Source organism: Xiphias gladius, chromosome 3 (assembly GCF_016859285.1).
Source record: "Xiphias gladius isolate SHS-SW01 ecotype Sanya breed wild chromosome 3, ASM1685928v1, whole genome shotgun sequence".
NCBI lineage: Eukaryota > Metazoa > Chordata > Actinopteri > Istiophoriformes > Xiphiidae > Xiphias > Xiphias gladius.
The window spans coordinates 23765710-23873704 of record NC_053402.1 but is presented as its reverse complement, the minus strand read 5'-3'; the positions used below and the strand labels follow the sequence as shown (position 1 = coordinate 23873704).

The following is a 107995-nucleotide window of genomic DNA, read 5'->3' as shown; positions in this document are numbered from 1 at the left end:
CTTTTGTCCCTTTACAGAAAAATCTCTAGAGCCGGTTGGATGGTCAGAGAACCAATCCTGAGTTTGTCCTTTGGAGGAGACAGTAACACACACACTGTACCATCTGCGGTCAAATCCATTCTGGCCCACAGCTTTATTAATAGATTTATTTACTCTAGCTGGTTGCAGGTGCTACCGTGAGACCTGCTTTTGCCCCCAGAGGTGTGCCCCGGCGGTGGAGGTGATTATGACTCCGTCAACGGGCCTTATTAAGTGTCAACGGCAGCCGACGGGACACTGCGGGCGCCGCTGACCTGAGTCACAGTCGGAGCAGAAGGAAAACGGGACACAGCGTCCTGTGCCGCTCGTTACCGGGTCGCCTGTTTACTCTGTCCACCGTCACGGCCCAAAGGTTGCGTTCACTTTGGCACCGCCGCGCTAATGGGAGGCACTTCAGGCAGTGGCAGTAAACACAGTGGCTACAAGATAAAACATGAATGCATTAAAGCAGTGCTAGGGGCTTGTTCAGTGAATGTCGGCATCATTACGAAGTGCTTAAAAGAAAGAGCAGGATTGAAAAGAGGCATTAAAAGTAGCAATCTTCCTCTTCTGCCAGCTCCCAGCGTTACTTCCCAACATCATTCACATTTAATTTTTCCCTGCCTGAGGTTTTTAGCACATTTGGAGCTCATTACCAGCCAGGTGTAGACATCTCATCTTGTAATGACAGATGGCTTTCTTTAATTCCAGACAGATGCTGCCCTTTTTTTTTTTTAATGACCCCCCTTTTTTTTTTTTTTTCCCCTCCCTCATACCTCGTCGCTGCGAGGTCCATTAGCACAGTCAGGGCTTAGTAGAAGTCTTGGGGAGAGATTAGGGTCCCAATATTTTAGGGATGGCAGCCAAGCCCCGACCGAGCTGCTCCGACAGCCCGATCATCGCGCAGAGGTAAGAGTGCGTCCCTGCTGACTAGAGAAAAAACTCCGAGAACGTTTCCCAAAACTGTCTGCACGGGTGCTTCCTAAAACCATCCAAGTCCACATCCAAGTCCACGTGTCCCCTGGAACTGCTAATGATGAAGCTAACAAAGTTTGGAACATACACGATGTTGTTAACACAGCACTCAGAAGATCTCAGGCTACGTCAGTCGCCGAAAAATTAGAAAAACTTTTCCAACAGGGCCGGATCTGCCATCCGGCTGGGGGCCCCACATGCAAGAGGATTGTTGCGTGTGTGAACAGAAATTTTAAAAACGACGGAGATCCTGTTATTAACTGATGCTGGTTCAAACGGCAAACTGCAGTAGCAGCACAAAGTTTGTGAGGAGAAAAGAAACAGGTGTGACGAAATAAAACCCCTTCAAAGGTTCAAGCACCCTGGGGCCCATGGATCTCTTAACCAAGCAACAGTTCTACATTAGGGGCATGAAGGAAGGGGGAGTTTCCATCAGCGTTCAAGGAAACTCAATTTCAGGGGCATTAGTGAGCTCACCTGTTAAATCATGACGACAAAGACACCAAATTATTCCGTGAGTCGCAGGTCATCAGCCCGGGTGCGGTAGGAAGTAAATGAGGAAAACGAAAAAGGAGCCGGTTTTGCCTCGCTAGTAGCAGGATCTGAGAACGTCAGTTTGTCTGTCACACTTTGGCACAGGAACATGTCAGTAACTGCACAAAACACACGCTGGGTGCATTTGTGCCGCCACGAGCGTAAACTTTTAAAAACCAGTCATGCTGTGGCGTTTCCTCTTGCAACACCCTCAGGATAAACTTTGGAAAGATATTTCTGGTACAGCAACACTGACAGCATGGCGTTTGTCCGATCTGGCACTGGACATATTGTGTGGTGGATCCTAGTTTTTGCTGAACCATAGACTCTAGAAAAGACCACGCAACTGAAATTTTCAGATTTGCTCATATTCCCGCATGATTTAGCTCAATCACCATCTCAGAACCCGGTGTATTTTTTTACATTTGGACCTTGGAAATAGTTCCTCTCTGACGTCGTGGCAGAAAGGGCAGAAGCCGTGGTTGAATATTCTGCCAGTGTCGTGACTGGGAAGAGTGTCAGTGCATGATTTATAACCGTTACACTTAATTTGCAGATGAGCGCTAACGCGTTGTTTACATTCAGGAGGCGTACGCGTCCGCCTTTGACCTGATCAACCCAGCAGTCGTTCATCACTCAACATTTTCCATTTTCCACCTCGGACCAATCTCAGTCTGCAGACACTGGCTTTTCATCATTTATTTTACTTTTTCTACTCTTTAATGCCCATTTATTTTCATCCCCAAAGGAGGTGCCAGCCGGCCTAAAAAACAAGACCCTGTTTTGTATCCGAGAGTTTCGGTGTCACATGGTGGTCTGAGTGCAGCTTTAGAGGCTTCTCCACTCTGAGGGGAATCGCTAATCTCCGCATGCTTGTGCTTTTCGGCAGGATGGAGAGGCGCGTTAATGGTCAATACTTTCACTCTAGCATCAGTATCAGCTAATCCACTCAGCATTATGTCTCTGCACCTTCAGGAGTCGTTGGAGCTAAATGAGACAAATGCCCAAAAATGTGTAATAAGACGCGGGGAAGCGTCCCAACAGCTTCGGGGGAATGTGTGCAGTTTATTTCTTTTCCTCATGTTCGAATCTGTGTCAGAATAAACATTTCTGACTTTTTCTAGCAGATAATCTCATTTGCCTTGTTTTTTTGTTTTTGTTTTTTTGTCATCCAGAGATTCTGAATCCCTGTGGGGACTGACAGGCCGCAGGGTGGGGCTCAGCTCTCTATTGCAGCTGTTGGGCCAACAAGCTGCTGCCTGCTGTCAGCTCACCGCTTCACCGAGAAACCTCCTACTGGAACCGGAGTCCCTGACGCCGGTCTGGTTCACAGACTCAGTCCGCGACACACAACGCGCAGCGGTGCCTCACAGCTGTCTGTCATTCACAACCGCCCACTGCTCGCACGCGACTCCAACCTGTACCTGTGCAGGAGGCCGCTGAAACTCGACCTGGGGCCCCAGTTCAGCGGCTGATCTCCTGCCTAAAGATTTGTACAGTAATATATTGTGGCCGTGTTTCGGTTTCATACTTCAAACTCACTCTAATCAGGTTTTGAGTCTGCAGTGTGTTGAAAGCTCTGGAAACATGACAAAACTTAGTTGAGTGTGTTCAGCTGCAAAACATTACAATAAATTGTGAATGATGGTGAAACAGCTGCAGATAGAAACTATTAATTTAGAAGAACATTTTGCTTTTTCTATGTAAAGTTAGTCTGGCAACGGCTCTTTAGTCGTAGTTTTTGTATCACTTTATGTCGCATTATTTTTGAATACTAACTGCAAAAAAACCCCTGCACTATAAAGATATATAATACGTTCATACTACAAACAATATTCATGTAGTTTGAAGTTCAGGCCTCTACATGAAGGAGGTAAGGATGAGCAACGACATCCAGTGAACTCCAGTACACATGTAGGAATTGGTCGGGGAACCCACTGGCAGTGTTTTCTCTCTGCGGGTCCCAGCAGCCTTCACGTCCTCGCTGCGGACTGTTTGCGCAGCTCCGCGTCGACTCGGGCGATGTCCGCCTCTATGTACCCAGAAATCTCAGGAGCCCTGGCGGTTCGAGGCTCAGGCAGAGCAAACACTGAGAGACCGCGCTGCCGCCGTCAGACCTGCCGCTGCCATTTTTCTCTGTCCGTCGCGTTGTCGGGGGGGACCGTCCTTCAGACAAACGCAAACAGTCAGCGGCACGTCCCACTGTGTGACAGCAAAACTGTTTTCTCAAGGATCTCCTCACCTTTTCAGTGTTGTTTTCATGTAAAGTCGTAATGATCAACCTTCGAAAGAGTCCAAAGAACTTCATCTTAGAGGTCAGGTAAATAAGTAGCCTGAGCAGCCATTTGGGTTCACTGTAATAGCACAGTAACACATTTGGATGACCAGAACGGCACTCCGCGGAGCCCATACCTCCGGCAAGGCCGAAACACTGACGAAAACCAGAACACTGCCCCATCTGGCAATGTTAAGGAAAGTGATAAAACCTTCCTGGATCCGCCCCTGGTACCGGATCCCCACCGTAATCCAGCCCCTCCAACGCGTCTGGCGCAAATCGGTTCAGTGCAACAGCACAAACAGACTCCGGTGGAAACACAACCTCCCTGGTGGAGGAAATCACACCATTTTCCCACCCGTGCCCAACCCATTAATTAAGTGTATATTCCCGCGGCCGAAGCATTCACCCACCGATGGTTTGCCTTTGGCCGTTACAGCTTTTACTGCTATGGTTATCAATGTGATATGAATCCCCAGTTTTGCTGTAGACTTTCAATGTGCAGTTGTCTGAATAACGTTTGGAGTTTTTCCCCACTGTGACAAAAAAAACGAACCCAAAACATCTCCAGGGGGAAAACAGTAAACACCAATAATTTAATGGAAATCTTTGGCTTGAAAAAGGTCAGATTAAAAGGCACCAAGTATCGGCTTATCGGCTGCTTCGGGGCAACATCGTAATCACTCTCAACCTTCAGAAAACTATTAACGTGTCAGAAAGATTTTAGCTAATTTTTTCACGTTTCCCAACCTCTGTGAGGGCGAGCGGGGATAATGCGCAGTATCTTGAAACCGCAGTGGTCGGGGAGTTTTGTTCCAAAGGACCCGTGAGGACTTGTGATTTGTGGATTTGCCAAAGGGAGTTGAACCCTGACTCGAGACCTGCTTCGACTAAACATAAACTTGACTCGGATTTGCCCCGAAAGAGTTTGTGACAAATTCTGTCACGGTCAAACACGTCACGTCCCTGCTGCTGCATACGGCGGCTGTGGTCTCATGACACCTCCGTGTCAGCGAGAGGAGGGAGGTGTGGCGTCGGTGCCAGGCAGGGTATGAATCTGACCTGAGGGGTAAGACTCCCTCTCATCCCTCAGATCTGCCAGAAGCCTCCTCATCCATCACCAGCCAAACGCTGTGATGTGTGTCACACGCCAGACGCACTAATCACATCCTCCTACACACACACACACACACACACACACACATGCATTTCCATGATGTCAAAATCTCCAGCAGAAACAAATGTCATGATTTCGACTTGATCATTGTACATTTTGAATTTGACCTAATTCTGTGAAATCTGAGGTCACTTTACATAAATAAGGGAACAAAACCTCTTCATTTTATCCCTTATTTTAGTCACGTTAAGCTGAAATGCGTCCTGAATGTCTGCTCTTACATTAATTATCAGGACTTTTAACATACACCAGGCTTCAGAGAAAAAAAAAAAAATTCCAATTCGTAGCAAATGATCCGGATCTTCCCCAGAATTTAACGGGTTCTACCCTGGGCCCCACCCCTCCACCAAGGCCGGTGCAAATCGGTCCCGCGGTTCTTCTGTAGTCCTGCTGACAAACAAACCGGCAACCAGACACAGGTGAGCACGTAACCTCCTTGGCGGAGGTAATTATGGCTGCATTTCCACTACCTGGCGGTGTGCATGCTGGCTCTCTGGGGCCATCATTAATTTAATTAATTCAAGGTGCACCAGACTGTGTGAGAAAGTCGGTTTAAGGTTTATTTAAGGTGCCTGTCGTCTAATCAAACCAAGGGAAATTTCAGAGATTTAAAGGGATGAGGATTTTATTTTAAGGGCGATTACAGGATGATCGAGGGATGTTGATGCCTTATTTTTTGTTAAACTAAAATAACCAGTTGTCTGTATGCTTTGCTCTCGTCTCACACAGTCTCCGTCTTTGTAGTCCACGCATGCCGTGCGCCCACCGTACCCTTCGGTGTGATCCTGAGGCAGGGATACACAGATGTTTGGCATCGGGGCTAATTACTGGGGCGTCTCTAAGAACACCTCAGTGCTCTTTCGTTCTGAGAAGGTCTGTCTCTGAGAGCATAAACGGCCTCGGGAAGTTTTTTTTTGTTTTTTCAGAGCAACGTGTCTGTAACACCTTGTCTCCTTTTGTCAAATCACATGCAAAAAAAAAAAAAAAAAGCCTTTGCGTCACAATTGATTCAACATTGAAGTTTGACAGATGAGGTGGTCATTGTTTATTGCCGAGCATTGCCCCCATTGGCTGTCGTCTGTCTCTGACCTGGAGAACCTCATCCGTTCCTTACCATCTTCTCGCCTTGAGCTCTCTACATTTTGAGATCACTCCGACCTCCCTGTCCCGTCTCCGAGCCCAGACTGAGTTTGAAACCCTGCTGTTTACGAAGCACTTAACGGTCTTGGCCCCCTACATTAAAGAGAGACCCCCGTCCGTCCCTAGATCCAGGACTAAGTGTTATGGGGACAGGGCTGTTTTTATAGTTGCCCTCGAACTGTGGAATTCCCTTCCTCCGGGTTTACATGTGTCCTGTTCTCTTGATGTATTAAAGGTTCAACGTAAAAGACGGTTTTACTCCTTGGCCCTCGCCGGTGCTCCACCGTATCTCCTCCCGTACTTCCTCCGAAGCCCCTGTTTGTCGTCTCTATGTAGATCATGTAACCGTGAGTTTTATTTTCTTCATTTTATTTTATTTCTTCAGTTCTGTCGTTTCTGTTGTTGTCGTCTCTCTGCGTTGAGCACTTTGGATCGACTGGGTTTCCGTTTGAAGCCCTTTAGAAATGAAGTTGTGTTGAGGCAAATAATCAGATCACACGATGGGTTTTTTGCTAAACACGAATCAAAAGCGATGACTCTGTCTCTATTTGCAATACACAACCTTTTAAATTTTAGTCTCAACTTGTGCAGTGCTGTAATTGATAAGCCATTGATAAAGATGCATGAGAATATGTTCTTGGAAGCTGCGATCTCAGGAGGTTTAAAAGCCCCAGAATGGAAGAATAACGATGGTGAGAGTGATATTTAATGGTGGACAAGAAAACTTAGTTTGTCCCTGTGTTTCCATAAATCCTGAATTAATCAGGATGAGGATGCGTTGTTAATAACTACTGTTAACACGGGGGATGTCGTTTCTGTTAATCACCCGTGAAATCACCCCCCCGTGGCTCGGCTGATGAAATCTGTGAGTCCAGGCCCGTTTCTGTGGGTCAGTACTCGTCGTGACCCGTCTTCTTAAAATTCTCATCCGCGTCTCGGTCTGCTCTCGGGGATGAAAGCTGCGCCACACCTGCCGGAAACCCCTGGGAAGGTCAACGAGGTTAATCATGCAGTATTGAACTGCCCCGGGCCGACCGCTGACCGTCACTCTCGGTGTCTTTTTTTGGCTGGTCCTGCGTGAGCCGGGAGTCATGTGCTGTGCTGGGTGGCAGGGCAGGGGCCCACGCAGACCGCTGACGGCTTCAAGTCACAGGAATCAGCTACTCGGAGCGTAAAGCTGTGGGGACGATTCGAAGTAATTTGGCTTGAAAAACGATCGTGCCAGAAAGGCCTGAATAATGCCAGCGTTTCCTCTGTTAGCGTGTTTTATTTTTGAGCATTTATTTTCGTTTGAGAAAACAAAACAGATTTCGAAACTTTGCTGAATTATATCTGAGGGCAGATCTCATTTCCCACACTGGTGAGTTTGTGCTCACAGAGTCGAGCCACAGTTACGTTCATACTCATTCGGCGACAGACTCACACACACACACACACACACACACACACTGCAGGACTCGACATGCCATCGATGCGATAACTAGGGCCTGCGTCATTCATGGTCAGGGGAAAGAAAAGGCATCGTCGCCATTTGAGTTTGATCTCCACCGGTTTGTGCTCGAGATGCAAATCGTTCATTATAATCAGATGTAAGAGACTTAAATGAGCCTCGTATTATTCTTTTGCTATATACAGTAGATTTATGAAAAAAATATGCAACAGCTTTTTTCATGGGGCCAAATCTTCTTTTACAGTCAGTACACAAGAAACGATGTATTTTTACTATAGGTGGCACTGTCAGCTCATAAAGCCAGAACAAAATGTTTTCCCAGAGATCTAAAACTTGTGTCTTGTTTTTTCATTTAGATTTAGATTTTTTGTTGTGCCTACCTCTTCGTATTCTTGTTTGCAATGCAGCTGAGCACATTTGCCTAATCATTGTACTTTGGTACAGTTCTGAGGTGCTTTAATCTTTGCTTGAAAATTTCCATTTTTTCGCTCGCATGGATCCGGTCTGCATCCTGACGTCTCTGATTATATCTAATTTACGTCTGAACGTACGGCACACTTCGTATGTAGTATTAACACTGCCACAGCAAACAAGCACATTTTGGGATCTTCACATTTCCACCAGCTGCTTTACCAGGCTGTGTTGGGCATAGTAGGAAAATAAATGTCATTTTGGAAAATCACTCCTATAATCCATTCTGAATGGCCATTTCTGGGCGCCCTGAATTTCCGGTAGCCAGCTGCGGTCTGTGGCTGGCGTCCCTTCCTTGCTTCACTGCATTTATTCCCCCCTGGTAGGGAAACAGCAATTTCAGCATTGTCTGCGAAATTACGGTCAAAGGTCCCGCTGCATTTTCGAGCGACCGCCCTCTTTCCCGGAGCTTCCACGAGGACGCGAGCCTGGCGCGAGCCCGTCCACGGAGGATTTAAGTCCCGAGGTTCGGACCGATGTGTCCGGACGGCGGGGCGAGAGGGCTGTAGGGTCGCCTCCGCGCTCCTCGTTAGGACGCAAAATGGTGGGACGGACGGTGGCCTAGACCCTGCGGAGCGATGATGCTGAAAGAGCCGCAGGGGGACAGCAGGCAGGTGGGACGTGAGGCCACCGCGCCGAATTCGGCCGCAGTGCCGTTTACACCGACCGTCCGTGTTGTACAACATGATGAAGCAACCGCAGGATATAATGACACAGAGACGTGACGGGGGACGAGAACATCTCCCTCTGCTAAAGCAGTTTTTTTTGGGGGGGGGAACCTCCACATGCCAAAACTTTACACGTTCGTGTTTTCCTCTTACATGATTTTATTGCTGAAAGGCCTAACCACGTTGACGTTTGTACATTGGTCGGTCTGTCCGATAATCCGGTCCAGAGTTAGATCTCTCTCACCAGATTGACATTATCTGACCTTATTTCACCCCTAGGGGTCGCCAGAGCCGCTTTAGACTTTTACGCTTCCTTAGTGTGGAGACTCAGTTTAGTTTCATACTGTGCATATTTGCAGATATATCTCTCCATGCCTCAGTAGGTTTGGTGTTTTTCTGCAGACACCCTCACAACACTATCTCATTTTCATTCACACCCTGATTCATTCATACTCTGTTTTTCCTCACTGCACGTTTTTCACTGCTGCACTGACCCAGTTTACCCAGCAGCCCCATTGAAGTCTCACCCTCCCTCGCGCTGCCCCACTCAGACGCTTTGTGTGTGTGTGTGTGTGTGTGTGTGTGTGTGTGTGTGTGTGTGTGTATTAAGTCTTGGATTTATGCATGATTTTGGCTTGACTGAGCTGAGAAGATTCCTGAGACCATACAGCTTATCCCAGTGTCTTGCTGTTCTCGGAGCAGATTAAGATGTTCTGTACAGTATCAGTCACACGCGTTTTGACTTTCCAGCATTCCCCCCGTGACCGATCTCCTCCTCTGCAAATCCTGCCTCAGCAGACAGGGCATCTATTGATTCACGGCCTCAGTCGCTGCGCTGACAAAGTCAGCAGAATGTAGTCAAGACTTATTCTGCATGACTGTCAGTTACTTCAACATTTAGTCCTCACAAAGATCAATCAGGTTGAATTAGAAAACGTCTTTTTTAAAGCTTTTTGGCAACAGTGATCAGATTGAACTTTTACCACAAAGTTAAGAGCAACTCTTGCACTAAGACACAACAAAGTTGTCCGAATGGGTAAATTTGTTGTATTTGAAGTGGCCTTTGATGCCACGGTGGATTCGCAGGTCTGCGCCGCCAATTAATCTCTCGTTGCCTCTCACAGGACCGAGGTTCAATCTGTTGCTGCGTTTTTGAAATTTTACAGGAGCATCATTTGGGATTCGGGCTGCAGTTCAAATGAATCGATGACACACTGTACGCCTCCCCTCCTCTTTCGTCTGAAGCCATCTGTCCCTCCCGTCTCCGTCCTCCAGTGCCGCTTCCCGCAGTCTGCACATGTGCAGCAACACTGTTGTTTTCTTGCCGCAGATAACCGGGCTTCAGTCACGAGAGAAATCCCATTCTGCAGCGCTTTCATTGTGTATGACGTGAGACTATAAGATGGTGGGTATCGTGGGAAAGGTGGGGTTGGGGTTGGTATTTGCTATTTCTGTTGTCAAATGATGAAATATCTGTACCAAGTTCTTAAAACCCTAACATTTGCTCTTCGAAACACCAGGCGTCTGGTATGTCCTTGCGCGTGTTGCCTGGCACTTCCTGCGGACGCCAACTACTTCAGAATAAAGAGATGAAGACCCAGATGAAATTGATGACGCCAACACGAGTTGCTGCTGAAGAAAGGACAGAGAAACCAAAAAGAGAGACATCACAGTGGTGTCCGTCTAGTCAAGTCAGCAGCATCGGTTTGATGAAGCCAGTGAAATCTGAAGGGTTCATCTTTTGGGAAGAATGAGCCTGCAGTCAGACGCCAGACCCATTGGATGATCAGATATCCTGTGGCCAGCAGAAAGTGGAACCAGAGAACGTCTGCCGTTTTAGCTTGCTAAAAGACTTCAGTGATCAAGGCGGCTGATTTTCTGTTGACTGATCACTTTAACTCCGCGTTGAATGCGCATTCCTGTAGCTTTGGGAGTTAACTTAACATACAGTAGTGATCAGAGCAGAGGAGTCTTCATCTCACAGGGCTGTAATACACCTTTCCCCTCTTCCACACTTCAAGAAGCTTTTCTTTCTTTTTTTCTCACCTTGCTGACTTGCCTTTGGTCTAGGTCAGTCCTGCCAAACCTCGTGTGTGTAGGGTACAAATTGATAGCAGGCTTTGGATGTCATATCTAATTAGTCTCCAGGTGCCTCATTTCTCCCCTCACCCAGCTCATCCCACCACCCTCTCTCCATGACTTTGGTCCATTAATGCCAACCTCGGCCTCCAATTTGTTCTCACCCCAATGACTGGTCAATAAGGCTGCTTAATCATGCCCTACATGTGCCGACAAGTGACAAGAATTCATCCAACGGTCCCTTCTTCGATCTGTATCGCCTTCATCTTGTCTTAACCGACTGTGCACCGAAGCTACAGTGGCCTGTCAAACAAATATGCAGCTTACAGCGATTTCAGTGGCAGATTTACCTCTCGATTTTTTTTTTTTTTTTGGTAAATTTCAAACAGTGGGTCAACACAAAAAGCAGGAGAAAAAGCAGGCTTTGCATTTCTGGCAGCCGACCATGGATGGTGCCGGCTTGAATGACAAATGTCGCTGGCAGATTTCATATGATGTGGCCTGCTAACTAACGCAGCCAACGTCAGCTCCATGAGTCGGTTGAAGTCCGACTGACTTTTTAATGTTTCAGGCTAACTCGTTTAAAAAGAGATTCTTGTAAAAGGGGTCTCATATATGCATTTGATGGCTACATACATTATACTGGCTAAACGTCTGCGTCCTCTCCAGGTGATGATCCGTGCAGACACTGTCAACGCTGTCTTGTATCGTAGAGCTGGATAGTCCCAGTAAGGAAGGAATTAAAGGAGCAAAGCGTTTTATTTTGAGGACTAACCCATGTGTCTGGCTAACATGATGCTATCTCGAGTAACATTGGCCTGGGTTACTGGAGCGCATAGAGCAGGAGAGAGCTGCTAATGTTAGTGGGCATCCTTGGATATGCTAATCGTGAGCAGGGCTTTTTTTAACCTGCCCTGTAACCCCGCAAACTAATGCAGGTCAGCTGGCATTAATTGCGTGCTCTTTGGCCTTGAAAGTAAAGCTCACTTACTACTGTAGGTAGTAATCAAGTTAGCCAGACATGCGAGTGATTGCAGCTTACATTAGCGCAGATAAGCGTGGTGTTTGGTCAAGTCCCTGATGCTCTAGTGATTTTGGTTTTGGAAAGGCTACAAAAAGACACTGAACAACCTAATCGATTTAAATGCATCTGCAGTATCTACTCTTACTACAGCTCCATTCACACTGCTTCAACATGTAAATCCAAAGCTTGACAGGCCTGAAGCGCCAACTTGCAGTTGCTAAGCTATGATCGGACATTTGCTGTTTTGGTTTCGAGGGGTTTTGGGGAGCGACCAGATGTATTTTATTCATCTGTTTATTGAGTGTTCACACAATGCAGTGACTCAGCTCTCCACTGCAGTCGCTCACTGTCTCTCCTGCCCGGTCCCCACCTGTCATCCACTTCATAGCACCAGATGAAAGACTGCATGGGACCATAAGTCACAATTACGAGCTGATTCTCGGCTTTGTATCACTGCAAAATATAAAGCTCTAAAAAAGGAGAATGGAGCTGGAACCGTGGAAATTGAAATGACTGGTTGTGGTATAATGGATTAAGCCTTTTGTTCCTGTATCGCAGCTTCCAAAAAACCAGGTTGGTTTCCTCCTTCGTATTGATCATCAGTGAGTGAAATAGTAGTCTGAGGGGATGACATGAACTCCATCACCTGGAGGAATATGCTACTGGATAAGGTGCTAAAAAGTAAAAGCGGTGGCGGAAAGTGAAATATTACTTTATTATGCCGTCCAAACAGCCTGCTACACTGCCGTGATCCACAAGTTTTTTCCCATTTGATAAATAGTACTGCCCTCGCTGTCTCAGTAATCTGAGCCAGATTGTCTGAAAGATCTCCAAGGACCAAAGGATATGTCCAGTTTTATGGGCGGTATTTATGGAGGTGCGACAAAATATTTGTCCCTCTGAAACATTGCCCATGCCTCTGTAACTGTTCTGGAATTTATAGTTGCGTGTATGTTCTGCTTTGTTTCTATTGTGGGCGACCAGCACTCCTGTTTCCCTCATGAGGAAGGCCGGGAACGGCAAGTGCGTCTTGGCATGTGTGAGACCCTGGTCATTTCATGGCCGTGGGAACTTTGCAGATAAGCTGTAGGTAGGGTTTCCTCTGGATTCAACCTGAGCTTTCTTAACTTCTTTTGTCAACGCTGACTCCTAATTGGTGCTGGCTTCCGTTTTTGGTCACCGATCTCCTCCTCTGCAAATCCTGCCTCAGCAGACAGGGCATCTATTGATTCACGGCAGCAGTCAGCAGAATGTAGTCAAGACTTATTCTGCATGACTGTCAGTTACTTCAACATTTAGTCCTCACAAAGATCAATCAGGTTGAATTAGAAAACGTCTTTTTTTAAGCTTTTTGGCAACAGTGATCAGATTGAACTTTTACCACAAAGTTAAGAGCAACTCTTGCACTAAGACACAACAAACTTGTCCGAATGGGTAAGTTTGTTGTATTTGAAGTGGCCTTTGATGCCACGGTGGATTCGCAGGTCTGCGCCGCCAGTTGAACTCTCGTTGCCTCTCACAGGATCGAGGTTCAATCTGTTGCTGCGTTTTTGAAATTTGCAACGTGGCACAGAAAGGTGGGCTGGTTGGCAGGGAAACGTGGGAACGTTTTCCAACCGGTGTCAGTTTTCATTTGGAGTATAAAAGAAAAATCCTGTAACAGAAAATCCATTGCTAACAGACATTTTTAATTGCACCCTCCGTAGTAGATTGATATGTTTACTGTGTTTGGTATGAGTGCAGTGGAAAGAGAAGAATGCTTGTGCCCAGAGCCGCTGATTTGTTACACGTCTAAAACATAAGATTTTAAAGCCTCTGAAAAATAGCCATCAAATTATAATCCTCATAAACGCAGCTAATCTGCTGCATCAGGAACATATAAACTGTCATCATAATTTTATTCAAATATTAATAACCAAAACTTTCATAACCGCAGACAAGGTTGTGTTCGTGTAACAAGTTCTACCAGAGTCAGTGGAAAACCAAGGGTGGATGCAAAGCCCTCCTAGGCGGCGAGGGGGGGTTGAGGTACAGACGTGCGCAGGCCAGTTAAACAAACGTATGCTTGAGTTAGAGAAACCCACTTCATGAACGTACAGAGACAGGAAATGGGAATTAAAGAACCGGAGTCTGGAGTTCCAGGTAAGTTTTGATCAGACAGACTGGGATTTGCCACAGTAACGTGCACACAAGGTTGGCGTCACCTGTCATCTGTGCAGCCGATGCCGTAACTGTCTGGTGAATTAACACAGACTGCTAAAACCCTCCATTCTGAACACACCCTAAGACATGACAGATGGCATATTATTCAGATTTTGCAGCAGATGGTGAACACTGTACTTTTCAAAGTTTAACCGATACTGTATTGTTGTGCGGTTGTATGACTGACTAATAATAACGGCCAATTAGTGTCTCTCATGTGTGAAATAATGCAAGTGAGCCACTTTTTTTTTTTTTGATGCCGTACAGTATTTACTGTAGGACTGATCATTACCTCAATATACAGCACACGGCAACCTAGAGAGTTTTTGTTTCTCTACACTGAAACCCTCCACAAATATCTAAACCCTTTTGTTTCTGACGCTGCCTCTGAGGAGAACGATAATCCGGATCATTTTACTGACACTGAGACACAAGTTGTAAATCCACCGAATTGTTCCGCTAATAGCCGGAGGAGGGAAGTCGTTAAGGCTGCGCGTAACGGCTCACTGACAACAGTCATTTGAAAAAATGCAAACTATCTTTCCACTTTATTTTAGGTGAAGGGCACTGTGAAGAACCAGCAGAGGGGAGAAAAGCCCGGGACAGTTTGTGTTTTACCATGAAAGAGAATTGCCTGCGAAGAACAACCGAGGTCCCTTTTAGCGGGCCTCCAGTCGGTCACAACAGGAACTCCACAGTTCCCCTGCTGGTTGTAATGCTGATCTACAGGAACACAAAGCATTTGTAGCACCTTGTGACAGGTGTGCACGTCTAATTTACTGGGAAAGTACTCACTCTGGGATAAGTAGCCACTGTGGCTGAGTGGGATTCATTAAGGCTATGATTGGTGTCATCAGTTGGCTCACCCAGGTAGCTTTGTGCCGCAATGATCGATGCTAATGTATGTGTGGACCCCAGTGCGCTCAGTAATTATGGTATATTTGCCCGGCACGTTATGGATGAGCGCATTACCGTTCGCCTTGTTGGTGTTCCTCACCCGTTCCCTCCCTCGCCTTGGCGCATTCACACACGGAAGAATCCCTGACCACGCCGCCTTGGCTCAGCCTCGGAGAACCAGCCTGGCCTGTCAAGCGGCATCTGCTCCCAGACAAGCCACTTGGCTCAGCCCAGTTGTGAAGATTGAACACGACAATGTATCAGCGGCCCTTCAGCTGTCATACACCATCTCTGTTTAGTACACACTGTAAAAAGGACCCTGCTGCTTTAAGCATTAGCTAGCATTGGCATAAATGAGGAGACGGGTGGGTACAGAGAGATCAACCGGGGCGTTTCTCTGATCGGACGTTTTGTTAAGTGATTCTGGTCTCTGCTTTTTCTTTTTTTTTTTTTTTTCTTTTTCTAATTTAAATACCAACACATCTTACCTAGCATAATGACAAATACTATATGGAATTATTCATGGCCTCCGCCCATTTAGACCATAATTCAGCTCCTATAATAGCTCATAGTACATGTCAAGACTCTCGTTACAGTATCTTTGATCATCCGGGCAGGTGATCGCTCAGTGGCTCACGTTTAAGAAACATTACCGTTACCTAAATACTATTTAATGTGTGTTGACGCTTCAGGTGAGTGTCACTGTGACAAAGGACAAAATGGCAGACTTTTTGTAGCCGACGTTCAAGTCTACAGAGGGTGCGTGTTTGATACCCCGAAGACTGGTTTTCAGTCTTCAGCTTCAAAATGAAGTTTGCAAAATAACTGACCGATAGAGAGAAGATAGAGTTTGTCTTTTCTTTTTATAGAGAACACAGGCAAAAAAGTAAACCAGTACAAAAACCATGGCAATATTACTTAGTCAATACTTAGATTAAGTATTTCTTTCACTGAATTTCTTATTTAGTGTATGAAGAGAGCAAAGCAAACTGATAATGCTCCAAGAATCAAACACAAAGTTGATGATATATTGCAAAGGGAATAAAAGGGTTTAAGAAGAAATGCTTTTTCACAGAAATGCTGTGAAAAACAAAACCCTGTTGTTTTCTTTTTTAACTGTTATGCGTTTGGGGACCCTCTTGTGGCCCCGGGGCCCTCATCAGTAGCTTCGCTTGCTCACTGCTGGCTCTGGAAACACACTTTGCGCAGCAGCAGAAAGCAGAGGGAAGAAAAAAAAACCCCTGTGAAAGGACGTTTCTCATCCTGGACGGAGTGGGGAGCGGGCAGAAGGCAGCTCCGTGCTGTTGGGCTGCCCAGGGAGCTTTGGCACTAATTGTGTGGGAGAAGAAGATTGTTTTGGCTATAATGAGGGATCTGTTTGTTAACCCCCTGACCTTGCTGTAGACTGGGAGTTCGTCCACTCACTGTTTGCCAGCTGACTGTGGTTTAGCGCTGTGCTGGAAGTGATTTGAGGCTTACAGCTTTGATTATGTGGAATAAACAAATATAAATGTAAATGTTCACCTGTTCACATGTGATCCATGTGAACAGGTTGATGCATTTCTGAATGTTGTAGCTGAAGCAATTATTATTGTTGGTTGGGTTTTTTTTTTTTATCACCACCTCTTAGATTGGATTGGAGATTGATGGCAGTCTATGATGCTAAAATCTCATCAGTCACAATGTCAAGCTTTGACTTCCACAAATCCTTCCTCCATGTACGTTAGACCCGCAGACGCTGAGGATAATTCTCTCCCTGGGGCTGTAGCCTTGAAGAGTCCGTGATAGAGATGTCTGTCAGAGTAGTTGCCAAGGTTCAGTGTCAAGGTTGGACAAGGAGGACACAAATATACTGTATGGGACTGTGCAGTGATGTGTGCCGTGTTTTCTGAGATGTGTTTTCGGTCATGCTAGGGGCACGGCTGTAGGGATGGCAGAGTCTCTTGGTTGGTCGGTTGGTCCACCACTTTGGTCCAAACTGAGGTAGTGCTCAGTTTGGACCATTGGCTCGATTGCCATGACATGTGGTACAGATATTCAAGGCCCCTGTGAATTAATCCTAACACAAAATTTAGTACAGACATTCACAATCCCCAGATGTTGAACCCTAATAACTTTCTTGATCCGGACTATGTAGCTATTTGCCACCATCAACTTAACATTTACCATATTAAGTGAGATTTCCCCAAAATTTTGCACAGGCGCTTGTGGTTTTCAGATGAAGTATCCTACCTACTATGGTGATTCTGTGAGTTTTCCTCTTGTGCTGCCATCAGGTGGAATTTTTTTCTGGTTCAGAGTGAACTGTCCTGAAAACTACTGGATTACCATGATATTTTATACAGACATTCTGATGACGGAAATGAATGAAAGGTTAAGGGATTATCAAAGTTCCACTTTCTCCAGTACTGTGGTTTAAGACCAGGTGCTTGCAAAACTTATGACATATCAATCTTACATGACAATAAGTGTGTATATACAAACCTTCACGGCAGTCCAGTCCAGAAATATGTTTCAGTCTGGACCTAAGTGGTGGATAAACTGACCAACTGACATTGCTAGTGCCAGAACCTCGCCGTCAACAGGGCTGAAAACTCCTGGGTTCCAGCATTTTGACATGAATTTTCTGTCAACACTGGGTTCCCATTTCATAAAAGTGATTTGTGAGCACTCCTCAGACACAGATCAGAAATTGTGGAAGCATACTCCTTTACAAATGATTGATGCTTGCAGATTGGAGATCGCAACTATGGCATTTGTTTTAATTGGTTAAAAATAAGTCAAAACGGGCAGGAGGAAAGGCCCCAGGATCACAAATTCGGATCCTCAACCCTGGTCTGGCATCAGTTTTAAGCCCCATTGTCTGCTTCTGGTAACCTTTCAGTTACTTGCAAAGACAGTTTCATAGTGCACAGTGTTGTTGTCTACTTTTGCAGTTGATAAGAGCGGTGAGGAAGCAGACAGAGTGTATAAATCTGAGCAGAAAGGCAAAACGAGCAAGCTGGCAAATGTGGCGAGGGGCTTGTGGCAAGTGCGCAAGAGATGTGACGAGAATAAAACTAATACGAGTCTTTGGGGCTGAGAGAGACAGACTCATTTCCAGCTGATTAAATGGCCATTCCTACCCTCTCCCTTTCAGTTGTCCTGTTTATGGCGACACATAAAGCGGCAAAAAAAAAAGGAAAGAAGTGAGAGTCACATTTCTATTGGTCATGAGTTTATTATTCTTTTTACACTCATCCAAAGATGACATTTCTCCACCAGCTCTGCTTGCTTGCTACCCCCCTCCCCCTCCTCCTCCTCCTCCTCTGGCATCAGCACCTTTGGTTCAGTCCAGGAATTACACCGGATCGATATTACTTTATTTTTCCGTCCGCGGTTTTACTCTGAGGAGTAAAACCGCCCAGACGGCCATCAAAACCAACCCGCCTCATTTCTCCGGACGTAGTAATTTATGTCGTGCCGTCATCGTATTTAGTTACGGGGCAGGCAGGCTATTTCTGAGAGAGTATACTTCATGTCAAAAATAAAAATGACACGTGACATGGTTCATGACATGCTGCCCAAATAACACGTGTGCTTCTTTTATGCAACATGAAGCCACAGACTTATATGAAATCATTTTAATTTTTACTACTTCATTTGAGTGACGGCAACAATTCAGTCTTTCTCACTGAAGCCCAATTAAACTGCTTCCTCAACTTAAAGGAATACCCCGCACAATACCCCGGTGTTTGGAAGAACGTAGAAAGCCCTGTCCTGCAGGCTTGAAGGTGACTCTGAAACATCTGGAGTTTGGTCTTTTGCTGAGGGCGGTGGCAGAGGTCACCGTCGATGACAGTGGATTCCAACAGCGGCCCAGTGTCACCGGAGAAAGTCAAAACATTCAGGGCGCTCTGGTGGCCCAGGGTTAAGGCGCCGACCGTGAACAACAACCTCCCCGGGGTCACGTCAGGCGAGGTACCTTTGGTTGCATGTCAATTCCCATTTCTCTCTCCTCACATTTCCTGTCATTTCTCTTTTTCCTACCGAATAATAACATGCCCCAAAAGTCCTTAATAAAAAAAAAAAAGTCAAAACATCCATAGAAACTTCTCCGATCACTCCTGTAGCACCATCTACTTCTCTGCAACCCATCCGTGGGCATGCGACAGTCATATTTTCACCAAAATACGAGGAATTGTAGCTAAATATTTGTCTCTTGTTTGGTGTTTGTGCAGTGAACTGTCTGTATCTGAGCATTCTTGAACATTGCATCCTTGAAACACATCTTATTAATGCATATTCAGTTTTGTCACAAGCTTCCTGTTGTTATGAATCACAATAAGTGTCCTCTTAAATCTGCTCAACCTCTGACTGCACCACCCTGACTTTGAGTCGAAGCTTTTCGCATCAGTGCACACATACAAAATATAGTATAATTCAACTTTATCTACAAAACAAATAACTATTAAAGTTCTCTTCTAGTGCCCGCGTAGGACAATGATGAATCTCCACCGCAAAACATTGATAATTCAATTCTGGGACATATCAATATTTATTCATCATCGTAACGACATTTGGAGCATGTAGTGCTTGAAAACGCTGTAACTGATTAATGCAGTGCACCTATTCAGGGTTTTCTTTTAGTTCATCTACAGAAATGTACAATCAGACTGAATTTATGTTCTCATTTGAATCGACACGAGGCCAAATAGAAGCGATAAAAGTGTTGACTCGTTCTGATGTTAATGGCTGTAGTAAGTCAAATTAGTTTAGGAAGATTTGTCAATAGCTGTTTCATCAGTGTTCCCTCCATCCCTGCCTCCTAAAAGTTATGTCTACATACTACTAATCTGCTTTACCAAATATATTTTGGAGGAAATTTAATTGCTGCCTTCACTGTGTTCAACGGTTTTTCAAATCCATCCTCGCAGTGCTGTATACTACACAGGAGTAGGTCGGGGCGGATGGCTGGACATAAAACCCCAGGTTTCAGGTCCTGTGTGTTGTTACCTCCAGGCTACTAAGACACTTCATTCAAGTTGGGGAAAAACGGTGGTTCTTGGTTGAGTGTAGAAAAGAAAATGGAAATGTTTAGGAGCAACGGGGGCACCCCATCTGTTATAGATCACACCAAACCAAACTTAGACAAGTGAAAGCATGGAAATGCTCATGAGGGCAAAGATGGGGGGCGTCGTTGTTATAACTGAGATTGATGTTGGGTTCCAGAGATGCCAGAAAAGACTCAAGGGTCAATTCCGGTTTCCGTTAAAAGTGGCCGAGGTAATTAGCTATTGGAAGAAGCAACACATGTTGAGGGTCTTCTCATTGGTCCGTGAAGATGTAATCTTGTGAAGGCAGGATAAACTAGAGACCAATTTCCTGTGTAACGTTCCTTCTCTCTAGGCTGAGCGCAGGAAATTCCTGTTCCTCAGGTGGTCACCGAAGAAAAGTTTGCCTTGTGTACTAATCAGTATTAAGTCATATTTGGCAAGGGTCACCGACCATTCAGTCTCAGTCAGGTTAGGAAGAAACCTAATGACCGTTCAGACGGTTTAGTTTGCTCATTAATGCTGCAACTTCTGCAGAGATATATTACATGGAGCCCGGGAGATGTCAGCGGGAAAAAAAAGAAAAATCTTTTTGAATTAATGATTTGTGCTATTGATTAACAGAAACTACAAATTACTATCTTCTGCACATGAATTAAGCTGGAAATAATCCTGACAAATGCCGGGTCCTGGATAAAGCAGGGTGAAGAAGCTGATGAACTGTGGCTCTCACTGACTGCACATCTAGTAATCGTTCCGTTCTTTGTCCAGTGTTTTCAATTACTATTACTCCCACTCACACCTATGATGTCAACACTCCTGATTCCAGTCATAAAAAGCCGAACCTTACTTTATAAGAATCATCACAATCATAATAATACTAGTAATGATTATTAAACACCATACACTGTAAGACTTTACCTGTCAGTTGCCAACACCACGTGACCCAGACTGGAATAATCAGCTCAGCGACAACCTGCCGCTTCACCACCACCAGTGACCCCCCCCCCCCCGGTCCCAATGCTCTATAGATATTTTTGGTCCCAGTTCAGAGTTGGACCTTTTCGATTGGAAAACAGCAGCAATGCACTCAGCTTTTAATCAAAGCAGCAGCTGTGGTTAGTGTGTGATGGGGGGGGGGGCTAAGTCTGGTCTCCCCCTGGGTAATCAATTTGCAAAGGCAGATGCTCGGCAGGGCACAAACTTGTGGGGCTTACAGCAGCTGTTCGCGAGCACATATTCTTTCTTTCTCTTGTATCATTTGTTTGTTTATTCACCCACATGTCAGCCATCACTCAGACACAGACGAACAGATCTGATTGGAAGTTCGGCTGACTTGAATAACGCCGAATGACTCGAGACGACACCGGCGAAGATCGCGATGGCACATTTTTTTGACTGATTAGCTCAGCGGACGACTGCCTAATTCACGGCGGTAGACATGTTTGTACCATTGCCCTGTGATAATTTGCCGTTATTAGTGTGCACCCCCCCCTCTCCTTTTCTAGCAGGTGGAGCTTGAGCACTGTATCAATTTCTCATGCAGCACCTCCAGTGTTGGACAGGTGGAGACAGATGGTGCGATGTTGGCGGACATTCAAAAAAAGTTTCCTGAATCTTGGACACTGACGAATGGCGAATAAAGCATTTGCTAGTGAACGGAAGAATCCACGGCTTCATCAAAGAGTCGAAAGCGGGAAAGCAGAGGAACAAGAAGTCGATTCATTAGAGCACACAGACAGATTTAATGTGCCGAAACATTTATCAACACACAGAGGGCCAGCTGTCTCTACCTGTTTGCCACTCCGGTATTTCAAATCCTTCCAGGTCCCCATTTATGGACTCCGGTGTGTGTCATCAGAATAAATGCCACGACCTCCCAATAAGTGCAGTTGGGGAAACCGCTGTGAGTAGTGCTACAAGAGCAAAACGTGATCAAAAACTCCACAGGGTTTCTTCAGTCTCTTCAGCTGCTTCTTAAAACCCTTTTTACTAGATTTTTTTTACTATGGCAGATACTTACATGTCATATTTTGTGTTATACAAGCTAAGGCAGTGGGCATGGGGGTCTAATAGGAGAGATAGTTGACGTCTAAAGAGTCAGGAGGGTGGTGTCTCTCTCTCTCTCTTTTTTTTATTTTTATTTTTTTTAGCCTTTTCAAAAGGGAGATGGAAAGGAAATGGTGAAACAGTGTGTTTATTTGCTTTTACGTAAACTTCAAATGTTTCGTACATTTACCTACATTTTGTGTGGTTAAAGGTAACGTTAGGAAAAAAAAGGTAAAAGGACAATGTAATGTTGGCAGCTTTGTCCTGATTCGTTTTACCTGGTCAAATCTGTTATCGGAGATAGTACCATGTTCAGCAAACACCCTGCTAAGTCCTCATCTTACAAGTCTTTTCTGTTGTAATTTTAAAAGTGAAAGTACTGTATAAGCTACTGTCTGAAAATAAAAAAAACAAGCATAAATCTAGTCTCTGTTCTGCTTGTTCTAATATGTAAGCTAAGCAGCCCAACAGAGTTATGTTAGAACTAAATAACAGTCTGCTGTCACGTTTAGGGATCATGCGTATAATACTCGGACTAACCAGCTTTTTTCTGCATTACAGACTTTATGACCATGTCTTCTGCATGGATCATCAACTGGTGAGAATGATGGCTTTTTGCGTCATGTACAGAATGTATCCATCAAGTGCGTATTTAAGGTTCCGGTTTTAAAATGTGTAAGCTGGAAACACGAACCAGTCAGCTGGAGACAGCATCTTCAACTCATGGTGCTAGCACTAGCTCAGAAAGCTAGCCAGCTAAAGGCTGATACGGTCGCAATTTCACCGGCAGAAACGAAGGTTGCGGGCCAGAAACGAGGGGCCTGCCTTTGTCTACGTGTGCCTGACATCAAGGACCAACTTAAGACAAAAAGGCCAAAGATTTTAAGTTGTAGCGCTGACATGGTATCATTATCAACTGCATATATTCAGCACAAAAACCAAATGCTTAAATATACTGTATATTTCAAGGTCTTGTTGGGCCAATTGGTGGCATATTGACAATCTTAAATCATCATGCATTTCACAAACAAACAGGTAAATTGGAATTTCAGAAAATCACGTAGCTCACACAATCTCCTCCCCTCCTGAATATCTCTGAATCTGCCATACGTGAAATGTGTTTCATTACATTAGTCTTTGGTTGAGGTCATTTTTGTTCATTGTGGAAAGCTCCAGAAAACATCTTTTGGTTGCAGATAGTGTTTTATTAAAGTAGAACTGTCAGAGTCTTCAGTGTCTAATGTGCACTGATCAGCCACAACATTAAAATCAGTTACTGGTTGTAATGGTGTATATATATATATATATATATATATATATATATATATATATATATATATATATATACGTACATTTCTGTGTCCTCAGGGGCTGTGATGTGAAGAAACTTTTGACCTTGCTGCCATTGACTCTGAAATGTTTCCACGGGCTCTGCAAAAAACGAAATGGTAAATGATAAATAAAAACGGAGCTAGTGGGAAAGTGTCGAGAGGGCGAGGGAAGTGGGAACGAATTTGTGTTGGATGAGAGACCTGTGGGGCAGCGGGTGCAGCGGAGGGCACAGTGTCAGAACACACTCAGCTGCTGTTGTCACAGAGCACACGCGCACACGCTACGGCGAGGGATCTATTAAAGTGGGGTTTAAACGCCATTTCTCCTTGTTCCCGATAACAAGAAACTCTCTTCTCTCGCTCCGACACTCTGTGTTGTTCGGTCTTTCGGCCTCACCGCTTCTTGTTCTGCTGAGGGACATTTGTTCTTTGAACTCTTATTGTTTTGCGCATTGAGCTGTCTGTTTGCTTTATCTGTCTGTTGACCAATCGAAGCGGTACACAGGAACACAGACTGCAGTGTCTCTCTGTATCAGGTCATCACTTTGACTCAGGTCTACGCCAATCCATTACTGAAGTTTCAGTTGTCAGTGTGGCGAGACTTGTATAGATGGGTGAAGCGATATGGAGTTTTATCACTGATTGTGTGAAATTTAAATTTCTAAAAACCCAAATTAGTTGGTTATACAAGGTACACAATCAACAGTTTTACGATCTATATATATATATATATATATATATATATATATATATATATATATATATATACATATATAAACTGTATGCATACCATTCAGCCACAACCAATAACTGGTTTTAATGTTGTGGCTGATCAGTGTGAATAGTCCTTCAGATATACAGTGTGGTATAACTTGTAAAAACAGAACAAAACAAAACAAGGGTATGGTCAGGATTTATTGCAAAAATGTCCACAGACTCCTGGGTTAAAAAAGCACTCCACCAAGTTAGCATCGCACTGTAATATGACTATAAAGTTGTCGGCGCCACGATGGAAAAAAAGATCAAAATTGATGCAACAGAACCAAAGATATCGTCTTTTTTTTATGCATTCTTCCCCTTTATCAGCTCCCTGCACCTGCAGGGTGGAACTCTATCGGTGACAGCTCGGTCGGAGATTCGGGTGCGTTATGCTAGTAGCTGCCAATGTAGCCTGAGGCTGCCAGAGATGAGGAAAGCAGGCTACAGAGGTCTGGTGAGCTCACTTCTTTCTAACTCCCCAAATTTTTATCATTTTCGAACTTGTAGTCTTCACACCCAACGGACGCTGACTCTGTTGGCATCACTTATCAGACTTCACACAGCTCCGTCTGGAGACACTAAAGGCTTTAAACACCTTTCTCACATATGCTGTAGTTCTCCCCAACACCTGTAGGTGGATAAAATTGAGAGTTCCCCTTTAACATTGAAGCCCACTTTAAAACTACATTATCTTATATAACAAAGTCTGTATATTAAGTTCACATGTAGGCATACAACTGATTAAGAGGTAGGCCTGAGGGAGCCTCTCACCAGACAACAGAAAACCAAAAAAACGACTTAATTTCCACGTTTGGCCTTAATAGAATGTTTTCCCATAGCCTACTCCAAATTGCATATGCCAATTACGGTTGTATATTCAGATGCTCTCAGTCTGAAATGTCTTTTGGTTTTCAACATGGACAGATCAGCAGCTTAGTTACAATTGTAGAGCTGTAGAATGAATAAACCGTCTAAGGAAAAAGTTTCTTCCAGTGAGACATCCTGCACATTGACTGCATTGGTCACCTTTGTGTGAAAGCCATGCAAGCTGGCGAGTCGGACCAGTTTTTTGTTTTAATTATTTTACCCGAAAAACGTCCTGTTTCTTCTGAAGTTCACCAGTGAAGTAAACTGTATGGTGCTCTTTTGCCTGTGCCTGCTTGTTTTTTGTTGGAATTCATGGACATGTCAGTGCATGTTACTCTCTGATGGTCGAACTCGCGCCACTATTATATCCAGCACAAAATGGGCTGCAAATTGAAAGTCTTTACAACAGGTAGAGCGTGTTGAAGGTCAAGGTGTCTCGGCTCACAGAGATGTTGGGGGGTTTGTACGGGAAAATTTCTTTGCAACAGGGAGGACCAAGCGCATAAATGGTTTCTACTCTCTCACTGATTTCCTCAGGGGAAATTTCCACTTCAGAGAAGAGTGGCTGTGAACCCAAAACTCCTTACCTCCCTGTCACACCAACTATTGCTGTCTTCAGCAATAGTGTTTGTGCGTAGGTGTCTTTTTCTATGTTGTGTGTGTTATCTTCTTGCTGTAGTTTTTTTGCTGCCCATGGACCCCCTGAACTGTATATTAATTGGCTCTCCATCCATGAATATAAAGTTATGTAATTGAGTTTAAGTTTTTTGAGTTCTTAGAGCCCCTTATTTGCTCTGACTATTTGCTCAAAAATGCCTCAAAAAGTACTACACACAAGAAATGGTTTCAACAAAAGCTGAACATTTGGAGTAAGGTGGAACTTATTGCAGAGCTGCTGTATTTCATTGAATGTTGGAGTTTCTATTTTTCTGTTGATTTGAAGGCAAAATCTTGAAATTGATGGTGCTTTGCATGGGCAGTGTGCCAGATCAGAAGCACTGGAGGGCAATTTAGACGTTATAGCGGTCAAGGAATGACTTAAATGACCAAAAACTTCACTCAAACTCCAAACTTGAATTATAACTTTAAGTAAAGTCCTCTTTTGTTTTCATCAGTGCCCAGAACTGTCAGGCTGACCCTCACTCTCCTAATCGCTATTTTTTTATCCTTGCTGCAGACTTAGGGCATTTCACAGAGTGGAACCACCTGCGTGCTGCATGTATCACAGCAGATTTATGTGGTCATTTCTCCTGCGTCGTTGCTGTGCCACATTTGGCCTTGTGAAGAAAATCAATAACAAAAATGATCAGGAGTCAACCATCTGTAATGTCTGTGATGGTGAAATCCATGGGAGAGTATGAGGATGAGTCGATTCCTTGTTGCCAGACTGCAGGCTCATTAACTACGGAGCAGAAAACAATTCATGGATCAAGTTGAACTGATGGATGGCATTGTCTGGAGAGAGAGGGGGCTGAAGACATGCTTTATGTCACTTGTACTGTAACATTTCCTGGCCTTGAAGACAGTTTGTAAATCTTGCAATTAGTTTATGATGTTCATAAACAGTGCAACAGCTGATTGATGTCCACTGAAACGGATATTGTTGATTTTCTTAATGCTTTACTTACCTGTTAAGCTTTACTATATTTGCTGAGCATGAACACTCTTTTTCAACAAACACTGTGCCTCAAACTCACACAGTTACACACAGTCACACCTGGGATCCGCCCACTATCAGCTTAACATAGGTGTGCACAGAGTCTATAGGAGTAAGGGGGGTAAAAAGCTCCTCAAGGGCCGAACAGTGGGGCGTTTAAACCGACGAGGACGGTACTTGACGGTGCCAACCACCAGGCCATCTGAGACAGTTTCAAAGATATTTGGGCCAACTAGAGGGCCAGTAGGGCTGAACAGTGGGGCATTTGGATGACTTGAGATGATTTGAGGTTGGGCACTTGGACTTGACCAGAAGGGGGCATTTGGACTGAGTACTTGGGTTGACCATAAGGTCTTTTATACTTACTTGAAGATCTCTTGGACATTTGGACCGACAGGCACTTGGAAATACCAGAGTCGTATTTGATTGGACTGGATAGATGTTTGGATCCAATGCCAGTTTAAAAACAACTACAAAGATGCTTGGACTAAAGGTTTGGCACTTGGACTGGCCAGAAGGGGTTTGACCAATATCAGGGGTTATTTGGATCAAGTAGAGGGGGGCTTGGGTTGATCAGATGGTAATTATACTTTCTTGAAGAGCACATGGGCACTTGGACCAACAAGGAGGGCACTTGGGGTGACCAGATAGGCTTTTGAACTAACTAGAGTGGCAGTAGGGATAACCAGAGGGACATTTGGACTTACTGTGGGGGCCAACTTTTAAGCCAACCAATGGGGCATTTGGACTAACAAGATGGGCACTATGTGAACTGAAGTAGATTTGAATCAAGTAGAAGGGCACTTGAGCTTACTACAAGGGTCCCTGGACCGACTAGTTAATTTAGACTGTCCTGAAAGGCACTCAGACCAAGAAGAGGAGCACTGGGGTGAAACAAAAGGCAATTTAAATCAACTCAAAGGGCAATAGGGCAGTGACAAGAAGGGCACTTGGAAGTGCAAGAGATACAGTGCTGGGTGCCTTTGGGCAAACATGACAGTAGAATTTTCCTTTAGAGTGTAGACATATCTTGGTTAAAATTCAAGTCTTGAAAAGTGCAAAAATGAAACACCACTTGCCATTGGCACAACATCCTTGCAGTAGCTAGGGCCAGCTCAGTGGTTATTACAGAAAAGGTAATAGTTTTCATTTGCCTCCCAGCTAAGATTTATCATCCGAGACAAACCAGCAATGTTTAGATAACGTATCTGTTTATGTAAAAGTCGCCCTCATCATCATTTTGCAGATAGAGGAATTGTCTCATATCATTCGGTTCCTTCAGTTCACTGATTGATAGATTCAGTAAAGTCATTCTGTAAACCAATTCCTTTAAAAAAAGGGGGGAGATTTATATACACAAACATGTTTACACTGGAGTTTCTGTGGGGAACATTAAGCTCATATTGATTTTGCCATGCTTAGTCACAGGCTTCCCAGTGTGCATACAAACAAAGTCTTGACAACATTCTTACAAATGAGCTCTGAACAAAATGTGAATGAGCGAATGGGAAACAGAATTTTCTTGTTTTTTAACTTAACCTTGGCTCCCGTGCTGTCTCATTACCAGAAAGGGAATAGCTCCCCATAATGATCCAGCTTGCCCTCCTTTCATGTCTCTCTCACAGACATGCAAAATTAAATGGAGGAGGTAGGGAGGATCCCATTAAAGCACCCCCATTGCCCTTGCACCAGCCATAACCAAAGACATGCAATTGTAGAGGATTAAGCAAATGATGAGAGGAGGCATATGACTGATATTGGATTTTGAAGGTCGATACCTGATAACAGCAGAAGTGGGTGACAATGATCAGCTGATGTCCAGTTTTTAACAAAAAGGACAATATTGGCTTTATTGATCGCCAACCCCATACACTGATCGAACCTGACAGTTGCTGGCACACAGTGTCTATGGTACCGTATATGTGGCACTCGTCAGTCTGGCCCTCCTTGAAGGGTGGCTTCAGTTGGTTGGTCCTGACGCCGTGTTCACATAAAAACATTATCTGCTGCTCCATGAGGCTGTAGCATGTCGTGGCGTAACGCTCTGATGATGCTATGCTGTAATGTGGAATGTGGAGTTGCATCAGTAAATGTAGTCGCTCTCTTCCGTCGTGAGTTTGTGACGTACTTATTTCTATGAGCTGGTGTCCAATCAGTGGATCTTCTGAGACCTCCTGGATACCTGTGTTTATAACGCTCTAGACCTGCTCTATATGAAAAGTGCCCTGAGATAACCTCTGTTTTGATTTGTTATGTTACGTTATGATTACGATAAAAGTGAATTGAATAGTACTGTAGAGAAATCCTACAGAGATGTGAATGTGGTATCTTGTGCAAATGCTAATGGAGACGCCACAGACACACAGATATAAGTATCAGTGTATCAGCTTAAACTAATTCATCAGCCCTTTTTAACTAATTGATTATTCATTTTTTAAATTTCTTCAGGGGTAATGAATGAGGTTCACTAGCACATGCGGGTTTATTCTCTAGAGATCATGTCAACAGTGTGTTCACATACAGAAACTCATTCCAGTTCTGTGACATGAGATTTCCTTTTTTTTAATTTTTTTTTGGTAGACAGGATTACCACGTTCTTAAGTTGGAACACTTATAGAGAGAAGTGTGACACAAAAAGTCCTTTTCACCGCCTTTTGAATTATTATCCAATTGGCTGTGATGATTTAGAGGGGGGTATAATCCCATGGTTTCTGGGTTTAGTTTAGCCTGTAATGGATTAATATATTATTCAATGTTAGCTTCTTAAATTTAAACACTGACGAACATCCATCCACAGCCAAGAAATCAATCTACACTAGGATTCTACTGTGAGCAAATTGTCTGTTATGAGTGAATTTGCTTTTTGACTCGTGCTGTTTGTGGCAGATTGCATCCAACTACATTTCACATGCATGGACATTGAATCGAGGGTGAAAGGGAGAAATTCAATGCAGTATGAGCAGGCATTGGTCAAACCATCCATTACTGGGTCAGTTAAAACACCTGAGCAGAGAACTCACTTCCTGTTTAGTCTTTTTTCCCCAAACCTGATGCAGTCACACAATGTTATTTGCTAGAACGCTTAAAAGAGTCTAAAATTTCAACAGCCAGATTTTATTTTTCATTTCAACTTAGTGCATAATTGATAACTCTTAAAAAAAGCCGTCATATTTATGTTTTCTGAGGTCCATTTGTGATAATGTGTGCTTGTCCCGAATTGAAAACAAGTTGGAAAGGGGACATGGAATAGCCCCCAGAAGGTATCATATCACAACATACACTACATGACCAAAAAGTATGTGGACACCATAACAAGCACAGAATCTTGACATTTGTCTATTGCTGGTAAACCGTCACCAGTAAGAAATACCAGTAACAAAATATGGAATATCAGAAATAATACTGTACCACTAAATGCCAACTGTAATTGCTCCATATACTTTATACTCAACCATCAGGGTTATTCTGACATACTGATATGATATTTAAGCCACTGAGCCCAGCTCTGATATGATAGTTATGATGCAATTAGATTGATATGAATTATAGTTTTTCCCTGTTTGCACCTGTTGTGCTGTTAACCTGAAGTGATTCTAATGAAACATTTCAATTTGTCAAAATAAATCAAACACATTTTTTTCCTGCTTTGAGGAAATTCCTAAAGTTCCTTGTTTTCTATGAAGCAATTTAAGATAAAGTTTATGATTCTTTAGTGGATATTATATCTTTTTCTTCTTGCTTCCTCTCTCCGTTGAACTCTATCTCCTTTTCGTTCTCTGTTTACGCATGCACCCTTACACCACCACACCACAGCCCCCCACCCTATTTTCAGAGTGACTCTTAGCGTCCTGGAAAATGTATGGACTGTGAGGCAATTTATTCAAAATGTGGAAGTCACAAGAATTCAGTTATGGAGCTGCATGGTGGATGATTGGAAGCCTCAGGAGGACAGTAGGATGATACCAGCTGGTGTGTGTGTGTGTGTGTGTGTGTGTGTCTGTGCTGGCATATCTATCCAACAGTGGACCTTCCAGTTGTTACTCCAGCATAGGCTGTCGCACAGAGCATGGCCAAAGCAGGCCCCAGCCTACAGCAGGCGGCAGTGGTGAGCATCAGTGGCACAGCCCAGGGCCTGCTCTGAACAAACCACCCCACCGGGTCCCCTTCACACTGGCGGCCTCTCTCTGAGCACTTTTTCAGTTTTCACTTAGGTTGTTGGACTTCGAAATCCTCATAAGGATCAAACTCACAACCTCCAACCAGTCCTCTAACACCATGAGAAATTTGGTCAGACCCTTGATCCTTATTTCCTAGAACCTTTGATTGTTTACTTCGGGTGCTGGACTTCCAAATTCACTGCAGATCCGTGGGATCTCAACACCTAAAAAAACTCCAGCGTGGTCCTCTTACTCCCTGCATTTTTTAACAGAGACACTTGAGCTTTATTTTTTAGAGATATTGACTCTTTCCCTTTGGACATGAGAAATACAGCTCATAAGTGTCTGAACAAATGGCTCAGGGTGTGAGAGGACTGTTTTGAAATTTTGAGATTTTGGGTGCAAGCTTCAGTTAACTTAGTGAATTTGGAAGTCTGACTTCTAAAGTCTGGACAAAAAAGTCCAAGAGACAATGCTCAAATGGTCCTGACCCAATTTTGAAGTCAAGGGTTTGATTATGGTGATGCTCACTAAACTCTGAGGGAGAGACTCAAAAGCTCCAAGAAATGAAGTTCAAGCGTGTCTTGTCAAATCGCTCAAGGTGTTAAATGACCAGTCTTAAGCTTTCAAGTCTTGGGTTCAATCCTCAGGCACTGCACTGAATTTTGAAGTCCAACACCTAAAGAAGACACTCACAGGCTCCAGCAAATATTGGTTCAGAGTGTTAGAGGAGTGCTTGGAAGCTTTGAGCATGTGGGTTCCACCCTTATTAGACTCACTGAATTTGGAAGTTCAGCGCTCTAAGAAACACAGCTCAGAAGTGTCTGACCAAATTGCTCGCAGTGTTACAAGATTTCGCTGAAGGTTTGAGGTTGTGGGATCAATCACTGGAGAATTTTGAAGTCCAACAAACAGGTTTAACAACAGATTAAAGACTTAAGGACTCTAATAAATGGCTTTCACGTGTCTCTGACCAACCCAGTGTGTTATGCTAAGTTCACACTGCACAATTTTAGCCCTGACATTCCACTCACAGACAGTTTTTGCAGATTGCAGAGAAAAGCCCCAGAGGCTTTCGCTCAGCGCTGGAAAATCAGCGGTGAATCACTATTTGTGAGCTGTTCAAAGACGCAATCCGAGAGATTTGCTGATGCATAAGATATCTAGCAGTCTAAATATCTGGACCTGTCAGAGAGCCCAAATTCAGTAATGTGAAAAGTGACCTGGTTGTGACCCCCGATGAATGCAGCGATGAGCTACGGCCTATGAGAGTGCAACACAGAGGGTGAGGGGAAACTCAGGGACAACCATTTTGGAAGAAAAAAAATCCTGTCTTGCATATGGTATTGCGTAATTTCCCGTGTCACTTCTTGCATGTGTTTTCGTGACAGGACATAGTTTTGAGACCAGACAGACTTGTTGGGAATTCCTCCTGGTCAAAGATCTTGTGATTTGTGACCCCCTGTCGCTGATCGATCATTGGTGTGCAAACTGCGACGATTTCAAGATAGCTGATGACAAGATAACAAGTTATGTAGTGTGAACAGTGCAGCAACCTTCCGACTCATAAAACAAGCAATGCGCCCATGGCTTTAGAGGACTGTGTGGAAGCTCTGAGAATTTGGGCGTCCTCCTTATGAAGTCCGACACCCAAAGCGAAGACTGTAATACTCTGAGACAGAAACTCCCAGTGCAATCAGTAGTGTGGTGGGTTAGCTTACCACGGTAGGGCACCAGTGGTGCAGTATCTATTTCAAATCCTGCCTGTTTTCGGTCCCGGGAACCTCAAATGCCAATCCTGTCCAATAGAGTTCAACACCACATTAGCAGTATTAATCTTATACACAACATAGGGCTAATACAGTGCAGCAATACATGATTATTTTCATATCTGTCAAAGCAAGATGTTTAAATGTCAAAAAACAATATAGTTAAATGATCCAAAATACATTAAGAAAACCTTTGTATGTACTCATGTCTCAGTCTTTGTTCACAGCAAGTTCCACTGCAGGCTATGGAGGTCCCCCTTTGATAGGTAGACTCTGGCCCAGGTTGCAAGTCCCGTCTTGACAATTTTTAAAAGAAAATTTCAAAAGCAATTTTGCCATTATAGTATGACAGAAGACCTTAAAAAAAAAATCAAATTTCTTTTTTTATTTTTTCAGAAATATTGGTCCACACTTGATCGGCGTAGTCCGACAGTCTACTGGTAAGGTAGGAATGTGCGTGCGTTTGTGTGTGTGTGTGTGTGTGTGTGTGTGTGTGTTTTTGCACTAAAATGCCTGTTATCAGAATGAATTTACAGGATTTCCATAAAGAAAAGAAGGAACCCTTTTAGAGATTTAGTAAAGTTGATTGCCTTTTCCATAAACACTGGTGCCCCTTTGACTTTCTTACATGTTCTGAGTATGTGTTTTTTTCTTTGTTTCAGGTGTAATGAAGAGGAAAATACCAGGAATTTGTAGGACACCACTGACATGAACACATATTAATATGAATGCGAGCGTGTTTGCTGCAGAGCAGATAAGTGGCACAACATTAGTGACATGAATATGGTTTAAAGGAGAAGGGAGGAGAACAAGCGGAGGTCATAAAATCAATTGTGTCTCGAGTCACTGCTCTTTGTGTTAACTGATCAAACCGTGGCTTAATTAATGGCATGCCAGTTTAATGGAGAATACTCATCATTGTCACAAGGTCACTAAGTCGACTCCCCAACAGAAACAGGAGGATTAAATGGTTTCATTAGGAATAAGATTCATTTTTAACCATCCCACAGGATTTTAGGGTTTACTTAGTACAATAAAAAAGGGTACACTTGACAAGACAAAAGACATCATACAGCAGTGTTCCAGACATAGTAAAACATTTAAAAGAATGCACTTTAAATCACATCTTTCCTCCACTGTCCTTTCTGCTGTCCCATCAAAAAATCTGAAAAAGTTACGGTCATTCAGTTTGCATGATCGAGCTGATGGCATCACCACTGACACCATGTAGAGAAGTGCGTGTGTGAACAGCAGGCCACTGGTTTGAATGCCTGGGCCAGATGGCGCACTGTGGTTTGAGAAATTGAATGATTAAAGGGTAAATGGTAACCTGCCTGGGATCTTAGAGGTAAGGCCATATGGTCTAGACTTTCATCAAAATTCCAAGGGTACACATGTGACATGTCAGGCCAAAGCCAGTCAACTAAGACAATTCTGTCCTCCGACCTGAATGACCCACTGATACGACCCATAGGAGTGTCTCCTGAAAAAACCACACCACCGTAGTCGCGGTTGCGGTAATAAACACGTGGTTAAGGTTGTGGAACGGTCATGGTTAAAGGAAAACGACAATGGCTATCATTTTCAAACGAGGAATGAACGGCAGTCTCCTATGTGAAAGTCCTGTCGAGCCATCCGTTCACCCCAACCTCCTCCTAAGACTTTGTCCCCGTGTGCCTTATACTGCATCACCTGACTTCCTACTATGCTCCCGTCATAATTACCACGGCTGCTAGAGGTCGCCAAACACTGAAATGTCACTATGGGTCGCATTACGCTGCTTGCACAGACGACCAATTGGCTCATCTTGTAGAGGAAGGCAGTCTCATTTTGTAACCAAAAAAAAGGTTTTTATATATATTTCAGATATTTTATAGTTGGACTTCATGTACAGGATAATGTATATATTTGTCCCATAATTTTGGCAAACACTGTACAAAAAAAATATTTGAAAAATATATTGTGTCCTGGCGCCACAGACTGTAGTCCACGACCTTTTCCTGAGAGTGCAGTTCAGAGGAAGGCCCCTGTGGGACCCTGACTTATCTGCAGGCCTTGGATAATGGATGATAGAAATCAGGCTCCATCCTGGCCACCAGTCTGCTCAACTGAGGGCTCCTGGCCCTGTGTACTGCAAGGCCCAGCATAGCCTGGAGTTCCAAAGTGCCAGAACACACTGATGGTTACTTCTAATCCTGGGCCCAGATGCCACGGTGTCTGCTCACAAACACAATGTCACGCTGATGCCCTGTGGGCCTGGTGGACTCTCTGGATGCCCGCAGACTGGAACCACCAGGGGCCGGTACCCAGCCTGTCTCCCCTTATGGATCCATCCTCTAAAGACGAAAACTGCTTCATTTCATTCACTCGGTCAGGTCGTGTGCACATGTGTGAATGACGCGAAAGGAGATTTTTGTTGATTGTTTTGATGGAAGAGACAAAATTTGAATTAATTCAAGCATCGAGATTTTATTTCTATTTAATGCAGTAGCACTTATTACTGTGCAATGTTATCAGATTGTAAAATACAATATGTAATTTTTAACTGTTTTCTTCGAACTGTTAAAAAGTCCAGCAACACCTGTAGTATAAAGAACGACTGTATTGTCAGACTTCTCTATGCACCTTGGAAGTTGGACGGTGAAGTTATGCCAGAATTCCCTACTATGATTTATTTTTTTTTTTTTAAATGATGAATGAAAGCCTCTGCGAAGGTTTAATCAGTGATGATACACAGGTGTAGTATCATACGTGCTCTGCGTTGCCTTTTCCTCAGTCGGAGGGGCCAGAGCTGAGCTTATTCCAACAGGCATTTTTTGACCAGACTTCTGACAGGAAGAGAAGCTCAGTTGGCTCTAAAGCGTCCTTTGGACGTGGCCAATTCCTGCCACTCAAATAGATAAAGTTTGTTAATCCCCAATTTCCATGTCATGTCAAACATTTGGCCTGTCCCACATGGGATTACGTAATACTGCGTGAGTCCATTCTTTCTGCACTGTCCATGTTTGGCCCTGTTTTTAATCTTACTAAACAAAACATGTTTGTGGTTCCCAGAAAAAAATGGACAATAGAAAACAGAAATGAACTCATTTTGTTATGACAAATGAAATGTTAAAGGCTTCAATGTTTATCTAATATAATTCTCCATACGTTTATACAAATAAATGTATTCGAATTATAAACTAAATACACATATAAATATATAATGCACTTCACTTCATACTGTACGATGATTATAAAGATAAAAGATGTTCATTTTGCTTTGCTGTAGATTATGTGATGAAATGCTGCAGGTGAAAAGGCACATTGGAGCTGATCAGAAATGTTCAGCAAAGCAGTGGACGGTTTTGAAAAATGGTCATATATAGATTGGAATATTGATCTTCCCCCTCTGCGTAACGGTTCTGCATTTCATAATTGGCAACAGCGAGGGGTCAACACTGCTGCTTTAATCCATACCAGTCTGTTTTATTATTTTATACTTCCATTAGACTAATCTAGTGCACCCTTTGACCCCATGCCAACACCCCACCCTTCCCTCCTCCCCCGGGCCTCATACAATTAATAACGGTTATAAACCCCGATGAAATGGATCCAGTTCATTCGACACAACTGCATCGACATGACTGCCCTAATACCACTTGCAAATTTAACTCTTTGTTCCCTCACTTACCAGATGCCCGTCGAAGTCTGACAGCCATTTTCCTTTCTAAACGGAAAAACCCATGTCGGTTGCGTGTTCACCTTTCTATACGTTAAATTTGACATTTTGCTTTCTGTCTTTTGACTTGTTCTCTTTGAAATGAGAACCAATTTCAATTCAGTCAGGCTGTAGATTTCTTTTCACTCCTTGCCCTGAATAATATTCTTCTCTGGAAGGCCAGAAACGCTTAAAAATTTAAGATTAAAACTACTCGTCTGAGTGAGGTTGCGTTGTTATTACCTGTATGTGGGGTGCCAAGTTTTGTTTTTCATGGATGAGGATACTCCATGTTTGACTGCTGTTAGACACCTGCAGTGCACCACCGGCCGCTTGCTCGTTGGATCTCGGTTGCATCATTTTGCTTTGAAGACTCACATAGTTAAGGTGCTGATTATGAGACATCTCTTAAAGGTGACACAATCGACCTGCCCGCATTGTCGACTTTGTAACTGTGATTTAGTTAGATACAAGATTAATCTTTTTCATGTGCTGTTTTTGTTATTTTGTCCAATAACCAGCCCCCCCCCATCCGCAGACCCGTCATCCCTGCAGTGGAAGGGGAGTTCAAGGATTCATCAAACAAACAGCAGGCCTTGGTCTCTGTAGAAACCTGCTCAGCTGGTCAGCACCAGTCCACACATCATGACTGAGTTAATGAGAAGGGCCTTGATGGGTCAGTGTGTGTGTGTGTGTGTGTGTGTGTGTGTGTGTGTGTGTGTGTGTGAGGAAGTCTGGCTCTCTGCCAGCTCTCATCTATCCAGGTGGTTGGATTGAACACATCAGTAGCACCTCGTCTATGAGTTAAGCAAGGGGGTCCAGGGGAAAAAGTGAAGGGTAGAGTAGAGGAAGTGATTGTTATTTCAATCAATCATGTTTATCGAAGATCTATGCTGATTTAAGAGGTGTCATTTTTTACAACAGCTGCATGGATCCCATGCACACTTGTTGCCACTTACTATAGCACTTATTTATCTGGCATCTTTTCTCTGCACAGGAAGATGGCCTGTAACCAGGCCGTGGCCATGGAGACGTGAACCGGCAACTTGGTGTGACAAGTAACAAAATGCCACTTGCTCCAGCTGCATTGTGAACAACACAGGCTAGAAACAGACATTTGACATTGCTTGGAAGGGCTGAATCAAAATAGAAGAGGCTCTATGGCGTCTCCGCCAACACTTACAAACCTTGAAAAGCTGAAGTTGGGGCTTCAAACCCAACTGTTCGATTACCAGCTGATAGAGATTCAGCATCATCGCTGCTCCATTTCACCGCTGGCAAAGTCAGATACAGCCCAGTCTCTGCTTTCTTTCCACCTCTGAGCTGTAGAAGAAATGCAGCCCTAAGTGGACACTTTGAGAAACAGTGGTCCATTCCTCAGCAGGCCTTTTCTAACAGGACCTGACATTGACCTGTGTGACCTGTGAGGTTCAGGTAGGTGGTGGGGCCAGCTGAGGGAATGACCCTGACAAGTTTGTTGTATTTTGCAGTCCGTCTGGGCCGATGAGAAGAATGACAATAGTTGGACCAGTTTCAGGGTGGTAGCGGTGAATAGGAATCGTTCATTGAATGGGACATTAGCATCCATCTTTTTAAAAACCTTCAAAAGTGAGTGCTTAAGGCTTGGAGTTGATGTTTTCTCTGGCTACAGATGCACATCAGCAGCTCAGATGTACCTCTGGCTTTATCGAATTTTAGCATTTCCAGTATGCTGGGGGAATCAAGAGTGAAACCGTATTCGTAAAAAACTATTCCCAGATTCTAGATGTGATCTTGTCCAGTATTTATGTGGTAAATTGGGAAATTAAATGCCTTTCAGGGCTGGTCCTTGTAAGCTAACCTTCTATGAATTTATACATTTCAAAGAGGAGTGAGAGGGAATGAATTTGTCACGTTACAAAGCACACAGATCACAGAATTAGTCATTAATTACTGTTTGAAATTAATGAAGGTTGGTCTGGTCGGTGAGCACAGTGAAAGAGTTCATATATTCATCTACAGACGTTTACTATCGGGTCCCAGAAATTAGCTTATTCCGCTGAGAGTCAGTTCTCACACTTATTAACTGCACGTGGCATTAATCTCTCTTTGTCCAATTAGGAGCCATGTTTCTATACGATACTGAGCTTCTGTGAAAAGTGCTCATCAGTCAGTGTTGTCAGTGAGAAAGCTCCAGTCGGTCAGCGCTGAGATCCCTGGTATCAGTTGCGTATTAATTTGCTGTTGTGAGTGAGCTAATTTTCTTCTGGCTGTGGTTTGACATGTGTGTTATGATGCTTTAATGCTGTTGATTTTTGCCGTGATCAAATATGATAAGGGCGTATTCCCCTCCAGTTTGTTGTGGGTTTTTTTTTTTTGTAATCAGCCCTGAGGCTAGGGCTAATACTGTGTGTTGGCTCTAGCGTTTCTTGCACAGAGCCAGTTTGAATAATTATTTTCAGTAATACTTGGACAATAATTACAGTTCTTCATGAAAATGAGCTTTGAAGTCTGAAGCAAATGTTTGTGTCCATGCAGCTTGGAAGTGTGTGGTTCTTCTTGACTGTCAGCCGTCCCTCCTCAATCACTGACTGACTTTCACAACAAGGTTGTTTTTTTTTTTGCTGTCATGAAGATCGTGAGGTTACGTGTTCTCTCTGTTCGGCCCCTGTTTGCATGCTCAGAAATATGTCTGCTGAAGCTGCTGGTGGGCTTTGTTGCTTTCTGCAGATCATATTTGGCGCCTGCTGGCTGTCGGTCTCAGCTCTTGTGCTGCTGGTATGAATGTGCAATCTTTGTGGCATTTGCTATTAATTCTGAATTATTTTTCTTGTGGTGGCTGAACTACATTAATTTTCTTTTGCTTGTTGTTTGGCACATGCACTGTTATGCTTTCACGCTATTAATTTGTGGAACATGAATGATGATGTTTGAGCACTAAGTATCACCTTGTGTGTGTGTGTCTGTGTGTGTGTGTGTCTGTCTGTCATCATAGCAACATGCGGTCCAAAGACAACCCTACTGTAGCGGAACTACCACAGAGGACGCGGTCTGAGTACTTAGGCCAGGGTTTACATGTCTGTCTGTGGACAGATTTTGACACCGCGATCGCGTCGCAACTGTGCAAAACGCAGTCATGAAACTTTACAGGTGTGTGGTTGAGATCAAAACGAAGGCCAAGTTCGAAGATGGCTGTGGTCCGATCCCTGAGTAGTTCAGTACTCATGTAATAAGGTAGTGATGACTACTGAGCACTCATGGGTCGGAACGTCAACATGTTGACGGGTGCCGCGGCTGGTCTCTAGTTTTCTGTGGCTATTTGCATCACTGGAAATGCATTCGGCTTATTTAGTCTCATGCACATTTCCTCGCCCTAACCCCAAGCGGCTGAAAAGTGTTGAAACTCAAATCAGTGTGTTTTCGTGACCTCTTGATTTGACTGTTCATCCTACCATGACTGCCTCTGATCTGCCATGCGTCTGTTTAATGGGTCACACGGCTGCTACACTCAGCTGCACTCACTTGCCGACCTGAAGGTCATATCCACGCACCGATGGTCAACTGCTGCTTGGCAATGCTAACATTTCATAAGAACCGCTTGTCTGATTCAAACCATGAATTTTTGTGATTTCAGTAGGCAGAAGTTATTCATGTCCCGCTGCATAGCTGACTAGTGTTAGTTGTGTCTGTCTCAGTTCACTGAAGACTGATCCCAGTAAGGGCTGGAGGCACTTTGTTGGAGCCTAAGGTCAAAGCCTAGACATCCAATATCAACTTTGTAACTTTGTACTGCATTCACATAATCATCTGTTCTGTTTGAGCAGGCAGATTGAAATAATAGACTGTGTGTACAATAGAGCAGAAGTGAAAAGCAAAGAGTCACATTCATTATATCACCGTACACCGCGAGAGCATATTTTACATACAGATTTGGATGACAGATGATTCCAAAAACCCTTGAGATGACCTTGTTCTTTATTAAAGGGTAGTGTAACAATGGAAATACACATGATACTCTTTTTCCTATGGTTTTCCCTTTTTTAAAATCCCAGTCAAATTACATCAATGACCAATGGAGCAGAAAGCATCAGAGCAACTTTGCACCTCTGGCCGTGGACTTAGAAAATTCACAGAAGATATGTCAGTGGTTTGATCACAAAGTTATCTTAATAATTTATTTCTCAATTGAAATAGTGGGTACTTAAAGATTTTGAAAAAAATGAGAAAAAGAAATGTCTCTGGTTGTAATCAGATTGAGAGGCTAAAGTATATTGTCTCCCAGAATTCTTTCACATAGCAACACAGCATTTAAAAATCCTTTAAATAACAATCAACAGGTTAAATTCTTATGTATTAAATACTTTTCAACATTGCCTTTTCTTTTTTTGAGTATTTTTTTAAGTTTGGCTTACAAAGTCCCAGCAGTAATTTGCTTGTCAGTGTTTTCTCCTTTACATTTCACTGCCTAAGATATTATTGCACTGATAATTGAGAGTCAGCACTCTCAAATACACTATTGGTGTAGAGTTTGATTTTTGCTTTAACCAGAGGCTGAGGCGAGAACCCAACTCTTAGAGGGGCTCGGTCTGAGAGCATGGGCGGGTAAGCATGGTGGCTCAGACCTCAGACTCCAGGCTGGATACCCTGCCCCAGGGCTTTGGCACATAGGGACTGTTGACTCTCCGTGCAACCAACACCTGCCTCCGCTCTCTGTTCCCAGGGCCTGGGTCTTCCCTCTTTCCTGTGCCATCATAGGCTCCAAACATATTGCTGTGGTAAACCACCTCCCTGTCACTCATACGAGGCAGCATTGCTGCATTATCCGGGCAGTGGCTTGTACAGGGAAACAAGTGGCACATGTCCTTGGAACCATCATACAAGTGGGACGGTCCCTGGGCCAGTGGCCCCACATACACTGGTAAGTCTGTGTACGAGTTCAGGTAGGTGGAGTAGTGTCTGTGCACCACTGTGGAGGAGGAGCGGCGCAGGGCAGCGGCATTCTGTAGGATGGCTTCCCTGTACGAGGGCAGCCGAGTGGACTCAGAGTACTTGAGCTTTTGCTTGTAGGGGTAGGAGCCCATGTGGGCTGGGTCCAAGTAGGCAGGCTCAGCGGCCAAGGGGTAGCAGGACAGGTTGTGCCCCAGACTACCGTATAACTTGTGGGGCTTTGGGTTGGCCACTACCACCCGTGGAAACAGGTCAGGCATGTCTACGCGGGTGGAGGGAGACGTGGATGTGGAGGGCTTTGTTTCATCTACCTGATGGATCCTGTCGTTGCCCCACGTGGCTCTGAGAAACGAGGCGCGGCGGTTGAGTTTGTCCTTGCCCAGGAGTGGTACATTATCCATTTCGGGCTCCAGATAAGACTTCATACAGGAGCTGCAGCTGGTGCTGCCGCCTGGGTAGTGTCTTGCAGTGCAGGCCATGGCAGCAGCATCAGGAGCATGGTTGTTCAAGAGGTGAGTGGCCCTCAACTCAGCAAGGCAGGATCGTGGTTCATCATATTCACCTCTCACTCTGGGGTCTGCAGCATCAAACACATAGCTATGGGACCTCCTCCTCCGGCTCACACAGTCAGGGGGGTAGCTAAACTTCCTCCTCAGCGGTCCTTTGTGCTCCAGGTAGATATCGGGCACCTGAAACTCCCTGTAAGGAACAAAAGGGGACGTGGGGTGCCGGGCCTGGTTCTCCACATACAGCCTGCTGCTGTGGTGGGGATTAGGTGTACCGGAGGGAGCAGGGTCCCTCATAGCGATGTGAGGGCTGCTGAGGCTGGAGATGGGCAGAGTCCTCTCTAAGACATGCTGACTGCTGCGAACGGGTAGCGTGTAGCGGAGTGGGGTGGGCCGGGTCACCACGCGGGGCTTGTCGAGGAGGGGCTGGGTCGAGGTGTCCCCGTAATGAACTGGGAATGTGGGTGTGAGGGCCCTCTGAGGGTATGGTGAGTGGTTGTCAGTGATGCTGGAGATGTAGGGTAGACGACCATGGGTCATGTCTGCGGCTGTCACTCTGGGTGGCAGGCCAGCCCGCACATTGTCGCCACCCCGCCTGCTCCAGTTCTCTATTGTTTTGGTGGCGTTATCCAGAGAGTTCTCCACTCTGGCAGAGGACACCATGTCCTTGGCTGTCTTCAGCATCTTTAGCATATTGGCTTGTGTATAGTTGGTAGTGACGTCCGGACTCTGCATGCTCCCGTTGCGGTCAGTTTGCTCTACTCCATTGAAGCAGCTGTATATGCCCTGCAGAGAGAGAGAAGGGTGAAATTACATCAGATACCAGAACGAACCCCCAACAATCTACCGAACTCCCAAAGGCTTTCAATCATGTCCCTGCGATTAAATTTGGTCAATTTCTACAGAATTTCTTTTAACTTACTGAACAAATAGGGTGAAAACAATTATACGGAAAACTGTCATGGCAAAAAGAGATTCATTGGTGTTTCTGGTAGTTTTATTTTTGCGTTGCTGTGTTTGAAATGTTGTTTGCACGCAGCTTGATCTTAAACACAGCTCACGCATATGGATGAGTTGCTGATCATGCACTTACCATTTTAGTTTCTCCATTTTTATCTAACCAACTTTATTTTACTTTCAAATTGTGTATCAGTTTGGAATACTTAATCTCACCCCTGACTACTGTCGACACAGAGATGAGGGTGTTTTAATGGGGCAATTTAAATTCAATTTCTCAGGGATCACGACCATCACAGTATTTCAGCAAGTATCCATGAAGTCCTTTTATTGCTTTAAACTCATTTTATTTTACTATCTTTTATTCTTGTTGTTGGACTTGAGCTGATCTGGTTGTATACTGATTTGATTTGCATTGCCAATATTTCTAAAGCTATGTTTTTAAGGATACCTCAGAAGGAGCTAGCAGGCTTTATAACTGCATATATTCATGCAGTAAAGCTGTCACATACATAACTATTACATTGTCTGCAACTTCTGTCTGCAAGAAGTGTTTTGTGCTTGTGCTGCATTTACATTACTCTAACTTTGAAGATAGATAGATAGGCTTTATTGATCCCCTGAGGGAAGCCGCCATGTTACAGCAGACTGGGGATAACAATAGAATTAAAAAAAAAAACACAACTGCAAAATTTTTCAGAGCCCGGTATTGGAAAAAAAATTAAAGATAAGAATACACAATATAAACATCTGACACAGCATTAATCAGAAATAGGGTGTGCAATTTAACAAAGGTTGAGTGTGCAATAACAACTGTACAAAATGGCAGAAAATATTTATAGAGCACACACAGCTCGGTGGATGCTATAAAAGGAGCTCTAATCCTTACACTGTGCTGCAAATTACACGGCAGCTGGTATTTATGGAAAGTATGCCAAGCGTTTATGGAATGACACGAGTTGTACTGCCCGCGTTGCTGCACTTACCTCTTGAATTTCATAGACCCAACATATTTAAATATTGCATAGTACTAAAATATATATTGCAGTAATGTAAACCACTGTGCAGTCTGCAGTTTTTCCACACGTGAGGATTACTTACTCTACTGATAGCTAGGAGGAAGTCCAGGCGCTCTGATTTGCGGACTGAATGTCGTAGTTTCCAGTAGAGCAGATGTTCCCAAGCAAAAACCAGCAGGCTCAGGCCCATGGCAACAAGGAGCATGTAGAAGACCCCCGCCATATTGTCGATGTCCAGCTTACTGCTCATCACCTCTTTCTTCTCATTACGGCAGATGCCTGTGAGCCATACGGTCTGGAGCTTCTGAGTGTCACCTGTGGGTGAGGAGCACAGAATTACAGACTTAAGCCCTATTTGCATAACAGTAGTATTATTTGGGGACTTTGTAAGTGAGTGATTAAGCACCATCCAACCTCTCATGAAATGCTTTTTGCATGGGATAATGAAATTCTCTCAAATGAGCAGCACCCCTGTAATGCTGTACGGTTCACCTGTATGTGATTTAGCAAATCCAAAATCCATCCTGATCACTTGTTATTTTATGTGGACAGCATTTGTTCCACTAATTTGCACATAAAACTTGCAGGAGGCAATAGTTCACAGCGTTTTAGCTTGTGATGCCTTAAAATAACGCTCTGGTCTGTCTACTTTCGACTCCTTGCCAGCAGTTAAACATGTACCAGTGGTGACCAGTACAAAGATTTTGGTTTTTTTTTGTTACTGTTTTTGATTTTGTTGTTGTCTGTTGTTTTAGTTTAATCACATTAATAAGACTGAAGAGGTAAAATGGTCTAATACTTCACAAGCAAAAAAGCAAAAACAAGAGGCAAGTTCTGAAAAAATAACAACTTTATGAACCAGAATTTTTTCTTTTTTTGTTTTTTTAATGCTCTTGTGAACCCTCAGATATCTCTTGCAACCTTTTGTGGGGGTCCCGACCCCCCAGTTTGGTACAGGATAAACCTAACTGATGATCTGCCAATGATGATCACTGGTTATCCCAGGTAATATGTAAATATTTTCCTACTTTTAGTTTAGGTTGATTTTTTTTTGTTTTTTTTTTTTTTTGTTTTTCGTGTGTGTTCCAGCCGTTGTCTCACCCTTGGTCACTGAAAATAAAATGAGTTTTTGTCTAAATCACACAACGATAGTTTATAGTAAGAAGTGATGTCCCAGCACTTTGTGTATGGCCTCTCAGTTTGACATATTATGCAATGTGTGCGGTATTATTCCTCGTTCCATCTGTTGCATATTCCTGACAATGGGGACCAGGCTTTTGCCCGAGGCTTCAGAATAACTTACCTGAGAAGCTTAGGTTAGCAGAATAAGTGTCACATTTTGAATCATCTCTTGAAACTAGATTTTATTGACATGCATTTATGATGTGGCTCCCATTCGGATAAAAATCTTACTATAACAGCTTTTTGTAACCTATATTCATAGCAATTCCCCCCTTGACACTTTCATATATGGCAGCTTTTATTGTATCATAGCAGTACATTATGGACTGTTGTTTTTTTTTTTTTTCATTTTCTCCTCTTATCCATTTATTTCCTTTCTGGTCATTTGTGGTTTATGGAAAAAGTGCGAATGCCGTTATTATAGCATTATTGGTAATATACTATGAAATTCAGCATCTGCTGTGTATATATATTGAAGAAAATACCATCGGCCAGGAACTGGAGCAGGGCCAGGTCGATGGGTCGTTTCCATCGTGAATCCTTCTGCAGGGCGATGCCATAACCAGTGGTAGCAAACACCTTCCCACTGCCAATGGTCACCAGCTTGCAGCCCTCATCTTTGCCAGCCATGTAATTCAGCACAGCAGCATCGTAGATAAAGGCATCCAGTTTCCTAGTAGGGTAAAGAAAAGGATTTTTACTCAAATGGCCATTATATAACTGTTGGTTCCTGTTTGTCTCTCAGTTTTGCTGCATATATATTTTTTTTACACTCCTTGGCAGACACCTACCCTGTTTTGAGACTGTTAAGGGCATCCTCTACTCCCTTCTGGTTGTATTTGACCATGTGGGAGTGCATCTCAGGGTAGTTGCTCCTTATGTTGCGCTCTGTGCTGCCATTTGGGACCGTACCAAAGCGGAACGGAGGGTACTGCTCCTGTGGCTTTTGAAACTGTCGACAGAGGTAGAAAAAGGATTGATGAAGACAGAAATGAGCTGCGATATTAATAGGTTGCACATCTTTGAATCGAAATTGTATCATTTCTCTCTACAAAAACACATGAACTAAATGGTTGTCACTGTTGAGACCTTGGCATATGAGCATATAATCAAATTCAGTTTCTCCCATCACCTTGATAGCTGTTTTTTGATTTCATTACAGTACTCAATTCTGCCATTTACAAGTGTCATTCTATCCGTAAGGCCCAGATAAAAAGCTCTGAACTACTAATACAATGACATTCACCACCTTGGTATTTTTGTGATTCCTGCATCGACTCGCAGGTGCTTTTGTGCTAGTTGTGTGTATATGTACAAACAAAATCAAAAGTTTGTCCCTGAGAGCTTTTATAATCTTTGCAGCATAGGCCACCCTCCATCCTCAGTTCAGAAAAAAAAAAAAAAAAAACTTATAAAGAAAAAAATGCTTAGAATTTAGTCCAATGACAAATAACTAGATTTAAGCAAATTAAAAATATGTGTTTATGTTTAGGGATAGGGTGCGGTAATGGTCAAAAGAAACAGGGTGCAAACAGGATGGTGTCAAGCCACTTTGAATGGCCAAACATCTGCTACAACCTTGGCTCTAAAGGTTTTGACAGTGCTACAAAGACATCCTACTCTGACCCTGGTGTGTGAGAGGGAACAGCGATTATTTGTAAGACCACAAAAAGTGTCTTGTGAGGAAAATGTAAACATCAGTTGTTTAAAGTGCTGCTCTCCGGTGAGGGCAGTCTTCACATCTCCATACATCCGGCTTAGATTAGGCTGCCTGGCTTTACTTTGACAGCATGTCACTAAAACTTTTTCTGCATGCGCCTTACGCTTTCTGCATGGGACAGAGGGGTAGTGTGTTGGACACAAACGGCGGACTGAATGAGGTTGGGGGACGGCAGAGTTAACAAGGACTTTGTTGATAAGTGAAGTGTCTACTCTGTGGGGATGAGGTAATCGTCTGCCTTAACACAGCGCGGCGTCCCTACAGCGGCTGTGCTCGTCTCCGTCACTCTCTCCCCGGATACAAGGTCACTTTCTTTCATCTTGTACCTCATTTACATTTACTTAACCCGAGGGCTTCAGCACAGCTGGACAAACAGCAATCCAACCCTCCATTCCCACCACGCTGTCATGCAGAATGCTGCTCAATAATCTATAGACTCTTTCTCTGCATAGTGGAGTTAATGTATAATGAGATGGGAATCGTAAATGACTTTGCCAGAATCCTAATGAGCGGTGGCCTTAGCTCGTTCTTTTCCTCAAACGCCACTTTAATCCCTTCGGTTTCCTGCGAGCGAAGAGTCCGCAAATCATTTCTTGTACTGACGGTTTAACGTGGATTTCCTTGTCAATACTCGTATAAAACACATTCTCAGGCTAGACGAATATGCATAAGATAAAACCAGAAATTATAATCAGTGTGCCCAGAAAATCCACTCCTGTATAACATTTCATAGGCTTTTCACAGACATCCCCGTCTAAAGGGTCTGGGGATGTAATTCAATTTCACCACTTACTCTTTGTACCCTTGTATATTTTGCAGCGAAAGTGAAAAGTCACAGCCATGACATTGCCACTTCTGGATATTTGCCTTTCATAGCTCTACCACACACTGTTTACACGCCTAAAATAGACCACTTTGTGTTTTTCCTGAGCTGTACATCAAACACAACAACGCGCCTGATGAAACACACAGGACTGTCAATGACAGTGGCAGAGCTCTGTACCTTTTTGTCACTCAGTCCGGAGACGGTGTCGATGTATTGCTCCTGGATCATGAAGGCCGCCAGATTGGCTGTGTAGGAAGCTAGGAAGATGACAGCGAAGAAGGCCCAGACCAGGACCATGATCTTACTGGTGGTGCCCTTTGGATTCTCAATGGGGACAGAGTTATTGAAGACGATTCCCCACAGCAGCCACACTGACTTCCCAATGGTGAAGGTGGGACCTCCGGGCTCTAGGGAGGATGAAGTTAAAAGTAGACAGGCCTTAGTCTGCACATGGTGGACGATGTTCTACGAAATACACTCACCCCTGTAAAATGGCAATGCAACCTAAATGACAAGATGAATAGTTTGGTCATTGCCTCCCAAAATGACAGGTTGACTTTTCCAAAAACAATTCAACATTTTTTTTATCTGCCATCTCCATGAATAGCTATGAAATAGCTATATATATAAATAATATGAATAATATGATTAATTAGAACTGAAGGATTTACAACAAACTTATATTATACTTCTATGAATGTTACATTATCCAGGAGATTTACCCAGGTAAGCAGGTCTGGGCTGTCTCGCCTTCCTAGCCAATCAAATCACAAGTAGAGCAACACAACTGCTGAAGCCCAGAGGAAAATGGGAAATCAAACTTACTGCTCTACAGCCACACGGACAAAATGTTACACTTTGGTTGGGGGAACTTTTTCATCAAAAGCCAATGTTGATATGGTCAAAAATGATTGAAATCAGAATTTCAGTCGTGCTTGGGGTGAACGTGTTCAGTGTGTGTGTGTGTGTAGGGTCGGTGAAGTTGGTAGTTTTCCCTGGCCGGGGCAGAGCAGGAAAGGTGAGGTGGAGCAGCCGGAAACAATGCGGTCGTTCAGCGATACTGAGGAATCCGTCGGCCGCGTTCTCCCAACTCCATCATGTGACCTCTGGCACGTGACAAGCGGAGCAAAACACTGAACCGCTAAACCCTCGCTAGTTTGAAATCAGCCTTGCTCTGTCACACGATTGATGTTATTTAATGGTTACAAGTGCAGTTTAACTCTTCACAGTCTCAGAGGAGGTTTAGGGTCAGGGACATCCTCAGTCTCTGGATTTCCCGGCAGCGCATGAGGGCAGAGGGAGTCCTGCCCCTCCTTATACATCACCTCCAGACGGTCCTGGAGATCCTCCCAGCTCCCTCCCACCAGTGTGTCCTTACACAGAAACTGTCCAGGGGTTTTGTCGATGAACGGGGAGAAACTGTCCCCCCTGGCAGCCGAATCGACGAGGACGCTCGGGATGTGGAGGCAGCTGTAGCCTTCGTGGAAGGGAACATCTTTGGAGCGTATAGACTCTTTGGCATCTGTGACTGAGGTGGGGCTCGCAGGGAGCTCCATAGTACACTTACCATGCTTTCTATATGCCTTGGAAGCACTGCACCAACAAACCTGCCACGGTCAAAGTCACTAAGATCGCATTTTGCCCTCATTCCGATGTTTAACGGTAATGATGATGTGTACAGGTGATCTAATGAGAGGGCTCAGTGAGTGTGTATTGTAACGAATCGTTCTCCATTCAGTCGGCGGCAGCTGCAGGATTCCCTACAGGAATCATGGCCTTGTATGAGAGAAGGCCCTCAAGCGATGGTGCCATTTAGTATTTTCTCAATCATCGGTTTTGTGTGTAAAATTTCAGAAAATAGTAAAAGAATGCCCAATATAATTTTTCATAACCCAAGGACAGAGTCAAAACCCAAAGTGACACTAAACAGAGAGCAGCAACAAATCCTCACAATTCAGAAGCTGAAAACAGAAGTTTTGGTGTTTCTGCATGGAAAACTTATCAAAAGAATCAACCCATTATCAGAAAAGCTGGAGATTAAATTTCTGTCAGTCGATGAATTCATTCATCAACTATTTATTTCAGCAGTTTGCGGTTCCCATGCATCGACTTGAAGAACAGGGAAACCGTTTCTTCCACACTTGTTTGAGGTTCCTGTCTTGTCACATTCCAGGTGATGGTGCCTCTACAGCTCTAGCTTTCTAGAGCCTGATCTGAAATATAGTGAGATTCGTGAATTTTTTCTATTTTTTTACTTATTTATTTTTTACTATTAAGCCAGAGCAGGGATTTCTTGCACAACTTCATCTGCTTCCAAGGTTCAGGAAGAAGGGAAAAAATCTGACAAGGTCAAAACTCCAGAAACACTTGTGTGTAGTATAAAGAGCAAATTTACTGTACTACTTCTTGACTGAAAAAACTGTCTGATCCACATTTATAAAAAAGACATTCATTGTCTCTTAATGATTTCATTACAGTGACGTAATTACCAGTAAATAATGATAATGTTAAAAATAAGTCCGCCAGTGAAGTCACATGGTTTTCCTGCAGAATATGATTGTCTACTACAGAAGCAGCTGCTGTAATTTACCACAGGGTGAAATGCCATTTGGAAGCACAGCTTTTACTATGTAACACTCATCCTGTCAAAATATGGCTTTAGTTTTGTTAAAGGCCAAACTCAAAACGCGACATTTGATAACAGATAACGTACCAGTGCATCTACTTTAGAACAGACCATGACATACAGTTATAGTTATACTATTGTATTCAGAGAGGCTGATACATGCAGAAATATGACTGAATTATTTATTAGATTTTTTTATTAAGTTTTAATGAAGTTTCTAATTAGCCTAATGTCCAGGGGGGGTTGGGGATTAAGGGATAGGATGGTTGGGGGTAAAGGGAAGGGGGTGAGGGTGAATGAGCTAGAGGAAAGGTAGAGGAGGGAAGGGAAAGGGGTGAGTGAGGGGAGAGAAGGAGAGGGCTGGGGTGAGGGAGATAGAGGAAACCCCTCCAGAAAGACCCCTCTACCCTTCCTCCGTCTCCTTCACCCTTGTTGAAGAAGGAGAGGGTTGGGGGAGAGGTTGGAGAGGTGATGGGGGGGGCAACTCTTGTCCAGCCTGAGCCGAAAAACCAGCAACCTCAACCAGCTCCAACCTCCCTCCCTTTTCTCCGTCTTCTCCTTTGCTTTGCTTTCCTTCTTTTTTTGTGCCTCACCCTCCTGCTTTTTTTTTCTTTTTTTCCATCTTCTCCTTTTTTGGTCTTTGGTTTGTGAGTGAATTTCAGCAGGAAAGATTCAGTCACCGAACAGAAAAAAATACCCATTATTCCAGCTTGGGAGTGTTGACACTAGAGCCCAAGAGATACTGGATTTTTGGGGCTGATGCTGCTGTAATTTTGACAAAACATGGATGTAGTGTTTGTCAGTGTTGGTCAGCACCACTCGGTATTTGGTACGAAATTTGATCCAGACGCAGGTGACCTGTGTCTTTTGTCGCAGTATTTCAATGCACATCGGAATACGTTTAACGTTTACGTACGATAAATAGCTCTTACATCCTTGACTTGAAATCAGATGTCGGCAGATTTTCTTATGGAAGACAGTATCACATAATTACAGTGAAGCAGCTGTCTTGCCAGTCTGAAAGATAACTCGGTTCAGGCAAAACCTGAAATATATAACATATATAACAAAGGCATCTAACAAAGATCAGAAGCCAAGCCATGGGTGTAGCCCCCCTGTGCTTTCTCAATCCATTAGAAGATATTAGATGGAAGGCATGGCTCCAATACGAATGTGCACTATCTCAATTTTCCAGGCGTTGATTCCGATATGCGGCCACTGTAACTAGGCTTAGATTTCACATGTTCTCTGAAGCCCCCTCAAGACCTTTAAGACCCAAGCGTTTATCACAGCTCTATGTGGGAGTTCAGGGATGCCCATATTCAAATGAATTAGTTTCATCAAATAAAAAAAACACCTTTTTATTGTAATCAAATCAATTCAAACTGCATACCAATTGTATCAAAGTGCATATTTAGTGCTAATTTGAAATGAAAAAAAACCCGAGGTGATACTTGGGAGTACGATGTGCTTTTCATTTTATGCTTTGTTGTACATCATGTGCACACAAATAGCGAATGTAATTTGAATTTGAACACTTTTATTTCAATATTGTTATCCCCTAACTTCCAGGCACAGGTTATGAATGAGAATGACAGAAGACAGTGCGTTACCTTTTGTGTTTTCCCACTCTGATTTCTCTCAGTTAGAGAGCTGTTCTCCAAAATGTACATACCGATGATGCGGTTTCTGACAATATGGTGGAGCAGGACTGTTGAGGGAGGGTAGACCTAAATTTAGATGCCACTGTACTTTCTCATGGACCCCTAACTACCCCAAATAATCCACTCTGATCTCATGTACCTCCTATAGCCTCTGTTTGCCTCAGAATAGTCAACACATTGACTTGGCTTTCAGCAGACAGTCGTCTGAAACAGGACAAAAAACTTTTGCTTATCTACTGTTCACAGATAAGACATGAAATACCAATTCTGGTCAAATAAGAAAGAATTTCAATATACGTACGGTACAGGCTTTAAGTTGCACTTCAAAAACAAAGAATAACAGCTATTGCTTTTCCACCAAACAGCCTCTTTATCTCTGGTGTTGTGGTTGTGAAGGGAGGATGGGCAGATGGTCCGGGGAGGGAGGCGGGACTCACCTTTGGCACTGACCAGGCTGCGGTTGTACCCGACTGGACTGCAGTATTCGAAGACAAAGACTGTGATAGCCACAACAGTCAGACACATGACGAACATCATCACCCAAACCGCTGGACTGTACGGTTCTGCAGAGACGGAGGGGATTGAGACGCTCAAGATTTATACTTCATCTGTTGGTAATGATGAAAAAGCCGGGCAGACTAAAACAAGGGCGACTGACACTGCCGCCTTAACGAAATTGTGTCGAATCAGCACGAAATGAAGCTAAACCATAAACCACAAATCAAAAATCTATAACAGGGATTTGATTCTATGTCCTGAATATTCAACATCATTTCCCTTGAGGCTTTTTCTTTTAATTTTAATCTTATTAAATTACTGGTCAGGGTCAGTGCCTACTGATCAGTGAAAAAAACATGTAAATGAGACATTATGGCAAGAAAAGCAAGTTTTCAACTGCTGACCCAGGCCAGAAGTACGTACATTTAACCTAAAAAGGAAGTAAAATAAATATTTAGAAATACTGAAAATGAAAATATTTGATTGGCTAAGATAAAAAGAATTAAAGACTATTAAGAATATATAAGAATAAAAATTGACATTTGACTAATAATGTCATGAATACCGTGCAAAAGACAATACAGGACACCGGAAATTAATATAGTAAAAATAATAAATAATAAACTCTAAAACTTATTAAAAAGTAAAACTCTGTTGATTAAAATAACCAGCGGCATACAAAAGACAATAGACAAAGAATAAATGAAATTATATGCAAAAACATCCATGTTTTCATTATTTTCAAGTAAAGAGGAGACTCTCACCTAAAAAGGCAGATGGTGAGACAGTCCCGTTACTTCTGGCCACCATGACGCTGATCCCCGTTTCCACGAACGGCACTGAGAAGTCAATAATCTCCGAGCGCTCCTCGTTTATGGTCAGCGAGCCGATGGCCATGTCCGCCCGCTTGTAGAACACCTGTGGCGGGAGGAAAGTCAATAGAGATGTTATTTTGGGGGTGAGATCAAAGCGTGACCGAGAAGTGCCAATGTGCGTCCGGTGCTATCACTAATTGGAGTCGGATGTCACGCTGGCCTTTGACATAAATCTCATCTGTCGGCGAAGTCTACATACTTGGCCTCTGGTCCCGAGGGCCGGTGTGCGGTCTGGTTTTTCCAGCGCCCACCCGGCAGCCTGATGGACACGTCTCAAATACCCAACCCAATGTTATCTTTCTTCACCGCTGCATTGTAAAGCACGATGCACCATCTAATCCACCTCTATCTATTACATGGTATCATAGCATATAGCTTAATACCCATTACATAAGGCGCCCGCTGACAAATGATTACAAGCAGGAAGTGGAATTAATCGCTGCGGGCTAGAGGTCGCTTATGGTCTGGCTGGATAGGAAGTGATGCTATTTTCGCTGACGTTTGAACCTCCCACTGTCGAACCAGTACAGTCCGACCCCCCCCCCCGCCGACCCCAGCGGCTGCCTTTCCTAGCTTCTCTGTCGTACCACACCACTGTTTGTCATGCTAATGGGGAGCTGCTAGATTTACAGTCCAGACACTCCGCCTCATGCAAGCTATTAGCGCTCCTATGGAGGTCGACGCCTCATTGAGCACAATGAACAGCCTTCCTGTTTTAGTAAAAAAAAAAAGAAAAAGAAAAAGAGGGGGGAAAAAAAACGGCTAAATGTGTATTCTCCAGCTCCTTAAGACGAGGACTGGCCAGAGCAATCTGACAGTGGAGATTATTCACAAGGACACCTACTCCTCCTCTGTGTACATCAGTTCCTCCCTCTCCCACCACAGTGACCTTGGTGTCTATACATTTACTCATTAATCTTGGCTTCAAATTGCTTTTTCCTTATGTTTTTTTTTTTTTTTGACTGAAGCAAAAATGACGGGTCTGCGGTTTTCGCTCTTACTTATTGTTGGCAGGCACATTATTTGACTCATATTCAAAGAAAAGGATCCAATTTTTACCGTCACGGGTTTTTTTTTTTTTTTAAATGGATACTACAGTGGGTCAATCGGTGAGTTATACACAGATTACATACAACACTAATGAACAAAAAAAACAAATCAATAAAAGTTCAAATTCCTCTGAAGATTGGCGTGTAGATTGCGTGTCTTTCTGATGTTTTTGTACACGCAACATGCGCCAATTCCAACATGATGGAAGAACCAAGTCGTTCAGCTCTGTGAAGTTTCATGTTCCTGGTTGCAAGCACCAGTGCCAACATCAACTGAGCAGATGTCTGCATATAGTCTTCTCTTAAGAAGGTATTGTGACCTTACTGTATTTGTCCTGATTTTAGGTTTTGCGAGTGATGCGTTGCAACTTTAAACTGCTGTGTTTGTTCTCCATGGCCCAATGATGTCTGTTACAAACATGTTCTCTCCTTGCTCCTCATTCAAGTCACATTTTGACATGACCAGGGATTAACACACATGCACAACAGAGTTGTCTTTTCTGATTTTTCCTTTTTCCCTAACTAGCCTCTATTATATAACATGGCTAAACAATATTAGGAGTTCGAAAGCCGTGGATCTTTATCGGGCAGGGAGGCTCTGAGGAATTATGCTGTGGAGCTGCATCGTAGGAAACATAGGATCCAGCGTGTTTTTGAGTTTTACCCAGAAGTCAGGATCTCTCATCTAAATTTTGACCATTCTTTTTTAAAAGTTATCTCTTACAAACACCCAACTTTAGAAAGTGCAATACTAAATTCCTGAAGTTCCTCTATAACCTATTTTTATGAGATGCAGTGAAACTCAGATTTAAAAAAAAAAAACTCAAAAAACTAGTATTCCACTCTAATGCACTGGCATTAGTGCATTTTAAGGAATATTTTCTTTGATTTGCTAATCATGTTCAGCGTGTTCAGCTTTGCACACGCGAGGATACTGGCACAGCTGTAACAGAGCTAAACCTAAAATTTCGAGTAACCTTAGACTTGTATCAGTGATTACAGGGAAGTCTCAACACACCTACCAGGGTGTCTACTGAGTTTCTCTCTCCCGGGATTGGTGGATGTATTTTTTCTGGCATCTTGGCATTGAGTATTTCGCTCTGGGCTGTTGACCGCACTGATGGGAGTCAGCTAACAGAGAACTGACCTCGTTCGTAACGTAATGTCACTGTGGTCCTCCTGAGTGGAGAGGCACCGCTGCCGTGCAGCACTAGCCGTTCTTACCTCTCCGATCATCCCGTTCCAAATGCCCCGGACCAGTTTGCCGTGCTTTCCGTTGGTGACCAGGTAGAGGTCGTAGGAGAACTTAATGGTGCGGGACAACTTCTTCAGGATGTCTATGCAGAAGCCCTTACAGCACAGTTTTGTGTATGGCTCAGTGTGACCCACAATACTAAAAGGTAAAGAGAGAAACAGAGGATGTGATGGTTCTTTCACCTGGAGGTCAGTGCAGTGTCATTCCTGCTTCGTCGCTTTATGACCTGCTTTCTTTAAATGATTGGTTTCTGTTGATCTAGACTGCTCGGTTCTCATTGTTATAGATGATGCTATTAAACCCTCATTATATGTTATCAGTTGAAGGGGAAAATGACCAACTAGTATATCAGATAAATTATTCAGAGTGTACGGAAAGGCTTCTATTTGAAATAAAGAAAACAGCACAATATTAAACACTGACAAATATTTAGATGTGTTGGGTTCATAACTGCAGGACGGAGAAAGAATAACCTTCAAGAATCCACTGCAAGTTTATAGCAGAACAGTAATAAACATATATGATATATTCTAATGCAATACAGCAGCCCAGCAGTAAGGACTGGCTTACTTAAAGGGTAATTCTGGTTTGCCGTGTGTCTACCGTGTGTTTTTAGCTTTGGCCACGTTTCTATTCTATATTCACACCTACTCATTGTAATAGTTACGATAACATTGTACTCACTAAAATAATCTGTAACAATTAAACATCTAAACCATATTATTTTGATTTATTTTTGATACTAATGCTGATACAAAACCTCAGTTTTTATAAATACTGAAACATTAATTTTTCCAATGCTTTTCAATACTGAGATAGAAATATGAATAATGTTTTCTACAAAACCCCACTACAAACCACAAAAACAGAAGATCCCAAGTGTTAAATGATTTTAGAACCCAATCACCTGCACAAGACCCTGCAGGGGTTTCTAGTTTTCTGGTTGCACCACGCATTCACCGATTGCAACTGATTTTCACTTTCCAGTGTATGGCCCAGAAAGAGTTAGAGACTGAGAAGTCAATGTAAAGCAGGTGATGGAGCTGGTGGAGGTGAGGAAAGGAAAAGCATTTTCCCCAGCATCGAGGGTGGGGCTCTGACGTCGGGATATGGCGGGGGGGGGGGCACTTGGGAGAGTTGGAGCTACTCCACAGGCTTGCGCATTATGTCACAGCCCCAACAGATGGACGGACAGCTGGACGGACCAAAACAAATCTGACATAAATTAATCACAAACAAACAGTGGCAGACAGGAATGAAACTCATTGCTGGATTATTTGGACTGGATAATGGCAACTTGGACGTTGCCTCCAGTCTTTAAAATGTTACCTGAAGAATAGTAATTGAGTAGTTAAAACATCAACACGGCATTGCAGTGTAAAACTCGTGTTCAACCATTTATTGTTTTTATTGCTTAACTGAGCAGCTCATTTGCCTTTTCCATTGTCATTCAGTGGACCTTGTTTAATGTATATGTCATCAAATGTCTTCCTGTGTCCGATCAACAGTCCAAAACCTCAAGATACCCGCGGTGCTCGGAGCGAGGCCCCTAGTTCCCGAGGAGTTGAGGAGGGGATGCCAGGGGTGCGGGGCAGGAGTCAAGCGCAGAGCAAGGGGGAGAAAGTGTGAACCCTTTCTTCCTTCTATTGTTGTGGGAAATGCGAGGTCCCTGGCGAATAAAATGGACGAGCTCGGCGCGCTTACTAAGACCCAGCGGGAATATTACGAATTCGGCATTATGTGCTTTACTGAAACATGGCTGCAGGGACGTATTCCGGACTCCAACTCCATCACCGGCTTTCAAACTGTACGGGCCGACACAGATTGCAGGCAGAGTGGTAAGAGGAGAGAAGGGGGGGGGTTGCAGTGCTTGTGAACAACAGATGGTGTAATCCCAGGCATGACTGTGAAAGACCGTCTCTGCAGCCCGGACACTGAACCGTTAGCTGTGAGTCTGCATCCATATTATCTGCTATTGTCGTTGCTGTTTGCATCCTGCCATCAGCTGCTCTTAATGTAGCGTGACGTCATCAACTCCGTCGCCGCTCCATTACAAACCCAACGCCCAAATGCTTCCACGGTCATCTCAGGAGACTTTGAACCCACTTCTCATTCTGCCGCACCACCAACTTTTTACTGCTTTGTCAACTGCCCCGCCAGAGAAAATAAAACTTTGGATTTACTGTATGCAAGCAGGAATCACGCATACACCTCCAGTGTCCCTCCACCCACCCGGAAGATCAGGCCGCAACGCGGTGCTTCTCACTCCCGCCTTCAGCAGCGGCCTGGGACAACTACAACCAAGAGAAGGTGTTCAGAGGAAGCTAATGAGGCCTCTACAGGGACCTTTCGAGTCCACGGATTGGAATGTAGTCTGTGAGCCCCATGGAGATGCGGTCGACTCCATGACAGCGTGACCCAGACTTGGATGTTGTAGTCTGAACTACAGTATGCTGAACCATTTTAATGAGAACGTACGCCCGTGTAATACCTACCACATGCCAAACTGTCTGAGTGACCCACACGAAAAAGGACACAGCGCGTCTGCTTACACACAGCACTGATCTTCAGACACAGCGTGCAGCAGAAGCCAAACGGACCCGTTTTTAGGCTCTGCATACCAAGTAAATAGAGGCTGACGTAAGGGTTGAAATCAATTCCCCTAACTTATCAGCAGGATTACCGGGAACACGGGGATGAAAATGTCCTTCGGTTTCGCACTAACTGGATGACGGCAGTAATATGAGTCAGGGAGAAGGGAGTAGAGAGTCTAGTCCCTTGTAAAACATCCCGTACTCTGCTCTGATTTAGAGAAAAAGGTGTCCAGGAAGACTCGGGATTGCTGTGTATGTGTGTGTGTGTGTGTGTGTGTGTGTGTGTGTGTGTGTGTGCATGGGCAATAATAATGGGCAATAATTCCGATAATCACTTGAGTTTCTTATCAGGTAAGCATTCCCTGGTTTCGCCATCTGAAGTGGCAGTATTTTCTATTGTTGGTTGGACAAAACATCATATTAGTTGTCATACTCTCTGACACGCTTGTCTTCTTGATGCCCATTTCTTGGTCACAACGCCTCGCTTGTTTTGGGTCAGGCATCGCTGGGCTCGTATCCTGTAGTCTGATCCTGGCATTAGGTTGGAAAAATAACTCGGAGGCGTTAAAGTCTGAGATTTTGCCTGCTTGTGATGACCGGGGAGAAAGGAGGTCTGCATTGATCTGACAGTGAAAGGGCTGTTGATCTTTATTTGCAGTCCAAACATGGGGGAAAAAATTAAATATTTGAAATGTAATGACATGTTTCAATTTCAAATTCACAGTCTATATGTACGACAGACTTCTTGAAGTAGTTGACCTTGTGGTCTAGCAGAGCGCCATTACTATCAGCTTGACTTTTTGCATGCCCTCTTGACTTGCGCTATTACACTATAATTCAAACAAATTACATGTTATTTCAGATTTGTTTTAACTCGATTTTTTGAAAAAGTGGCAGCCCTGACAAGTAATAAGTCATGGGTTTTTTTTTGTTTTGTTTGACAAGATACAAACCTGCTATAAAGATCTAAATGACCTTTGAAAAGGTCAGAATCTGCACTGGCGGGAGTTAACATATTTCTATGCTATGAACAATTACTCATTCATAAACATGAAAATGATCTGGGCAGTAATGAAATCGATCGTTGTAGTAGTGGTGTACAACACTTACACACGGCACTGCACCTGGAGGAGCTCATTGTGTTGTGAGACTGAGCTTTTCTGTAAGTTAAGACACTATTGTGCCTGGAGGATCTATTTCTAAAACCGAGTGTCAGAGTGGCTGGCTTTTTTTTATTCATCCAGAGAGAGGTTGCAGAGCACCGTTAAATGTTTATTTACGTTCAGAGAAAACCAAAGTGGTCAGACCTCTACAGCGCATAAGGTGGGCAGTGCGAAGGTGATGGGGTAGCGAACTACTGAGCCACGGACGTGATGCGGGGAGCACTAATGACATGTCACCCCTAACCTCCCCCAGACCTTCCATCTAATGGGTTCTCTACCCGAACTTCAGGACCAGGAAGCAATGAGTCGAACAGGCAAGGCAGCGAGCAGGCAGATCGGAGCCTCAACGAACAGAAAGAAATGAACGCTTTGGAGGAAAACGAGGCTGTCACAGCAGACCACGAGAGACTATTGTGGTCCCAACGTCCCCTGTCTCACCAGCTGCCGGGCTTCAGAGCTGGGCTCTAAGTTGGCTGCCAGTTGCATTAGAATGGGTCTATGGGAACCGTCGCAAATCTGTGTGTTAGGCGGTTTATGCAAAGTGTGGACATTGTTAGAATAATGTTTTGAAGCTGCTTTATAGATGGTGACAGGCGCCAGTATGTGCCAGACAGTTATTTCAGCGTGTGTGCTACATTGTCAGTGGCCATCTGTTGAAGCCGTAGATGTCCGTATCCCATCTCGAGAAAATTTAAAGACAGCACCCTCACCGAGAAGCCCTTGAAATATTCACCTCTTAAACAAGTTGTAAAGCTGCCACAGGTGATTTTTCATGTAAACATACACCTGCCTTATGAGCCTAAATCAAATTCCCCCAGCTGCAATGCTGCTGATTTGCCACATTTTAGGAGAAAGAGAGATCTGAAACGCAAACTGTTTTGCTAAACTGGTAGATCGCAACTGCAGGGCCCAGAAAGGATTGACAAAATGGTCAGCTGCTGTGGTTGGTTTCTGTCAAAAAAAGCGTGATTGCGATGAGAGGGACTCGTGGTGCACGCTGAAATCAATGACATGACATGTTTTGCAGGCATCAGGGTTCAGATTACACTTTTCTAACAATCGCTTGTGAACCCATGGATGAGTAAAACTGCTTCATGCAGCTGACTGGTGGGTCATTCCATACCTACTCACCCAGGACTTCCCAGTTCATGTCATGGATTTTCTTTAAAAAAAATCATTTGAAAACTTATATTAAGTTCATGGGACCTTGCAAAATCCTATAGCTGTACTGCAAATCGTTTTTTAGCTTTTGAAGTTTTCACATTAAATTTAATTCAAATTAATAAAATATTTTTTTTACCTGATCGAAGAATCTTTAATTTTCAACAATTAATATCTCCACTAGTTTTCATTTTCTTCTGTGTAATATTAATATACAGTAGTTCTATCACATCTAAAAGTTTTTTGGTCCCGCACAAAAAATGAAGTGTCACGGATTTGGTTAAATTTAGCCTTGGAGCTAAAAACCCCCACTTTTTAAGATATTTTGACTGACTAAATTTAACAAGAAGGATTATTTAAATTCCCTTGAAACTTTTAATGGGAAAGTGCTAGTATTCATTGAAGATAGATTAAAAAAAAATTAAAGATTTTATATTACTCCGTCATTTAATCATTTTCTGAAAATAGCTAATTTTGTCTCACTGGCCATAATATTATATTCAGAGGTCTTATTTCATAGGTAGATATTTGTACTGTGCTGACTTAGTACAAGTTTCAACACAATCCCGTGAAATATGAGCAGTTGGTTTAAAGTACACATACAAAGAATCCCCAGAATGATGAAACTTAGCTCCGAGGGCCAAACTTCAAAAAATTCATAACTAAAAAGGTCTTTGGAGTAGAGCTATAGGATTTAGCAAGGTCCCATGAATTTAATAGAATTCTTCACATGATTTTTTCCTCAAGGAAATCCATGACATGAACTGGGAAAAGTTCTGAATTCGGGGTGAGTTGGCTCTCGCTCTGATGCTCCCGGGAGCTCATCCACCGCTTTACTCAGTCTCAGCTTTAAATAAATTCACTTATTATCTGACTCCCACGCAACTTAACTAATATATGATGACTTTATCTTCCCAGATCAATACCATCCTTCACCAGGGCATTACCTCTGACTCAATAACCGGCAATGTGCTCTGAGAGAGAGCCGGTTGCCGGCAGTTCAAAGGCAGGGAGGAAGTGAGCTTGAGATTTTTCTCATCCCACTGGAGAACATGTCTGAATCAAAGGGAAGAGCTTGTGTTAACTGCTTCGGGCTATTTTAGTCAAGTCTGAGCCAGGCACTGGTGGCTGTTTGTCAGGTCTCTCTGAGGACAAATGAGGGAACTACACGGATAGTGGGCTGGGCAAGCCCAACGTATGGCGAAGGTGTGGAGAGATTGAAATGGAAAACCTGCATGACCGATGAACTCCCCATTTAGGAAGCACCGATGTGTTTCCGTGTTGAGGGCCTGTCGACGGCTGCTGGGGAACTTCAGGCTGTGGAGGAGATTCAGATGAGGAGGTGACTCTGCGTGGAGGATTGGGGAACACAGTTCTCGGCTTAACTTTAACTATTATATTACATGTCAGCCGAGAAACGCCAACAAAAGCTAGTTCAGAAATACCAGAGATATGTTTGACATAATTTCAAGTTTTTAAATGTATGTTAATGTGGAAAAAATAATATTGGCCATTATATTAATAAGTCTGGTTTCTGTCATAGTCTACTTTTAGAAACAATTCAGTCAGTGCTAAAATGATTGACATTACACTTATTGACATTAATCAACGAGAATTTTAATAAACTGTTAATCGTTTAGGTCACTTGCCCGGGAAAAATGAACATCAATTAGTGGTTCCAACTTCTCAAATGTGGGGATTTGCTACTTTGCTGTGTTTTATATCATTGTAATTTCATTGTAACTGTAGGGTGAGCAAAACAATCAATTTGAAGACATCGCTTTAGGCTCTGGGAGATTGTGTCAGCTATTCTCAAGGTTTTCCTTTTAGTGTCTAAGTAAATAAATTGCTACTAATAAAAAACCCCCCACACAACAGTAGTTAAGTAAAAGAATTTTTAGATGCATCCTTAACCTCGCTATAGACAAAGATCAATCTTTATTTTGACCGTTGGACCCTCAAGAAGCATCGAGCGCTTCGCCCTTTCATTGTAACCTTCATTTGGTCAATGTTTCCCCTTCAGCTAATCAAAGCGCTGATTGCTTCGTCGAACCTCTCACTGGCTGTGTCTGCTTCTGCCTTGAATTTCTGTGCAGCTCTTTGAAAAATGTTTCATTGTCCGACGAGGGGGAATTATGCACTTTTTATGCTGGCAGAATGATTTGGTCAGCACGAGTGATAAAGCAATACAGTGCTCCATAACACTGAAGGGACGTGATCTTCATCTTCTGTTCCCCTCATCTCGTTAACGCTATTGTCAGTAACGGATAATGGCCAGCGCCTCTCTTCCCCACTAATGAACACCGATATCAGTCTCTAGGTGTTGAGGATTGATGACATGGCCTAATCGTCTCGTTTAATTGATACCCTACCATTCAGCACATACATTTCCCTGATTGGGTCACGGGGCGATCTCTGGGATATTGCACTCCGGCCAAGAAGCCTAATGAGTATCTCACCTCACCGAGTGATAAGAAGCCATGCCTGGGCTAATGGCAAGGGAAGCGCCTCCTAATCTCACACCTAATGGCGCTCTCATGTTAGATACAAAATCAATTACAGCTTGAGAATGTTAACACGTGAGAGTGCCTGTGGGTTTGAATGAGATGGTTTCTTTGACTTAAGATGGTCTACACACAGTCTGCCAACAGCGAATGATTTGAGAATACTTGTGGAGTAAAAGCGGACGGGCCGCAGAGAACCTCAAAATGCTCTATATCCTTTAAACTCTTAGACGGTGCATGACAAAATATCACAACATACTGTATTTTGAGTGAGACGTTGAAGCGCAAGATGTAACATTTTCATCTCTGCAATAGGACATCAAAATGAAGGATTCTAGATAGGGCTGCTTTCTAAAAGTTCGACGAGTCGAGCCATCAGTTCAGGAGACCCAGAGTCGACTAGCATTTTGTGAGTTTTTTGTTGCTTTCCCCTCATGGGCGATAAGGACTGAAAAAAAATTTTTTTTTATTATTCTCTAGCGGTGTAAAAAACATTTTTGCCGCTGCCGACCATTGCATTCGCCTCACGGTACACGGAACAACGCAGGGGCAACAGCGTGGCAGGCTGTGAACTTCAACGAACTGAGTCTTGTCAGAAAATGTGACGGAAGCAGAGATGGGTGATGAAAAGGGAGGGCAGTGCAGCGTTGGACAGCATGAGCGCAGGGAAGCATGACTCACTCCTGTTGGCCGCTCCGACGTGCTCAGCTCCGGTGTCCGGCTGACAAGCGCTGTCAGCAGCCCGGCAGGAGAGAGACTCTGCGGCGCAGTAGGATTTCATAACCGAGCTCTGACCAAGACCAGGACCAACTTTTACTTTCTCAGACTGTGTTTGAAGACTGATGTTTTCAGACCTCAGATGACTGACAAAGACATTTAAGCATGAGTTTTAAGGTGAAACACCAAAGTAATTTACTGGAGTCTGGCCATGGGCCACCTGCTCTGCTGCGAAGACTGCATTTTATCCTTTTACGCTGCATTTTATCCTCACTCGAGTTGAGTGTTTATAAAAACAAAAAAAATATATAGATTAGAAAAAGCATGACTCAAGAAACCGCCTGACCAATTAATATTCCGAAGATGACTCTGAAAATCCTGACTCAGGGACAGGCCTAAATCCTAGATGGCTTATGTTTTGTATGCGGATCCCCACTAAAATTCAACCTGACTTATATTTAATGACTTTTGGATTTTATGTAGAATTTAGAAGTTCTGTTGATCTGATTATATATGTGTCTGCACAACATGGATGTTTTTCGATCAAGCGGAAGGTTTGGTCTTGATAGCTGTTCATAAAAGTTCATAAAATTCCTGGATTTGCTTTCCCCTTAGGGACAATAAAGACTGTGTATCTATCTAAAATCCAAGGATAACAGATGTTTAATTAAATATTGCATCTCCCCTTACTCTTTTTTTTATTAGCGGTGTAAAAAAAACATTTTTGCCTTTGTTGACCATCGCAGTCGTCGTTTTAAACGACAAAATAGCTGTGGCTAATTTATGTCAATGCCATAGGTAACTTCCCCAAAAGCCAAAATGAAACTTGGCTGTTGGCTGGTTAATGCCCTGTCTGCGAGCCGAAATTGTTTGTGCGGTAAAATGCGCGGTGCTCTGTACCATCACACAGCGACTGTGTGCATGATGGTGGGTTTCGGCGGTTCAGCAAGGCAGAAAGGGTGAAGAGTCTTTTTTTAGTGCTAGATCTAGCTGCGTTACGTTGTGGGAACCTCCCACTTGAACATTAATGAATTCCACATCTGTTATATGCATATATATATATTGGGAGCAAGTAGCATTGGAAAACTAAGGTGTGAATCAATGGACTCAGTGTTAGATTAACTAGGCCACAGCTGTTTTTTCAATATGTCAGATACGTAATTAACATTTCATATGCTGCTGATCTCAATTTTAGGTGGTATATTAGGATGCTTCTCGAAGTGGAGTGATTCTGTCTTCCCAGCCAACGAAAAGTACCCATCTGATTTGAATGTTTGAGTTTTAGTTATTTATCACTTTAGAGACTCGCAGATGTTGGCGTCAGATTCGATGAGGGATACAAAAGGATTGGGTTCAATCAACGGATTCAGTGGTAGAATCAGTTCAGATGAAATGCTGTCAACCAACCCTAAGTTTAGGTAAACCCATCCTTTAAATTTTGAATGTGTATGTGCTCTTCTTGGCTGTTACGTTGGGACAGGCCTATTCGGTGTTGTTGAGTGGCAGCATCACTTACGCCTCCGTTTTGTTGGACTGTCGACGGCAGGGCACAGTGTTGCTGACGCATGTGCCGGTTACCGGGTCCACTGCCTCCACAATGACAAAGGGCCGCTCCTCCAGCGTGGCCACCGTCAGATGCCTGTAATCCGACACCGGCTCCAGGTAGGAGCCGTACCGCGGCCACACGGGATATCTCATCTGAAGGATCCCCATCTCGTAGGTCCCGACCTGGAGGAGTCAGGAGAGGAGGGGCGAATCAACACGAGCCAGTGACAAAATCTCCGCACCAAACTCCAGATGTTTACCACGCTGATGTGGTACACAAATGACACACAGAAGAACACTGATTCTTTTGAATGGACATAGACATAAAAAAACAGCAGAGGATACTAGAAACCTGTTTAACTCAGCCACTAATGAAGATGAAAAAATAAATGAAGGTGAGAAATACTGGAAAAATAAGCCTTTGCCTCCTATAGATCTCTGTCTAAACCCGTGAGGACACAACTTCATAACCCTGTCCATCACAACCTCCAATCTTAATACAGTTATCCCCAATTCTCTAACCATATACACTGTTATTGCCCATCTTTGATTTGTGCAACTGGACCTGGTGCAGTGAGGAGAGTTTTAGTTCATAGACAGTTTAGAGGAAATTGATTTTTGGGTCACTGGGGATGTAGAGAGTGCAATTATTCCTCTAATGCAATGAAAGCAATTCCACCCCCTGCTATATAACCAGTTAGCTTGTTTTAATTGGATGTTGTGGGGGAAATGAGCACTCAAGCAAGCTGAATACATAATCAAGATCTGGAATTAAACATTTCGAAGCTCACTTTTTTGAAGAAGCCGTGACCTGTTTAGCACCACCTTCCACAGATTTGCCCCTCTGACTCTTAACTGTTAAAACCAGGCTGTGAAATGAAGGAATGGAGGTCGCAGAGGACCAGTTGGACCCCAGTTAAACAAAACAATGACACATTTCACTCATTATCTTTATCCCGAATCGGATGGCGCTATTGAATGCTGCTCCGGCTGACATAATTTAGCAAATGAATTGCCAAACAGATTTTTTTTACTTGTGTAAGCATTCACCAGACAGTAATGTGAAGCAGCTACGGTTGGTCTTAACTTCTTGCTCAGGAAACTTGATCTTTCTGAGGGTTGAACCTGCGCCCTTTGTGTTACAACTCAGTAATCGGAACCGCTTGACCATATGAAGTTTTTCTATAACTACCTGTTTTCACACAGCATGGTTAGACAGGTGTTGTTAACAAAGCACCTCACGGTTCCTCACGTCACAGTTACAGGGGAAGAATAGGAGGTGAGAAGAGCAGTTTCCCCCTCACATTTGCTGTCGGTGGATCAGTTCCACTTGCAGTTTACTTCTGACAACGAGGTATCTGGGCCAACATCTAAATGATAGTCTGTTCTCGTGACAAATACTCGTCTGTGCTGCTGTAAATGTCATCGGCTTCCTGGAGAGCTTAAAAAAGAAGTGTCAGTCTGGACAAAATGTTTTTCCTCCCACATAATCTCTGCTGTTTATGCAGGACAATCCTCTCTGATCACACTGGACAGTACAGCTTGTCACCATGAAATGAAACAACCGAACCCGAGGGGGGGGGGTTCTGCTGTTTACCTATCGCTTCACTCATGGGCATCAGTCAAGTCAGTCAGAATTTAAAATTTTCAGTTGAACATACAGAGATGGAAAGACATCGTGCCCCTGTGGTTTCTCGGACTGGGAAGATCTTCATCGTTCAGTCTTTTCGGAAAACGAAGAAGAACCCTCTTGTCTTGCCTGACACAGCACACTGAAAAGTGGTGTCAGTGACTGAAGGAGGAAAACATGACTGTACTGCTAACTGGACTACTGCTGGGAGACGTACAGATCTGCAGTTACCGGTTTGGAACCGTAAAATTCACACTTCCTTACACTATAGAAGCACAAGTAGAACTCCATTGGGAAAGTACTTTAATTAGTTTATTTTTGTTCCAGTTTACAAACCCCTTTTCAGCAGACAGGGCCGTTATTTCAGGGTTTGTGCGCATCATAGACATACAGCCAGAGAACGACGGCTTTTCAGTCCCATGTATCACCCTGCCAGATAACCGAAATGACATGAACACTTCCCCTTCCTCCTGCGGGGCTTCATCTCTCTGTAGCTGCTCTCTTTTGTCGTGCTCTCCCTCCACCTTCCCAAGTTACCTTGACTTTTAGATCGGAGAGGAAGTCGGAGAAGCAGCTTAACAATGACTCTTGGGAGGAAGCAAATTACAGCAGGCGCATGTGATAAGAGGATTGTATGATTTAAGGTTAATAATAAAAACGGTGAGGAGCGTAATGCGAGGTATCAGTCTATAAAGTGTCAGACTGAGGCTGGTTGTACATAGGTGATATATGAACGTAATTGACCGGCTGCCCTGCAAACTTTACAATAAGAAGGATGGAAAAGAGGCGAATTGATTTTCAGCTCTCAGAGAGAAGATGCCAGAGGCAGCAGATAGTTAAACACGGAAAAGGTATTGCCTCGCACTCCTTAGCATAAATTTTGTGAAGTGAGAAGAGCGTTGTGCTCTGACTGAGTGAGAAAAACATTTTTTCCTCCCACAAAAGGTTTCTGTAAAGGTCAGAATGGTGGAAATGGGGAGCGCTGGAGTCAGGGCGAATGAGAAGACGCATTTACCTTCGACTCTGGGTTGAGGTCCCAACTTAGGTCAAGAAGTCTTCTCAGTTTTATGTCAGAATCTTTGATTGAACATGACCAAAACGTTACGCTAACCTCAGCTGGACTGTTTTGTCTAAATTAGTAAATTTTTGTCATAGGACAATCAATGTTGGATGACCTCAGTCATAAAATTGGAGGAGACCACGTTACACTTCTCGCACGTTTCCGGAGCCAACTTTCCTTTTGAGGTTTGTTAGCACAGAGGACGAAAAACCTCCTGAATCTACTGGGAGTGTTGCAGCCCTTCAACATGAACATCCAACAATAGGACAGAAAGTGAAAGACAAAGCTGCTTTTGTCTGTGCTCAGTCAAGAAATAGCTTGGCAGGAATACAAAAGAAAAGGAAACTAAAAAGAAGGGAGAAAGATAAGCTTTGGTTTGAAGATCATCCTTTTAATCTTTGTTACCTACACTCTGAAACCTGTCCCTGCATTCAGTTATGTGTTGACTGATTGGCTGTTATTGCCAGGGGGTTAAAGGGGGATTTGGCTGGTGGGTGAACCCTAAGACCCGGTCATGCGGGAGCTGGGGTGGGGGTTTTAAAGAGCTGGAGAGGGCCGGTAAAAACTTGATGGACCTTTTCCACCAGCCTACACGACTGAAACTGTCAGTCAGGTTCACTCCGTGTTCAATCGAAGGTGCCAGAACCGGCAGCTCCCTGCAGAAATATTGGCATAAAGAAACGATGTTTTTCATGCTATACATATGATATGACTTTTCTACAGTAAAGAAAGAGATACACCAATGTAACCTCAACAATAGTAATTTGCCTACCGTTAAAGATCTCCTCTGAAATTTGAGCCAAACAGCGCCAGTAAATCCCTAAATTGCTAATTTGAGACACAGAACACAGTTGAGTTTTAACATTTTGGGATGCAGGGACATTTTCCAAATTGTGAACAAGAACTGGCACTAATTCTATTTGTTGACAAACTTTTTCCTTGACAAAAATGAGATGATATAAAAAGTAAACTTTAAAAAAAAAAAGTACTATAATTGTTAATGATTGAAAACTAAACCTTAATGTGGAAGAAGGACAAATGCACCAAAGCTATTACTATTTCAATGCAAAAATCTTTTTTAATGACCCGCATTCCTCTGCAGAATTGCACATTGTAGCTCCTTAATTATACAGGTAACCTCCACCGGTCGAAACTATCTCTTGTTCACAAGTTGATTTGGCTGCTTGACCTGCTGTGGTAATAAGCTGAGTCTTGCATTCAGTTATGTTATGTCTTTGTCCTTAACGTTGGCTAATGCAGACCGGCAGCCATCCAAGTCTTCCTCTGGAGGCGCGTCGTCTGACGTTTTAGCTCCTGAGGGAATTCAGCTTCTGATTGGTGACGGTGCTCTGCAGTGGAGAGCGCAGGCAGCTGCACCAACGCAGGGGGAGCCGAAAACAATAATCGGCGAGAGACTTTGCTGAAACAGCAGAGTTTGGGAATGGCAACTGGATTTAGTGGAGAGAGAGCAGGTTGAGTCACATGAGCACACCAGTACCGTCTGGTGTAAACAGGAAACGAACTCATCCACACTTTATTTTGGTGACTATTTGAAAATTCACGTACATCTCATCACAGTCAGTCGGTAATCAAAAACTGTCTGATTCAACATTAATAGATGTTTCACTGACAGGTCTACGTTACTAAGTATAGTTACCTAACATATAAATGCGCCAAAATGCAAAGTAATTTCTGTTCTCACAAACATCTGTATCATTGGACCGGGCTGTGGTAGCGATCCGTACACAAAATGGCTCCCCTCTGCTTTCATACTCAAATAGTTTGTTTGCTTCTTTTACCATCACAGCTTCCCATTAGCTCAGAGCCTTTATAACATATTGGAAATTAATAGGAAGTAGCACCCGAAAACATCAATGTAACATAATTAGCTTTGAAATGCCTGTGGCTGTTTACTCTGAGCGTGATGTTTAACTAAACACCTTCCAGTCGACCAGTGGAGGAAGCGAACTCCCTCCAGCCTGGTGTCCCCATCACCCCCACCACCCCCCGTGGTTAAATTAATGTTTCAATCTCCAATCAAGTCAATGAGGCGGCACGCCGCGGCAAAGTGCCCTGGCGAGAAAGTGTGTGTGCGGCTTTTCTTTAAATATCGTTTGAAGAGAGGTAGGGAGGAGGAGAAAGAGAGGGAGAGGTTTGTGTAAAAAGTAGCACTGTTGGTGTCTGTGATTAGGAGATGATCCTTCATGAAGTGGTTCATTGGTATCAGTGGAGTTCTGACTCTTCTACCTAGTCCTTGCAAAGAGACCGGTGATGTATGAAATCAGTCTGCGTTCAGCGTGCAGAGGAAGATGTCAGTCAAAGGCTCAGTGTACCTGCAGAACCGCGCTTCTGTTTTCTCATCGCCTGTTGTGCGTTCAGTGACTGGTTGAATTCTGCAAAGAAAATCCCATATTAAGTGAAATATCAGCCCCCTTTTGTGAAAATCTTACCTTGTCCCACTGCCTCTCTCTGTCCAGAGTGATAATTATCATGGCCGGATTCACCAGGTAACCGTTGTTGTTGAAGGAGAAGTCATTATGTTCCCAGGTCACATTCAACATGTGCCTGCAGAGAAACAAAAAGAGAGATGATCAGGGACTTGAAAAAAGAAACATCGTTTGCTGTTTCCTGTAGCCAGACCGCTCTCTATGGTGTATCCTTGATGTACAGTGTTTATCTAAATTATGCCCAAAAACATCGAAAAATACCCATCACAATATTCTAAAGCCTTATGTGATGTCTTCAAAAAGACATCCAAAGACACTCAGTGTCACGTAAAACACTAAGACAAAGACAAAGACAAAAAAAGCAGCAAACCCTCACAGTTGAGAAGCTTCTCAAACTTCTTAACTGGAGCAGTGTGACAGAGCAGAAAGTTCTGTTTTGGCCTGTTGTAAAATTAGTTGAGGGATGAAATGTTAACTAGCGACAGCCGATGCCCTCTGCTGCTGTTGACGGTTGCCGCCTAAAAATGAAGAGCCTGGTGATGTTAACTGAATGTTTGGTACATTGATCTCTGCTACTAAAAAAGTTTTGTTGTTGGAAATCTGTGTTTTTCACCGAACAGGAACCAAATGGAATTGGCTATCAAAACCCAATCTTAGTCAAATTTATCAGATATGAAATATGATATGACTTATTGGTTTTTACTAATCAGGTCATTATTATGAGAAACTAAATTACTGAGCTGAAATTATGAATAAATTATTACATTCTCATTATTAAATTAGTATAAATTATTAATTCATTATTAAAAAGACACAATAATGAGAAAATACTTCATAATTATTTCTTAGGAAGTAGTAAAGAAAAAGTCATGAGATGTATTTATATTTCTATCATTTGCAGTTTTCCTTTTACTCTGTTTAATTTCCATAAATATTGCATCTAAATGTACTGCATATTATTTTAAATGTTTTCACCTCTCCTGGGCTAAATTAATTATTTTCATCAATAACTAATCTGTCGATTTTTTTTCAATAAAAAGATGAATTGTTAGTCTATTAAATGTTAAACAAGACTAGGTCATAACCTAGCATATGGCTTGACCCTTGTACGGCGACACTTAGCTACAGAAAGTAGTTAATGTTTCTCCAAAAAGTCGCTGGATTTGTCGCTAGGTGCTTTCTGGAAAAACAGTCACTAAAGGGGCGTGAAAAGTCGCTAAGTGTAGCTACAAAGGCGCTTTTCATTTTGCGAGAGCGGCGACCAATGGGAAAACTCTAACGCTCGGCCAGCCGGCCAACGGCGTAACGTCATCGGTCAGTAGGTGACATTCGCGTTTGTGGGGGCTGGCCCTGCTGTCGCGGTTTACGAGAACATTTGAAATGGATAACGTCACAAAGACCTGTCATTGAAGATACAAAACGCAGCTGCTTTCCCCTGTTTGTTAAAAGTTGTCACCCTAGAGACACGACGTGTCCTGCTAGCTGTTGTGCTGCGTAGGAAACAGTTATCTGCCTCCTTTGATTCCCACTGTTTCACCACGTGCATCCTGCTATATTAGACCTCTAGCGCTGCTCTCTCACCTCGGCCGTCACTCCAGCCGAGGTGTTGAAATCCTGCTGGGAGGAGAATAGCCTTCAGCCCGGTCTGTGTGAAAAGCCTATTTAATCTGATAATCTGTGATAATCCCATTAACAGGTGATTAGACTCATTATCAAAAGCTGATTTGAAAAAAAAAAATCTCCATTCAAGTGAGAACAAATCTGAGAACCAAGGGGAATGTTATTGTTTGATCTGGCTGGAAAGAGAAGAAAGGACTTTACTTTACTTTAAAGACAATAGAAAGTGCTTTGTTCTATCTTGCCAACCTTCACGCTAGGTGACGAGAGCAGCTGCTACTCAGATCTTGGCCTGCTGGGTTTAGAAAGTCCGAAAGAAGGGGTTTGTACAGTATCAAAGCACGAGATAAAGTTCATCATCTCCACTTCTTCATGGGCATTTTGGGTTTTACGCGAGGAAAAGCTGTGTCCGCTACAGCTCCGCGGACCCGGAAAGAAAAATGACCTCTAACTTTAGAGGGAGAGAGTGATGCTTCCTAATGCAAGAGTAGTGTTGGATGATGCTTGTGACCCGTTAGCAGCCTCTTGGTGACCATCTTTAACAGCACACATGCACATTTACACACAACGCGCTCACAGTCTCCCTGAATGACCTTGGCTTACATGAGCCAAAAGCCGATGATGGAGTAGTTTTTTCTTTTTTTTTTTTTTTTTTTTCTTTTCCCTTGGTCTTGCCTTTGCTGATCAAACATTTTTCTAGAAAAATAGGATTAGCACCATGTCCCGTGGCAAAGATCGTGTCATATTGGTCTTTTTGGGCACGGTTTTAATGAAAAGAGGCCACGCACTTGTCCGTCGGTCTCCAAGAGAAATAGGGGAGAGAGATGGCAGCGGGGGCGGAGGATACAGTCTGGGAGAGGGACAGTCGCCATAAAAACGTGTTCCACAACAAAAAACAGATGGGAAGTCATGAATGGATAAACAACTGTTTTTGCCAGATCCCACAGGTTTAAGTTTGAGTCATTACTGTTGTATCTTCATATTATATGAGAGACCCCTGACCATCCGACAACACTCTTCTGTATGTCCTACAAGTAATCCTATGCAAGTAACAGGCTGGAAATCTAAACTGAGACAGTGAAAGACACTGTCCTCTGAAGAAGAAGCAACAGAATCGGTTGTTTGTCCAAACACTTAAAACAATTTACGTTTTTCCTGACAAGTGACAAATAATGACCGTCCTAGCGGAGGCAGAGGTAGTTTTATGTCACCACAAAACCTCATGGAGAGGAGGCCGGGGAGCATGGTTTGGCATACAAAGTGTCCGAGTTTGACACGGGAAACTGCAGTTCACCTACAATCGGTCAGCATTCATTTCTGCTGTCCCTGACTGGGCACTGGCGTTAGTCTTGAAGGTTGCTCTTTTGCTGGATTTGGCTCACTTTGCACTGTTGCGGGACCAGTTGGTCACCATAAAGTACACACGAGGTGGTCTAAAGCTACGAGGGGGTTCGTACTTTGTGTTTACCATTAGCACCATTGTTTCCCTGGGAAGAGCTCCCACTCTGTAGCTCCCTTCTGCCTATATATGAGCACCGACTTCAAGCCGCCCTGGTGACTGTTTCACTTGATGTGAGTTTGCCAAGAGAACAATCACTAGCCATGAGCTCCTTTTTTCTTCGTTTAACATGCTTGGATTCTTGTTTGTATAAATCGGGGGATGAATGTGCCTGCCGCCAGACTTTAGAAAATCATTTCTAAAGACAGGCGTTTACAGAATGTAAATACACTGAAGATTTTCACAGGAGCATTGTTCTGTAAATCCTTAAATAAATGCCAGTATTCAAATAATGCACAAGCGTCAAGTACTAAGAGTGTGACAGGCATGAACAAATAAAGGCCAGTCGCAAAGCAGGCTGCAGGAAAAAACAGGTTTAATTAATTCTACTGTAATAGCTGACGTTGTAAATTCAGCATAATTAACATTTCCACAGCATAACTCATACGCGCCGGTCTGCTGCTGCACGTTTCCCTTTTTAATGCAAATGCATGTTTTAATTTACTATATATTATATCATTCCATTACCATACATTGGATATGTTTCCAATTTGTCTAGCAAAATGTGCCACTCGCCGGTTCTCTGTCATACTTGAAGCATACCGGAAAAGTGAATGATGGCGGTCTTTGAGCTGCTCGAAGGTGAGACATCTGTACAGAAAAGTGTTGAGTTTAATTTGGGGTAGCTTAACAATTGAAAAAAATGTAAAAGAGGAGGCAACTGTTAAACAGGTGTGGTGGAATTAGTTTTGTGGAAGTGTAGATAAATCCTCAATTTATCAAGACAACACGTAAACAGTGGGAAATGTTGAACAAGCAATCACCGCCAACAGGAGTAGATCAGACAAGAGAAGCTTCTAACTAAAATACGATAAGATGTCCTTTTGTGGGCTAGAGGGAAATTTAGAACAAATTTGAGAAGACAAGGTCTTATGTTAGGCTTTATTTTTAAAAAGCCTAGTTTTATTTTAGCTTACCTGAACAGAGTGTCATTAGCAACTGGTGGCTTGACGGGGTTGTGACAGTCACTGTGGCCCTCGGGAATGAAGCCCCTCTGTTTCTGAAAGCTCTGCACGCCTTTCACCACGATGGCCACCCCGTCCCGCACCCTCTTTCTCAGGCTCATCCTCCACCGGTCTGTGATGATGCTGATGAGCCCCACGGGGAAGCTGTCGGGTGGGGGGATGTCGGGGTTTCCCACAGCCAGGCTGGGGATAATCCAGATGTAGCCTGGCCCCACCAAGCCGGCCTCGGCCGCCATGGAAAACAGGTACTGGGCCTCCTCGTGCGAGCAGTAGACCAACAACACCTGGGCGTCGATCTGCTGCAGCAGCCTTCGTGCCCGGATGTCGTTCATGCCGTCGGCGGACATGTCAAAGGTCAGCACGTCCTGCAGGTCCCATATGAAGTAGCTGGTGTCAGTGAAGGACTTGATGTAATCCACGTAGCTTTCATAGCCCGGGTAGAGGCTGGTTATGACCACAAAGCTGTCCCAATTGTACTCCTCCATCACCTTGAACATGCCATTGATCTGCTGCTCGATGGAGGAGCCCAGCTGGAGGAAGTTGGAGCCTTCGCCCTGGAGGAAGAGGAAAGCGTGGCATCAGCAGAAGGAAACTGTACGGAGACGCTTAGTTAAAGCAATGCACGCCTTTTTTTTCTCCTGATTAACCCGCAAAATTAACACATCTTAATTCAATTTGTTTAATGTGCGATGAGATCTCCGGAGGACTATCTTTGGACCCATGAGAGTCCACACACATAATTCATATTCAGACAAATCACACACAAAGCAGTGAGTTGCCCAGCCGCTAGGTTCTGCAGTACAGCGGTGACAGGAGCTAAGTGGTTCCGCTTTATTTTGCTCTTTCAGGAGCTGCAGACCCATTCATCACTTGAACGCACGCGTCTTACTTTTGCTGCGCAAACACTGGCCGTTATCCCCACTTGCAAATTCAAAGGGACGGCACTATCACTGCAGCCAGCGCCTGCTCTGTGTTTCATCTGTCTTTTTCTACAAACTCAGTGACCTTGGGATAGGAGTTAGCATGGCTTTTCTCTTAAAAGTATCTTTAAAAGAGGAGCGGAGAGGCGGGAAAAATACTTCATAGCTTCTTGTGCAGTGTGACCCGGTCCAGTCCTAGTTGTCACAGCAGGTGTTTTGGCTACGACATCACTGAGTTGGGTGTGGCCAAAGGTGCCTGAAAGATTCGCTGCAACAGTTTTCTTCCCTGTGACTTAGCGTTGACTTATCCCCTTTGAAAGGAACTGATCACCACCAAAATGAAAAGGCAGGAGAACCTGGCCTGTGCCCCTTTTCTGTGCATTTTCCAGTACACTGTCATTGGGTGGGATGTGTGCCGTATTCCTCCCAGCACGGACATGAACTTTTTTTAAAGCACGAAACACAGTAGTTGTTCTTCCGGCTGAAATAAGGCTGAAGCTTTGAGAGTTTCTGGTGGAATGAGTGACGGAACCTTTATTGTAAATATTGTTCTAATGAACAACGCTGCCTTTTTCATCAAGGAGTATGTTGATTTATTCAACGGCGCTCTTTCTAAGGTCAAGTTAGCAAAAAGTAAAGGTGCTAATAACAAATGTGGAATAAATATTATTAATATTAATAAATATGATCAATTCATACTGAGAGAGGGTCATTGGTTTCTGACTTTTTAATAAGTCAATAGCAAACGTTTGTATGTCATCTGCAAATATATAGGCCATAGGTCATTACAGATTTTTTCAACATCAAATTAAATCATTAAATGTAAGGTTGTAAATGCTAATGTGTTACTATGAGTTGATTCAGGTCACGATGCTCTGCAGCCCTTATCCAGGGGAGGATAACATCAAATTGATTTTTCACAACTTGGCAGGCTAAAGGCTTATTAATGGCTGACAACTGATCTACAGACAATTCATTAATGCTTTTGAACCATTAATAAAGCCGTTGGTTACAACATCCACTTAATAAAGAGCACCGTATTAGAAATTGGTACCCAAATACTAGCGACTGCTAAGAATACCAAGGTAAAGGGTTTTTTAAATTGTAACTAATGGGTTTGGGTTTATTATTGTTACTAAAGCACTTATGAATTCTTTACAGATCAGTTATAAGATATAAATCAAAAATTACAACTAATTAACATTTAAACATGATTAATTGTTACAAAAACCCATAATTAATGAGGTATTGAGATTTAAAATAGCAGGAGTCTTGCTAGCTCTTGCTGATGGCTTATGAAAACTAAAGAAGCCGATTACTCTTAAATAAAGCGTTAATAAACAATTTAATAACCACTAGTGAACCCATTACAACTTAAAAACCCTTTATAAAGGATGCCTTATCAGAAATAGGTACTAAAACACAAGCAACTAGTAACAATCCCGAGGGCATTAGATGGAGGCCAGCAGTCATCTCAACCGTGATCTCATCTCTTCACACTAATTATTCCAAGGTGTCATAATTAAAGAGACAGTGATGGATTGATGCTACCCAGAGCCATTAGGTCAGGGGTTATCGATTCTTCAGCAGATTCCAGTTACTCCACCGCATCCTTACTGTGCCACATCGCGCTGCAAAACAGATATCATCATTAAAACGTGACTCATTTGTAGTAGCGTCACATTAGTGTGAGCGACTATACAAGGTTCTACGACTTCATTATGTAAACAGGGTTCATTACTCTTTTAGATGTTTAATGATGAGACATGTTTTCATGAATAGAATTGACCTGAAACTGACTTTTTAAAAACTTCTCCACCTCTTACACTTCGAAAGTGGAAATATATGTTTTAACTCTGGTGCGATCATGTTATAAAAAGTCTTTGGCTCCGTCGGGCTGATAGGTAGGTGGCCCCTCCTGACCCTCTCCCACTCTGGGGAAAAACCGCTCCATCCTGAGCACCGGGCCTTCGGAGGGGTCAGGCACCCTGAGACTGAAAACATGCCTGTTACCTTATCCAGCCTGTCTCCTCTTTGTCCTTGAGAGAAGTTCGGCAGTCTTGTGATGTATGAGCATCCTACAACTTCAGACGTCACGGCTAAATCCGCGGACGTTGCGCCCCTGACTGTCCGTGCTCATGCCCCTGAAAACATTTTCTTTTTCTGTAGTGTTGTTTCACTTGTCACTGCCCTTGTTTCCACAGGCTTCTTATATCCCCAGTGAAGTAGCTATATATAATAAAGAGGTCTTTGTGCAAAGGTTTTGGTTTACCATTCATTTATTCATTGAAAGAGAAGTTGCCTGATGCACAATATGTGAACTGTTTTTAAAAGTACACCCACTGTAAATGTGAAGAAGAAATAACACCTATTCTTTGGCAACTATTCTTTTTCAATGTTAATTAATTACATTAAAACCCAAATCTCAAATCTTTACTTTAAAATGGCCGGTTTCACATATCACTCATTAATTTTCATATAAATGACATTTGGTTATCAGCATCTGTACTGAGCATTGGTTTTTTGCTCAGGGTAAGGGACCTGCAGTGGACTAAGATGGATTAGACCGCGATGAAGGCCGTCTGGCGGCAAACATCCATACTGGGTGCAGGGATCTTATGCAGGTTAGTCACGCAGGAGCTTGAGAAGATCGTATAAATCTACTCATTTTCTCCTTCCCCTCACGGTCCCACAGCAAATCAGTCAGTGTTATTGCCTTATTCTTGTACGTGCTGCTGCCTATTCCTGCATCTGCAACGGTGCACAATCACTTTGTTCCCTGACAACTGCTAAGGTGTCAGAGTTTGTATGTGCAGGCGTGTGTGTTTATGCATGTGCTTGGTTCTCTGTATGCCTTGTACATGCTTACTAGCCCCGGGCTCTATCAGAGAAAAGCCCCCTGCACACTACCATCTTAACATCTCAGTTAGCACGAGAGCAGACTCGTGGCGCAGTCCAAATGAGCCCGGGGCATTACCACAGGCTCAGCAGCGGCTCAGAGTCCGAAGTCACGACTGCCCTGTTAGTGTGCAGAGTGTGCGCGGAACTGTCCAAGGCATATGGCTGTAGGGGATGAAATGAAACAGTTGAGGTCAGTGGCACAGACGGAAATATGAATTCTCCACCAGAAGTGATCCCTTTTCCAGTTGGCAGAAGCAGGCCCTTCAAAACGGCCCCGCTCAAAGGGAAGGCAAAAGGCCTGCTGTCATAGCCCCATCCCGGCTATGACAGCATCCCTCTTCTTGCCTGATCTGTCTCCAAAAAAATCTGTCTTTGGTTTTTCTAGTCTGAACGTGATGAATTTTACAAACGCAGAATTCACCGAACTCCATCTACTTAAAAAGAAACCAAGCGGCAGCCGAAACTCTGGTGTCTGCTGACCTCCGGTGGTCTGTGAGGTAGAGGTGTTCTGCGGGGCGTGTTGGTACACTGTGACATCACTGTTGGGTGTGGTTACAGGTGCAATTGACTTTAAACTTTGAACCAGAGAGGGTATTAAGTTGGGTGCAAATGTCCGGCTGGCCCTGCACAGTTGGCCACTAGAAAAACGGCGACAGACATTGTATCTGTAAGGGCTGAGTCAGAGGCAACTGGACGTGCTTTAGATTCATCAAGACATTTCGCTCTCATCCAAAAGACGCATCCTCGGTCCGTGATCTGCCAGGATCTGTAGGTAGCATATGATGGCCTAAACATCTGCCCCACACATTGAATATGTGCTGCGCGACAGTTTTCCCTGAAGCTCAACAAGCCTGTTATATTTGTAAAAATGCAATCATTTCTTCTGACGTTAGTGACGGTGCTCTTTATCTGGGGCTAGGCCGGGTGCCTCCACTCTAAAACGATGCAGGAAATCCCGAAAGCTGGCTTGTATGTGTACGTGTGTTGGCAAAATGGATCAAATCACATCACAGCAGGGGCGTATGCGTACCATGAACTGGCAAATTTGAACCTGACTAAACTAAACTAGAAATACAGCTGAGCAACCTTTTATGAATTAATTGACCAAATCTGTTTTTGGCTGATTCATTGAAACGAATACTGAACATTCAAGGTACTACGCCACAGTTACGCAGAAATCCTCTGAATCAGTCCTCCTCATTGATTCACAACACTGGCCACAGTGGCCCAGTGCAACCGGAGATATTAAAGACATAGCAGTAGTAATGTGTAGCAAAATATCTACTGGTGGACAAATCTCCTTCATCTTATGGTATATATGATGATATTACCCTATACTATGGTATATGGCATAATGCATGTTAGATTATAAAGAGGGCGTTTGTAAATGGGTGTCAGCCACGACTCTCTGTTCAGTCAGTAAGCTGCACTTCCACAGTGTTGTTCACAGAAGCTCACAGTAATAGTCTACCGTCCCAAAGAAGATTACGGCCATTGAGTGGAAAGCTTAGCTTCTCAAGGCTGAGATTACATTCACGAGGGGAAAATATACAAAAGAACTCGTATCTGTTTACAAATACAGACGCTGCGTTAGTCTACAGACTCAACTTTAACTTTTTAACCCTTGAACATTTCGTCGAGCGCGCGGCCCTCGATTCTTGGAATGTCCACTTGAATGAACGCTTTGCAGCCCGAAGATTAGTTGTGAGATGCCGTGAAACTGGTCTGAGTTTGAGTTAGATGAGCACTTAAAGCGGCGATTATCTCTAAACCACAGCTGTTTATATGGGAGTGGAGGCCATGTCACTGAAACCGCCAGTTTTTTTTTTTTTTAATTTAAAGGACCAATACGCAAACAGCAGTCTTTACTTGCTCTAAGACACTCGCTGAAGGTTATTTGAATGACGCAGGTGGGTGATGCCTATTGATAGACTTGGAACGCATCCAAAAATCCAAAGGAAACAAGACATTAAAATCAACTGGCTCGAAGGGACTGATGCCATAAAGAAATAATGCATTGAGGTAAATGTGTCCTGGCAGTGAGTGAAATTAGCGCTGAAGATATGGAGCAGAAAGTGGTGTATGGTTCCCCCGCTCACACGACTGTGCTGCGGCCATCTCCCTCTCCCTCTCTGTCCCTGTATGAAGAGTGACTTCTGGCCACGGCCCTTTGCCGCGACATATGTCTGCCTCCGCCGCGCAGCAGGAAGTGCCCTGGCATCGCTCTCCTGTCCTGCTGACGTCACATAGATCCTGCGTGGCGACGGGGAACAGACACACGACTCCCTGGTCACCTGCCATTTCTCACAAAGCCGGAGAAAACCTAGTCTGTGGTGCCGTATAGATGGTGTCGAGCAGGGTTAAGACAAAACAGCAAATCGGCATCGACGTTCCCTCTGCATTTGAGGCGAGAGAAATCATTGAGTAACTGAGTATTGAATAATTTTCACCTGCAGTTCCGTTGTCTAAAGTAATAATCGAAACCCAGCTAATTAAAAAATCTCACAAAATCAAATCAGAAACCTAAGTTTAGTATTGTCTTACTGTACACGAGTTTCATATTCGGATTTTTAATGACTCGAAACTGTATTATTACATATAGTAAACAATTAGTAATGACAAAACAATGGCACCAGGCACGATTAAAGGGCAACATAAATGACTTAAACAAAGAGGGAATCAAATTTACAGATAACCTTTGGATTATCCAACTGTAACATAACAGAATGAACTGGACTGGATTACGTTTTTACTCCCAAACAAAAGGGGATACTCGTATCACAGATGATCAATATTTCAAACGTCCCAGAACCTCTTTTTCCTGTGCAGGCCTTTGTATCTTCAGTTTTTTTTTTTTTGGTTGGTCTGATTGTGGTGCTGCTAAACCTTGAATTTACAAATAGCTTGTTTTTGATTTCATACAGTATACAAGTTAGTGCAATAAACACCAAACTAATCATTTACCATGGGGCTTCTGAATTTTGAAGTTTTTAGCTCCATTGTAGGATTATTTAAAAAAAATGGTAATCTACTCTTGAATTTGACTACATAACCAAAAAAAAAGAAAAAAAGAAAAGAAATTTCTAAATTTTGACATGATTTGCAGCAGCAAATAGATTTTGGAGGAAATGTAATGCGCCTGCATTGCAATTTTTTAATCTACATAACGAGGAAATGTGTTCAAGTGACGTACCGGAAAAAAACGGCATAATTTTGATACAAAATGTTCCCTCATGTGTGTCATCTGTTATCTTACAATATCTGCTCATAGCAACTAAAGCGTTAATAAACTTTTCTATGGTCACGTCTAGGCACTTACAGAACTTAGTTAAGGTTAGGAAGAGATCGGGGTCTTGCTAGAATACCGAAAAAGTACGTGTTTGCTGTGTTGACATTTAACCAAAAGCTGGATCTTTCCCTAGGTTGAACCACTGTGCTTTTGTTGGCTAAACCAGACCACACGTGGGACTGCTCTGCCTCAGTCTAGACAGGACACACTGTAACTGTGCCAGCGGTTTTAAAATGCAGTAGGAGGTGGAGGCAGAGACAAGTGAGTTCAGGATGTAGCGAAGGCAGACAGAGAAAAAAGGAACTGCTCTAGTTTTGAGAAAAGCCTCGGGCTCATGTTCCTGCAAAGACAATCAGGTTTTTCCTCGTGTCTGACTTATATTTTGTTCACTTACAGCACTGTGGCTTGAAGGATGTGATCTGTCAGATGGCAGAATGAATGCTTCAAAGGATGCTTTGAATTTTAGGTCAGGATATTGAACTGAATGCATAATGAGAGAAAAAGTAGAGCTCACGCTGTATCTTTTCAGGAGTTCTAAAAACTACAGCATCCCCCTCGAGTGTATAATTTCTGTACTTCTGAAGGACATCACTGGGTGTTTTTATTTGTTCAGAGATTCATCAGAGCTGTTTCCAACCTTAATATCAAAAAACTGCTGTAGCCAAAGCTACAACAGGTTCTCCAGTTAAAACAACACCCCTTTGCCTCACTACCCCGATGTATCATCACCCCTAATGGTACATTCTGGTGTCACTTTTTCATGCTGCAGGAAACGATCTCTCTGTAAACTTACCCAAACGGTTCCTAAACATAGCCAAATGCCAACCACAGAGGTAACAGATCAGAAAACACTCATATGAATCTTTGCCTTAAGTATAATGGAATCGTTTTAGAAAGCAGTAACCAATAACCTATCTTTTTGTTAGGTTGGAGGACTTGTTGGAGCTGCACTGTGCTGTTGTGTGCGGGTGAAGAAGCAGCCATATTGTAGCTTTTAAATCAGATGCAGGTTCAGCTTATTTTGGGCTGCACAAACATTTCATCCATTTGTGTCGGCCGTGATTACTGCTATTGATTTATCCACTGTTGGCACACTAAGCAGGCCTGTGGGAAGTCATTGAACTGCTGGCAGTAGTGGAGTATGTAGCTTTGATTTGTTGTCCATGCGAACTTGACATATGGCTGCAAGCTTTAATGAGTCTTACTCTATAGCTGCATAAATATGCAATATTTTTAGTGGCGAGAACTTTGCTCAGTGCTTCCGGTCTTCATCTTAACATTAGTTCCTTCGCTGGCTGACTTGCTTGTCATTGTTTCCCTTTTTTTTCTCATTGAGATAGAGATTGATTAGAATAATGCTAGATGCGCTCAGACGTTGCCAATCAACTGAAATGTCCTAAGGACAGGAATCGGTTTATCACCTAATTTCGCGCTGTCACTTTCCCAAAGATCAAACTCCCAGCTTTCAGCGATACGCATGAAAAATGAAATGAGCTCTATTGCCTTGTTGACTACCTCTGACAGCGTCCCATAAATCAGTCGACGGGCAGCTTTCCTGATTATCGAGAAGAAGACTCGAAGAGGGTTGGGCCAAAATCATCTCTGTTCCTCGGGTACTGAACGTCCACGTGCATATTGTTACGTTTAACTATTAATAGATGACAAGTTAAACCATAAACAGGTGACTACAACAATCAAACGTGAGAAAGCTTTTCGATTTTTGCCAGCGTCAGAGTGGAGACAAAACTGTCTACTGGAAAGATGATTTTACTGCCAGTCTCATGTCATATTCTGGATAACAGAATGAACTCTTGTTGATGTTACAGACACTTGATTTTCACTCTCTCTCTAAAACTGTCATTTAACTGGCATTTATACTCTGCGTCAGTGCATTGTTTCCCCACGTGTAAAAAACGTATAACTTAAAAGACTTCCACCATCTGGAAATCCGGAAACACTGATCCCAGAATTAAAATGCCACTACTCCAACTCTCTTGGTGTGACGTAATCTACAGTGGTCCCCTTGGATGTTAAGCAGATATACACTGACAGACACCTCTTTCTTCTTCCCCACAGCCTGCTATTTGAAGCTCCTCCTGAACTGAGGCAGCATGTCACTGACAAGTGGTAGAGTGGGCTCAACAATCTTGTGTGCAAATGTATGCACCAAATTTTATACAGTAGATTTTATTTACACTATTAATCATATAAATCAATTATTCCAGAGCTTTATTTTTTTTCATTTTTCAGGGTAATTTTCAGGGTGATAAATCATGGTGATTTATAACTACAGTTATGTACCCGTCCTTTCCGTGTTTTATCCCAATAAATATAGATGTTGTAAGCTTTAGCTACACTGCTGCTGACCATTTTTTAAAGCATGCCATGAGTTCTTAGACATTAGATTACATTTACATTACATTACATTCATTTTGCAGACACTTTATGGAGCCAATCCTAGCTGACGTTGTCCAGGTGCACCCTTGGACAGGTCACCAGTCTGTCACAGGGCTGGCACTTAGAGTCAATTTAGCCAGTTGACCTAACCCACATGTCTTGTGGAAGGAAGTAGAAGCAGCAGGAGTACCTGGAGGACACCATCAGAGTTCGGTGGTTAGCACTGTCGCTTCACAGCGACTAAACCACTGCACCACCGTGGCGCCCCCTGAACAATAAGGGCTTTCAAAAGAGACTGCATTACTATGCAACAGAAACAAAGCTTTCATCTACCATGAAACACCTCTCTCAAACAAGTTTTGAGCTTTGAAATTTGATTTTCAAAGCACACTAACAGAACAGGAACTAGTGGCTGTCCTGACAATAGGCAAGTGTTCATCAGCAATCTCTAAGACCACATGTATTGCATTGATGCATTGATTGCATGGGGGCCCAAGACCTTAAGAAATGATTTGCTTAAAAAATGTAAAATTATCATGTGAGCTATGGAGGTATACGTGTCAATCAGAGGCTTGGTACCTCAGTGGGTGTCATAAGATTACAGTTGGTTTCCAACTGGGACCATCCATATTAATAATGTATGCGCTCACTGTTCTGTAGGGGACTTTTAATGCATTCACTACATGGCATATATTAATTGTCTCAACTTCTCAAACTGACTAATTGCTGATGAAAAGCAGTCATTAATTTTTAACAACTGCCAGCCTTTGTCATTATTCTTATTTCTTACTACGTGTTTATTTGGTAATTTATTATAATCGAGTTGCTGTTACTGTCGTCAAGTTAGAGTAGTTAGTGTGTAAATGAGCAGCAGGAGGCATTAACTGCTGAGTGACATCTCTTTTATTACCCCTGAGAAGCCATGCTGATGGCAAGATCGCCCAGCGTGTTTTCTAAAATGGATGCAGCTGACAGGGGAGCTGTCTACAAATCAATATGAATTAAGGAAATTACTGGAGCCTCACTAGTGTCTCCTTGTTTCTCAAAAAATATAAAATGCCTCAAGACTCCAAATGAAAAAAAACAAACAGTTACATCTAAAAGATACGTATATTCTGATCCAATATACATAGCTTGAAGAATACATAAATTGTTAAGACATTTCTGATGATTTGATGAAGGTTGTATTCTTCCTTTCATTGTTCAAAAAGCCACATATCCAATATAGCCAAAAAGAGAAATGCAGCAGCCGGTAATGACGAAGTTAGGCTTATGTTTGTTAACAAGTCATTCCTCAATAATCAAACCTCTTTCTCGTTTATTTGCCGAAGTATTTCCAACTAGTATTATTAGCAGTTCTCTCAAAATTTCAAAAGTTGTCCCCCTCTGAAGACCAAAGATAATTTTTCACCCATCAGCTCATCTCTGTCCTTTGATGTTTCAAATATACTTGAAAGGCTCTGGCTGTTACTGAGATGGTTAATCTAATTCAGACTGCTTTGAACAATAATGAGTGGGCATGTGATGAGGTGTGAGTTATTTGTGGTGTCCCACAGGGGTCTGTTCTTGGACCATTCATTTTGTCAGGCAAATTTTTTTCTATACATTCTGAATTAGATAGTTAGATAGTTTTCCTAATGTCCAAAAAGACTAGTTCCAAACCTGGTATATGGTTCGACTGCGTATGGTCAGTGTGCAAAACTGAGGACGTGGTTGAAAAGTGTTGTGGGACCGCTTTAAACAACTACAACTAGGTGTGCCTGCGGAAGAAAAGCCTAAACATGCACTTCCGGGGCAATACTAGCAACTCTATTCTACAAAAAGTAGATAAGGTTTGTCCAAAAAGTTGCTAGATTTGTCACTAGGTGCTTTTGTGAAAAAAAGTCACCGAAGGGGTGTGAAAAGTAAACGCCCCCCCCCCCCCATGACGCAGTAGAAACTGTTTTCTCCAATCCATTTTGAAATGGTGGCATGCCGACCAGTGTTGTAAGTTCATCAGTCAGTCAGTCATTCAGTCATTGTGTCAGTGACATTCACATTTATAGGGCTGGCCCTGCTGTTGCGGTCCAGCCAAACACTGACGACATGGTATATACTAGTAAAAAAAAGAAGTTAGTGTAAATCCAATTCCTACCTTTTTCTTGGTATAACTACCATTGTGTAGTGATCTAAATAAAGCATTATTATTAATGTGCAAAGTTTACTTTGTTCTGAAAGAATCATGTTGCGGTGATTCAAACTATATCTGTCAACATGTAACGTTATCCTGTGATGGCCAGCTCTGCTGCAGTGCTCATTGCAGGAGGCACTGAAATGTCACCAGAAAAAAAGCCATTTTGAAAGGATTATATTACTCTCTGTGGCTGAGCCTTTTGTGGTGGGTGATAATGCTCCTATAGATGGATCATTGCTGCTAACCCTTCAGCTTTAACTGTAAAAGCAGTGTAATGGCCTTTATGTTCCACCAGAATCTCTTGAGTTGTTTACCTCACCTGAGAGTTAGGGCTGCATAAAGTACTAATACAGTACTGATAATGATTTGAAGCAGTCTTTGGAGTCCACAACTTACATATGGTGACGTATCAATATATCAATTAGAATGAACATTTGAAGGATTCATGTTTTATGATTGACCTTAACAGAGTTCCCTAATTTATTTCTGGCTTCTTGTCCCTGGTGCAGCTCTAATGCATTCCTCTGCAGATTGGTATTTTCTAAAATATATTGATCATTAAATCATTTTAAAATGACAGATTGTTCCTGTCCATCTAACTAATGCTCATTTTGGCTGATGTAATTAGCACTGAAATTCTGTACGTGTGGGCTTGTGTGTGACTATTTGACGGCTCCCAAGAAAATAAATCTGCACCTGCAGTTGAATTGTGATCAAAATTATATCATATTTACTTTAAGGGTTGTAATTACCGCCACGGCCCCTGCTGCAGGTTCTTACGCAGTTTATTGAATATTCAGAGTATAGACCAAACCATCCGTCTAACATCAGCAAAACTGTGGAGCACTTGACACCTGACAACAACTGGCCGCAAACAATAGTTGCGCCCGAAAGCAGGATCTCAAAATCAAAGTCGAATGACATCCCTTTGCTATTATGGCTTCTCCTCTGCCTTGACCCCGTCGATTTATATCATAATCCGCTAGATAATTTATAACGCATCATCAACAAGTCTTCATTGGTGTTATGGCCTACGAAGCTGTATTTTAGACATGAGGAAAAATCAGGTCTTGTGGTTTTCAGTAAAGATTTGACATCCAGCATATATATATATCCATAGTTTCTAACATATGTTGCATTGTTCTAAATGAATGCTCACGTAAACATGACAGAATTGGTTGATTGAAGGGGGGTGTGAATCGAGATTGCGATTCAAAAACAATCGTACAGCCTTAACTGCTTGTATGTCAATTCACCAGTGATAATTATTCAGTTACATAATATATAACAATATTTATCCTGTTTTGCACAATGAGTACTTGTTACTTAAGTACATTTTTATTGATTTAATGATTGCTTTAATGACATTTACTTGTAAGGGAGTGTCTTACATTGTGGTATGTGGCTGCTTTTACTTAAGTGAAAGATCTGAATACTTCTTGCACAACAGTTAAACAGTAGTAGCTGTAGAGTTCTTTGCTCAGCTTTAAGCTGTATAGTTGCGTGAGACTGTCTGAGACAAACTCTGGGACCTGCTTCATCAGGGATCTGTAATTAATCAGTGTCTCTGTATATATGAAACAGCACTCTGCAGGTTTCCGCTAATTCTTTTAGCTTGAGCCGTCTGGACCTGCCTCTTTACCTCCACACCTGCCTGTGTCTCCCAGAGCTCAGAACCTGTGGCAGTTACAAACCATGATGATGGCAAAAAATGATGAAAAGTTATTGGCTTGGCTCTGTTACGGTATGAATTTGAAAGTCCATCATTTAGCATTTAGCATATCATTTAGGACTTTAACTGGTGGCATCTCTGCTGCTGCTGTTCAGTTTCTGATAACCTGCATTCATCCTTTGATTTCCTGTATTCATTACTTTATACAGCTTTCTGTTTAACTTCGGTATCTCACTGAATGTGAGTCATTGACTGTGAATGAAAGTAATTATCTCAAGATTTAAACCGGCTCCTCTGGCCTCACAGAGTGCAATTCTCTCAATGACTCACAGTGTTTAATGGTTCTGTGCAGCCTGAATGTTTGATACGCAGTTTCTGCGCATATTTCTTGCAAATTCCCGGGGGTTTGGCTAAAGCCCCAACCAGCTCTTCATTGGCCATCCCTGAACCCACACCCCCCCTACCAACCCCCACTGACCTTGTATGGCAGGACGACAGCAGAGCCTCCACTGATACCCACTATGGGCACAGCTGTCTGAGTGGAAATGAAGTCCAAGATCTGTGCCACGGCCTCCGAGCCAACGTTGTCCTCAAACACCACGCCATGGACGCGGTTGGTGGATAGGGTGTCACAGATGCGGGTGAGCAGTGCCCGTGGGTTGGTGTTGTTGACCAGCACAGTGATGGGGTTAACCTCCAGAGGCAGGTCCATGAAGTTCTCCCGGCTTAACCGCCCCTTAATCTCTGTCTGGTAGGCCGAGCCGCTGAACACCACCGCCACGTTCACGGAGGGCGTGGGAATCCCAAACGGCCGGCCCAAACAGCAGGGGACAGTGCAGAACAGCAGCAGCAGCAGCAGCTTCGGCGGCGGCGGCCACCACGGGGAGTCGCTCAAGCAGCCTAGACGAACGCCCATCTCAGTCACCTACTGCCTGGAGGAAGGGTCAGAGTGGAGGGAGGGGTCAGGAGAGGGTATTGACATATTAGATACACAGGACGAGTCGTTGTCTTTTTCTGAAATGTTGTGATAATACTCAGTAATCCCAGCTGGCTGGCCAACCAAAGTGCCTTTTGTTTAGAGTTGGCTTATTTTGATTAATGACCTTTTTGCTTCATCTCTGCTCAGTGTGCTGGTCTGCCTGCCATAACTAAGACAGCGTAAGAGCCCATTAACGGAGCTCAGGGTAGTATTTTTAGAGTTTGTCAGCATGCAACATGAGGCTGTGGCCAGGCTGTTGCGTCTTAGGGTGGCAGCTGCCACCCTGCTGCTGTTGTATTCTGTGGTCCAACCCAACAGATGGTGTCCAGTGTTTAATGCAACAAATGGAGAACAAGAGGATTTATAATTTTTCTCTCGTGACATTACTTTTGAAGCTGTTGCTTAATTTTTCAGCGGTCCAAAGCATTCAAACTTAATCTACCAAAGGTCTGCATGCATTGTTTTGGCTGTGCTGATGAATTCATTTCCATCGTCTCATTATTCTGATTTTTAGCTGTTTGGGGAAAAGTTTTTCTTTTCTAGTTTGGAAACTGACATTTTAATTATCCAGACAGCGAAGTCTTATATTTACAAAAGGAATCGAAATCCCCGAGTTTGCCTTTGAACTATTCAAAGCTCTTTGTGTGACATTGTATCACTAATGAACTTTATTGCAACCAGTAACTCTTGGCCAAACTATCTTAATTTCTTCCAAAAAGCTAATTGCTCTTCTTTCTGCCTTCTGGAACATAACGGAGGACAAACGTCGCGGTGGAGCTCTGTGATGTCAAACCCTGTAGCGTTAGCTAAACATTCACATAGTAGTCAGTCAGTGGTTTGTGTTGAGCTGTCAGACAGACTTAGGCTCTTTGTCAAATCTGTCACAGTAGCGTTTGTGGCACTGAGGGAATGCTGCAGACTGGTCCCCTGTCACAGAGATCTGATCCACCATGTGATGGAATCCCAGTTGGGTGAATATATTGTAATCCCTTGATAATCCCTGCCAGGCGTCATGGCCTACGGCTTGATTGTAGTGTATAAACTTATCAAGAGATCTGGCTATTGCACGGGGTTCAGTGTTGCTGTGTGGCGCAGTTCGCTCTGTGTTTTACTTCCTGTGTGGGATTGAGCAGTGAGCTCCTCTTAAACATAAGCAGAACAGACAGGCAGATAGACAGGCAGGCTGGCAGCAGAGGAGCAGGCATGCTCGGTCGGTACGTCTCTAGAATATTTATCATTGGATTGTTTTCCCAGTCATGTCACATGTTGAAATCCAAATAAAAGCCATCACACATGCGGTGGAAGCTGTACATGCTATGTCCTACATGTGATTCTCCAGGTAGGTGCTACCTCATAAATCACTTTTATAAATTGATTAGTCCCGACCGTGAGAGGGCATCTGCCACATTCCTTTCAATGACATTAGACATGTTTCAGCTGCGACAGCAGTGAAATAGTTTAGGGTTAATCTCTTTGACGGGGAACAACGTACGTGGTCAAAATGCTTAAAAGCTCTGACCTTCTATGTGTATAATCGAGGCAGGGAAACAGCTGAGGCAGATACATGAAGGTCGTATCCTGGGGTGGTGGATCCAGAATGAAACCAAACAGGGAATGATTCATCAATAACTTCTTGACAAGGCTTTGTATTTTCAGCATGCCTTCTAATACCAAGGCAGGGAAATAACAGTCGAGACCCACTTGGGCTAACAGGAGCTTTTAGCTTGTACCTTATGTCATGTTTAGATCCTGTACCAGACAGTCTTCTAAGCTTTGTGATGCAGCTCAATTGCAGATTGGCTCTGTAGATATGCTGGGCACTGACTCAAGAAAACTCTAAAATTCAGCTGAATCTGTAAACTGCACCGATACATGACGGAAAGAAGCTTTTCATCTGTGCTTGGGCTAAATCCTCCAAAAAGATTGCTGTGTATACAAGGGCTGAAGACTTCAGTTTGATGTTGGGGATCAAAAGTCAGCGTGGACATCCATGGGTTTTAGAGATTTTAGAAAAGAAGGATGCATTACCAGGTATATCCATTCGGAATTATCAGGACACAGTCAATTTGGCTCTGAAGCCTGGTTGTAACAGATACATTGGTACAGTGGTACGGTAGTTTGAGTGGCGAGCACGATACAGGTTCCCGTTTGCATCCTGACGCTGCTGCGGACTGGATTCAGCATGCGTCAAAGGAAACTTGGAGACCGAGTGAATGGAATCAATCACTACCAAAACCCATCGTCCTCGTGTGATAGTATATAGACATGCTGGTGCGACCTATATGACCTAAGCTTCTTACGAACCTCCTCCATTTTTATGTTATAATATTCAATTAAAAATTATAATGCTTCCTAAACATGTAGTTACAAGGCTATTTCCCTAACGTATAGTAAATTTATCATCAGGTTGCATAGTATTGATAAAATTCACAGTTCATGACAGACTTACATACTGCATTACAGATTAGAGATGTTTAGAAATATAAATTATTTGTGCCTGCTTACCTGCAGCAAATACAGAGTCATTCTACAGCCACTCTATGTTTTTTCCTTTGTCTATTGGCTGAATTTTGTGCATCTAAAGCCTCAGTATACATGTTCAGCACAGCAACCTTTCACTTTTCTCTGTGTTTTTTTCTCTCTGGGCCATTTTAATGCTCCCTCTCCCCTCATTGTATTTGATGAAATAGCTAAACATAATACCAAAGAAAATCTGAGTTTATGAATTCCTGCATACCATTGTCTTCACAGTGTGCCATCTTACACTAGACTTCAAAAATTAAAACCACGGGAGCTGCTTTGTTCATTTATGCTTGATAATTTCAGTGTTTAGATCATCTCATTGTCATTGTCACTTGCCTTAATCCCATTGGCATGAACCTAGAAGTGGTTATTTCCACAGACATTTAATTGTTGGTAACTGTTGGGAGAAGTAAAAGAAATGTTTTAACCATTATAGCATCTGGCTAGAATGTGCAATCAGATACCAACCCATCTTCAATCCTTCCTGGTTGCGTTTATACTTATACTGTTTTTTTGTCTTTTTTTAAATAGAAGAGCCCTCTGACCTGCCCTGCATGCATGAAACGCATGACTGTGTAAATATAGTACTGGAAAGCTCCTGTGTGAATGTTTAAAACTGCGGGGGGACGAATAAGGCAGACGGTACTAAAAAAACCAACAGAAAAAAAAACCAAAACACGAGTGAAACTTCTCAAGGCAAAGGGTAAAATACATCCTGTGTTTTCTCAGATACAGGAGTTTTTTCACAAGTTAACATGCGCACATGTACATTTGCAGCAGTAGTGACTCTCCATACACACAATATGCACATTAACTTAACTGACATGCCATGGAGACTTTCCCTTAACTTCAATCCAGCCCACTACACGCCTAACACCAGCCCTTTCCCTAACACTAACCTAACCCTCAGCCTAAACCTAAACAAATACCGTGTCCTAAACCTTTCATGGCTTTGTGGGGACCAGCTTTTTGTCTCTTAATTTGAATCACAAACTTTATTCAGCAAGTTATTTAGGTTATTTATAGGGATTATGGCCTGAGGAAAGAAGGTGAGGAGATGGCAGGTAGTCCTAGGGCTCAGTCTACACAATGTGGGAAGGTTTGACAGGTTAGTCCCCATCATGTGACTGTTTTAACCTGAGCTGAAGCAGTTAGTCGATTAATTGGTACTCGATGGACAGAAAAATAATTAGCAACTATTTTGATAATCGATTAATTGTTTGTCATTTTTCAAACAAACATAGAGGGAAAAAAAAGGCATGCATCGTCTGGTTCCAGCTCCTCAAATGAGAAACTTTGCTGCTTTTCTTTGTTTTCAATCAGAGTAAACTAAATATCTTTGGGTTTTGGACTGGTGATTGATATTTGAGGAAACCTTGGACTCCGGTCCTGTCCCCTACCTGTCTCGGTGGAGTCAGTACCAGTACAAGGGGGACACAGGAAAGAGACGTGACTGAAGAAGTTGATTCAAAACACCTCAGACCAACCACTTTCCCATTTACTGCTCTATTGATGGTGTGAAAACAGTGAAAGTAATCTAATGAGAGATTCCAGGACCAGAGCAGCTGCAGTCCCTCACTGACAATGCTTGTGTGCTCTATCTTCAGTGTTGTTTTACTAACAAACATTGAAGATGTGCTTATCCCCCTCTAGTGGGTGACAGATGGTGGAAGCAGTTTCTTTACAGAATTAGCTGCCATGCAAGAAGTGCAGATAGAGGCTACATTCAAAATAACAGCAGGGGTGTTTATCATACTATCACATTATTTATTTCCCTTGTTCTTGAATCTGTAGGACCGCCACACTACTGACATCTGGACAGTTTGATAAAGTGAACAGGAAGTAATGGAAATATCCAAGTCTGCCTGTTCAGCCTGTACATGTGGAATTTGCTCCTGTAAATTGAATAGTGTTGATAAGGTGAATAGAATTTTCTGCACATATTGACATCTCCTGCTCAATATGTAAGGCCTCCGCAGACCCAGCGATGAGAATATGGGCACATTTTAATACACACTTGGTACAGAATATTATATACATTGTAATATCCTGAATTGGTTTTTCTTGTTAGCATAACGTACTTCTTGTTTCATTTGTTGCATGTTTGCTCCTTTCAAAAAATTCTGACGCTGCACATTCTCAGTATTTATATTACCATTTTTCTATATTTCAATTTCTATGCCATTTCTTTGCTGTGTCCTGTTAATAAATGCAATTGCAACAGCCCAGTGTCCACACAATGCATATTCAAGTCTCATCTTACTGCCCCCTGGAAACCCAAGCTCCCCAGTTCTTCAGTTTCTGCTAGTGGCCATATGAGTTGTGAAGCCACGTAAAAAAAAACTGCCATCTATCAATGAGATGCTGCTGAGGTGTCAAGTGCTCCAACTAAGTCCTGATCCAGCTCATTACTGTAAGGCTGCGGTGGTGAACACACCTGGCTGAGAAGTGAGATCTCATCGGCGCAGCGTTTAATGGCTGCTTTTACATTCTGGGCACGACGCCTCCGCTGCAGCTGTTTAACAATGTGCACCTGTCCCATCTTCTGCCACATGATCAATACGCTCATCCGTGGATCCGCAGCCTGCTGCGTCTGTAGCTCACAGGCTGATAAACTCATCCTCCTCTCTGTCGTTATCAGGGAAACCGCTGACCATCCGAACGCTCCACAGCATCTTCTTCTAGGACGTTCTCTGATAAAACACCCTCAGAAAACTCAAACAGCCATTCATGAATCCGTGGCCTTCACTTACCTCTAAAGCACAGTAATTATACAAAAACTGATGTGACTTTTCCTCAAACCACCTTGCCTTTCACTTCCCATCCACTTAAGCTACATTGCTCCATTAATTGACGAAAGCAAAGCCACAAAATTGGAGAGTCCATATTCACTATATGACTGAGTGAAGTAGCTAATTGAGCACAGCACCAACAGACACCTCCAGTGAGGATTTGCTGCATCCCCCCCATAAAATTATTCCGTACTAATAGTGTATTCATATTTGCTTTAATGCTCGACTTGAGAGCTGAAATATGTCGTATCCTCCCGAGAAAACGACATCGGTTTGTTGGTGCGTAAATGTAACATGTTTATGTTTAATAGTGAATTATGACTCTTGCCTTGTTATACCCCTGCAAAACTTCATAGGGGGGCCCACCATGGACCGGGTTCTGTTCAAGGCTTCTACCTGTTAGAAGGGAGTTTTTCCTCGCCGCTGTCGCCCAGTGCTGGCTCATGTGGGAATGTCTCCGTAGATATAACTACAAAGAGTCCGGCTCTACATGAGAAGTGCCCTGAGATAACCTCTGTTATGATTTGGCTGCCATGTAAATAAAATGGACTTGACTTGTGTAAAAATCCATTATGAGGTGCAGTTGAAGCTAATTTGAGGCTTCAGCTGTGTGACTTAGAAAAATCAAGTGGGCATTTTCCGATGTCGCTGTCTTTTAGCACAAAGGTTTTATCATTGAGCTTCACCAAACGGTGGTTGATTTTTGAGCAGTGGAAGAAGGACAAATACACAAAGACGGACTTTTATAAATCAAACTCAGCAACTTCGTAAGAGATCCACTTGATCTGAGTAACGCAGACCGCTGAGGTGATGGTTCGTTTGCCACCACATAATTACAACGGTCATGTCTAGTTTTGCTTTCACCTGTATGAATATGTTTAACTAAGCTCTGATTAAAAACACAGCCGGGCAAATCTCTTTGAATCCACAGCCATTAACCTAATCTGTGGAGTAATCAGCATCGTGAGTAACGGTGAGAGCAAAAAGAAACCCACAGTTTGACATAGTTGGAATGTGCCCGCTGGCCCATTTCAATAGCATATCAAAAGTATTTTGTGCATTCGGTTTTACCTGCAAGCTTTAGTAGACCCAGAGTTTCTCTGTGCTTGTCTAAATGTGATCCATCTTAAGTATCTTGTGACCCATCTTCAATAAACAATATGTGGAGCCAAACCCATAGATACATCTGCGGCCCAGCATCAATCTCTGACTCTGCCTAGCAGGTGTGAACTGATCATTTTGGGAATGCTGAATCAGATTGACTCCAGGGGACTTGAGGCAGATTGTCATCGTAAATAAAGCTACATCGCTTGCTATCCATCTTACCCCTGTCTGATCTCTGTACATTTGTTAAGAGTGCAGAGGACACAAGACAAATTGAAACTATGCCAAGTCTAGACCTCAGCCATTTGGCTGCTCTTAGCTGGTCCTCTAAAACAGTTTATAACATTAGTTACAGGCCACTTCAGAGCCTCAGCGAAGCAACAAACATCCTGTTAGCTCTTTTACACTTATATTCAATCGCATTAAACAACAACTTTATATTCATGAGGTAGAGTCTGGTATAGCTCCACACGTCCTGGTGCTGAGTAATGGAAATAGAGTTAATAAATAGGGCTAGGTCAGTTTCTCAATTGCGGTGGTCCAGGTAACAAACATTAGGCTGTAATCTTCTTCAAGTCCCAGAAAAAATGGCCAAGACGGCATTGCTTTTAATTTCCAATACCAATTACCAATACCAATCACAATTCTATGGATTTTTAGGCTTTTTTTGTGTTGGTCAGTCAGCTCGAGATCAGTTCTGTCAGTTCAACACTTAAAATATCAGAATGAAAAAATCCAGGTGACTATTGTGGGTTCCTATGAAATTTGATACAGACATCATGTTCCAGACAGTTGAATCCTAATAACTATGATAATCTGACTTTTTATCTACCGCCACAAACAAGGCAAAATGTCCACTTATCCTTTACAGTGGCTCATGGCAGCATACCTACCTCTCATGAATGATGACTGAATGGCGGATGCAGATAAATGCAACGCTAATAATAAGTAAGACTGATAAACATTCACCGCAAAGTACAGCTGAGCCTAAATACAATCTGCCAATGTAGAGCTGAGCCTGACAGGCTGAGTCAGAGATGCTCTAAAACGGCCACCGTACAGAGGATAACCCCCTTTGATTTGGGTTGTACCACTGTTGCAGTTGTATTATAATTAAATCTTTATTTGTCAAAATACAGGGTAGGATGTGAGAGATGGGACGATACCACTGTATTCGATGCTGGATTATAATATGTGGTTCCTCAATCCATTAGACAACTGCATGCTTTATAATTTTAGTGTCCCTTCGAGTGGCAGTCTATGAGATTTATGAGTTTGACCTTTATCTTCAAATACTAGTGACATACAGTTGCATGTTGGCAACACATTTAGAACCTCTGTTGCTGAGACATTTAGGAATTAAATACTCTTGCAGTCATGCAATTAAGTTTGCAAATATATAATCAAACATTAATTCACTCCTCTGAGTTTGCTCACAATCCCAGAACCTCAACATTTGTTTTCAATTCAGTCACAATCAGAAAACATCTTGCTGTCATGGTTCTGTACTGCATTTTCCACAGATCACCTGCCAAACAAACTCTGTTTCCAGTCCTGTGACGCCTCTCTCCACTTATCTGTTGATGAAGTTTGAGTTGCTGTTGCTTATTACTCCTCCTAACTTTATTCTCTTTTTATTCTTGGGTTCAAGTGTTCAGAAGATCGATAGTAAAAGTCTCCGTGAGTGTGACATGGTTGAATCACTGATGCCTGGTAAGAAGAAGTAATGGGATGTAGCAGCTTAGCGCTAAAATTAGTGTATTTGTTCAGTCCAATAATTTTCTATTTTTGAACTTTTGAAATGCCACAAAAAATAAGATGAAAAGTTGCTTTTTGGGCTGGAACGCAAAAGTGGGGTCATTCCTACAAATGCGAATGTCTGTCGGTGAGTGACCAAGTGACGAGTGATGAAGTTACGCCATCAGCTGCATAGACGTGAATGAGCTTCTAACCTTCCCTCTGAGTGATCATTTTACCAGTAAATACAGCTGAAATCTAGGCACAGCCGTTGTCTTTCACTCATGTGTCTGGTGATTCTGTCAGACGACGTCGCGGTTATAAAATCAGGATTTCGCCAGAGCAGAGCAGCAGCTTGGAAATTGGCCCGGAAGTGACTGCTGGTTAACATGTCGTCTTAATGGGCCTCGTTCCAGTCACTATGTCATGCTTGTTCCGTCGTCTGGCAACAGAAAACAGAAAAACATGTAAATGAGAACAGCTTCATTGGGAATTCGGACTTCAGACTTTAGCTCCTTTCCATTGAAAGCAATTGTTTACAGCACTTCCACAACAGTTTTTCAACTACGTCCTCGATTTTCGCACTTTGACCGTTCTCAGTCCAGCCATATACTAGGCTTTGACCAGGTCATGTCCCTCATTCACGTCAGCTGGACCGAAGCACAAAGTAAAATGGCTACATCTCCTTTACGGGACAGCGAGAGGAAAACTATAGAAAACTCATTACAGGCAACAACTGTAAAGGACAAAAAACGGTTGTGAACAGTCCGTAGAGGTGTGCATCAAGAAGCGAATTAACATAAAACACTATGGGGACTCTGGTTGCAAGTGCCAGACAATGACAGAACAGTAAATGTCTCCCTTGAAGTGACTAGTGTTACGCAAGTGAAAAAAACAAAACAAAAACCTGGACACAAAGACAAATCGGTCAATCTTGGTCGTATTTCAAAGGCTTTTATGCGAAAATGAAAACTTAAACTTCTGTTGGAAATATTCTAATGCACTGTCAAACAGACACACAGCTACAGGATGTGTGTAAAACATGCAAGTAAGAACTGGTTCAATCAAAACAAGTCATCCGGCCAGTAATATCACAGTAAAGTCATTATTAATTTAATTGAACAACACAACACTCACACTGTGCTGCCAAACGCGTAATTCATTTTTCCGGATTATCCTTTAACTGAGTCTGCTAGTATGGGGGGGGTGGACATGGGAGGAATCTTAATGAATTTTGTCTTATCCATTCAGCTTTTTTATATTTTGACATATTGTTGTAGGCAGACATAATACTAAATATAAGACATGTCTTGTGTCAGACATTTGTGTGTGTTCTCTGGCCTCGTGGAAAAAATGCCTTCGATTGCCCCATTTTTTGGAGGTCATGTTTCAGGATTTCTAATACCTGCAGTGACTGACTCTCGGACAGCTGGGCTGAGTCCCCCCGCTGGCTATCTCTAAACCTGTCTGTCGATTTACTGCTCTCTTCTTTGTGGTACAGTTTTCTGTCACATGGCCGTGTGATAAACGGCACCCTCACAATGTCATATGAAAAGGTAGAACACCAAGCCAGTGTCCAGCTGCTTTTCCCAACGAGGTGCGCCCAAAGTGAAACCACAATGGAGGCTTTGCAGTCCAAACCACCACTGATTTATCTGTGTCTGCTGACCCCTCGATCCAGAGGCACATCAAACAGATTCACTCAGTGATATTAGTTTCCGTCATAGACCCCCTGCCTTCACTTCTACCAGTGGCACTGAAGACATATTTAAGGCGTGAACGCCTCTACATTAACTAAACGTGACAGGTGATTGATCTACCACGGGATGAAAACCTGTGCGTGAGAAATCCCTATAAATCTGACGTGATCTTTTACTGCTGTCTCTGAATAAGGGCCGGAGGGGGTGGGGGTAAAAGTGAAGGGGGTCCTAAAATGTCTTGTAAATTATCACACACTGCAGGAGGAATCAGTCGAAGGGTATTCAGGCTTTGGCTGGTGTCTCTGTGCATTAAAGGATTTAAATATTCAGGAGGGAAGTGGAGCTGTACTGAGCAGTTGGATTTTCTGACTCTATAGTATCAGGGGGGGGCGTGATCAGCAAGTTTTGAAATTGCCACAGCAGATGGAAAGCTATGTAGTTGTGCTTTATTACAGTTCTGTCTCTGAAATCCCATCTAGTGCTGAAGCTCCCTCACCGACATATATGGTATAACCTTGATCGTGTCACACACCTTGAGTCTTTTATGTTGCCTCTCATTAAAACTATCAAAAGACGTCCCAGTAGTGTGATATCACGGGGAATGGATCAACTCAGTTCAAACAAGATCACCACTCACTTCAGAAAGCCAATAAGGATTCTTTTTTTTCCAAGGACACAGATCCATGCGCTGGCTTGTCATTGGACAGATGTTTGATATATATCTCTCCCCCTTGTTATATCCCATTTATTGCGAGCGTGACACTCCATCAGACGGCATTCGCTTTGTCAGCACACCGTGTAGCGAGATTGAAGAAGCTGTACGTGCAAGCGCTTGGAGGGTAATAATCTTTGCGAGGCTGCAGATTACAGCGGCGTTGCGAAAGGTAATCCATTTTGCCACAACACATGGGTGGATGTTTACCTGAGGCTTACGGGCCTTGATATTAATATTCCAACTGTGACCCTGCCGCTTGACCTGGCTGCAAACCCGGAGCGACGGGGGACATGGAGGGTGGGCGGAAGAGTCTTCCATCAGTCTTTAGCAGACCCTCCGCTCAGCCTCATGTGTTTCTGTATTTGGAGCAGGGATCAGCCTAAGACCCTGGTTAAGCTGAAACCGTGGCTGCCCGTGCAGAACCAGACCGCCCCCCCCCTCCCTTCACCCCTGCCACCGGTCCAGCTGTCACCAGCCTGCTCTCACAGTTGACTCGGTGGCTGCCCACACATACAGCTGACCTCTGACATACACACACACACATATACACATGCTCTAATCCACATATGAGCATACCACTTTGTTTTTTTTAATCTATCCTGTGTATGCGCTTGTGTGTGTGCGGTCTTGCGGTTCTACGTGTGCTTTGAATTGCACTGACAATGTTTTCTCCCTCTTGCTAATGTGTTCAAAGCAGGGGTATGTATTGTATTGAAACGAGTTTAAAGGGCCAGTTCTCCCAAATGACATACCAAAAAAAAACAAAAAACATTTTTCTCACTGTGCTTTTGAAAAACCATCATTTTAAACCAATTCAGTTTTTGCTAAAGATAAAATCGGAAAATTTGGTTTGAAAACCGTAATGGCCAACGTGTCCTTACAGAAACAATATCCTGTGGATAAGGATCTGCCACGGAACCTGTCAACTGTTTTCATTCCACGTGATGTCTTTGAAATGATGGAGTAACACACTATTATAGCATTTTGTGAGAAAGGTTTTTTCAACTCTGGAAAGTGATCACAGCCGTCATTTTATCTTTGTGATTTGTCGCAAAGTAAAAAGTAGAAACCCAGCACATACAAGAAAAAACAAATTAAAAAAAAAGAACAGTGTTGATGTTAGGCAGTAATCCACCAGGAACGTCCACTTGCACATTGTTTTCTATTGATTGTCTTAAAGCAGCCTTAATGTCTAACAACCATCCACCACGCAAACGACAATAAATTAAATACTTTAACCAAACCAGCAAGGGATTTCATCTCTAACCACCTTTCACGAACTAAAGTGTCCGCACCACTTTCAAGCCACATTGATTGACTTCTGAACACTAGGGGGCAGAAAAAACATCAAAATAACTTTGACATATCATTAATCTATAGAGTTGTTATGGCAGTTGCCTACTTTCACATCCAGCAGACACCAAAACTCATCAAAAATGAGCTAAAGCTGGCTAAAACGCTCTGAGGAGCGTCAAGTTATGGCAATAACTGTGTCTGAGTTAAACTATTTACAACACAGGGTCATTTAATTCAGTGCTGACCATAGGAGTAACGATTAATGCAGCTTTGAGCCATATGTCCGTGAAGATTCTCAGTCATCCAGGTCGTGGTATTTCTAAGTGCTACGCGAAGGCCACTGGACTTGCTTGAGGTTCCTGAGGACGTTTCACCTCTGGTCCGAAAGGCCTCTTCAGTTCTAACTGACCGGTCAGGAGTCCCAGCCATTTCACCTCCTGACTAATCGTGCGCTCCCCTTGCTCTAATCAACCCGGGCTTGTGCCCCAGTGGGTGATGAGAATCAAAGAGTAAGTACTGATCTGTGCGTGTTGGGGTTTCTGTACACTTCAATATTGAGCCTTCTGTCATCTTCACTGTGCACTGCACAGTCGGAAGCAGCTTTGAGCTGAAGCAAATATTTCACTATTTTCATTATGAGCGATATTTATAGTAAGAAGAAAGAGAAAAAAGGGAAGGAAAAAGTATTTAAATCCAGGTTTTTATAAAATCGAAGCCTGAATTTACTGGTTGGTTGACTGACTGGGGCCACGGTTTGTAAGACAGAAACCGTGGTTTAAGACAGGCCCAGTCTCTCTAATTGCAGCTGAAACATGTAAAACCTCTCCGTGGAGAGTAATCAGTGCATGTCATAAACAACTCGGGCTTTCATAGTTTTCTCCGGAGATGATGTATTGATTTTTGCTGCAATAGACAGTCTCCAGGATAGCGAACGGCAATTATTCATCCCTTGGGAAGCACTTTCACGCAACTTCTAGAGCCAGTCTAGTGCTGAGCCGTCTGGCTATATTAGCTAGGTGGCAACAGAGAGTGACAAGGGGGTTGGGAAAGGGAGGGGGGAGACATGTGACAAAGAAAGCCAGAATCAACCTTCACCGTCACACGCTGCTCCTGCTAACCGAGCCACCAGGAAGCCCTGTGTCACTTTTTGTTAGACTGCGGTGCAGAGTATCCGGCCATCACGCAAAGTCAAACTGCTCTTTCTGTCTGGATGCTGAGAGCTGTCTTACCGGCCCCCACATCGCAGGCTTCCGTTCTAGGGTTATCATTGTCATCATCCTTCATGGAGACGCTCCCCACCGTGTCACCGCTCGGGGCTAATTGTGAAAAATTAAGCGGCACTCACGCAGCTGTGAACAGAGAGCAATTAGAATAATCAATTTCCCGTATTAAAAACTGCATATGCACCCACCTTTGCCACACATGCACAAACACTGAGGTTGGTGTCAGTATCCACAAGAGGCAGGAGAATGACAAGGAAAGAGAGGAGATGCCTGCCCCCCCCCACCACCACCCCCAGCCTGGGTGTTTCAGTTTTCCTTCTCAACGGGGACAGGACGTTAGATGAGGTGCAAGCGGCGCTGCGCCATGAATATAAATGGGCTCAGAGTCTCTGCTGTGCCCGTGAGCCCAGCTATAAACTTGGGGAGGGAGAGCAACACAGCCTGCCAGACTTTAAGATCTCATCAGATAGCCTGCATAGCACAAGAGCACCTGGCAGATTTCTGCTCCTGCGGCATCGCAACACGGATCCGCGCTTGAACATGTAAGAGTGGCCTGTCAGGTCTCTATAAATTTGGCGGGAAAAGGATCACGTGGTGATGCAGCATCGCCTGATTCGGAGTGAAAATTTACTCCTCCTCTCTCCTGACCTTGGATAGATTGCTGTGATATCCTGAAACGTTCGTCCCTCCCCTGCAGTAAATGATTTACTGCCTCGGATGCCTGTGACCGGCTGTCAATCAGAGCACTATCCATTTGAAACAGTGGTCTATGCAAGCATGCCCACTTGGTTTCTTTCTTTCTTTCTCTTTTTTAAATGAATCTTTTTGGCCAGTTACCCCCTTTTCCCTCCGTCGGTCTTCCCCGTGTCCTGTCAGCAGCCTCCTCTGTCTGCAGAGACAGCGAAGATGGCGTGCGCTCTGGTATCTTTAACATTTGATTAAGCAGATCGGCTCTAAGTGTTCGTGGAAGAGCTGGACAGCTGACAAAGCAGCGGCTAACCCTGAGATAAAAACCCAGAGGTCATTTCAGTCTGCCAGCGGGCTGCAAAGACACGCTAAGACGCCTCAGCCTCATATTCATCAACAGAGCAGATTGTCATTTTTCTAAGAAATCCTAAAAAAGACTGACCATTTTAAAGGCTGTTGCTTGAAAAAACGTAAGCCTCGAGTGGCAGTCTATATCTGTCTTTGTGGTTGTGGCATCTCTGGCCATGGGCTGTTTTTGTTCTACATTTGCTCGGGATCACTAACCGGTGAATCAGCGAGGCTGAGACTAAAGGAACTTTCTGTTAAGCCGGAGTGTCTGCAGGTGTTGCTCTTTTCTCGTTGCCTGTCACTGGTCGTGCTAACAACTGGGGCTGCAAATAATGATTATTTTCATCACCCATTAGTCAATTACACCGGTCTTTTGTTTGTTTGTTGGTTTTTGCTCATTTTGTCTATTAATTGTCAGAAGATAAAGAAAATGTCAATCACAGAATCCTTGAGCACAAGGTGATGTCTTCAAATTGCTTCATAATCACCTAATTGTTTAAATCATTCATCAGAATTGTTTGCCGTTAACTGATTGAATGTCTGTCAGTCTGTCCTCTTATTAAGTCCAAACAAACCCCATAATTAAATTACATCATTTCCTGTGCAGAGGATCTTTATAAAGTAAAAGCTACCAGGCACTGGATGAATAAATGATGAATATGCTATTTACTGATGTAAAGTTAATGTTACACTGCAATAATACGGCAGATTAATGAAGTATTTAAACAAAAAAAAAAGGAGGGAGAAAAGTGGGAGAAGATGGAATCAAAGTGTTTGTGTGACACATCGACTTTTTAATTACACGACTAAAGGCGCAGCTAAGTGAGTGCAAACACAGAATCAGCAGGTGGATATCTGTCCTGTGTGTGTGTGTGTCGTTTGAGTTTTTGACTACTAAAACCATCAGGTGGCAGTGTGTGCAGTTGTTGACTGGTCCTGGATAATCTGGTTTCAGCCAGCGTCTCCCGATTGACAGTAGTCGATGCGTAAAATGCCAGTGGCTGTAAATATCTAGGTAGTTTCTACTTCATTCAGCCTGTGTTGGGAAACAACAACAAGAAATGTGTTGGTCCCACAAACTTGTCCCTCTGTAGTCTGCCTTAAAAGGAGATTAAGTGCATTTATCAGCGCTTCTTCTCATGAAGAGGATTTGAAACATCTCATCAATTAAAAACGGCTCTCATCTCTGACAAAGCCTGATATAGGACGGCAGATCAGCAAGCAGTCAGGGCTGACAACGAATAACCTCCGCTGAGCAAAAGGAAGAAAAAGACCGATAGACACGTGGGTGAAGTGGTTGAATGTGGGGCAGCGCCTCCTCCTGCGTGAACCTGTTGTCCGGATGTAATGTTACGAGGTTTGAGAAGTATCCACTAACAAGACCAATCTGCTACTGATACATGGATTGAACAGACGAAATGGCTGCTCGACACTTTTAATCGATTCGTTGTGACCAGGGGACTGCTGCGTTGGCAAACCTGGGGACTAGAAAACATGTGAAGTGTGTGAGTTTCAGCCTACACAGTAACGACATTGATTTCAAAGTGGGGACATTTTGTCCCGTCCTCACGTCTTCAGTGACTGTATTATGTCAGTGGAGGGGCCTCACACATATAGAAGTACAGACATGTGTGTGTGTGTGTGTGTGTGTGTGTGTGAGATGGGGAGAGGGTGGGCGTGGGATTAATCGAGCATCTGTTTAAAACAAAAATAAATCTGCTTAATCACTGAATGTATCAGTTGTGTTATTGATCAAGCTCCTCCCTCAGCCTGAGTAGCAGATTCCTCCATCATGGTTGTCAGTGTGTTACCTGGTTGTGAAGATCTGTTGCTGTGTGTGTGTGTGTGTGTGTGTGTGTGTGTGTGTGTGTGTGTGTGTGCGCCTTGTCACACTCATGCACGTGCAGGCGCATGTGGACGTTCATACCGCCCTCACATACACACCTGCACATCCAATTACTGAAACTCGGATATGGTTGACGTAACGTAATGAACGGCCATTTTTCACCTGCCTAACTGGTGCCACGCGGTTCACACCGTCTCATCCCACACTCCCATTCATTCTCAAGTGAAGCCAGTGAAGGAAGTGCATATTTTATCTGCAGAGAGTTAAACTTCTACTTGTGATATGAACGATGTTGCCAAATTTGTGACCGACAAGGGATATTCATTGACTGCATAAACATCTTTTGTTTCCCCCCAGATTTTCTCACATCTTTGGAGAGCTTTCCCCCTTTCAGGCTTTTCATATATGCAACCTGTGACAGGGGGTCATAAGGAGGCACTGCTGGGCCTTAAAGAGTAATAAACCAAAAAGGTTGGGAACCACTGCACTAGAACACTGGTTCCCAACCATTCTGGCTTATAACTAGTGTTGGTGACCCTTTCCAAGGGGTCGCAAGGAAAATGTCAGGGGGTCCTGAGATGATTGACGGGATGAGAAAGTAGAAAAGACAAATACCACAAAATACTGTTTATGTTTTCCAGATTTTGGTCTGATTTTTGCCTGTTTCTTGTGAATCAGCAAATAATTTGACCTTTCCAGGCCTCTAAAAAATATTTAAATATATAATAATCTGCGGAATGGAACTTTTGGCAAACAGTTAACAGCTGACAGACATACGCAACGTGTGACGAGGAGCAGCAAGTAGACCTGTTTTTATTTGTTTTAGAGGCCGGAAGATGGAAAACGAAACAGTATTTCACAAAAAAGTATTATATCTGGCAAATATGGTTTGTTTTTTTAAAATTCTTATCCTGTCAACCATCTTGTGATCCCAAGCAAAGGTCCCAACGCATACTGTAGGTTGGGAACCCCTGCCCAGAGTCCCCCATGGGTCCAATTTTGAAAACGTGCACCCACTCTGTACCTGTGGGTCCCCGACCCGGTGCAGGACTCGATCACTTTCTTTAGGCAGGTGAGGAATTTTTTTTTTTTTTTTTTTTAATTTTGCATGAACTGACCCTTTAAAATGAAGCAGGGACAACAAAACATTCTCAGCAGTGGTTTTAGACTCTTCACAGAGGTTTGGTTGTAAGACAAGTCAGACATCAGCAGTCTGTGTCATTAAAATATCCCCATTTGTAATTTGGTTATTTATGTGCAGATAAAATATACTTTTCCTCAATAGGATGCTTGGGTAGACACCATGAGATGAGAGAAAAAGGTGTATTTTAGAGTTTGTTTGAGCTGATCCTTTAATAAATAATTGAATCGAATATTGGATGATGGCCAAGGAGGAGGTGGGAACGAGACAGACTCATTTCATGAAAAGCCAAACTCGTATCTCATCCACAGGACGTCCCAATGGATTCCTCGTCTCACTGCATCACTGTCACCTCTCATTTCAGCCAATCAAATGTACGAGCCTATACCTTGAGCTTTTCCTGACTGTGTACAGAGGCAAGGCGTTGCTGATGAGCAGCTGCCTCTACACGTCATTACATTTCGTAGCTGGCGACTTCGGGGATCTTGTGGCAGTATGTGTACGAAACGTGGCTTCGTCCGCGGTCTGCACTGCTCTCCTTGTCATGCCTCCGCACCCGCGGCAGCCGTGGCCAGGGGCAAATGTGATACCCCCCCAGCGGCTTGGGAGACTTTTCTTCAAATTTGGCACAAGCGTTCATCGGCACTCGAGGATGAACTGATGTAGAATTTGGTGGTCAAAGGTCAAGGTCACCGTGACCTCACAGGACACGTCGTTGGCAATAACTCAAGAATTCATACGCTCATCATGACAAAATACACTTAATGCCTTTTATTAAATTCCTTCGAGGTCTTCGCTACATATATTATGAGTCTGGGAAGACTTGGACGTCCACTGCAACTTGACTGGCGGTAATTCTATTCTTCTGTTGTCTTATTTGTTGTCCTGTGTGTGAATGTTTCTCAGGGTTAATTTAAAAGGTCCTTTTTTTTTGGCTTTGGGAAGCCACCAATATGAGTTTGCTCTGGTGGTGGCTTCACTTATGGCTTTTTTTATCATCCTTGACAGAATCGTGCCTCCCAATTTTTCAATTCAGGTCTCATTCTCATGCCTTAAAAAAAAACCCCAAACAAACAAAAAACAAAACACCCTGAAAGAAACAAACAAACAATAAAAAAAAAACCCAGCAGTAACAAACAACTGTTCTGTATTCACGGAGCCAAATTAATTACAGGAACCTTTCATTCTCTCTCATCCTGAAAAGTCACTCTTCACTGGCAGTTCAATTTCCCCCCGCAGCGGCGGCAGCAGCACCCCGGGTCTGGCGGGCAGGTATCAAAGCCCCTCTCAGCTGCTCTAACTGTTTACAATGACGCATCGATCCACTCTGCTTAATCCCCCCCGGCCAGTCGGGGAGTTAAAGCAACTGTTACGGCCACAACACACACACCTACGACAGGCACAAAAGCCAGACACAGCACGCCGTCTGATCCGGCTGACAAGGATGCTGTCGAGCCCTGCTTTTGCTCTGATCCTCTGCGCTCTGACAATTCCTCTATCCACAGTTAGAACAGAGGAGGATGAGGAGGAGGAGGAGGAGGAGGAGGAGGAGGAGGGGGGGGGGCACTTCTTAAAAAACAAACAAACTACAACACACCTCCAAACCAAGTATAAGAGAAGCAGAAAAGATTTCCACACCTGCTCACACTCAGGTCTCAAAGTGACCGGATTCTACCTTCACCATGAGCAGTCAGTTACATGATGTGATAAAAGAGGCGATGACACATGTGAGCGCAGCACTAAGTGGTAGACGAAGGTGATCGGTTACCTGTGTTGGCAATCCACATCCAGCCCTGGCTCGTCACCACTCATCCCGCGTCTACAGCTTCAGCCGTCTCGTTCCTGTTTTCCTTTTTCCTCCTCGCCTTTCTTTCTCTCCTCTTTGGTCCCCTTCTTCTCTTCCTCTCCCTCCTCCGTCCCCTCCCCCCTCCCTTACTCTTCCTCTCCCTGCACTTGTTTGAGTCTATTTCAGTGGCAGCAACAGAGGAGCCCGCTGCGACGGTGGCATGGTTTCCAGCACTTTGGCAGAAGGTCACATTATCGCTCGCCCGGTGAAAAGGGGGGAGGGAAGAAGAGGAGCAGGAAGAGGAGGAGGACGGACGGAGCGATGGAGGGCGATGGAGGTGAGCAGGTGCCGGAGGAGGAGGAGGAAGCGGAGAAGCAACACAAATCGGGGCTGTCCACAGTTGTTGCTAAATGTTCCCGGTTAGAGGCAAAGTTGAGACAGCTGCCTCAGAAAAGGGTTTTCGGGTACGA

The 107995-nt window shown here is 43.3% G+C and overlaps 1 protein-coding gene across 1 annotated transcript; it reads right to left on the bottom strand.

Moving 5' to 3' along the window:
- Positions 1 to 40827: 40827 nt before the first annotated feature.
- grin2ca (glutamate receptor, ionotropic, N-methyl D-aspartate 2Ca) lies at positions 40828 to 88564 on the bottom strand. Its single transcript, XM_040123510.1, has 12 exons — positions 88127 to 88564; positions 74249 to 74850; positions 70160 to 70274; positions 64991 to 65202; positions 55305 to 55473; positions 52921 to 53074; positions 52096 to 52221; positions 47546 to 47775; positions 45614 to 45774; positions 45308 to 45495; positions 43723 to 43955; positions 40828 to 42450 (listed from the first exon to the last, which is right to left on the bottom strand). The coding sequence occupies exons 1-12, from the start codon at positions 88562 to 88564 to the stop codon at positions 40828 to 40830; spliced, it is 4251 nt and encodes a 1416-aa protein (XP_039979444.1).
- Positions 88565 to 107995: the final 19431 nt, after the last annotated feature.

What these genes read in the sequence shown, in the direction of transcription:
- grin2ca (XM_040123510.1), bottom strand. Translation starts at nt 88,564, where the DNA reads ATGGGCGTTCGTCTAGGCTGCTTGAGCGACTCCCCGTGGTGGCCGCCG. An exon ending in CTGTCGTCCTGCCATACAAG is followed by an intron (nt 74,851 to 88,126) that starts GTCAGTGGGGGT and finishes CTCTTCCTCCAG; the next exon opens with GGCGAAGGCTCCAACTTCCT. An exon ending in CAGCCTGGTCAGTGCCAAAG is followed by an intron (nt 47,776 to 52,095) that starts GTGAGTCCCGCC and finishes CATCCTCCCTAG; the next exon opens with AGCCCGGAGGTCCCACCTTC.